The sequence below is a fragment of the Sinohyriopsis cumingii genome, unplaced genomic scaffold, assembly GCF_028554795.1.
Source record: "Sinohyriopsis cumingii isolate HCF-2022 unplaced genomic scaffold, ASM2855479v2 utg001505l, whole genome shotgun sequence".
Taxonomy (NCBI): Eukaryota; Metazoa; Mollusca; class Bivalvia; order Unionida; family Unionidae; genus Sinohyriopsis; species Sinohyriopsis cumingii.
The window spans coordinates 5172-149350 of record NW_028316006.1 but is presented as its reverse complement, the minus strand read 5'-3'; the positions used below and the strand labels follow the sequence as shown (position 1 = coordinate 149350).

General features: G+C 37.8%; 1 protein-coding gene across 2 annotated transcripts; it reads left to right on the top strand.

The window, feature by feature from the left end:
* The first annotated feature begins 75816 nt into the window (after positions 1-75816).
* On the top strand, positions 75817-142035 carry LOC149772429 (endonuclease/exonuclease/phosphatase family domain-containing protein 1-like). 2 transcript variants are annotated; one of them, XR_016417702.1, is made up of 10 exons: positions 75817-75937; positions 89393-91137; positions 98765-98816; positions 102148-102255; positions 110038-110166; positions 112230-112365; positions 118360-118413; positions 120195-120335; positions 127845-138876; positions 138944-142035. XR_016417702.1 is itself a non-coding variant. In XM_089947807.1 (9 exons), exons 2-9 carry the CDS (start codon positions 90170-90172, stop codon positions 128027-128029), a joined length of 1773 nt encoding a protein of 590 aa, XP_089803933.1. In that variant the 5' UTR covers positions 75817-75937; positions 89393-90169; the 3' UTR covers positions 128030-142035. The 2 variants fall into 2 exon arrangements, 1 of the variants encoding a protein (XP_089803933.1); XM_089947807.1 differs by having other exon boundaries at positions 127845-142035.
* The last annotated feature ends 2144 nt before the right edge of the window (positions 142036-144179 follow it).

Below are 144179 nucleotides of genomic sequence, written 5' to 3'. Positions count from 1 at the left end.
GAAATACAAATATACAAAGCTATCAACGCACGATATGTGTCTCTTGACGGAATACAAAACTATAAATAAAGTTATCAACAGACGAGTTCTTTTGACAAAATACAAAAAATACAAAGTTATCAACGCACGGTTTATTTCTTTTGCGAAATAAAGAAAACACAAGGTTATCAACACATGTGTTATTTCTTCTGATGAAATCCAAAAATTTAAAGATGTCTTATTTCGTTTGACGAAATACAAAAATACGATGTTATTAGACATATTATTTCTTTTGACGAATTACAAAAATACAAAATTAGCAACGTACGTTTTATTTCTTTTGATGAAATACAAAAAAAAAAAAATATAAAACTGTCAACACACATCTTATACAAATTACCAGTATATAGGACTTGATCTCAGAAGTCAGGAGGCAATATATTCAATGGTAGCAATCTAATGTTCAACATGGAAAAAAGCTGTCAATACGTAAAAAAGCAAACTAGACACACACAAAAGGCACATTCATTTTATTCAGATACACAAATAAAACAATATAATTAAATTTACAATATTTCTCGTTTCATTGGTGCTGTACCTTAATGAACTTCATACTGTGATTATTTGTGGAAAAACGAGGGAAAAAAAAAAGAAAAGAAAAGAGGAAAAGTTAGGTCTTTACTAGATTTGATAGAAACCTAATGTAAATAGTTCTTTCACTATGTTATCATAGTTTGTTCAACAATTATACTGTATTAGACTTGCAACAGAAAATAGTTATTTAAGGTGATAAACAAACTGTTATAGATACATGAAGATATATATGTAGATTATAAAGAGCTAGAATCCAGATATAGGTGGAAGAACAAAAGCAGGCATGTATCTGTATATATACGCGTCAAGGGATAGGAAGAAATGGGGGGGGGGGGAATAACTATACTTTCAAGTGTGTGTGTGTGTGTGTGTGTGTGTGTGTGTGTGTGTGTGAGAGAGAGAGAGAGAGAGAGAGAGAGAGATGGAGAGTAATTGTTTATTTATACTCACAACTCGTGGATTTGTGAACACTTGTTTTATCCATTTACTAAACAATTATCACATAGTGACCTACAAATCGGATACATTAAAAACATTTGTTTGGGTGCATTTAATTAGTTGTCAAGCAGTATGTATAATGTCTCTTTTAATGATCACGTAAACATGTGATAAACGCCACTTGTTCGTGCTAAGTTTTCGTGACCTGAGATTTACATTTATTAATAAAAGTTTTGTTATGTGCTGTCCCTAACACGAATAACGTTTGGAACAAAATTCTCGTGGTTGTTAATCGTTAAAAACAAGTGCCTATTATTTCCAAACATACACCGTTCAAAGAAATCTAAAGAGTTGTATTTTTAGCAATTGACACCAATTAATCAATAAAACCAGCGGCATACTTCAAAACATTGGTTGAAAAGCCCACTTTTTTAGAGTCGGCAATCTGACAATATGCCCGAGGCTAACTTAAGACCGAAAAGTCGATAAATCGGTAATTATTAGGATTACAAGGTAAATGATAAGTTAAAATATAATTATTGTTTCCTTCTTTGTCAAAACTTGCTTTAAACAGCAAATATTCACATCTGGACGAGAAAATGAGAGACCGTGACGTTGGTTGGACACTAAAATAGACGAAAGAAACTGTAGATAGGTATGCAGAAGAAGAATGTGCTACATAAAAAATGACAAATAAAGGTGCTGATAGTGCGTACTGTGGCGGGATCGCAGGGTATAAAACTTGTAGAACATAAAGCATTAGGAACTGAACACGACCCTTGTCGGTAAATTAGGTCGCACAGAATTACTGTGTTTTACCTAGACACTGATATTCAACAGAATTTCTTGTATCTTGTATCCCCTTCTCAATTTTGTGTAGGGCCTACTTACGCACGAGCTAATACCTTGGAAATCTGAGCTTGCCCGAATCGAATTCGAGCTTGTCCCTGGAGTCGGGCAAGTGGATTTGTATATCCCTGTACTGTATAGCAACTGCATACATGTTTTCGTCCTGTGATAAATTTTGTAATCCCCTGAACAGTAATAAGGAAACTTTAACATATATCAAGATAAACAATAGTTTGACACCGCTCATATCCTTTTTTTAAATGAAGTTGGTCATTATCATTCATACCGAAATAAAGAGTATGCATTTTGATCCATACGGTGACACAATTCAGTTTAATTAATCTGTTCCACAAAACACACGAAACAGACCGAGTACAATATAACGAAAGAAGATTAAAGAAATGAAATGGTATTGATAAAGGATGATAAGTATATAGACTGTAACAATCTGACTGTAGAGCCTGAGGACAGTCTAATTTTGCAATTTTCAACAAATGACTAAAACGCTCACGATTCAGTTTATATATATATATATATATATATATATATATATATATATATATATATATATATAATAATGAGGACTTTGTATAGCGCCTAATCTTTAGAAGCTTTAAGAGCTTTACAACATTAGACAACACCTTTAAGATAAAAAGCATGTAATGACATGATTACAAAAACAAACACCACGAAATTAGAAAACATTAAAAAACATGCTGAGAATATTTAAGGTAGGAAACATTTTTAGGTCTTTGCAGTCGAAATAAGTGAGTTTTGAGAGCCCTCTTGAATGTGATCACTGTGTCTTTGTGTCTACGTTCAGTGGGCAATTCATTCCATGTTGCTGGGCCCTGGTATGCAAAAGAACGCTGTCCATATGACTTTGTTTTCATAGTGGGAATAACGAGTATACGATTGTCAGAAGAGGAGCGTAAGTATCTTGCTGGTGTGTACACATGGGTGAGGTCGGATATGTGTGTTGGACTAGAGTCCGACAGTGAAACGTAGCACAGAGAACAAATTTTTGTGTTTGATTCTGGATCGAATGGATAGCCAGTGTAGGGTACAGAGCAGCGGGGAGGTGTGCTGTGATCAGGGTACTCTAAGTATGATCCGAGCAGCTGTGTTTTGAACTTTCTGAAGTTTCTGGAGCAGATATTGAGACGAACCAGACAGAATTGAGTTACAATAGTCCAGTCTTGAAAGTACTAATGAACACACAAGTGTTTTAGTGGCATCAACTGAAAGATATTTGCGAATTGAGCTGATGCGTCTCAGCTCAAGATATGCAGGTTTTCCCATCTCTATCACCTTTAGTGTATTACGATGCTAATTTTTTTAAAAAAGAATTACGTAGTGTAGCATTATGAAACTTTTGAACCAACGTTTCTTTGAGAGTATTGATATTTATCCCAGTCATATTTTCAAGATTAACGTCTAAGCCGTCTTCGATAGCCAAGGTTCCGATATGTTACCCTGTAGATAGGGTAACATATCGGAACGTTGGCTAGCTAAGATGTGTTTAAGCCATTGTTATAGCAAAGAAATGATGCTGAAGTTAGTCCTCTCTTTATATAAGATGACATCTACTCATAGGCATTTTGGCAGCCGGACACTTTCTAAAATCTTGTGTGCAAATTTGGCCTTCTGATTACAATGCCAATATTGATAGGAAGAAATTCAAGTTTAGCAGTAGTTTCAAAACTGCATGCTCTCTTTTAGTAGATTGAGTATAGAGTTTGCAACTTTAATGAAGCTGAATTGCAGAAAGTTTCATCCCAGTTGATAAAAAGATTGAGATATTTATGCCGAAGATTGGACATTCCCAAACTTCATGCAGCAGCATGCGTTTTGGCCATCACTATACACCTTTACCCATGAATATTTGTAAGGATATTTTCAGAAGTAGTAATATTTAGCTTTATTCTGAACCAGGCAGGTAAACGTTTTTATTTTCCTCACGTAGCTCAGCACTAATTTAAATGCGTTAGTTGAGTGAATATCAAGACTTTATGTTCGACCAACTAAGGGGCCCCGAGTGGCCGAGTGGTCTAAAGCGCTCTCCGTTACGGATCACTGCCATCTCACCTCTGTCTGCGGCGGTTCGAGTCTAGGATTCAGCCAATGTGGGTATGTGAGAAAGCTTGCCAGTAGCTTCTCATGGGTCGGTGGTTCTTTCTGGGGTTTTCCCGGGTTTTTCTCCACCATTAATACTGGCCGCCATGTATAGCCTATCGTGTGCTGAAAAATGGCGTTAAGCCCCAGAACAACAACAACAACAACAACAACAATCGACCAACTAAACTTTAATAGTATCGGACTTTAGTCTATTCACTGGACAAACGGAATTCCAGATGGCAAGAATTTCGGTTTCATTATCATTTAGGTTTAATTGCCACTCTGAGTAGAAATGTGTAGATTATTGAGGTCATGTCTGAGTAGAAATGTGTAGATTCTTGAGATCAAGTCTGAGCAGAAATGTGTAGATCATTGAGATCATGTCTGAGTAGAAATGTGTAGATTCTTGAAGTCAAGTCTGAGTAGAAATGTGTAGATTCTTGAGATCATATCTGAGTAGAAATGTGTAGATTCTTGAAGTCAAGTCTGAGTAGAAATATGTAGATTATTGAGATCATGTCTGAGTAGAAATGTGTAGATTCTTGAGGTCATGTCTGAATAGAAATGTGTAGATCATTGAAATCATGTCTGAGTAGAAATGTGTAGATTATTGAGATCATCTCTGAGTATAAATGTGTAGATTCTTGAGGTCATGTCTGATTAGAAATGTGTAGATTCTTGAGGTCATGTCTGAGTATAAATGTGTAGATTCTTGAGGTCATGTTGTAACGCAATTGAAGATGTAAAGGAGTTCGTCAGCAAAGAGAAGATATATGATGTGCAACTCATTAAGTGCGGGCATGTTATTAAGTGTGGGCAAATTGTCTTTATAATCTGTTTGCTTTTTCTCGCCCTAAGTTCATTGTGGGCATTAATAGTTTCCATTGTAAAGTTGTGTTCTTCAGTTGTTTCATATATATTAACGATTGCTACATGGTGGGACAATCAGATTGATCACTGGAGAGGTCATCTTACGAGGCAAGTATAAGCACTGCCTCGCCGTTCTCTTCTGATTGTATTTTGCCTTGGGAAGTGAATGCAGGTCGTGGAACTCAAGGTTAGGGTTAAAGTTAGGCTTAGATAGAACTCCGAAAGTTATTGGTGTGCCGCTGCAGCAGTCCCTCTCCTGCTCTTCACCTTCTTCTTTATTGTCTCTCTGGCTCCGTGGTCCAGTCACTCCTATTTCTTCAGGCGTGTGTTCGTGCTCCATATCATCAGTAGCGCTGTTGTCTTCTGCCTCTCTGTATGGCTCCAACCACAAGCCAGAGCCATTTCAAGGGACGTATAGTTCAACGATGCTCTCATTATTTTCCTCAACAAGATATGAAAGCTTCTATCACACTGTCCACCACAGGAAAATTGTAAGACCAAATTTACCAAATGCCATAGTTTAGAAAGTCCAAGTTACCTCATGATAGAAATGTGGATTATTTTACTCAGCAGTTTGTATTGGCTCTTTTCTGTCCAATCATTCTTTCAAATATACCGACAGTAATATGAACAACGGCATCTTCGACAACGTTAGTCACAAAGTTATTTCAATCAGAGAAACAATCCTCTGGAACCCCCCATCATTGGAAAATCATTCTCTTTTGACATCGAGTGACTCCTCGGAGAGAGGTATCATCGAACTATGAATAATCAGGTTTATTTAACATTAATTATCTAGTGACAGTTCTATGCATGTGTTTCTCAATAAATATAGTAATTTGTTTCACAGATGAATTACCCCAGACCATACATTTGGATCACGAAGCTCGGTGGAAAGTAACTTGGCTTGAGATGAAACAACTTTTGTCGTGGAAATCCTCAAAAGACAAGTTCAAGAACACTTGAACAAAAATGATACTGGATAATAAAAATTCAAAAGACCATCACCGGCGAATCCAATGAGCACTCCTATTCCACGAGAATCCATATTTGGATATGATTTTAATGCGCAATATTGCTTATATTTTTACGATTAATTTGTCAAAGTTATCTAGCAAACCAACAGATGTAAATTGATCGAGTACCATCTATTTTCTCGTTGTCTCAAATCTTTTTTTCTGAAGCCAAAACGCTGTCCAACAATATTTCTCCAGTTTGTTAGCTATTCTGGGTGCAAATATGAATAAGTTTCCTTTCTAAAGGCATTATTTTTAACAACGACCGAATCTACAAGTATTTTTCTTACCCTTTCGAACTGAACGAAGGGCTGAATTTGATGATTGTACATTCGGAAAACGTCGAATTGTATGTCGTATTAAACATGGCTGCTCTATTGCTGAAAGAGAAAGTATATATTTAATTGAATGAATGCAAGTCTGGGATTGAATTGAAGAAGCACTGCATTCCATTTGTAATGATGCAAATTTCTGTCGATCCATGAAGAACACATTAGCTTGGGCCAAAGAACAATTCATTAGATTTATATGGACAGGTGCTTGTTAAATCGCTATACTGCAATGATTTCTAATGTCTGTGTCGGAAGAGGAAATGATTCTTAATTAAGCCTTCGTTTATTGAACCGTCAGACAGACTAGAAAAGGGTAGGTTAGCTTCGATTTTATATCGGAACTGTCAGAGTTGACTTTTTCCAGAATCAGTTGTTTGGAAATCTAGAAGTATGGCTGACCACAATTTAGCGCCTAGTTATTAAAAGCGGTAGATATATTTAGTCATGATTGGTTAGGCTAAATAAGGGGCGTGTTACCCACACAAATTTCCTAGCTTTAATATTGCCCTCTTCGAAAAATCTAGTCAATCTGCATTTTGCCTGCAAGGTTGAAAATATAAGGACTCTTGATATTGAATTTAGAAGAAATTCTCTCTAAAAACATTTGTCAAAGGGATCGGATGTTTGGAAAGTCAACACACACAATTCTGGCGGTAGAAACGAACAAATCTTGAAAGCACAAGGGGAAATATTTCCACTGACCTATCCACGTATCTACTGATCCAAGTATCTACGTATCCCCCTACCTACACGAAGTTTGAGGGCCGAAAAAAGTCAAGGCAGTAGGGATGTTGGAGAAGGGAGAAAGTAAAAGGATCTGGAGGAAAAACCACAGTGAAGTTGGAGTGGACTGGAAATCAGCAGGTTATGAAGCTGTACATGGCAATGACTTCGATTGTTCACTCGATTCTATGATGAAAAATTCTATCATTTAAAACAGACCGACTGTTTATATAAATATATTTGTGTTTGAAATTCGGTGAAAGATTTATTTCCAAAAAAAATTGTATCTTCCTGATGCAATGTATTATCACATTTGTTTATATAATTGATTAAATTGTTTTTTTGTTTTTTTCATGTACGGGGGCTCGTGTCATTCTGTTCTATATATCTGCTCAAATTTTTATTTATTCCACTTATAAGTTTCACACTTTTTATTAATATTTGCTCGATCCGGGCGGTAACACAGAGGGCGATCATCTCCTAGAAATCGAGAACCGAATAAAGCGGACACCTTGTAAGAAGGTATAATTCGCCAATCAGCCAAACCACCGACATCACCACTACAAATGGGCGCTCGTCCCGGGGATCAGAACATTTCTGTTGTAGTAAAGAGTCTGAGAAAATATAGAATAGAATAAGTATCTGAACTGTGATAATTTCAATAGTACTTGTCAAGAAATAACGATCAGAGTGAATCGAATCATTATCTGCTTATTTTCTTTTATATTCTGAGCATGCAACTTTCTTGCCATTTCTTTTCATATTGTGATGAAAATGTTGTAAGAGATTGATGCAAATTCCTTGCGGTTTGGGTCGTATTCTAAATTTGTGAAGTAAAGTGATGAATTACCTTTGTATTCTCTTGGGAAAAAAGATATTTAGGCTAACCCCGCAGTAGTAATTACACCTTGTTTAGTGTGTAAGCGTTACGCTGAATTTGAGGATACATTCAAGCAGTGTACTGCCCGTTTATTAATTGTTGGTACAATAATAGTCTGGTTTAATTGAGTAGGGCCATACTAGAAGTAGGATAAACACGCGTGGGGCTATTTTCGAGTAGGTCAGTAAAACTTGAGTATAGGTAAAGAACTTAATTCTTGTGTCGCCGAACAAATAGACCAGGATTAGTTAGAGAATTTATGTAGATTGGTAAGGACAAATTAGATTTACGAAGGGGCCCAGTTAGCTGAATTTGTTGAGCGGAGTGTTAGAGAACACAAGGAGCAACTAGCAGAGGAACGAGAGAAAGACAGACAAGCAGCTGTATGTGAACGAAAGAAAGACAGACAAACAACTGAACGAGAGAAAGACAGACAAGCATTTAACTAGAGAAAGACAGGTAGTTGAGCGCGAACGAGAGGTCGAGCTAGCCAGATTGCAGGCCGAAGAAAATCTATTGAACGCGAACATATGTTAGCCACGGAGAGGCTGAGGATCGAAGTAAAGTCCAGATGGGGTGAAGACCTGAATGAAAGTTCAGTTCCCACAAGTAGGCGATCTGAAGACTAACGACCAATATAGATCACCATGTCCATGTTCAACGACAAGGACGAAATCATTGACAATGTTTTAACGCAGATCGAAAAGTTGGCACTGGTCCATCAGCTACCCAAAGACCAGTGGGCTATCTATGTTTCAGGCATTCTTACAGGGATCCGCGAAAGACGTCTACCATAATGTGACACCGGACGAGGTAGACGACTACGACGCTCTGAAGAAAGCCTTACTACGGCACTATGAGCTGTCGGCGAAAACGTTCGGGAAACTCTTCAGAGAATCGTCAAAGAGTGCTACCGAAACGCACGCGCAATTCCATAGCCGCGTATTCGTAATTTTTGATAAATGGATGAAAATACTGTTTCCGTGCTAACGTACGAATGCGTACGAGAGGAAATTTTGAAAGAGCAATTATTAACTACATACAGAAAGGATTCAACAGTGTTCTTAGCGGAGCGTGAATTCTCAACCTTGGATTATATAAGCGTGATGGCCGTGGGTCGGGGAAGACTCAGGGGGTCAGAGAAGGATACCACGGGGAGGAAAGGTGAGATGGTGTGTTACGGCTGCAACAGACCAGGCCATATCGTTAAGGATTGTAGGAAGTATCGTCCGACAACGATTAATTCGGTAACTCTGAATACTGTTAAGAAACAGAAAACAATGGAGTTGACTAACACGTCGGTAGCTATGGTTAATGGTGAGATGGCAACCGTGCTGTATGATACCGGATGTAGTTATCCGGCCTTGGTATATAGTAGATATTTCAAGACTAGAGATTGCACAGGCGAGATGGTTGAAGTCCAGTTTGCTAACCGGATAAAAGATTCGCTCCCGGTCGCTAACATTGATCTTGATTCGCCGTATATAAAGGGACGAATTCAAGCAGCGTGTTTGTCGGGACTGTCTCATGACGTAATATTAGGATGTAGGTATGTGTTGCCACAGCCTAACCATATGACGTGTGCACCTGTACATGTGGGGTCCGTTGAGATGAGGGCTACGAAGCGAAGGCCATGGTCAGAGCCGCTAAGACCCACAACTTAGGCCATGGACGATTTTCTACCTGGCGAATTGAAGAAACTTCATGAGGAAGATTTGTCTCTCAACAAAGTACGTAGATGCGCAAAAGATGGGTCCATACGGAAATTGCCAGACGGCGAGGTGAAGTTCGCGATGAAACACGGTATTTTGTACCGGTACGTCAGGAAAGGGACCGATACGTTTAAACAAGTTGTTGTGCCCATAGCGAAGCGAGTAGAAGTGCTGAGGCTGGCACATGAGGGCCTACTTGGAAGCCACATGGGCATGACGATAACCAGAGACTGGTTAGTGAGGAAGTTCTACTGGCCAAGTGTGTACGGGGATGTTCGGAGGTTTTGTTTGTTATGTGAAAAGTGTCGGCGGGTGGCACCTAAGACCTCCCATCGCCAAGTGCCACTAGGAACCACCCCACTGATTGACAAACCTTTCTCGAGGGTGGCGATGGACCTAGTAGGTCCGATAAAGCCGACCGCAGAAAGCGGTAATTGTTACATACTAACGATAGTCGAATACGCAACCCGGTACCCAGAGTCCATGGCCTTGAAAAACATTGACTCAGTCATGGTGGCTGAGGCTTTGTTAGTGGTTTGGTGGAGAGTTGGTGTCCCTGAGGAGATACTAACTGACCAGGGGACGCAGTTTGTGAGCCAGGTGATGGAAGAGGTAAACAGATTACTGTCCATTAGACACCTGACAACTACTCCGTATCGCCCGCAGTTCAATAATTCGGAGGAGCGTTAGTAGTTAAGTGGGGCACATTAGGGACAATGGGACTTTGCATTAAAAAGACCCCTGGGTCAGATTAGGGACAATGTAAATTTAACATGGAGAGAAATCGTGGGTCACTTTAGGGACAATGGGAATTTAACATAGAGTTTGGGTCTGTCTAGGGACAAGGGAAATTAACATGGGGAATAGAGTTTGGGCTTTTGGGATTTTTTTTTTTTTTTAAATTTTTTTAAATTTAAATTTAAATTTAAATTTAAATTTTAAAAAAAGGGGTAGGCAATGGAAAGGCTATCTCTTTTCGAGAAATATGGCTGGCCCTGAAAAGGGCCTTTGGGTTTATGTTAATGTATTCATTAACATAAATGGCACCGCATTGGTCTTCTTCTTGTCCTTAGGCTACGTCTCACTGTTGGTCCGTAAATCAGCACTCTTTTCAGGCATCCTTGTCTTTCTACGTAGATCCTACGTATCCACAGGCTGGTGTTTGTCCTGTGGACAACGGTCCACTTGGATCGGACATACATGGGTATGTCCGTCCGGAACATCATGGAAGACACAAGCGTAGAAGATTGCACATCGGTCCACATCTTGAAGCAACGAGAACAAGTGAATCAATGCACTGAACTGCGCTTATTTATAGGTAGAGGCAGGATTGAAACGGATTGAGTTCATTCACCAATCCAAACACGCGTTACAAAATTCAGTCAGCCCGCATCCAATCCGAAGAGAGTAGTCTGTGACGTCAGTTGGTCTATATAGATTCGCTAGCGCTTGTGTGCAGTCAATCTAGGCGACAGTGATTCAACATGACGGAAACTCAGAAAACGATCCATTGGGGTGCACCAGCAGGGGAGACTGCCCAAGGGAACCCGGACTTACTTTCAGAAGAGGTACATTGGGATTTTGTGGATTTTCTTACCTCGCAAGAATTTGTTCCGGAACCTTCGTTACCTTCTTCATTACCGCAAGTGGTGAATTTTAGACAGAGACAGAAAGAAGAATTGGAGAAATTTATGCAACGACAAATGGAAGCGGAACAAGCTTTTCTCCTACAGCAACAGCAACAGCAACAAGAAGAGGTAAGAAAAAAACAACGGCAACAACAGCAAGAAGAAGTAGCAGCAAAGAAACAAGAGGGTGAAAATCAAACGGCTACGGTACTGTTGGACATTTTAGCGGAGTTAAGAAGTCTGAAACAAATGTATCAGACTTCTTTATCACGACCGAAGAGAATACGACCTTCCCGAGCTAAACACGCCAACCCTGTGACTAAGCCTGTCGTACCACCCTTAGTGATTTCAACCCAATCATTAGAAGTAGGCCTTGGCCGTGGCAAAGGCTTAAGGCAGTTAAAGTTGATTGGTTAAACTCACCCCTACACCAAAATAAAAAGGCCCTTTTCAGGGCCACCCACATTTCTCGAAAAGAAATACAATTTCAATTTGCCAATAACTCAAAAATAAACCCCACCCATTTTACCCTTATAGTACGTGTCTGTGTATGAGTGCGTGAGTGTAGCTTCTTATTTTAAAATCAAAACTCAAAGACACTTACCTTATATCATTCATGTATTCTTTTATCCATTTTTTACAATCCAATTCACAATTCACCACAGAACACTTTAATTAAAAGTTCATTGACTTCTTCTTTCTCCTTGTTTAGTCTCTCTGTTTTTTGAATTTCTTCACCTTTTTTTCCTCATTTTCTTCCCTTCTTCTTTTCTTCTCCTGTTTCTTTGCTTCTTTTAAATAGAATTGTCTTCTTTCTTCCTCTTCTTCCTCTGAAGAATCCCTCTCTTCTTTCGAAGAATCCCTCTCTTCTTCCGAAGAATCCCTCTCTTCTTCCGAAGAATCCCTCTCTTCTTCTGAAGAATCCTTCTTTTCTTCTGACTCCTCTTGTTTCTTTTTTGGGCAATCTGGAGACCAATGTCCTTTTTCTTTACAATAATAACAGGTATCTTGACTTTTGTCTTTTTTAGCCCCTGTTTTTTTTCTTTTTTGACGGTCTGGACACTCTGAAGACCAATGCCCTTTCTTCTGACAGATATAGCAAGTATCCTGACTCTTATCTCGAAAGGAAGGAGAGTAGTCCGTCGGCTGGTCTGAAGAGAATTTTCTAATGACCCCTCGCAAAGCTCTGACGAAACGTTCCATCTGGGTAGTCTCTTCCATCGTTCCCCTCGGTTTGAGAGTGAAATGAACAGTGAAAGGACAAGACACAAACTTTTTATATACGCTGGTTTGCCATGACTATAAATTAGTCTATGGTGTTTGAACTTGAGTCATTTGACGTTTTGCACTCAAGATGAAACGAACCCATTCATTCGAGAAGAAAGAAGAAGAAGAAAGTAAGAGGCAGAAACGTGATCTATCGCCTCGTACCAGGGCCGAAATCTTGGCACAAATTCATGCCAGTGATTTTGAAGAGGACATGAGTGAACCAGAATCCGAACCCTCTAAACCAAGTTCACCACCCTTAGTCAACCCTGAAAAGTACTATTCCATTAGAGAGACGGAAAAGCGCTCCTCTAGAAAATTTAGAACCACGGCTTACACCTACACGGTGAAGTTTAAAGATTTCAAGGCCGACGTACCCTTGGAGAAAGCAGAAGTGTTTATCACCGAGATGTGGGATTCTTTGCTCACCGCACTCAAGCGACAATGTCAACCCAAAGAAGACGATCGCTTGACACTATCCATAGATCACGACGGTTTGAAATCCCCTGTTTGGATCGAGTTTAGCAGACCCGCAGAACTAACCCCTTCCAAAGTCATGGACAAGATTCAACACGTACAACAATCTAATGACCAGTTTGACATCACCGATGGTAAAGCCACACTGAAAATGGCTCACGTCTCTCTTCCTCAAGGGACAGGACGCAAAAAGGTCCTACTGGTGAACGACCTTCGCAACACCAAAAAGAGTCTCGTCCGAATTAACAACCCTCAAGACCAGATGTGCTTAGCCCGTGCCATCGTGGTGGGACGAACCTATGCCAACAAGAACGACACGGTAGAATGGAAAAGAAATTGGGAGAACATTCGAAAATCGAACCGAACCAAACAACGAAACGAAGCAGAACTCCTGTTCCAACAAGCTGGCCTGTCCAAAGACACACCCTGTGGCATTCCTGAGATGCAAAAATTGCAAGATGCCCTAGCTCCACGCTACACCTTGAAAGTGCACTCTCAAGAAATGCGCGGGTCACTGTTGTTTCGAGGCCAGGATTTTAAGGACGGAAAATACATTCACCTTTATTATCACGATGACCATTTCGATACCATTACCAGTATCACCGGATTCCTGGGATACAGTTATTATTGTGAGAAATGTGATTATGGTTATAACAATCGAGAGCAACACAAGAATTGTGGATTGAAATGCCCAGGATGTTTGGCCTCTCCACCCTGTCTGAGCGAAGAACCAGTGCCTTGTTCGACTTGTCTGCGCACGTTTGTCAGCCCTGCCTGTTACCAGCAACATTTGAAAACACAAGGTTCACAGAAGAAATGTGCTTGTCAACTCCTGAGATTGTGCCCTACGTGTGGACAAGGCATACTTACCAACAATGCCAAGGCACACGTATGTCGAGGAAAGAAAAAATGTCACATTTGTCACCACATCGTGGACTTGGAACACGAATGTTACGTGCAAAAATACCAACCCCCACCAGAGAAAGAGGACGGTCACAAGAAGAAAGGCAATTTCATCTTTTTCGATTTCGAATGCATGCAAGAGACTGGCATTCACATTCCTAATTTCTGCGTGGCTCATCGAGCGTGCGAGAAGTGCATTCAAGAACCTATCTTCAGTCATTGCCCTCACTGCAGCAAGATTCCTGGAGGGCGTGAAAAAATCTTTCGGGGACCGAACACGTTAGCCGATTTTGCCCAATGGGTCTTAAACCCCATCGACAAGACGTGGAGCCAAGAGGACATCGAACGTTACGGAGATTGTCATCGTCATGCCACGGTGATGGCTCACAATTTCTCCGGATACGATGGACAGTTTCTTTTGAGGTACTATACGGAACATGGCACCGAACGTCCTAAAGTGATTTTGAACGGAGCCAAAATCATTTTCATGCAAGTGGGACAAGTGCAGTTTAAAGATTCAATGAGTTACTTGGCCATGCCAACGTTTGGAATGACAGAAATGGCTAAAGGGTACTTTCCACACTTTTTCAATACGGAAGCCAATCAACACGCCGTTCTACCCCATTTGCCTGAGGCTCACTATTACGACCCCGACAACATGCGTACCGAACAACGAGAAGCTTTCTACGCTTGGTACCAGGCTCATGCCTCTGACCCCTTCGACTTTCAGGAAGAAATGTTAAAGTATTGTCGTTCCGACGTGGACATTTTACGACGTAAAGCCCATCGCACCATCAGTCTCAATGCGCATTACGTGGTCTTGTTTAAAAGCCCTCGAGATAAATCGCAAGTGCAAGTCTTAGCCAAACAGTTAGGAACGCCTTGGCTGACTCAGGCGTACGACGATGCCACTCAAACTCCACACGCCTATTTACTCGTCGATTTGAAACCTACGACTCCCGAGGATTTGCGATTTCGTACCCACTTGTTTCACCACTGGTGCCAAGACGGAGGGCCTGTCCTGTACACGTCTCCGTCCTCGACTTCATTTCACTCCCCATAAAAAAATCTATAAAAACCTCAGACCCTTTTTCGTCTGTCTCACTCTCAGTGCGAACATGACGTCCCTTCAGTCGCATCTTCCCGTCAAATTGATTCGTGCCTTGTATGGCATCAGTCGAGAAAAAGATCCACAAACACGAGCTGGTGTCTTAGAAGCTAGTCTCAAAGAAGTCTTACGATGGTTCACGGTGACGGCACGTCAATTACTCCAAGGAATCATTCAGATTCCTCATCAAACCAAACGCTTTTTCGATCGAAACAAAGTCGCTTTGGTCCAACTGGCCGATCCCCGCATCGACACTCAAACCAAAAAACAAATCATTTTGAAACCTGGAGGGAGCGGTACTCTAGGAGGGGTCATCATTCGCTCACTCTTAAGATGGGATCCTAATGCCCCCAAAGTTATACCCAAGACAAAAGTCCAACGAATCCCCAAGAAGAAAAAGACCAGGTCCCCAAGGAGAACTTGTCCAGTGGCAGGACCCTCCTCTGACCAGACACCACCACCACCCCGGAAAAAGAAAAGAAGCCCCCAGAAAAAGAAAAGTCCACAGAAAACTAGCCGCAAGAGAGGCACTTCGGCCAGGACGCAACCATACACTCGCAAACCACGACCTGCCACGGCAGTGACTGCGTCTACGGCAGCTTCACGTTTGTCCACTTCTCCGTTAATGACACCCAGAACTGAAGAGTACTTGGAGACGTTGATCACACCAAGAACTTCTCCGTTGATGACCCCCAAAAGAACTTCCCCAGTGGCAGGACCTTCCAATTTAGTGGCAGTGGCTGCTGCTCACAAAGTACCTTCTCCCAAAATCAAAGTTCAAGAAAGATCGGGCATGTTACAAAGTTTACTGGATTTGTCCAAGCAAGAACTGGCTCGATTTAGTCCGTTACGTACCCCTGCACGACGTGTCATGCCTGTCCTCAAACTAATACGACGTCAAGACAATCAGTGGCGACGCGTTCCAGTATAAAAAAGGCCTGTGACCAAGTCGGGTATCAGTGTTTTTTGGTGCTCCTGAAGACTCAAAGATGTCACCCTCCAGAAAACCCCAAGGAAAGAAAAGGAAAGGACTGCCACCACGTTTAGCCAAACATGGGGACATGTTATCTGTCCTGTCCAAAGCTTCTCCACCCCTACGAAAAAAACTCATTCAAACAGCCTCCAAAGAGGTCATCGATACCGTGTGCGAATGTTGTTTGAACGTTTTGAAAGGCACGATCCCTTTGTCTAAACACCAGAAACAATGCTTAGGCAAACATCGTCACGTTCTTCGCCAAATGGTTCAAAAGAAAATGCCCATTCGTCAAAAAAAGAAGATGTTAGTGCAACGTGGAGGTATTTTACCTCTCTTGTTAGGCCCCATACTGAAAGGAGTCTTGGGAACCATGTTGGGAGGACTGGTGGGAGCAAGATAAAAAGGCCTCGGAAGTTCCAAGATCTCAGAATCGACCCCTGACAACCCCATGGAAGGACGAAAACTAGCTTTAGTGCCTTACAAACGATGGATGGAATACCATCGGTGGCAAGAACAACACACCCCGCATTTACCTCCCAATCCCCATTTGAGCGAGATGTTCCAGTTACAACACGAATTGCAGTCCTTGATGGATCGCCAAGATTTGTCCGAAACAGAAAAATCACAAAAGTACGGTCAACTCTTGCAACGACTGCAACTCTTTCACCAGAAAGCTTTAGACGAAACAGCTCTACCCACTCTGAAAGATTTTAAGACCTTGATGAAAAGTCCAGCACCAGTACCAGTACCAGTACCAGTACCACCAGTACCCGTGACCAAGACAGAAAAAGGAGAAGAAGAGGAAGGGTTTCAAACTCCACCAGAAAAAGTACGCAAGTTAACAACACCACCTACCTCCAGAATTGGATGGATTAAAAAGATGATGGCCACCCCTCCTTCCTCACAAGAGAAAAAGAAAGTGAAGACAGAAATGAAGACAGAAGTGAAACAAGAACCGATATCCCCCGCTCAGACATCCTTCTCCTCTTCGACACCTATTGCTGGCCGCACACGCAAAGCATTGCAATCCAAGAAAGTACCCCAAGAGAAAAAGAGTAGCATCCTCCAAGAGTGGGTGTCTTATTAACACACCGACCAACACAAAAAAAAATGGAAAAAGTCTTAGCCAGCATTTACTACGATCCCTCCCATCCTGCAGGTTACGCAGGAGTTCAAAAATTGTATCGTGCTGCCAAAACGCGACTGAAAAGTCTCCGTTTACCTCAAGTGCAACGATGGTTACAAGAACAAGCTACCTACACTTTACACAAACCCATTCGACGCAAGTTTGCCAGAAGTCGCACCCGAGTGGAAGGCATCGATCATCAATGGCAAGCCGATTTAGCCGATGTCTCTCATTTGGTCAGCTACAATCGTGGCTACAAATATTTGTTTTGTGTCATCGACGTCTTTTCCAAATTTGCTTGGGTCGTACCCTTGACTTCCAAATCGAGCAGCGAGTTAGTGCGAGCCCTTCAACGGGTGTTGAAACAAAGCGGTCGTCACCCTCTTCGATGGCAAACGGACAAAGGCACCGAATTTCTGAACCAAGCTTTCCAAAAAGAATTAAAGAAACGTGACATTCATTTTTTTACCACCGAGAATCCCGAAACCAAAGCCAGCATCGTGGAACGTTTTCAACGCACTTTGAAAGAACGCATGTGGAAATATTTTACGCATCACCACACTCTGAAGTACATCGACATCTTACCGCACCTGGTGCAAGCGTACAACCAATCTTACCATCGAAGCATCGGACGTGCCCCGCAAGACGTGACTCCCGACAACGAAGTGCTGGTGTTTGAGCGCCTGTTTGGTACGTCCCCGACGAGGGCTGTCCCCAAGGAAAGTGGAGTGTTGGCCATAGGAGATTGGGTGAGCATTGGCAAAACCAAACGCACTTTCGACAAAGGTTACTTACCTAACTGGACGACCGAATTGTTTCGCGTCACTGGACGAGTGCATGGCCGTCATCCTGCCGTCTATAAATTGGAAGACATGAACGGAGAAGTGCTCAAAGGAACGTTTTATTTGCCCGAGTTACAACGTGTCACCAAAAAAGAAGACGACGTGTACGACATCGAAAGCATTCTCGAACGCAGAACCCGTAAAGTGGGCAAACGACGTATCAAAGAAGTCAAAGTACGTTGGAAAGGATATCCACCCAGTTTTGATTCTTGGATCGACGCTTCGCAAGTCATCGACTATAAAAAGAAGTGACCATCATGCCCTTTCACACAGCAGACGCAGCTACGTCGACCACTCCTCCTTCACCTAGTTCTTCTGTGCAAGATTTACAAAAACAACCCTTGTGGGTGTGGTGTGGAGAACGTGTGCCTAAAACGCAAATCGTCTTTTTCTGCCAAATCTTCGTGGTGTATTGTGTCATCGGGGCAGCCATCGCCAATTTGAGTTTGCAACAAGGAGACAAACAATTGTGGACCATTTTATTGAGCAGTTGCATCGGTTACCTGCTTCCTAATCCCTCCCTGAAATTCACCTCGAACGGGAACCCCGGGAACCTTGTGTCCAGTGCCAGTGCCAGTCACCACATCAATCACAACCAGAACCCCATTTTAGACGGAGACACGCCTCTGACGTCCAGTAACCCCTCGGACAGCCACAGAACTCTGGAATTATGAGTCACCAAAACCAATTTTACTTAACCTTACCCAGTGACAGTTCCATGGAGGTGTTTCCCAAGAACACGTTGTGCTGTTACACGGCCAAATTACCTCAAGCCATCCAGTTAGATCACGAAGCCCATTGGGAAGTGGCTTTAGTAGAAATGATTCACCCGACCCAAGTCCTCAATGTCCTTCCCAATCAAAATTTTTTTGATGTAGAAGTTCATGACGAGGAAATGCAACAGTGGATGGATAGCAATGTCAAATATGACAAGAAAACCCGTACACAAAAGTACACCACATATCACTTGTTCATTCCCCCAGGCTATTATTTTAGTGGTCAACATTTGGTCAGCACCATAACCTCCAGGTTTAATGTCGTGTTTCTGAAAGCTTTGGAGCATGTCAACAAAAATGTCACCATGGAGTACCACAAAGCAGCTCGTCGCTTCTTGATGAAATTTGAACGGAGTAAAATCCTGTCCATTTTATTTTGTCCTGAATTGTTTGACATGTTGGGCGGAGACATGGACATGAGAAAGACCATGATCAAGAAAAACGAATTACCCATCGTTTACGACAACGAGTCTTTTAGCAAGTTATTTCGTGCCCCGGTAGAACTGAACCAAGGACTGAATTTGATGTTCGTGTATTCCGATGTGGTGGAGTACAACGTGGTGGGACACACCTCCGTACCGTTACTGCGTGTCATTCCTTTCAAAGTGGATTCTGCCACGAACACTGACGAGGAAGGTGGAAACACTTACCACGTCCACCGCGAATTTGTCCATCCTCACTATTTACCTGTCAGTAAGTCGTATTTGGACACGGTCAACATTGCTATAAAAGGAGATCTGGGACAAAATATTCCATTCACCAAAGGAAAAGTCACGGTGAAACTCCATTTTCGAAAACGGTTCTCTCACGACTCTTAAGTCATGTATCCAGTGTACCGAGGGGTTGCTCGACAGCGAGGACACGGCTTAGGAGATATGTTAAAATCGGCCTTTCGTTCGGTGGCCCCGGTGTTGAAACCGATGGTGACACGCGGATTGCACGCCTTGAAAGATGCGGCACTAACGCAAGGCAAAGAATTTCTCCAAAATGTCATCATCGACAAACAAAACCCTAAAGAAGCCTTCATGAGGGCAGGCAAAAATGTCTTGCTGCAAACGGGCAAAGACATTTTAGGCCAACGAGAAACACCTATAAATGCCCTGCACGCTACCGAGTCAGGCATTCAGCAAGGACAAGGCAGAAAGAGACGACGAAGAAAACACCCTTTCACCAGACTTCAAGCGAGAAAGGCCAAGAAAAGAAGAACCGTTCGAGACTTAGACGTTTTCGATTATTGAGAAAAGAGACAAAAAAATGATGCACCGAGAATCTTGCGCTTGTTCCAAGACGGAACTGGATCTGTTTGCCATGCCCCCCACGATGATGACGATGCAAGAATCCCAGTGGGTGGAATTTCACCCCGTCTCCTCACTGACCGATTCCGCTCCCATCGAGTTTGAAATCAAAGGACAGCCCGAAGATTACATCGATCTGAATAGCAGTTACTTGTACCTGAAAGTCAAAATTCTAGATAAGACTGGAGGTGCTATAGACGATGAAGCAGTAGCTCCCGTCAACAATTTCATGCATTCCTTGTTCAGTGGAGTGGACTTGTATTTGAATAACAAACTGGTCAGTAGCAGCATGGATACTTACCCTTATCGTGCCTACCTGGAAAATCTCTTGACGTACGGAATAGATGCCAAGAACACTCATCTCAATGCCTGTGTGCTATGGGAAGCTGACGAACCTACCAAGTTTGAAATATTGGAAACTGATGAAAAGAAAGACAACAATGATGGATTTGTAGAACGAAGAAAGAGAATCACGGGAGCCGACACAAGTTTAGAACTGATGGATCGTTTGCATTTGGACATGTGGTTGCAAGAAAAGTATTTGCTGAACGGGGTGGATGTCCGCCTGAGACTGAATCGTAGCAGTGCCGCTTTCCATTTGATGGCTGATAGTGACGGTTACAAAACCAAAATCCTAGAAGCCAGACTCTACGTACGCCGTGTGGAAGTGTTACCTAAAGTGGGAAACGACATCAGTCAGACGTTGAGCAGAACGACCGCCAAGTATCCCATACGACGCGTGGAAGTGAAAACCTTCACCATTCCCAAGGGACAGCGATCCATGATCGAAGATCATCTGTTCCAAGGACAGTTACCCAAACGTTTGATCGTTGGTATCGTCGAGAATACAGCCTTCAACGGAGCTGCCGAAAAAAAAATCCTTTCTACTTTCAACACTTTGGCGTGTCCAAAATCGAAGTCAGTCGCGATGGCAAGACCTTGTGTACCCGACCTTTCGAACCTGACTTTAAAAAGAAGAATTACTTGAGATCGTACTTGTCCTTGTACGAAGCCACCGGACAGTTAGGAACCAATACCAGTCACGGTATTACGTACGAGGATTATGCAGGAGGCTACGCTTTGTGGGCTTTCGATTTCACTCCAGACCAAGGCAGCGACGAGGGACATTTCCACCCTATAAAATCCGGCCAGATTCGTGTGGAAATTCAGTTTAAAGACCGAGACCCTGATGAAACGGTGAACGTCATCCTGTATGCAGAATTCGATAATACCATAGAAATCAACAGTTTGAGAGAAGTCATCCTAGATTACTAGAAACCATGGAAGACTGTTATCCCTCTTTACCTAGTGGAGAAACTTTTAGTGTTGCATTGTTGTTAAAAAATGTTAGAGTTGTTGTTGTTTAGTGTTAAGTGATTTTTGAATAAAAAATGTTGTGTTTTGAAAAAATTGTTTGATGATATATTGTTGGATTATTGTTAAAAATGTTAGAGTTGTTGTTTAGTGTTAAGTGATTTTTGAATAAAAAATGTTGTGTTTTGAAAAAAAATGCCTTTGTCTTTTGTTTAGCTATAAGAATGTTGGATTGATGCTCTTTCATTTCTTACTATCCCTCTCATGACACTCACTAAACGTTGCGACTCAAAAACCGTGTGGGGGATGTTTTCCTTCACGTCCGCGCTTTGACTTTAAGAACCGGGTTGTTTCCAGTCTAACCATCCATTGTCGACTCATCCTCCTAAGAAGATGTGCTCCAAACTAGCTAAACTCAACGAAGCCTACGTGAATTTGCATAGGGTCAGACACAGTCTGATACCGAAGCCAGAAGAAATAGAGAATGTGAGAATGTTAAAAATCACTGAAGACCTGATAGAAGAGCTCTTCAAATAAAATGAACAGGGAAAAAGAAGAATGGACAGAGAAGTACAGACTTCAGAGACAGCAGCAACAACAACAACAAGAGCAGCAGCAGCAACCTGAAGCTGACAGAGGCTTTGTCGATTGTCGTATCGACACCAAAGAGTTCTTCTTCTCTTTCCGAAGAAGCAGACCTATCGCCAGAAAGTCTATCCTCAGAGGACATCACATTCTTAGAAACTAAAAAGAATGCCATAGCAAACAAAAAAAAAAAAAACAGCCCTTTTCAGGGCTACCCAATACTCTAGAAAAGAAATAACAATAGATTTGCCAATGTGTGTAGGTAGAGTAGTGTGAAAATAAACACTAACTCTTTTTTAAAAAAAATGTGAGGGTATGTGTTTGTGTGTTTGTGTTTGTAAGTGGTTAAGTAAGTTGGTATGGATAGTAGATTAAAATGATGTCTTTTTTTTTTTTTTGGTGTTTGAGGTGTAAATTTGGGGTTAGATTGGATTGCTTTGCGTATGTGGATAGTCTATTGAAGTGATTTATAAAAAATTTTAAAATAGTGATGGGTAGCATAAAAAGTGAGTGAGTGTTTCTTTTAGGTCCACGCGTTGTTGTTTTTTGGTCATGATGTAGGTAAGATCAATTTTATGTTTTTTGGGGATGTTTTCCTTCACGTCCGCGCTTTCACTATAAATTGAAACTCGTTCGGCAGTCCAGCTACCCTTGTTGATTGATCAACACCAAAAATGAACACGAGACTGGAGAAACTGTTGTAACTTCATGTGCATCTGGAATATGCCAGGCGCATATTAAATGAACTGGCCGCGGAAGCCATTGTGGAGGAGGGAAGGATAAGAGAGGAGGAGGAAAGAAGAAACAAAGAAGAGGAGGAGAGAAGATATAAAGAAGAAGAGGAAAGAAGATACAAAGAGGAAGAGAGAAGATACAAAGAAGAGGAGGAGGAGGAAAAGGAGAGAAGAAGAAGAAATTTCAGAATCCCAGAGAGCGAAAATTGGGATTCTGAAGCGACATATCCTGCCTCTGCTCTCTCCCCCAAAAAGGTAAAAAGTAACTGGGGGACAAGATGTGTATGCGGCGCCAGGCCTGGAAGGTGCCACCATTAACCAGGTGTCCATGAAGTTCCAAACAAAAAAAACAGCCCTTTTCAGGGCTACCCAATACTCTAGAAAAGAAATAACGATCGATTTGCCAATGTGTGTAGGTAGAGTAGTGTGATTATAAACACTAACTCTTTTTTAAGATAGTGTGAGGGTATGTGTTTGTGTGTTGGTGCTTGTAAGAGCTAAGGTATGTTTGTGGGAATAGTAGATTATGTGTTTCTTTATTGTTTCTTAGCGTAGGTGAAGGGTATAGTTAGGGTTCTGTAAGCGCTCACGTACGATTGTGTGGATAGTAGATTATGGATTAGTTTATTGTTCTTAGCGTATGTGGAGAGTATAGTTTGGGTTTTGTAACCGCTCACGTACGATTGTGTGGATAGTAGATTATGGATTCGTTTATTGTTTCTTAGCGTATGTGTTTGTGTGTTTGTGTTTGTGTGTTTGTGTTTGTGTTTGTACCCGCTCACGTACGATTGTGTGAATAGTAGATTATGGATTTGTTTATTGTTCTTAGCGTATGTGAAGAGTATAGTTTGGGTTTTGTAAGCGCTCACGTAAGATTGTGTGGATAGTAGATTATGGATTTTGTTTATTGTTTCTTAGCGTATGTGGAGAGTATAGTTTGGGTTTTTATTATATGAAATGAGAAAGCATAGTTTGGGTTTTATTATATGAAATGAAAAAGTAGGGGGATGTTTTCCTTCACGTCCGCGCTTTTCGTATAAGAACCCACAGTATTCGTCGTTCAAACCATTCTGCAAAGAATAAAAAAAGAAGATGGCTTCTAACCAAATGGACAAAATGGAAAAATTGCAAAACGTCCTCGACAATTTAGGAATGATAGAGCAAATGTTGGTTAACCTAAACGAGGATCACTATTCTTATAGTCCCCATCGAGTGAAGATGGAGATAAACAATTTACGAAAAATGAAGGTAATCATCAGTGATCTGTTGAAAGAAATAAAGGAGGAGAAGGAGGATGAAGAGGAAAGGATAAGGATGAGAGCATGGAATGAAAAAATTGAAAAAGAAGAAGAAAATGAAAAGAGGAAGAAAGAAGAGGAGGAAGAGAAGAAGAAAGAAGAGCAGGAGAAAAAAAGAAAGAAAAGAAGAGAAAGAGTGTTGGAGATAAAATAAGAACTTGGTGGAGAAAAAGAAGAAACTAGAAGAAGAAGAAGAAAACCCAAAGGCCCTTTTCAGGGCCAGCCATATTTCTCGAAAAGAGATAGCCTTTCCATTGCCTACCCCTTTTTTCAAAATTTAAATTTAAATTTAAAAAAATTTAAAAAAAAAAAAAAAAATCCCAAAAGCCCAAACTCTATTCCCCATGTTAATTTCCCTTGTCCCTAGACAGACCCAAACTCTATGTTAAATTCCCATTGTCCCTAAAGTGACCCACGATTTCTCTCCATGTTAAATTTCCATTGTCCCTAATCTGACCCAGGGGTCTTTTTAATGCTAAGTCCCATTGTCCCTAATGTGCCCCACTTAACTACTAGCGTTTCAATGGAACATTGAAACAGACTCTAAAGAAGGTCTCCATAGGGGTTGGGATCGATACCTTCCAGCAAAACATTTTGCGTAACTAGAAGTACCAAAGGCTGGTTTGGGTTTTTCTTCTTTCGAATTAGTATATGGGAAGACAGTCAGGGGACCCATGACTGTATTAAAGCAATTATGGACGGATGAACAAACATCTGAGAAAGTACCGATATGTTGATGATCTCCGCATCAAGTTGGAAGAGGTTTCTAAATTGGCTCAGGAGAATCTCTGCGGTGCAAAGGGGCATCAAGCCAAATACTACAATACGAGGACAAAGGAACGTCACTTTGAGGTGGGAGACAAGGTGTTGTTGTTGTTGCCATTAGAGCACAACAAACTTCAACCATTACCTGGAATTCCCTGATCCTGTTCAACTTCCTGTAATCGATGCAAAATCTTTTGTACCGAATTTCTTCTGTACCAACACGACAGGAGAGCTATACGCCGACTCAGTTGGTTCTATAACTCCCAAGTCTATTATAGCTCGAATCTCATTTCGGACAATTTCTAATTTCGCATAGGGTAGCAAATATGGGTTCAACTTCACTGGATTCTCATCCAGTAACTTCAGGGTGAACTCTTCCAACTCCGTCTTGCCAGGTCGTTCTGTAAAGACGCTTGATAAGTCTGAGAGAAACGACTCCACTTCCTTACGCTGCTCTGACGTTGGATAGCTGAGACTTAGAAAACCGTGAGATTGTGTACGAGTTTAACGGATGATTATTTCACGAGATGTCCTCTTTGCTACCCTTAACGTGGCACCAAAATCAATTTTACAACGGACTATGGAAGATTTGTACGAGGCCACGTGTCAGCGGCGGTTGAAGTTAGAACAGCAAGGATTCCAAGTGGTGGAAATGTGGGAACACGAGTATGATCACCGTTTGAAAACCGATTCCGAGCTTAAACTCGTCGTGGAAAGATACACGTTGGTGTATTCTTTGAACCCACGGGACAGTTTGTACGGAGGACGGACGAATGCCACCTGTTTGCTGTGCCACGCAGATGAGGAGACAGGAGAAGAAATCAACTAATTGGACGTGTGTTCGCTGTATCCATACGTGTGCAAATATTGTCGCTTACAATTGCTGACAGAACACATCGACCTGGACAACATTCGACAATATGAAGTTGTGATTAAATGTAAAGTCTTGCCTCCCACGGACTTGTACCACCCCGTTTCACCTCACCATTGCCAAGGAAAACTGATGTTTTCCTTTTGCCGTACTTGTGCCGAAATGTGCAACCAAGATCGACCATGTTACCACACCCAGGAAGAATGCGCCTTGACGGGAACGTGGGTCAATGTGGAATTATTCAAAGCTCTGGACATGGGATACCAATTGTTAGAAGTGTACGAAATTTAACACTTATCCAAGACAGAACAGTACCACAAGGGTGACCAAACTCAGAAAGGCATTTTCGCAGACTACGTGGATGCCTTTTTGAAACTGAAACAAGAAGTCAGCGGCTATCCTTCCTGATGCCACATTCCCGAAGACCAAAATAAATTCAAAGAGAAATAATGGGAGCTTTAGACAACGTGGAGAAAAATGAAGGAAGGCGATCCTTTGCCAAAGTGATGTTAAATTGCTTGTGCGGTAAAATGGCACAACGACCGTGTTCACACAAGACGGAGCATTTGTCCGAACCATCCCGCTACTTCCAGATGATTCACGACAAAACTAAATACATGAAACACGTGGACGTCCTTCGTGAGGATTTGATCCTAGTCAATTAGGAGGAAGAACTGGACTTTGTAGAAGCAGACGAATTTGGAAATGTCATCATTGCGCCTAACATGACAACCCATCCTCGCTTAAAATTGTTCGAAGCTTTAGAATTGTTAGGAGATCGCGTCCTGTACTTTGACAGGACAGTTGCATCTACATTGATCGCCTAGGTGAGCGCCACTCTGACATCGAAGGAGATCTTTTAAGAACGTTGACGAACGATCACCCAGACGAGAAGATTTTTAGTTTGCTAGTTGTGGTCCTAAAAATTACGGCTACGAATACTGGGATAAACAAAGAGAACTGCACACAGAGTGTAAAGTGAAAAGATTGACTCTCAATTATCGCACCAGTTGAGTGGTGAATTTTGGCGTGCTGAAAGAAGCGTTGCAGTTTGGAGATGATGGAAACTTTAAAGTGATCACATACCAACCGCACAAGATTGTACGTTTACCCTCTCACCAAATCGTCAGTCGACCCTTGGAAAAAGTGTATCAGATCGTGTACCAGAAGCAAGTGCGACTTCCCAACCACTTCACTTTACCGTATGGACAAGGCAGTATAAAAAATGGTTTCAATAGGTTAGTCAAGAACAAGAAGGATGACTTCGACACAGCAAGAATCGAGTGAGAGACCCACTGAGAACTCCAAGTCCATACCATACCATTTTCCTGTCTTCTTGCCTGACTATTGTGATTGTGCCCGTCGCTTGAAAACGTTTCAAACATGGCCCACTGATAGTGAAGAATTACCTACTTCGAATGCTTTAACTACAACAGGATTTGTCCAAAAGAGATCGGGCATGTTACAAAGTTTACTGGATTTGTCCAAGCAAGAACATAGTTACCAAGAACAATGGATTACGCATTTGCCTCCCAATCGTCATTTGACCGAGATGTCCCAGTTACAACACGAAATGCAGTCGTTGATGGATCGCATCGATATGTCCGAAACAGAAAAGTTTCAAAAGTACGGTTAACTCTTGCAACGACTACAACTCTTTCACGAGAAAGCTTTAGACAAAACAGCTCTGCCCAGTCTGAAAGATTTGAAGGTCTTGATAAAACGCCTATCACCATCACCACCACCACCACTACAGGCGGTCAAGACAGACGCAGCCCCACGAATGCCCGAGGAAGAAGAGGTACGAGAAGTCTTTCAAACACTGTCAGCAGCTCCCATTTCTAGTAAGATTTCAGCGTCCTTGTTGACCCTTTCCCCCACGCCCCAACTGGAAGAACTGAAAGCCTGAGTTAAAAAGATGACGTCCACTCCTTCTTTGACAGAAGTGAAAAAGAAAGAAGGGAAACCAGATGTGAAAAAAGAAAAGAAGACTAAAGCCACTCCATTACCACCTCCACCTCCACCGCCACCACTACCTTCGACCTCTACTCCCGTGGCACATAGGACACATTAAGCCGTTCCCAAACCATCATCTCGCCCCGTCCAAGGTAGCATCGGCGAAGAGTTGTTGACTTATTTAAAAATGCAGAAGTTGTAAACCAGCATTTACTACGACCGATCCTATCCTGCAGGTTAAGGAGGAGGTCAGAAATTATATGTGCTGCCTAAATCCGTCTGAAAAGACAACGTTTACCTCAAGTGCAACGATGATTACAAGAACAAGCCACTTACTCTTTACACAAACCATTTCGATGAAAATTTTCCGATTTAGCCGATGTCTCTCATTTGGTTACTTACAATCGTGGCTACAAATATTTGATTTGCCTCATCGACGTCTTTTCCAAATTTGCTTGGATCGTGACATTGACTTTTAAATCGAGCAGTGAATTAGTGCCAGCCCTCCAACTGGTGTTGAAACAAAATGGTCGTCACCCTCTTCAATGGCAGACCGACAAAGGCACCGAATATCTGAACCAAGCTTTTCAAAAAGAATTAAAGAAACGTGACATTCATTTTTTTTGACCACCGAGAATTCCGAAACCAAAACAAGCATCGTGGAACGTTTTCAACGCACATTGAAAGAGCGCATGTGGAAATATTGTATGCATCAACACACTCTCAAGTACATCGACGTCTTACCGCACTTGGTTCAAGCGTACAACCAATCTTACCATAGAAGCATTGGACATGCCCCCCACCCCCACAAGAAATTACTCCCGACAAGGAAGTGACTGTTTTTGAGCGCCTATTGCTACGTCCCCGACAGTGGCTGTCCCCAAGAAAGGTGGAGTGTTGGCAGTAGGAGATTGGATGCGCATTGGCAAGACCAAACGCACTTTCGACAAAGGTTACTTACCCAATTGTTTTATGTCACTGGACGTGTGTGTGTTCGTCATCCCACCGTCTATAAATTGGACGACGTGAACGGGGAAGTGTTAAAAGGAACGTTTTACTTGCCCGAGTTACAACGAGTAACCAAAAAAGAAGACTAAATGTTCGACGTCGAAAGCATTATCGAACGATGAAAACGTTAATTTGGAAAATGATTAGACAAAGAAGTCAAGGTGCGTTGGAAAGGATATCCTCTCAGTTTTGATTCTTGGATCGACGCTTCGCAAGTCATCTACTTTAAAAAGAACTGACCATCATGCCCTTCCATACAGCCTAAACCACTACCACCGCAGTGGCCACTCCTTTACCGAGTTATTCTTTGCAAGATCTACAGAAACAACCATTGTGGGTGTGGTGTTGAGAAAGTGTGCCCAAAAGGCCAATCGTCTTGTTCTACCAAATCTTTGTGGTGTATTGTGTCATCGGTGCTGCCTTTGCCAATTTGAGTTTGCAACAAGGAGACAAACAATTGTGCACCATTTTGCTGAGCAGTTGCATCTGTTACCTTCTTCCGAATCCTTCCCTGAAATACTCCTCTAACGGAAACAACGGGAGCTTTGTGCCCAACACCAGATACCACCCCAACAACAATATTGTGGACGGAGACAGTCCTCTGACTTCGAGTGACCCCCGGACAGCAGCTGAACTTTGGAATTATGAACAACGACAACCAGTTTTTCTTGACTCTACCCAGTGACAGTTCCATAGAGGTGTTCCCCAACTATACCTTGTGCTGTTTCACGGTCAAATTACCTCAGGCCATCCAATTACATCAAGCCCACTGGGAAGTGGCTTTGGTGGAAGCCATCCACCGTACACAAGTGCTATATATCCCTGAATATCATAACAAATTTGAGGTCATGATTGCCACTGAACAACATACCAGAATTCACTGCGAATCGAGCAGTACCCATCACTTTTCCGACATTATACATCTATGAGCTTAAAATTAACTTAGACTATTATTTTAGCGGTCAATATCTGGTGGACGCGATTGCTGTCAGCATCAATGCAGCATTTGTCAAAGTCGTGCCCAAACTGAACAAATCTGTCACCATTGAGTACCATAAAGTGGCTCGTAGCAAGCTGATGAAATTTGAAAGTAAGGAAATAGTGATAGATAATAGATTTTGTCCTGAAATTGTTTGACATTTTGGGCGGAGACCTCAATATGGCCACGCACAAGATTACCAAAAGGACCAACATGCCAACAATGGCCAACAACATGGATTTTGCGAGGTATTTTCGATTCTCAGTAGAACTGAACCAAGGTCTTAATTTGAACTTTGAACTTGTTATTCCTTTCAAAGTGGATTCTGGCAAGAACGCTGACAAGGAAGGTGGAAATACCTATCACGTTCACTATTTACCCCTCAGTAAGTCGTGTTTTGACACTGTCAACATTGCTATAAAAAGAGATCTGGGACAAAATATTTCATTCACCACAGGGAAAGTAATGGTGAAACTCCATTTTCGAAAACGATTCTCTAACGACTCGTAAGTCATGTATCCTGTGTAACAAGGCGTCGCTCGGCAGCGATGACATGGTTTGGGAGATATGCTGTAATCGGCTTTTCTTTCGGCGGCCTCGTTTTTGAGACAGATGGTGACCCGAGAAGTGCACGCTTTGAAAGATGCCGTGTTGACACAAGGCAAAGAATGTTTCCAAAATGTCATTATCGACCAAAAAACCCTAAAGAAGCTTTCTTGAGAGCAGGAAAAAGGTCTTGCTTCAAACGGGCAAAGACATTTTGAGCCGACAAGAAACTCCTATAAATGCCCTACATACGACCTAGTCAGACATTCCTGCTTCCCTGACGCCATAGAAAGGACAAGGCAGAAAGTGACGACGAAGAAAAGACCCCATTCAGAAGCCTTCATACTTATAAAGCTAGAAAGACAAAGAAAAGAGGAACCGTTCGAGACGTTTTTGATTATTAAAAAATATCACAGAGGGAAAGAAAGACAATGATGCACAGAGAGTCTTGCGGCTGTTCCTAGTCGGAACTCTATCTTTTTGCCATGCCACCCACCATGATGACGAATTTCATCCCGTCTCCTCTTTGACGGATTCAGCTCCCATCGAGTTTGAAATTTAGGACAGCCCGAAGATTACATTGATATGAATAGCAGTAACTTGTACTTGAAAGTGAAAGTGATCGACACATCAGATGATCTAAACCACGACGATAAAGCAGCCTCCGTCAACAATTTCATGCATTCTTTGTTCAGTAGAGTGGATCTGTACTTGAGTAACAAACTAATCAGTAGCAGCATTGATACTTACCCTTACCGTGCCTACCTGGAAAATCTCTTAACGTACGGAAAAGACGCCAATAACACTCATCTGGGTGCCTGTGTGGTATGGAAACCTGACGAAAAGGGCGAGTTCGACACAATATCGGACGAAAATGATGGATTTGGGGCGACAAAAGAAAATTGCTCTAAGTCGTAATTTAGAACTGATGGATCGTTTGCAGTTGGACATGTCGTTGCAAGAGAAGTATTTGCGGAACGGTGTGGATATCCGCCTGAGATGAAGTGTTACCTAAAGTGGGAAATGACATCAGTCACACTTTTAGCAAAAATGACCGCCAAGTATCCGATACGACGCGTGGAAATGAAAACTTTCACCTCTCCTAGGAATCAGCATTCCATGATCGAAGATCATCTGCTCCAAGGACAGTTACCCAAGCGTTTAATCGTTGCTATCGTTAGCAATTCAGCCCTCAACGGACTCACCTAAATAAATCCTTTCAACTTTCTTCACTACGACATGTCCAAAATCGAAGTAAGTCGCGATGGCAAGACCTTGTGTACCAGACCCTTTGAACCTAACTTTACCCAGAATAATTACTTGAGATCGTACTTTTCCCTGTACGAAGCTACCGGATAATTAGGGACCAACACTAGTCACGGCATTAAGTACGAATATTAATGCAGGAGGCTATGCTTTGTGGCTTTTGGTTTCACTCCAGACGAAGGCAGCGACGAGGGAAATTTGCACCCTATAAATTCCTTTCGGATTCGTGTGGAGCTTCAGTTTAATCAAACTAAAGTCCGAGACGAAACTGTAAACGTCATTTTGTATGCCAAATTCAATAATACGATAGAAATCAACAATTTGAGAAAAGTCATTCTAGACTATTAGAAACTATGGAAGCCTGTAGTTCCTCTTTGAATGTTGGATAATCTATGGAAATGGAATGGGAAGATACCGTGGAAGTAGAACCTCAAGACAAAGACGAAAAGAACATAGTGATGAAGTCCAGATGACCAGAACAAGAACAACATTTAGTCTTCTGTTTTGCCAAACACCTGGCAGAAAGAATTACGGAACTGATCAAGAAAGATTGCTATGGATGTCAAAACGATCATCCCAGTCAAATTCAACACGATACATGTCTGATGCCGAGTCAAGAAGAAAATTTGGACGAGTATCTGGACGAAGCTTTGAGTTTCATCTCGGAAGAAGCCGTGATGCATTAGTGGTATAAATACTTGCATGATCATTCCTCTCCTCCATTGATTTCTCTAGAGATCCATCACATCCAAGCTGTCTTGGCTCAGAGTGCGGAGACAAAGCGAAGAAACAGTTACTTGTCAGACATTTTCAAACAAAAATTTCGAAATGAATTGATGTCTTATCATTACCTGTGAAGAAAACAAGAAGAAGAAGAAAAAAAAACAACAACAAAAGAACACAAAAATGGATAACTTGGAACTTTATTACCTTTTGAACCACAGTTCGTACACTGCTCTTTGAATCCTGTCGTGTGTGCTAGAGATGAACTGCCTCATCGCAAACCTCAAGACCATCAAGCTTATGTTATCAACACGGAAGACAGTCATCTCACAGGAACTCACTGGGTAGCCGTCTACTTTCCTAAGAAGGTTGTGTGCAGTATTTTGATTCGTATGGATTGCCACCTTTGGAAGACGACATCATCGACTTTATGAGAAGAAATGTCCAGACGAAACGATTCAAAATGTGATTTGGGAGCCCCGAGTGGCCGAGTGGTCTAAAGCGCTCTCCGTTACGGATCATTGCCATCTCACCTCTGTCTGCGAAGGTTCGAGTATCGGATTCGACCAATGTGGGTATGTGAAAAAGCTTGCCAGTAGCTTATCGAGGGTCGGTGGTTCTTTCTGGGGATTTTCCGGGTTCTTCCTCCACCATTAATACTGGCCGCCATGTATAGCCTATCGTGTACTGAAAAATGGCGTTAAACCCTACAACAACAACAACAAAATGTGATTTGAAGACCCTCTTGCTCAATAAATGGCCTGATCTACCAGAGGACAAAATTAGACCCAGTAAGACCCGAGTAAAAAAATCAGTGGCTAATTTCACGAAGAAAGGGGAAATGCTATAGGAATGTCCAGTAAATGTCTGTCATGTTTGCAACTTTATTGATAATTCATCATCATCTCCTGCACGTGCCGAAAATTAGCTACCCCAATTTATGAATGATTGGGTGCTGATGGATCTGACGTAACCTGGTCCGCTGAAAGATCTTCCTCGGAGACATTACGAAGCACAACCAGAGTATGTGGCAGTGAATGAAATCCCCAAATAGTCCTTTGGTGAACGTTTGAGTGCACGTCACACTTCAACAGCAAAATGTCCACACACTGGCCCTTCCAGCCGAGTTTGCCACGTCAGATTCAAAGAAAACAGCGGTTCTCGTCAAGCGCCCCGCGTTAAATAATCAACAACTTCACTGTATGGTGCGAACCGGTAGGACTGAAAAATAAGTTCAGGTGTTACCACGTATGAGACCCAATGAGTCCCTGGTCCTATCGATGAATCCATGTTAACAATCCAGGTTTCCCTCTTGTGTGGCATCATCGCCTGAGAGCTTTTCACCCTGAGCTAACCTCGCATAAAGACACTTTAGACATGATTGACTAGCTTTGAGTACCGGGTACTCAAAGGCACATGCCAAGCTCCTTTTTAGGTTATTCCGGATGAGGTACCGACGGCCCCTAACTCTGTCGCTTTTTCTACCACGAAAGCCGTAGCCGCCAATAGTGCTTGAATGGGAATATTCCACCTGTTTTGCATTTGTGTTACCTCTGACGTGGACAATTTTAGAGGTCATCTGCCACCTATATTGTACAAACGTGTGATATTATTATAGTTATAAACAAAACGCATTGGTTATGTAAGCACACCATAAAAATGTTTAATTAGACTTAAAACTCCGTTTTATAAAATGAAAAAATGATTCGGCAATCTCCGTAAACAATCGGTAGTTTCCGCGTGCCAAAACCGGATATGACGTAATTTATCCCTTCTATTCAACCTAGCCGTTCAAGTGCTTAATTTCCCCACGTAAATGTCTATGTGATATAGCGTACGCTCGTGCTTTTGTACTGCAAATATGGTGCATCTGCACAAGGACGTTCTCAGTTTAAGTCTTCCTGTCAAATTATCAATAATCATTTATAAAACAAAAATACGTAACAGATAATATTCTACATAATGCGTATAGATTTTGCAAAGGGTATTGTACAAGAGATATTATAACAATTATACTTAAGTTTAGGCTTCACGTTGTAACACAGCTGCATACAATACATACTAGATTATACATGAGAGAGAGGGAAGAATAATGTTGAGCATTTTGTCAGTATTTAGTTGCTGCAATATGAAGCTCTTACCAGTTAATTTTATTGTTTTTATTTTTCAAGGTGTCTTGCGCGAGTAAATTGAAAGCTTGTCATTACTTGTCAATATTGTCAATCATATTTCCTCCATCATTCCGTACAAATTAGAAAGGAAACAATTTTGTGTTTAATTTGTGCCCCCCCCCCCCAACACACATACACACTCACGGTACAAAATAAATTGATAAACATACACTTGTTTGAAAATAAAATGAAAGAAATTAATATTGCATTGTTATCATATATTCCTTCTGTTTTCATTATGCGAAAATTATTTTTTTAAAATATATGTCCACGAACTCCGTATTTGCAGCGGGTGCCGGCTTGCGTATGCATCCTTAGTGTAGTGTGTATCGCTTATCTCAAAAAACAAAATCGCAAATGAGACGAAAGTATCACCCGATTGCTTGAAGGCACCTGCCATTTACGCATGACAAGTTACTTATTGCAAACTGACCCAGATTGTATTCTATCCAGGTTAACTGTAAGTCCGTATCTCGCAAACAAACCACCAAAAAAGAATCATTATTTTAAAATACATTCAATGTGAGTGCAAATGATAAAGTATTATTAAAGCAAGTTATTATTGTGTATAATATTTGCCCTGCAAAACATGAATTATGATTACATATGGCAAACAAATAGAAGCCCGGGTGATAAACACAGCTGACATGGAGCAATAAACTCATTGTTTGAACTTACCGACAGGATATCAAATACATAGGTTATTTTATTACAATGCAAACCAACCCCGGAAAATTCACTTTGGTATCTTTTAGTGTGCCGATTTTTTCTTCTGAAGTTGGCCAACAAAAGGAAGTCAAATTTGGTTCCTTTGGATTTTTTAAGTGTGCCGATTTCTTTCATCTTTTTTTTTATGAAGTCTGCCGACACAGGGAAGCCAGGATTGATTCTTTTTACCTGTATTAACAGGATTTTCGAAATAAATTGAAACATGGAACAGTTTTGAAAGCGACACAGTCTAGTGCGTCTTGCACGCATACCAATATGAGGCTGAACAGTAAATTAGTTTTCATTAGTTTCATCTAAAATATTCCCTATCCGTAGTTTATAGTGTTTTATTTTTCAACAACAAGAAGCATGTATTTCGTCTTGTAGGGATAAATGTACGTCATTTCCGGTTGCGTCCTCTATAGGTGGGAAATCGTAACTAAGGGGAAGTAACAGCGTTGTATACTTATATTTCGAGTAATTAAATTATTATTTCTTCTTTACCCTTGATAATTTTTTATTTATTTTTGTGCGAGTATAACTATTTTTAATCATGTAATGAAAATCTGATATAAATAGGAAAATGTTGGAGGATGGCCGGTGACCTTTAATGCAGAAGATGTGTTCTTATGTTTAGTCGCATTAACCGGATTAAGTTGCGTTTGGGTCAACCACACGGGGATAATTCTCTGCACTTAATGACACGGACCCCAATTTATTAACCTCAACATGATATACACTCTCCTACACTATTCACAACGAATACAAGAAATCAGGAGAGTGTTGATGTGATAAAATCTACAATGGTGACCGTGTTCCCTGTATGTAAAAGCTTGCAGAAAATAATGTATCCACCCCCCACAAAAATCTTCACCAAAAACTTACGAAATGCAAGGCATTAAGATCATTATTTGATGACAGTTAGTAAGATATTATATAATCAGTATTAAAAGAAAATAACAAAATATAACAAAGAGAAATCGTTCAAGTCGACTAACATCAGGTGAATTAATATTAATTAAAACGTTTTTAAAATACCTGTATGTCCCGCTCGGAATCTCCTCTTATATAACCTAAAATGATCATTGGGTTCTCAGATATAAACGAAATATAAGCTGTTATTACATAACATATTTTTGTCATCATTCATTGCAAATACTTTATTTAGGAAACAAAATAGCCGAACTCGCTTTTATTGGAGTCAACCCCGCAAGGGGGGGGGGGGTGTTAGAGACTATACAGTGGGAGTTTTATAGTCTCGAAAGGATAGTATAGTGAAAGTAAGTAATAGCCCTATTAACCTATATTTATAACACCCTTTATTTCTGTGTATGCATAGTTTCCTATATGGGGTGTATTTCCAAGCTCTTCCATGGGCATGTCCACTTCGCGTAGCGCCTTGTGACTTAGCCCCATGGAATCCTCGATTCGTACTTTCCCATATAGGTCCCTTGTCCCTTGTTCCTTCCCTCTATTTACATATATTTTTTCCTTTATTTTTGTTAATAGTTATCATTCTTAATAGAATTCATTTAAGGCATTTTATGAGACTGGATTCTTATTTTCGAGTACTAAGGTCTAAGCCTGGGAGTGAGTTGGGGTGCCAAGGTCCGTTTCCGGTATCCATCCTTAAGGGGTGGTATACCCTGGCCTCCTCCCCTCCCCCTCTCTCCCCCAGCACTCAGTCTCTTCAATCACAATGATTTGTTCGTATTCTTTCATTGTCTCAATTATATAATCGGTAATCAAATAGAGTGTTTTCTTGTCAAATTTGCCGTCTAAATATTGTATTTTATACATATCTTTTTTACTTATATCAGCTATTATTCTTAGTCTTTGTAATTTCCATTTTTCACATTGGATTACTGTATGGTGCTTATTAAAAGTGGCTTGTTTGCACAGTGGACATAGTGGCGGAACTCTGACCATACGCCGTCTCACTGCAACCTCTCTGTCAACCATGCATTATGCATGTATTTGAAGCAGAGGCCTTGGATTTTTAGGGAGCCTAGTATGACCCAGTGCCCCCATGCTCTGTCCCAGTTTACATGAATATTCTCTAGCTCTATCTTGCATTTAATTTTACTGGTTATTACCTCTCTTATCCATTTTTAGGTTAGTGTTTCATTTGTGTCCCATAATCCCTTGTTGTTTCTATATTTCTGTAAAAGTTCTTTGATACTCCTGAATTTCCTAGGTACCTCTACTCTTTTTATTAACCGATTGTTCTGATAAATGTCCTTCTTATTCCTCATGAATTATAAATAAATGTATAGCATGCAGTCTTTTAAATTTGTTTAGTATGTTTGCACATTTAATTAGTATGGAGCTAGGTATTGCTAGCCCACCCCACGCTCTATATATAGTTTCTTTATTAACATAATGTGTTTTAAAGTCCCATATGTAGTTGATGATTTCGCTATCAATTATGTGAAGTATTTCATTTTTTATATCAATTGATTTTAAAATGTAGTTAATATTTGCGTATTTGTATGTTTTGGCCACTTGGGCCCGTTCCATGAGGCATACTGGCGTAAGATTTTCACATTCTCATTTATTTTCATTTTCATTTGTTTGCAGTTTTCCTTTTCTTCATCTTTCCAAAAATATATACCTAATGCTTTAACTCTGTCTTTGATTTGATGTGGTGGTAACCCAGGATAGTTCCCCCACCAGTTTCCTATCTTTAAAATTTCCGTTTTGTCATGGTTTATTTTGGATCCTGAAGCTTTCCCAAATTTTTGAAATTCCTTCTAAAGATGTTTAAAGGAATTAGGATCTTTAATAAAGTTGGTGCAATCGTCTGCATGTTGTAGCATTTTTACTTCATCTTTAATATTTGGAACTTTAATGCCTTCAATCTTTTTATTTAGTCGTATTTTTATACCTAGAATTGCTATTGCTATTACATATAATAGCATGGATAGTGGGCAGCCTTGCCTCACTGATCTTTTAATGTCAAATTGTCTTGTGCGTGCTCCATTTATCTGTACTCTTGAGGTTATTTTATTATACAGGATTTTAGTCCACTTTTGGAAATTGTTTCCAAACCCAAATTTCTCTAGAACTTTATGTATATAGTTGTGTTCTAATCTATCAAAGGCTTTTTCCTGGTCAAAAAGTACCATAGCACCTCTTTGACCAGAATCGTTGATGTTGATATTATTGTTTTGATACTTGGAATATTGTTCTGTATGTCCCTCCCTTTTGACCCACATGTTTGATTTATATTGATGATCTTGTCCATTCCATGCTTAATTCTTTCTGCTAAAACCTTGCTTAGAATTTTGTAATCTATGTTTAGGAGGGAGATGGGCCTCCAGTATTTTTAAATCATCCCTGTCTCCCTTCCATTTATATATTGGTGTAATTAACGCTTCCATCATACTGTTGGACATTGTACTATTCCTTAGTAATATATTGTTATATAGCCATTCAGAACTTTTTATAGAATTCCGCGGTGAGTCCATCTCTACCTGGTGATTTCCATTTGGATAGGTTTTTAATTATACCTGTAGTTTCGTTTATCGAGATGAAATCATCACGTAAGTTCTTATATTCTGATGATATTATCTCGTATTTTATTTCTTGTAAGAATTCGTCAATTGTCTTATCATCTATCTTTTGTGATTTGTATAGCTCTGTACAGTATTCTTTAATGTGATTTAGGATTTTATCTTTATATGTTGTCTTCTCAATATTATCTAGTTTTAAAGTCTCTGGGCATTTATCCCCCCCCCCCTTAGTTCTTCTCTTTTGTATAAACCCTTAGCCCTTCTTTATACTTCCGTAAATTTCCTGCTCTGATTTCTTTTCCTTTTTGCTCATCTTTTATTATTTTTTCCAGTCTCCATTTTAGATTATTTTTAAAATCGGGTGTAATATCTTTATTTAATAGGTTTTCTATCGCTTCTTTTTCTAATGCAATTTTTCCGCTCCTTATTTTTGAGAATTTAATTGCCTTTTGTTTAAAAATTTTCTTTAGTATGTCCCATTCCTTTATAATATCACTATTCCCTTTATCTATAAAATTTTGAAGATCTTTTTTATTTCTTCAACAAAATTAGATTCCTCTAAAATTTTATTATTAAATTTCCAGCTCCCTCTTTCCCATCTAGTTTTATTTTGTATTCCTAATTCCAGAAAAATGAGTTTATGGTCGGATATTTTAAAGTCTATAAATCCTGTTTCTTTATATATGTATTTCCCAAAATTTGTTCAAAGAAATTTATCAAGTCTACTCCCATTTACTGTTTTATATTCAAAAGCGAATTCCCTTCTTGGCATATTTAAACGTCTGTAAATATCTACCAGGTTATGGTTTGTTATAATTTTTTTCCATTTCTGGTTTAAATCTTAATCATTAGCAGTTAAAGGTCCTATTCTGTCAATGTTGTCCCCTACCCAATTTAAAACACTCGCTAAAATAAGATCTTCCATAGTATATTTATCCATATATTTTGATAATTTTACAATGAATTGCTGTTTGTGGTATTTACTGGCCAGAATATAGGCATTAACAAAATGTACACCTTCTAAAAATACATGTATCAACCTCCCTTTAAAAAATTCCCCTTACTCCTTCCTTTCTCATTTTACCCCTTTTTATTTCTTATTAATGTGGCGACTCCCTCTATTACATCTTTCCCTTTAAAAGCATTTAGTAATACAGTTCCATTCATTTTTTCTTCATAAAGTGTGTGTAACAAGATAACCGGGTGGGATATTTCGGATTGACAACAGAACACGTTTTGACGACACAGATATATATGGTTTAATGTGGTGATTTATATGAGCAGTAGATTATGAAGATGTGTGCGTATTTATAATCCAAATATTGGATTTATTTAACATAAAACGCACAGATTCAAAGATGGAAATAAAAATCGAATAAATTAGTTCAGTAACAAAAAAAACAAAAACAGGATAAATGATTCACAAATGATTCAATAATGGAAAGATTAATATAGTTCACTCAAATAGTAAACGATGTAAGTTTTTTTACTCATAGTAAAAATGTATTCGCTCAGGTAGCGAAATTATGTTGCTAAACACAAGAACGGATATACCATCTATCATTCCAGTCCTGAGTGATACACTGGGTCTTACTAACCCAAAATTAGCATACAGCTAATAAAATACATGTATGGAGATACACTCCATTACCCGTGCACCATATCCACTCCACAGCTCCTACGAATCAAATTTCACAACTACTACAAACTCCGGACCATCGGAATACTATGATCACTCGGAACATTAGACCCTCCGGACACTCCAAATATTAGACCCTCCGGACACCCTGGTCCTTTGACGGCTCTATGGCTGGGTCACCTTAGTCACTCTTGACATTAGACACTTCGGACACTAAACATTAGACACTCCGGCACTTTAAACGCTCCGGACAAACGGACGTTTCTACACTCAGACAACACCGGACACCCCGGATGTTTCTACCCTCAGACAACACCGGACACCCCGGATATTCCTACCATCCAACAACACCGGACACCCCGGATATTCCTACCCTCAGCCAACACCGGACACCCCGGATATTCCTACTCTCAGACAGCTGAAAATATATCCGATACAGTGTACTAAACTTGATACAGACATAATAACGTAAAGACGTCATACATGGTAAGTTATAAAGATTATATTATTATGGCAATTACAAAATGGTAGGTTCAATAGTAAACCTAACCCTGCTCGATAAAACTATAGTAAACAATTCTCGGGTATCGTTGTACAGCGAAAACAAACGAAACCCGAGTACATGTATTTAATGAACAACATTTACACCATTCCGTGACAGTGTGATTAGCTTTTTAGTGAAGCCATTATGTGTTTTCTGCAAAAACATTACGTCATAGTTTCTTATATCACTTATTTTTAAAATTTTCTCTCTATTAATCCCATTTACATTTATCGACAATAAACGAAAGTTTTTTCCTTCCATTTTTGTCTTCTCTCCAGGTTGCCACTTTTATGGTTATATTCATTGCAGCATTTTAATTCTAAATTATTGAAGCTGAATTTTGAATTTATGAAGGTAATTTAAATGAGTTAGTTATATTTGTTGGTGGGGGGGGGGGTGCACTGGGTCTCCCCCTGTTGCACTGTCATTTGGTGTGTCTAGGGATTCTTCTTCATTTCTGTTTGTTTTGTCGGTCGTGTTTTCCGTATCTGTTTCCATTTCTGTTTCCACAGTGTCTCCGGTCTGTTTTGTGTCATCTGTCATATTCAGTTCCTGTCTCAAATTCATCGCTGTCTTCGTTGTCGTCATTGTCGCTTTCATCCGTTGTAATTTCGTTTTCCTTTTGTCTGTCTGACTCATTTATTTGCTCTAGTCGTTTCTTTTTGAGCCATGGTAGCCTCATTTTCCCCATGAGCTGTTTCAGGGGTGTCATTTTCATTTTCATCAATAGAGCACTCTTGTGGTGAGGGTGACGCTGTTGTAGCTTTCCCTTTTTTTTCTCAGTTTTTTTTTTGGGGGGGGGGGTAAGGGTGTAGAGTGGGTTAGGGGAGATAACCCAGACAAGTCTGTCTTTTCTCCCTCACTCCCCTCCTTACTCACGTCATCCCCCTGCTGAGTGGAGGTTCCCTTCAGGGGGGCAAATCTATTGCTAGTTTCCACCGTTTCTTTACGGGGTGTCTGGAGTTTTCCTGTTTTATTAGGGCTCAGGATAGTAGCCCGCCCAGGAATTGCCTGGGATTCTTCTAAATTTACAACATTCATATCCTGTTGTACCTGTTGAGTTTTCATTTGTTGGGAGTTTTCTTTCGCATTGTTTGCGTACTCTCCCACCTGTCTCATCAACGAAATGAAATTTCCTATTTGTGCATCCATCTCCATTTCATTTGTAGGTATTGTTACACGCACACGGGTATTTACTTGACCGAGCGGTTGTCAAACCCTGGCGCGATTCTCGCTAGAAGTCATAAGTTTCCCCGACTTTCCAAAGACTTCCATACAACCTCAGTTGTAAATCAGAAAGCCCGACGTGTCCATTCTATACCTAAATTTTCCTCTAATTAATGCAAGACCACAGATAAACCAAACTGTCAACTATCCATCAACCGTACATCTGCGTGTTTTGGCTTCATTATGTTTCCGTACCACCAACCGTTCACGCCTTAGAACATATACGAGTACTCCCTAACAATGGGAACTATTTTAACTCCGCCACCTTAGGCCAGTCAATGTATGCTTTCCAGGCACATTTCGCCGATATAACTGCACCATATTCGCCCGCATGGCGACATAAACGGTCTCTGCCAAGTCCCTTTTTATTTATGCCCTTGTGTAATTTACCGGTTTAATACCGTAAGTGCTGTCCTTGCAGTCACGCTACCAATGTATACCACTAGATTTTAATATGTACTATTTTACGACAGGGACAGTCATTCGGTTTTGGTCGGAATTCACTACTAGTGAACCAGGACATCATGGAAACACACTAACACTTCACTCCGTGACGTTTGCTCCTATTGATTAGCTCATTAGTTCGGGCCAGGAATATTTCCATGGCGCCAAATTCCAATAATCAAACAAGTAATCACACAAATCTAAGAATTGCTTAAAACGGGGCACCACAACCACGTGCACATACTCTAAATTTACTACAGTATGTTGCTAGTTGCAACTTTACTAGCGTATGTGTTTGTAGTTGTTGTGGTTGTTTGTGGTATTACCAGCTGGTTTGTACAGTCTTTTGGGGGGGTGGTGGTGGTGGGGTGACCCGTTTGATTGCATTTGGGACACTTCTTATCGTCATCACATCCCTTGTACCAACTTTTTACACGAAACCCCATTACGTAGAAGAAAGTCGGTAATTTTCTTGCCTCTTCTCTGGGCATGATCAGGATTTTAACCCTCGATTTTAAGGGTCCAAAACCCCAAATTGTGGCCATTTTGCTTGTCTTCACCATGGCTTTAAACTTAGATTCAACTTTCCTTATGAGTTCTTTTGTCTCTATTTCGAGCAGGAGACCCGAAGCATGTACTTCTGTTAACTCGGATTCAATCTCCCTTGTGAAAGGTGGGGCAGCCCTTTTTTGAGCTATCGCTCCCTTAACCTCATTTGACTTCATTGACAGTAAGGGTGTATCGTACTGTTTGGGATACAACACGTATTTGTTGTATCCCGCATTTTGGAGTCCCTCTATTTTTTTCCGATGTCTATGCCCATTACTTTTAGCACGGATAGTATTTCCCCCTTCTAGGTGATGTGGTTATATTTCCAAAATCCAATAACTCGCATCCAGATGGGTGGTATGCTAATAGGACTCTATTTTCCACCATCGTTTTGAAGTAGGTACTCAGCTTAGTACCTCTCGGTCTGTCACTAATTAACTCTAAATCTTGCTCCATCTACTCTCTGATCTCTGAGCGTTCCTCACTAAGGTTACACACCACTATTTACTTTTTTGAGAAGGTTTGATTTAATTTCTCTAGATAAATAGGCGGTTAACCCCTCAACATTTGAACATGTAATAAATGGTTTTTAGACCCCAGATAAAAAATGACTTTGTCCCTTACATATCCAAAATAGAAAAATGGAAAAATTCACAAAGGCAAAAAATATAAAATAAAATGAATGAAAAATGAAAATTGAAAAATACAAAGGTGTAAAGTGTAATGCTTACATACTCTTCCTGTTATCTGCTATCTGGTTTGCTTTTAACTTAAAACGTGCTATTTGATTAGGACTATTTTCGAGACATACATGTCTCACGGGACTCGTGGTGAGAGGGAATGGCCCACACGCACTCACTTATATAGTTCATGTCTGGCAGTGGCAAGGGTATGTTGGACTGAGTGGAAGGGTTGCGCTTTACATTTGGGATCTTTTTTAGTTTCCCATTTTCCGAATGTTAAATGTTGTCGTCTTGTCGTATTTGTAATTTGGAAAATCATTATTTGTGCTGTTTGTAGGATAGAGGTGACATAATGGAACTTCCTAGTCTATTTTAGGGGAATTTATTTAGTCAGTTAATATTTTTGGGGTTCATACTCTAATCATACGTTTTTCCGCCTTGTGCGGGGATGGGGGTGGGGTGGGCGTGGGTTTGATGGCTGGGTTTTAGCCACCTCATAATTCTAAATTGTGGGGTCATACTTCCTAATTATGTAATTTTGGGTGCCACATTGTGTAGCTGGTCCTGATGGTTTTGGGCTTTTATACACCTTACAGATCTATATTTTAGGTTCTTACGTTAAATTTAACATGTTATTGGTTATATCGTTCCTGCATTGTGCAGCGGATCCTGATGGCTAGGGTTTAAGCCACCTTATACTGTCGAAGTTTCTAGGCCAGTTTTGATTCTATATTTAAATGATCCATCATGCCTTGATTGGGAAGAGAGAGCAGATAGAGATTGTTAGTATAAGTGTTGAGAGCGAATTGGCTACCAATCACCTATTGCATCGCTTAGCGGGTCATACATCCGGATTACCCAGGCTGCTGTAGTGGGTGATAGGTGCAGGTGTAGCATCAGCCCGCGCTTGGCGGTACACACCCCTACTTGGGCGTTAAATTGTATGCTATCCCTGCACTTAATTTACCACCCAGTCATACCATGAGGGGAGTCCGATGATGACGCGGCCAGCTGTTTTTGTAAATGAGGATTGGGAATTGACCTACTTTTCTGCCTGTCGCTCCATTGCATTACTTATCGATTCACACTCCCGATCCACCCACTGTGTCGTAGTGGGTGATGGGTGCAGGTGCAGCATCATCCCGCGTTTCGCGGTACACACCCCTACTTGGGCGGAAAACCGCATACTACCTCCGCACCCACTTGTCCAACTGTTTCAGTAATTGTGTGTTAGGGCTGATGAAGATGGTTACTGTGTAAGTGTATAGGGTGGGTATAGGGCTAGTCAGTTGATGAAATGAATTGTCAAACCGGTCTAAATATAAGGGACAGGGTTAGATCTTTCCAGTTTTATCAATCTCCCTGAGGAAGATTAATACGGCCTCATTAGTTCGGTTAGGGCTATGGTTATTTTGGTAAAGTAATTCAGAGCAAATACATGAAGAGCCGATTTTCTTTAGCGAGCTAGTTAGTTTTTTCATTGGTTCTCTATATCTCGGGCAAAAGTTGAATACATGCCGGAGGTCTTCATCATCAGTGCAATTGTGGAAGTTTGCTCCATTTTTTCTATTAGCCAGAACATATTGCCCCTTACTACCTACAAGTAGGTATTTTCCTGTTTTGATTCGGTTTATGATCCGTTGATGATGTTTGTTTTTTGTTGACGGTGCTTTGATCTTGCGACTCACTGTTTTATGAATCGAGTACAATGTGCATCCTTTGGGATATGTATCCCATTTGATTTGCCATTTAGAAGCGATTTTTTGTGTGGATATGATGCTGTATACTTTTGGGACGCTGTAATCGATTTGGGCCTGTTTTGGTTCGTTGACTTGGTTCTTTGCTGCTATGTCGGCCCTGTCATTGCCTGGGATGTTGATATGGGAAGGGACCCACATGAATTCTACAATTTGGTCTTGTTTTTTCATATTGTTAAAGAACAAGTTTGTTCTTTTTGGAGGTTTTCACGCCCATTTGAACTGCCAGTTTCCAAGGTGTTTAGTACACTAAGTGAATCGCTGATTATTAATGTTTTCCGGAATTTCTGTTGGTATGCTATCTTCAAAGCTTCAAATATGGCCCAAAATTCTGATGTATATATTGAACAATTATCCGAGAGTCTGCTTCCTATTTCCTTATTCAATTCCGGGATAGTGAAGGCTGCAGCAGTCTTGTATAGGTTGTTTGATTTTGATCATTCTGTGTATATTTAGATGAATCCCTTATACAAATTGTTCAGTATAGTCAGGATCTTTGATCTTATTTCTAATGGTTGTTCTTCTTTGGAGCCGAAAGTTGTTGCTAAGGTGTTGATATTGGGTTGTTTGATTGTCCATGGTGTGGGGTCTGGGTATCGTGTGGGTTCTGCGTGAAGACATTCGCTGTGTAATTCTTTACATAGTGTGGGTGGTGGGTAGGGGACCAGTCTCTGGCTAAATGGGATGTTGCATTTGTTAATGATGTCCCTTGTGGGCTGGCTGGGGTTGTGTATGGAGATTCTGGCAGCATATCTTAGTGTTAATTCTTCTCTTCTCAATGTTAAAGATGTTTCGCCTGTAAGAATCTGGAGTTCTTCTTTGGAGATGTTTTTAAGTATGCCTGTACATATACGCATCGCTTTAACTTGGATTATGTCGAAGCGTTTGAGGAGTGATGGTTTGGCAGAGGCGTAAATCTGGCATCCATAATCCAGCTTGGACCTAATTAAGGCCCTGTAGAGTGTTACGAGTGTGTCTTGGTCTGCACCCCACTTAGACCTTTGAAATTTTTCAGGTTTAGGTCACCATTACATTTGCGTATTAGGTCAGTGATGTGATGTTTCCATGAGGTGCTGTTCGTAATACATACCTAAAAATGTTACCGCTTTTTCAAATTTGATGGGTTCGCCTTGTATGTACAGGGCTGGGGGTTCTATAATGTACCCTTTATGGGAATGAATAGAATCCCAGTTGTTTTTCCTTTTGATAGTTTGAACCCCCATTTGTCAGCCCATTTGCCATTGTTAGTTAAATTGGCTTGCAGTACTGTAAGTAACTGTTGGCTGCGTGGGTTGCCCGCTTTCCATATGCCAATGTCGTCAGCAAATTGCGATAGATCGATTTTATTGAGGTCGAGAGAGCGTTCTATGTCATTGATCATGATATTAAATAGGGTAGGTCTTATTACACTTCGTTAAGGGTGTGTGCCATTTTTTAATACATATTTTTCTGAATATTAATCACCTATTCTATCTTTTTAGAAGTTTTTGATCCATTTATGCATGTGGCTGTTGCTTATTTATGCATAAAGTCTGTTGCTTATCATTGTCTCCATCATCTTACATATAGTGTCGGCGAGGGAGATTGGTCTGTAGGATGATAGTTCTGTTGGGTCTTTACCAGCTTTTGTTATCGGAATAACTATAGACTGCTTCCATATTTTTGGTATTTGCCCTGTCTCTGTCTGTCATAATTGATTAATCATGTCTAGTATGATATCTTCAATATTGGTTGGAACGTTTTTGTATATTTCATATCCTAGATTGTCTTCTTCTGGAGAGGTGGATTCTGTGTTTCTGAGGGAAGATTTCCATTCACCTAAGGTGAAAAGATCGTTAAGAGGGGAGATCCTGGTGTCTAGATCGGTAAAGAGGTAATTACTCTCCACTGTTGCTCTGTGTGCTCTGAATTGAGCTGAATGTTTATCGTTCTTGCTCATCCATGCGAAATATGTTGCATATGTTCGGCTTTTCCTTTGTTGGTTGATGCACCCTTGGTATTTGGGATATCGTTACTACTGTTGCCTCGAATTGCTTTTATTTTATTCCAAACCTGTTTGGAATTGCATTACTTGATTTCAAGGGTAGAGCAATATTTTTGCCAAGATGTTTCCTTTGCTCTTTTGATAATAATTTTCGCTTCTTTCTCTTTGGTTTTGGAATCAGCATAGTGTATTGATTGTCCTGTATGACGAAATTTTTTAGGGCTTTCTTTTACTTTTGATTATATTTTTGCAGTCGTCATTCCGCCATGTAATGGTTTGTTTTGTATTTGATCTGTTCTCAGTTCCAGTAATGGGGACGCTGTGAGTGGCGGCTGCATTTATCGCTTCAAGGATATTTTGGTTGTATCTGTCGATGTCTTCTTCTCGTAAATTAGGTATAGTTATGCCGTTAAGTAAGGTATTGAATGTATCCCAATCAGCTTTGTCAAGTCTCCATTTGGGTGCTTTTGAGGAGGTGGCGATTGGGTTTGTAAGGTTTATAGTAATAAGTATAGGAAAGTGGTCGCTACCCAATGTAGATTATCTACTTCCCAAATAGTCATGGATGCTAATCTGGGTGTGCAAATAATTAAATCAATCGCTGATAGCGAACCATCTTCTGGTGAGATTTAGGTTTTGGTACCGTCATTTAATATGACTAGGTTGTTTTTAAGGACCCATGCTTCAATCAGTAAGCCTCTCTTGTTTTGATGATTTCAACCACATCTTTTTCTATGTGCATTAAGGTCACCACAGATCATATACTCACTCGTTAAGCTGGTTAATTGGTCATAGTTAAGAGGGGAAACAGCATGTGGCTTCAAATGAAAATTGACCACTGTGGATGAGTATCGATTGATACTCAAGAGTTACGGGATTGTCGGTGTCCATTGGAGATTTGGAGTGCTGTTCAAATGTTGCATTTGGAAGGGAGTCGCTGACAAAGATGGCTAACCCACCCCCTTTATAACCCATTGTCTCTCATAATGAGTTACTGGTGAAAAAAACCCGTCGAGTTTTGGTATAAGTTTCGAATTTTGGTGAATTAGAGTTTCTTGGATACAAACTATATCTGGTTTGTGTTTAGATTTTTGGTGTTTGATCATTAGTTCTGATTTCTTAATGTTTAATCCCGGCTGTTCCATTTCCAAATTGTTAATTTGTTTTTCATTGCTTTATCCATTTAAATTTTTTTATAATTAACTAATTTGAATAGATTCTAGTGGTCATATTAGTGTGTGGTATCAAGGTGTTTCTCTAATAAGTCTGACAGTAATTTAAAGAATGGGATACATGGTATCAGGTGGTTCTGAGAGAGAGAGAGAGAGAGAGAGAGAGAGAGGTTGTTGTTGTAATTCTCTTCAGGAGGTCTTTCAGATAGTATATAATGGTGGTATGTAAGCAAAACCTCGGAGGAGGGCGTTCTTTTTGTTATCTGCATTGCTTTTGCCCTTGTTACTTGCATTACTCGTCATTGGTTTGTCTACAGTGTTTCTTTTTGTTTGTGTTTGTACCTACTGAATGAAAGTTGATATGTCAGGGTTGGTTGATATGATAGTACTGCTATTAGCATTGCTTTCATTTTTTAATGTGTCTTTTACCTGTTTTTTATTATCGTTTGAGGGTAAGGGGGATAGTCACTTTGTCAACTGTTTTGGGGGATTGGGTTGGGCGTGGGTAGGGGCGAGGTTAGGGTTAGGTTGTCACAGTGTTGTAGCGCTATCTCCTTTTCCTGCAAGGTATTTTGCAAGTGCGTTGAAGCTTTTGCTTTTGTGTATGGTAATTTCTGTTCAGTCATGAGTATGATTATTTCTTCTTCTCTCCTGGTGTACGGGCAGTCCTTATGAGATGGGGTGATGGGGTCCGTTGCAAATTGCATATTTCTGGCCTGTGAATGTACATTTGCTACTGTGGTTACCGCCACAGGTAACACAGTGGTTTCTATTCTTAAACTTGTTAGCGTAATGTCCCCAATTACTGCAAAAGCAATGCTTATTTATGTTCTCTAGGAGTGGGTAAGAATAACTATCGAAGTAGACACGTAATGGTGGGGTTGTGTTGAGTTCAAATAGTATTTTGGTGGTCAACTGTCCGCGACTGGTCCTGAACCGGGAAGCCCTGGAGATGTCAGTTCCTTGGATTATTAACTCTCGGGTGAGGTCATTATTGCTTAGTGAATTGTACTTCGCATGCAATTGTATGACCATTTTGTAGGCTACAGTTGGTTTCGATACATTTGTTTGGGTCGGTCTGGTCTTTGTTGTTCAGGTTGTATCAGTCTTTATTCCTTTTCTTTGTTCTTGGTCTTGTCCTGCTGTGTCTTGCTCGAGGGCTTGCTGTTAGTGAATTATGTCTGGTTACTCTAACTTGGATTGGTCCATTTTTTAAAATTTCCATTTATTTTGCCACCTGTTTGAGGGTACTGCACCTGACTATTATGCAATTAATTATTGGTCTGATGATTTCAAAGTATCCTGAGTAAGTTTTTCTTCAAGATTGATGCCATGCTTCTGCTGCTGATGATACTTCTCGAGCTGCGGCAGGTGATAACTATTATGTGTTCTTTGATTTTTTTTCTGTGGGTGTCCTCTTGCAGTTTTGTCGTCCTTTTCCGTCTTTTGTTTGGTTTCTTCTTTCGTAGTCTTTGCTGCTTGTGGTTTGTGGGTGCGGTGTTCTTTTGTTGATTCTTGCAATTTTTGGTTCGCTGTTTTGGAGTTTTCTCTTTTGGTCCTCTTCCCTTTAGGTATTCCATTAATTTGCGTCTTGCCATTTCTTTGGTATGTTTTCTAATCTGGTGAATTAGTCTTCCTCTTAGCAGGTAATAGCATATGTATGAGTTGGCTATTTTGCTCATCGTCTGTTCCTGGTAGATTATATATGTCTTCTGTACATATTTCCTTGGAGGGGCCTAATATTTTGCTAGAGTGGATTACTTTTGCCTTGGTGTTGGTTTTGCGCTTTGTTTTGGAGTTATTTTTTCCGTTCTGGTTTTTGCCTTGTGGTAATGGTGGTATGTGGGACATTTGATATGGTTCGTCATTCCTATTCTGGTTGTTGGTGATAGTGGTAGTGTTTGGAGCATCAATCACATAGCTTACCTGTTGGCTTTGGTGATGGGGGGGGGGGGGGCGGGTTGTTGGTGATGGGGGGTAATGGAGACAAGCATTGCGGAAGATAATTGATTGGGGATGGAATAGTAGGTGATTACGGGTGGGTTGGACGATGAATAAGGGGTGAGAGTAGTTGGTTCAGTTGAGTGAGAAAATCGTACTGCTGTTGATTGGGTTTCTGGTAAGTCAGATAATTCTGAGAAGTCTGGAATTGTTTTATTCTCTCCCATAAGAGGGGTGGATATTTCTGATGATGCCCCTTCTTTGGTTGTGATTGAGTTATAATTGAAAGCAATTTTGATGGGGGTTTTCCTGTTGGGAGACAAGTTTAGTATTTCCAGGCTGCTTAGGGTTGACACGGTTGTTAGGGATGTGATGTTTGCTGGTGCGCCCGGATTAGTCCATCTTGGCTGCATTGTGTGGGTGAGGGCATTTGAAAGGTTTTTATAATCCCTTCTGTTTCCGAACATTTGTCATGGCCTGGCGTTTTAGTTGTATTAGAAGTTGCAAGATCGCCGCATGGTATGAGCGGAATCACATCAAATGGGCCTTGGATAATTAAGCATGAGGTGGGGCTGGATGTAAATTGTCCAAAGATGGTATGAAAGTTAAGGCGGCTCCCCGGTTTCACGTTCGGAATTGATCTGCAACTACTGTCATTGCTAGTTGTTTTTTCACCAATTTTGCTTGAAGCATTTGGGCTTTCTGAGGGGTTACCAATATAATTGCTGAGTTTGTTAGCTATGTTGATGATGTTGTTTGTTTTCCTGACTGTATATCTATTGGTATTCATCATGACTTGGGGCCTAGTCACTCGTGACATTTTTGTGAAAGGGCGCCACGATCTGAATAAATAGGACTGGGTCGGGAGGTGGGGTGTTTGGGTTGGTATTCCAGATATGTCAGCTACTACTTGGTTAGGTATAAAATAATGTTAGTTATTGAGTAAAAGGAGAAGTATCAAATAGAAGGTATAAGCTGTACAAATAGATTAGTACCGAAGGTTTAATGCCAAATGTATAAAATTTTCCTTTCGATTCCCTCCCTGAACTAATTTGAGAAAATGGCGGTGTTAGCGTATAATTGGATAGCCGCTAGGCGGGCATCTAGGTCTCTTATGCAGGTCGAAACTGCATGGCGGGCTGGTTGACGGGCTGCTAGGCCTCTTCTGCAGGTAGAAACTGCTTGGCGGGCTGGTGTGCGGTCTGATGGTCCACGTCTGCAAGTCGAAAATGCTGTGCGGGCTGCAAACACAGATGTTGTTGATGATAATTGATGGTTTATTCGGCGATTAATGTAGTTTGATAAACCAAACTTTTGACTTGTGGGTCCGACACTTCTTACGAGTGACAAGACCCAATACGTCTGCTCTGCTAGGCGTTCAGTCCAGGCGCGCATGACGGACGCTTGACATTATATTTGTCAAACACGGACGTGAAGGAAAACTCCCTTACACTCACTTCACATAATATCTACTATCCACACAATGTACGCGAACCCATACAAACCCCAAATATACTATCCACAATTGGGAAGAAGAAGAAACAATCTCAAAAATACTATCCACATCCGGGAAGAAGAAAGACTATTATATACTATCCACAAACCCAAAATATACTATCCATATACGGGAAGGAGCAAAAACCACTATCCACGCAAACGCACGCGAACTCATACAGACGCACACTATATTAAGGGGAAAAACCACACACTCTACTATCCAAACAAACGTACGCGAACTCATACAAACACAAACACACACATCACACACACACACACACACACACACACACACACACACACACACACATAATCACATTAGGAAAGGAGTGAGTGTTTATAGTCACACCACTCCACATTCACACAAATTGGCAACTTGCATAGTCTCTTTACTAGAGTATTGGGGTAGCCTTGAGAAGGGCTCTTGTTTTGAGCTTCATCTGCACCTGGTTATATATCTTTATTAATTCATTTTATAAATTTTCATCTTTGTGTTGTGTTGTCATTCGATACAAGCATCCATTCAGGTATATCCTGTTACAGCGTATTCCAGGTGCATCTGAAGTTCTACGAGTTTTGTGATTATGCTCATCTTCTTTCAGTTGATGAATCAACGACGGGTAGCCAGACCCACGAACGCTTTTGATTTATATTTGTGAAGCGCGAAAATGAATGAAAACATCTCTTGTTACCAAAACGTTTGTTGTTGTTGGCTAGAATTAAAGTGGTGTGCGTCCACTAGGGACATTTACCACTGGTTACTGGTGTCACCGACACCTATTTAATTACTCCTGGAGGGAGGAACTAGAGCCACATCCCCCAGGCTTTAATGTTCCCATAGGGTACTATTTATTTTAGCCTTCAGGTTGTAGGACTAATTAGTCCCTAACAACCTGACTGAATGGCTGTTACATGAGAGGGAATAGTACCATACAGCTCATGTTACTAGAAGGTTCAGATGCATTGAGAAGCCCCAGGCGTCAACCAAGTAGTATGTGACGCCCGCTGCGATTGTTCGGCAGCGATGACGTCACATTAGGTCACCTGATGTTGTGGCAGGTGGAAATCGTTCCACATACTGCCACGTGTACGTTGTCCGAGCGTGGTAAAGGAGGAAAAGGTGCTCGGAAAGCCAGCCATGGATGTCAAGTACTCCCCAAAACGCCAGCCCGTACTTATTTCCAATCAAGTCCAGTTTTACTAATGGACTAAAATATACCAATAATGTGTAAGCCACCTCTGCAATTAATCAAATTAAATGAGTTATAAATTTTGAATAAATATTTACGCACAAGTTTGAATTTAGTGTACACAGTGTACATAAAACGTTAAAATTAATAACCAGTCGGTCAAGTCTAAACGACTTATAAAAGTTGGAGTCACGCATGGTAAAAATTAAGTGTAATAATTTAAACGGCGGTACCAAAACAGATCAAATTTGGCAATTGTAAAAATAGATATTATCAAATAAGGTTCTCAAGCCAAAATGAGAATCAACCATTCAACCAGGCAATTTGTTACGTTGCTCGACCTTTTCAAATCGAGTTCGGGAACGTCACCGTCAGGTCCGGATTGGTCTCCATTGATATTTATCAGTCATGACGACTTTTCGGCATAGGGGATAATTCTATGCTAATATCCCGCAAGTCACTGGTATTCAGCTGTTGAGAAGGCTGGGTAGCTAGGTTTCCGTGGGCTGCATGCTCCGAGTTATAGGTTGCGCCCCCTTTGTTGCTTTTTTGTTGCTGGTTAGTCACGGCCCACGTGCCGCAGCTATGTCCACTCCTCGCTCCCGCCATTAACTCTATTCCCTAGTATCTTGCTGTCCGGTATAATTCTCCGTGTCGTTCAGTCTTCCAGTATAACTCCATGCTGCATGCCCTTGTACTGCAAGTTGAATTTTCTTTGCCTAGTAGCACGTGGTAGGCTGCACTGCACTGCTTCGTAGCACGTGGTCGGCTGCCTTGCACTGCTCACGATGTTCACCGGTCGACGTTCCCTGGCTGAATGGAATGAATGGAATGAATGTTACCAAAACGAACAGGGTCCATATTATCACAATATCAGAACGCGCGGACCTAAAAGAAACAACCAGTCACTTTTTACTTACAAACACTAGCTACAAACACATTCAGATTATTGTTTTTACAAACTACGGAAACGAGGTGCTTATAGATAACCTTCTATTGGTTTACATTAAACAAAGAAATGAAGTGATTTTAGACACACTTCTATTTTTTAAAACTTACTAACATAAAATTGGAAATTAAACTAGCATATCTTTTCTAGAGTATTGGGGTAGCCCTGAAAAGGGCTCTTTTTGTGGACGGGGTGTTATGGCAATCTTTTATCATCTAAGATTGCGTGCCCGTCTGGCGGCAGGCTTTCCCTCAGGATGGGGCCTGCTTCTCTGAAAGAGAAGGATAAATCTTTCGTGTCCACACGGCAGCAACAAATCCTCTGTCTGGCTCCTACTTTTGCTGTTGCTCTCTTTGTTCTCTTTGCTTTTGAAGTCTGTACTTTTCCGTCCACTCTTTCTCCTTCTTGATTTCCTCTCTGAAGAGCTCTTCTATCAGGTCTTTGGTCACTGTCAAGATTCTGATATTCTCTATATCTTCAGCCTTAGGAATCAGGCTTTGCCATACATGATGTAAATTCACGTAAGCTTCATTCAGCTTGGCTAGTCTTGAACAAATCTTCATAGGAGGATGAGTCAACAATGAATGTCAGACTAAAGACTGCCTCGCTTTATATGGTGCAAGTGCCGATGCGATAGAAAACATTCCTACAATTTTTATTAGGCCGGAACGCCATGATAGTTTGATTTTAGGGTTAGGGATGGAGATAAGTCAAAGAGCGTGTATAATGGTAAAAATTAAAAACTAACAACAACAATTAACCATAAAACATTTTTCAAACAAACAGACAAACATTTTTCAAATAACAAACTATTTTTGACAAGGTTGACAATGTTGTGAAGTTATGTTAGACTTCCACTGACGGATGTCATTGGGACATTGGTGTACACTGCGTTTCCTAGCCAAAGACAAAAGATAACCATAATGGTCACAAAACCATCGATCTACTTTGTCATCGCTTCTAGAAGAGTGACGATCAAAATAAGTCACTAAATATTCTAAAGAATATCCAAGTCTGCGTTGATGAAGAAAATGCACACAATATTGTCTAAACTCCATGGAGTCTGTGGTTTCACATTTTCCAATCGTGTCGCCTTGACATTTTTTCTCATAATGTCGATGATGTCCTCTTCCAAAGGTAGCAATCCATACGAATGAAAATACTCCACACAACCTTCTTTAGCAAAGTAGGCGACTACCCAGTGGGTTCCTGGGAGATGACCGTCGTCCGTGTTGATCACATAAACTTGATGGTCGTGAAGTTTACGACGAGGCAGAACATCTTTAGAACACACGACAGGATTCCAAGAAGCAATGTACGAACTGTGGTTCAAAAGGTAATAAAGTTCCCAGTTATCCATTTTTGTGTTTTTTTATATTTGTTTTTGTTTTTTCTCACAGATAATGATAAGTCCTCAATTGAATACTAACGTTTTGCTTGAAAATATCAGACAAGTAACCGTTTCTTCGCTTCGTCTCCACTCAGCTTCGATGTGACTGATCTCTAGAGCCATCAATATAGCAGAGGAATGATCAAGTCTTTATACCACTGGTGCATCACTGCTTCTTCCGAGATGAGACTCCAAGCTTGGTCCATATAGTCGTCCAATTTTTCTTTTTGATTCAGCATCGGACATTTATCGTGTTAAATTTGACTATCCCAGTTTTGACATCCATAGGAATCTTTCTTGATTAATTCCGTAATTCTTTCTGGCAGGTTTTTGGCAAAACAGGAGACTAAATGTTGTTCTTGTTCTGACTTCAACGCTATGTCCTCTTCGTCTTTGTCTTGCGGTTCTACTTCAACGGTATCCTTATATTCCATTTCCATAGATTCTTCACTATTCAAATGGGGACTACAGGCTTCCACAGTTTCTAATAGTCTAGAATGACTTCTCTCAATCTCTTTATTTCTATCGTATAACGTTCACCGTGTGGGATAGAAGTGTTGCAAACTGAAGTTCCACACGAATCTGACCGGATTTTATAGGGTGGAAATGTCCCTCGTCGATGGCTTTGTCTGTAATGCCGTGACGGATATTAGTTCCTAACTGTCCCGTGTCTTCGTATGGGGACAAGTACCACCTCAAGTAAGTCTCCTTGACATCCAACGTAGGTTCGAAGGGACTGGTATACAAGGTCTTGCCATCGCGACTGACTTCAATCTTGGATACGTCGCAGTAATACAAGTGGAAAGGATTTTCATTCTTGACTCCGTTGAAGGCTGCATTGCTCACGATACCAATGATTAAACATTTGGTTATCTGTCCTTGGAACAGATGATCTTCGATCATAGAGTGTTGTCCAGTGGGAATGGTGAAAGCTGTAACTTCCACGTGTCGTATCGGATACTGTGCGGTCGCTCTGCTCGAAGTGTGACTGATGTCGTTTACGATATTAGGTAACACTTCCACGCGTCGTAAGTTGAGTTTGGCTTCCTCAGTTTTGGTTTTGTGAGTGTCATCAGTTGCTTTCATCAAATGGAAAGTGGTACTGTTGCGATTCACTCTCAGGCGGACATCTGCATCGTTCAGCAAATTCTTATCTTGTAACCACATGTCCAAACGCAAACGACCCATCAATTCAAAACTCTTGTTGTTCATGATTTTGTCTCGACGAGCGTTGAATCCCACATTCTCATCTTTGATCTTTCCATCTTTAATCAAATCAGTGTTGTTGAATTGGTCTGTCGTGTCAGATTTCGATACCACGCAAGCATCCAGATGAGTGTTCTTGCCATTTTTTCCGTACGTCAAGAGATTTTCCAGATACGCTCTGTAAGGGTAAGTATCCGTGCTGCTGATGACTAGTACAAATGCATTCAGCTGAACAAGGAATGCATAAAATTGGAGAACTCTGACTTTCAAGTACAAGTAACTGCTATTCAGATCAATGTAATCTTCGGGATGTCATTTTGATTTCAAACTCGGTGGGGGTTGATTCTGAGTCATTGACAGAGGCAACGTGATGAAAGTCTACCCTTTTGGGATTCTTGCATCTTCATCATGATGGGTGGCGTGGCAAACATATCTAGTTCCAACGTGGAAGACTCTCTGTGCATCATTTTCTTTCTTACTTTCTTTCTTTTCATCTTTCTTTCTTTCTTTCCTTTCAACTTTCTTTCTTTCTTTTCAACTTTCTTTCTTTCTTTTCTTTCTTTCTTTCTTTCTTATTTCTTTCTTTCTTTCTTTCTTTATTTCTTTCTTTCTTTCTTTCTTTCTTTCTTTCTTTCTTTCTTTCTTTCTTTCTTTCTTTCTTTTTCTCTCTGTGATTTTGTTTAATAATCAAAAGGTCTAAGTCTTGGACGGTTCTTCTTTTCTTAGTCTTTCTAGCTTTATTAGTGTGAAGTCCATTGAAGGTGTGTTTCTTCGTCTCTTTCTGCATTGTCCTTGTTGTATGGTCAGGGCAGCAGGAATGACTGACTCGGCAGTGTCCAGGGCATTTTTAGGAGTTTATCGCTGGCCCAAAATGTCTTTACCCGTTTTCAGGAAGACTGTTATGCCTGATCTCATGAAACCTTCTTTGGGGTTTTGTTTGTCGATGATGACATTTTGGAGAAATTCTTTGCCTTGCATCAAAGCGGCATCTTTCAAAGCGTGCAGTCCTCGTGTCACCATCGGTTTAAAAACTGGTGATACCGAACGAAAAGCTGATTTTAACATATATCCTAAACCATGTCGTCGTTGTCGAGCGACTCCTCGGTACACAGGTTACATCACTTACAACGAGTTAGAAAATCGTTTTCGAAAATTGAGTTTCACCGTGACTTTCCCTTTGTTGAATTCCTTTTAAAGCAATGTTGACAGTGTCGAAATAAAACTTACCGACGGGTAAATAATGAGGATGTACAAATTCGCGGTGAAAGTGATAGATATTTCCATCTTCCTTGTCATTGGTCGTGGCAGAATCTACGTTGAAATGAATGACACGCAGTAACGGTACCGAGGTGTGTCCCACCACATTTTACTCCACCATGCACAAAGATCGAATTTTAAGTCCTACGTTCAGTTCTACAGGGAACGAAAAACTTGTAAAATTTCGTATAGCTGTTGATCTTCGGCTTGAAATTCCGGGCCATTTTTGTGTCTAAAGCCAAAATTTCAAACAAGTCACGATTAAAACTGATGGACAACGTTTGGTCATTCGAAAAAATCATCAGTAGGCGCCGAGCCACTTTATGGCAATCGAGGGTAACACATTTTGTGGCTCTGAACAGGGCTTTGCCAAACGCGTCCTCGAAAAGGAAGCAAATGAGTCCACCAAATGTTGACCGCTAAAATAATATTTTGCCGGAAATCTCAACGCCTAGATAGTGAATAATGGATTGCTTGCTGAATTTATGCTCTTCGGTGATGTTTTCGATTTATGTAGGATGAATGATTTCTACCAAAGCTGCTTTTCAATGGGCGTTGTCATCCAATTTGATGGCCTGAGATATTTTGCCAGCGTAACTACACAAATTGTTGTTGGGAAACGTGTCAATGGAACTACCACTGGGTAACGGCAAGTAACATTGGCTGTTGTTAGTCATAATTCCAGTTTTGCTGCTTTCCAAGGGGATTATTTTGGTGATTGTTGTTATTGGGGTGGTGACTGTCATTGGGCACAATACCGTTGTTCAGGGAAGGATTGGTAAGAAGATAACAGATGCAACTACTTATTACAATGGACCACAATTCTTTGTCTCCTTGTTGCAAACTCAAATTGGCAATGGCCGCACCGATGACACAATACACCACAAGGATTTGGCACACTAAGACGATTTGTGTTTTAGGCACAGTTCTCCACACCACGCCCAGAAGGGTGGTTTTTGTACATCTTGCAGAGAAGAACTGGGTGAAGGTGTGGTCACTGCGGTGGTAGTGGTTGAGGCTGTGTTGAAGGGCATGATGGTCACTTCTTTTTATAGTCTATGATTTGCGAAGCGTCTATCCAAGAATAAAAACTGGGAGGACATCCTTTCCAACGTACTTTGACTTCTTTGACACGTCGTTTTCCCACTTTACATGTTCTTCGTTCGAGAATGCTTTCGATGTCGTACACTGTGTCTTCTTTTTTGGTCACGCGTTGTAACTCGGGTAAGTAAAACGTTCTTTTTAACACTTCACCATTCACGTCTTCCAATTTATACAGGGCAGCATGACGGTCACGCACTCGTCTAGTGACACAAAACAATTATGTGGTCCAGTTGAGTAAGTAATCTTTGTCGAAAGTGCGTTTTTTTCTTCTTCTCCAATGCGAACACATCTCCTGCTGCCAACACTCCACCTTTCTTGGGGACAGCCACTGTCGGGGAAGTACCAAAAAGGCGCTCAAAAATAGTCACTTCGTTGTCAGGAGTCACTTCTTGGGGAGCACGTCCAATGCATCGATGGTAAGAATGATTGTAGGCTTGAACCAAGTGCGGTAAGACGTCGATGTACTTGAGAGTGTGTTGATGCGTAAAATATTTCCACATGCGTTCTTTCAAGGTGCGTTGAAAACATTCCACGATGCTGGCTTTGGTTTCGGGATTCTTGGTGGTGGAAAATATGAATGTCACGTTTCTTTAATTCTTTATGGAAAACTTGGTTCAGAAATCCGGTGCCTTTGTCGGTTTGCCATCGAATAGGGTGACAACCGTTTTGTTTTAATAACAGTTTGAGAATTCGCACTGTACGACACAGGCAAATTTGGAACAGACGTCGATGACACAAAACAAATATTTGTAGCCACGATTGTGAATGGCCAAAATGAGAGACATCTGCTAAATCGGCATGCATTTGATGATCGATTCCCTCCACTCGGGAACATTTTCATTGAATGAATTTTTGTAACGTGTACGTGGCTTGTTCTTCTTGTAATTATGGCTGCATTCGAGATAAACGGAGATTTTTCAGACGGGTTTTGGCAGCACGATACAATTTCTGAACTCCTCCATAACCTGCAGGATGGGATGGATCGTAGTAAATACTAACGAACACCTTCTCCATTTTTAATACGTCACCCACTCTTTGCTGTTGCTACTTTGTACGGGGCGAGATGGCAGCTTGGAAATGATTTTACGTGTCCGACGTTCCACGGGAGTAGAAGTCGAAGGTAGTGGTGGTTGTTGAGTTGGAAATGGGATGGCTTTGGTATTTTTTTTCTCACTTCTGGTTTCCCTTGTTTGTTTTTGACTTCTGTCGAAGGAGGAGTGGACACAATCTTTTTAACCCAAGCTTTAAGTTCTTCTCTTTGGGGAGTTGGGAAAGGGGTCAACGAGGACGCTGAAATCTTACTAGGAATTGGAGCTAACTGACGGTGTAAGAAAGACTTCACATAAATCTTCTTCTTCAGGCATTCGTTGGGCCGCGTCTGTCTTGACCTCTTGAGGTGGTGGTGGTGGTGATGATGGACTTTCCAACAGGGTATTCAAATCAGAGTTGTCAGAGCTGTTTTGACTACAGCTTTATGTTGAAGGAAATGCAGCGGTTGCATAAGTTGGCCGTAATTTTGCGATTTTTCTCTTTCGGTCAAATCGTTGCGATCCATCATCGATTGCAATTCGTAATTGAGATATCTGGGTAAAATGAGAATTGTGAGGCAAATGCGGGGTCCATTGTTCTTGCCAACGATGATATTCCATCCATCGTTTGCATTGCCAAAAATCCATTTTTCGTCCTTGCATTCGATTTCAATGATCACGTCTGAGATCTTTTGACTCCAGAGGTTCCTTTTACAAGAGTTCCTAACAGAGGTAAAAATGCCCCGCTTTGCACGAAAATCTTTTTCTTTTTACGAATGGATATTTTCTTCTGGAACATTTGGCGAAGAACGTGTCGATTCGTGTCTAAGCATTTCTTCTGATATTTAGACAAAGGTATAGTGCCTTTCAATACATTCAAACAACATTATCACACAGTATCGATAACATCTTTGGATGAGGCTTGAATGATTTGTTTTCACATGGGTGGAGAGGTTTTGGTGAGGACGGACAGCATGTCCCCATGTTTGACTTAACGAGGAGGAAGTCCTTTCCTTTAGTGATAGAAGTAGAATGTTTTCTGAGAGGTGGCATCTTTGTTTGTTGGTTCCAGGACACACACCAGAAAATACACTGACGTCGATGACTTGGTACACGCCCTTTTATCTTTTTTTTGGGACTATCGCGTCGTCAAAAAGGTGACGGTGTGTTTTCCAAACTCGCCAAAGAATCCTCCCCTTTGGTGGCTCTTATTTTCTTTGGAAGACTGTGTCTTTTCTGGAGGTTACGTCGATTCTTGGCTAACCGTTTTATCGGATGACGAAACTGACACTGAAGTCCATGGCTTGACACGCGTCCTTTTATCTTTTTTTTTTGATAAACGTTTTTGTTGAAGGTTTTGTTTAGAATGATTGACCATATATTCTATGCCAAAAAATCTTCCCATTTTCTGGCTTCTCCTTTTTTTTGGACGATTGGGTCTTTTCTGTTGGTGAGGTCGATGCTTGGCTAAGCTTTTTTTCCGATGAGGAAACTGTCCTTGTCGTTATTCTTTTCTCTTTTGGACAGGAGAACGAGGATGGTGATGGAGTGCACGTATTTGGGTGTTCAGGAGCACAAAAAACACTGATTATCCCGATCCTTATTCTCAGGTATTTTGTTTGCTGAAATGCGTCGCCACTGATTGTGTTTACGTCGTATCAACTTGATGACAGACATCACGGGTCGTGGAGGGGTTCGCAAAGGATTAAATCGGGACAGGTTTTGCTTGGACAAATCCAGTAAACTCTGTAACATGCCCGATCTCTCTTGGACTTTGCTTTTGGGAGCAAGTACTTTGTGAGCACTTGCTACTGCAGCTAAAGAGGAGAAGGGTGTCACCGCTGGAGAAGTTCTTGGAGACGCGGATTTCCATTGTTTCATCAAATGAGGAAGAACGGGTGTCAAATTGGGTTTTACATGCATCTCAAGCAACGGAGTAGTGGAAGAACCTGGGGATACTGGAGACGCGGTCACCGTCGCTGCAGGTCGTGGTTTGTGAATGTAAGGATGCGTCATGGCCGAACTGTCTCTTTTGCAGGTATAAGCTGTTTTCTGGGGGATTGTCTTTTTTCAGGGGATTTTTCTTTTTCTGTGGGCTTTTCTTTTTCCGGGGATGTGACCTGGTCTTGACACCGTTGTTCTTTTGGGTTTGTTTTGCTTTTTGGGAGTGGCTTTTATCTTACGGATGACTTTGGGGGCATTATGATCCCATTTTAAGAGGAAGCGAAAGATGGCAGCTCCTAGAGAACCGCTGAGGCCAGATTTCAAAATGATATGCTTTTCCGTTTGAGTGTCGATAAGGGGATCCGCCAGTTGCGTCAAGTCTACTTTGTTTCTGTCAAAAAGCGTTTGATTTGATGTGGAATGTGAATGATGCCTTGCAGTTATTGACGTGCTGTCACCGTAAACCAGCGTAAGACTTCTTTGAGACTGGCTTCTACGACACGAGCACGTATTTGTGGATTTTTTCGCGAGTGATGCCGTACAAGGCACGACTCAGTTTGACGGGAAGATGTAACTGAAGAGACGTCGTGTTGACGATGTATGAGACAGACCCATAGTATGCGATGTTTTTTAACGGTTTGTTGTTGTTGTTGTTAAGTCGACTTGTACACGACAAGCCCTCCTTCTGGGCACCAGTGGTGAACAGATGGATACGAAATCGCAAATAATCAGGGGTGGTTAGTTTTAAATCCACGAGTAAATAGGCGTGTGTGGTTTCGGTGACATCGTAGTACGCATGAGTCAGCCAAAGCGTTCCTAACTGTTTGGCTAAGAGTCGCACTTGCGATTTATCACTAGGGCTTTAAAAAAAGACCACGTAATGAGCATTGAGACTGATGGTGCGATGGACTTTTCTTTGTTGAAATAAATTTTGGGTCATGTAGATGACACTGGCATTACGATGATTCCCTTTGCACGTAAACCACAGTGTAATTTCTTCCTCTTACCCTAACATGTCGAAACTGACCAGATTGGTTTGACTGAGGTCAGAAACGACCCTGTCGTCTTTCCTAGGAATGCCTCCCACAAACACAATGGAATCGCCTTGACTTTCTCGCAAGGGGCTGTACGCCGATTGCTACTCTTTGTAACACCGCACGATCCCTTGAGGTGGACGATCGATCAAATCATATTTATGTTCGACCAAATTTTGACAAATTCAGTTTTGCCTGAACCGGTGGGTCCGGCAATTAACATGTTAAAGGGATGGCGAAGATACAAGACCTCCAAACTAGCACGATCTAAGTGTTCGTCGATGACTCTGAAAGTGGAGGAAGAGGGAGAAGAGACAGTAGATGTTGCCAGGGTGCAGGGAATGTCACCTTTGACACAAAGACAGACAAGAAAAGAGTTTTTATGCTTTTTCAGGACAAGTTTATTTTTTTAAAATGGAACAACACGAAAAGACAAAAGTACATAAAAGCGAAATTGTTAAGTACAGCGATAAAATACACATCACAGCGATCAAAGTGGATATAAACTAATCACTGTACAACATGTAACAAAGGTGTTCTAGGGACAGTGTGTAATGTTCTTACAGTCTCTACATTGGGTACAGTCACATAGGTGTCCTCCCGAAATGGTCTTTCAGGAATGTCCATGACACTCCTGTCCAGAAGGGAGTGGTTTTCATCAGTGTTGGGTTCCCCTGGCACTGCAGTTAACACAGGTTTAAATGTTACTGGGCACTTTAAGTTCAATTTTTCCTTTGAATGCATAATACAAATCTCGGGCAATGTAAGCAACTTCTTTGGTGCAAGCCTCGAAACCCCAACTTTTCTTTCAGTTATATCTTTCCAGTGAGAGTGTAAGTCACAAACCATACACACATCTTCGTAAGCATCCGGAGTGGCTGAAATTTGACAAAAAAACATTTCTTCAAACAGAGGTCGACAAGTTCGTAAATGAAAGTGCAAAGCTTTTAAGAGAACGAGTTTCTCGAGCTCATTTAAACGAAACACCATCGTGTTTTTTGCTTAGTACAGTTCAGATCTTACCGATCTCACATTGAATTGGCTAGTAAACGAAATCCCAGAAAGGAAGTCACTAAGACAGACACCACACTTCGACCCCAATTCATCGGACACAGTTCTCGTAATAGATGTTGGTAATCCTCCATCGCTTGAATATTCTCATTGATTTCCTTCCACGGCATATGTTGTATCATCACTGATAAAGTTTGTTGCATGGTAGCCCGTTTTTATACCTCAATACCGCAATAAGTGTACTTTCCTTACAAAGATGATCGTACTCCAGTGGCGAGTCTAAATGGTTTAGTCACTATCTTGCACATCACAACACACCGTTCAGAAGTTTCTTCTTGAACTAGGTTTACGTTGTGAAAAAGATTTTGGTAACTCTCTTTCCTCTGGAATTCATTGCAGTATGTATACCTTGTAGTAAAAAGAAGCATTCGTAACAAACCAATCCTTTTCACCAGCCTCCAGTTTAATAATATTTGACCACTAGAACACTTTCATCTGAATCAGTCCTCTTATAACCTTCAGGTACCAGTGGTTTAAACATCGGTTGACGTGACGGATGCAATAGTCTTTGCTTTTCACTTGTATTTTGACCAGCTGTCGGTAAATGCGTTCTCTCACCTCAGCAGGCAAACCACAAATCTTCTTATATAAAGTATCTATTCTGTGTCCTCCAAGAATCATGAATCGCTGGGTCGTAGTCAATAACCTCGTTTATATTTGTGATTGAAGTGGTGTCCTCTCATAATAAGTCTTCGTTTACTTTGGAAAAGAACATAGTTTAAAATGGAGAAATGATTTTGAGTTCGCGTTTCACTTGTCTTTTGGCCAGCTCTCGGTAAATGCGTTCTTTCAACTGCGTAGCAAACCACTAATGTTCTCTTGCAAAGTCTTCATCCAGAGATTACTGAGGTCGTCCCAAGGGGCCCCAAGTGGCCGAGTGGTCTAAAGCGTTCTCCGTTACGGATCACTGCCATCTCACCTCTGTCTGCGTGTGTTCGAGTCTCGGATTCAGCCAATGTGGGTATGTGAGAAGGATTGCCAGTAGCTTCTCGTGGGTCAGTTGTCCTTTCCGGGGTTTTTCCCGGGTTCTTCCTCCACCATTAATACTGGCCGCCATTTATGGCCTATCGTGTGCTGAAAATGGCGTTAAACCCTACAACAACAACCACAACAACAACTGAAGTCATCCCACTAAAGGAAGGTTGTGACAATGCGCAGACCGTAGAGCATGCTCCAGGTAAGACGAATCTTTCTGCTCCCACTGGTGAAGTGACACACCTCAACTGAAGCACTTAACTTTATCCCCTTCGCCCAAGTAAACAAATCCGGCTCTGGCTAATTCTTCCGGGCTAGGTCCTAACAGATATTTAGGTCATTTTCCTTTGAAGGTTTTAAGGTTTTAAAATGGTTTCAATTTTGCAGCATTCAGGCTAACGCACAGATAACGAATATTCGTCTTTCACAGTCTCATTTCGTTGAGGATACGGTGAAATACGCAGGCGTTTACTTATTGTAGGATGACATCCGTAGGATGGTAGCTGCATGGTTTCACGTGGAGGATGACATTGACAATGAAAACCAGTTAAGTGATAAGGCGTTCTGTAACGAGTGGCGTCGCTTTTTCGTTCATCAGATTTGATACGCACAGCAACACTTTCCGTGGTAGGTGTAGTGGTATTAGTATTAGTATTAGTAGTAGTAGTAGTAGTAATAGTAGTAGTAGTGGTAGTAGTAGTAGTAGTAGTAGTTATAGCAAGGTTCCCATGACGTGGAACTGAATCGACGAGGTCTCAGCGTAAGGCATCGCTCTCATCGCAACGAACACCATCGAACTCCACTTGATAATCACCGAACTTGAATGACGTCTATTTGAAAGTATTCATCTTTCTTGCCTGGTCGTGGTAGTTACAATGAACTATCGGTGTTGAACGAAAGTCTTTTTATATGCTGACCAATATCGACATGTCCGTACGACAAAGTAAAGTGTTTGAGAAGCCGCACTCGTTTCCGGTACACGATTTGATACACCTTTTACATAGGCCGACTGACAATTGGGTGTGTTGGTAATATTGTGCAGTTCGTAGGTGGTCATTTTAAAGTTTCCATTCTGTTCAGATTGCAATGCGTCTTTCAGTACAACAAAGTTCACCACTCAACTGGTGCGATAACTGAGAGTCAATCTTTTCACTTTACACTCGGTGTGCACTTCTCCTTGTTTGTTCCGGTATTCTTATCCATAATATTTGGGACCGCCACTAGCAAAACTTAGAATCTTGTAGTCGGAATGCTCATTCGTCCAGGCTCCTAAACGGTCTCCTTCGATTTTAGGATAATAGTGATCAAGGCGATCGATGTAGATGCAATTGTCCATATTACGGTACAGTACGCGATCTCCTAACAGTTCTAAAAGTTCGTACAATTTTAAGCGAGCATGGGCTGTCACGTAAGCCGCAATGATGACATTTACAAATTAGTCGGCTTCTACAAAATCAAGATCTTCGTCATTGACTAAGATCAAGTCCTCACGAAAGACGTCTACGTGTTTCATGAATTTAGTTTTGTCTTGAATCAGCTAGAAGTAACGGGAAGGTTGTCAAATACTCTGTCGTGGGTAAATATGGTCGGTGTGACAATTTGTCCAGCAAGCAATTTAATATCATTTTGGAAAACGATTGTCTTCTATCGTTTTTCTCCACATGGTCTGAATTGATTCCTTCATGCTCCCAGTATTTTTATTTGAATTTATTTTAGTCTTCGGGAGGGTGGCACCAGGATGGATAGCCGCTGCATTATTGTTTCAGTTTCAAAAAGACAGCCACATAGTCTGCGAAAATGCCTTTCTGAGTTTGGTCATAATTGTGATATTTTTCTGTCTTGGGAAAGTGCTAAATTTAGAACACGTTGGTATCCCAAATCAAGAACTTTAAACAAGTTCACGCTAAGCCACGTTTCTTCAAGGCGAGCTCTTCTTGGATGTGCTGACAAGGTTGGTCTTGGTTGCACTTTTCGACAGAAGAACAGCTCAAGGAAAACATCAGTTCTCCTTGGCAATGGTGAGGTAAAATGGGATGGTACAAGATCGTGCGAGGCAAGACTTTGCATTTAATTAATCCTTCTTATTGTCGATTGTTGTCCAGGTGTATGTGTTGCGTCAGCAACTGTGGATGCCCTGCGGAAAAGTGACGATATTTGCACACGTAAGGATACAGCGAACACACGTCCAAGTATTTGATTTTTCTCTCCTTTCTCTTCGTCGGCGTGGTACAGCAAACAGGTGGCATTTGTCCATCCTCCGTAGAAACTGCCCCTCGGGTTCAGTGGATCCACCAGCACGTAACTTTCCACGATGCGCATAAACTCGGAATCTTTTTTCAAATGGTGATCGTACTCGTGTTCCCACATTTCCACCACTTGGTATCCTTGCTGATCTAACTTTAACGGCCGCTGACACGTTGCCTCGTACAAATCTTCCATGGTTCGTTGTAAAAGCTGATTTTTAGTGTCACGTAGAGGGCAGCAGAGGGACATCTCGTGAAATAATCATCCGTTAAACTCGTGCATGATCTTGTGGTTTTCTAAGTCCGAGCCATCCACCGAATACGATCCGATGTTTTTTTCTTTCTTCTGCTCCTCCTACGTTGCGGGCATGTTGAATTCACTTGTCTTCCTTGTCGCACACGTAATTTAGCCAGCGTAGGGCTTTGACCAAGTATCGACGTTTGGCAAAGTTCGTCGTTTGAGTGCTGATGACAGCCAGGGTATTTTCGGTCATGAATCGTTGGCGATATACTAAGGAATACGCTTTGGCGATGGTGCAGGGTTCTTACAAAGGATCGATCTCTCCATTTTCCATGAATAATTCTCGAAATTTTCCACAGCAACGCCGTAAAATGTCCACATAGGAACGATAATACTTTCACATTTCTTCCTGAAAGTCGAAGGGGTCTGAGGCGTGAGTCTTGTACCAAGCGTAGAAAGCTTCTCGTTGTTCGGTGTGCATCTTGTTGGGGTCGTAGTAGTGAGCCTCAGGCAAATCGTATAGAACCGCTTGTTAACTGGCTTCGGTATTGCAAAAGAGCGGACAATAGCCTATGGCCATTTCTGGCATTCCAAACGTTTTAGGCATTTGACTCAAAGGCGTGGCCAAGTAACTCATCGAATATATAAACTGCACTTGTTCAACTTGAATTGAAATGAATTGAATTGAAATGATTTTATCTCCGTTTAAAGTCACTTTTTCCCAGAGAAATTGTGAGCCATTACCCTGGCATGGGGATGACAATCTCCGTAACGTTCGATGTCCTCTTGGCTCCACGTCTCGTCGATGGGGTCTAAGATTCATCGGGCAAAATCGGCAAGCGTGTTCGGTCCCTGAAAGATTTTTTCACGTCTTCCAGGAATCTTGCTGCAGTGAAGGCAATGAATAAAGATAGGCTCTTGGAAGAACTTCTCGCACGCTCCGTGAGGCATGCAGAAATTAGGCATGTGAATACAAGTCTCCTGCATGCATTTGAAATCGAAAAAGATGAAATTCCCTTTCTTCTTCTGGTCATCGTCTTTCTCCTGATGTTTGGAATGGTATTTCTGAATGAAGCATTCGTGTTCCAAATCCACGATTTGGTGACAAACGTGTGCCTTTGCATTATTGGTACGTTTGCCTTGTCCACAAGTAGGGCAAAATCTCAGGAGTTGACAAGCACCTTTCTGCTGCGAACCTTGCATCCTCAGATGTTGTTAGTAACAGGTAGGGCTGACAAAAGTTCGCTGACAATCTGGGCGATGCACTCGTTCTTGTACTTCGTCAAGACAGGGTTGAGAGGCCAAATATCCCTCACATTTAGATCCGCAATGCTTGTGTTGCTCTCTATTCTTATAGCCACATTCACAATTCTCACCATAACAACCGAATCTCAGGAATGCACTGATACTTCTGATGGCATTAAAATGTTCATCGTGATGACAGACGTGAATGTATTTAAGTCTTTGAAATCTTTGACTAGAAACAACAGAGGTTTACGCACTTCTTGCTGGTGCACTTTCAAGGTGTAGCGTGAAGCTAAGACGTCTTGCAGTCTTTGCATTTGAGGAATGCCACAGGGTGTGTCTTTGGATAGCCCAGCTTGCTATAACAGGAGTTCTTCTTCTCTTCGTTGTTTGGCTCTGCCCGATCGTTGAATAGGTTTCCAGGCTCTTTTCCATTCTGCAGTGCTGTTATTGTAGGCATACGTTTGTCCCACCACGATGTCCCCAAATTTGGGTTTGAGCGTTGTTAATTTGGACGATGCTACACTTGATGCTACGAGGGTCGTCCACCAAAAACACTGTTCTGCGTTGTTCGGTCCCTTGGTAAAGAGACACGTGGGTCCTGAACAGTGTCGCTGTTCCATCTGTGATGTGAATCTTGTCGTTGGATTGTTGTAATTCCGCCGGGCTGCGAAAATTGATCCAAACGGGCTTCTTCAAACTGTAGTGATGAATGGAAAGTCTCAAGCGATCGTCTTCTTTGGTTTCACATTGTCGTTTCAGTGCGATTAATAAAGAATCGCACACCTGAGTGATGAACCCCTCTGCTTTCTCCAACGGTACGTCGGACTTGAAATCTTAAAACTTCACCGTGTACGTGTAAGCTGTAGTACTAAATTTTCTAGAGGAGCTCTTTTCCGTCTTTTGAATGTGGTAGTACTTTTTGGGTGATACCGGTGAACTTTGGTTGGGTGTCGATTCTCTAGGTCTGGATTCTGGTTCACACACGTCATCTTCAAAATCGCTGGCATGAATTTGAGCCAAGACTTCAGCTACTGTGTGATACGATAAATTACGTTTCAGCTTTTTACTTATTTCTCATTTCTCCACGAAATGATGCGATCGTTTCATCTTGACTGCAAAAAGTCAAATGACTACATTTTAAACGCTATGAGTCCCTTTATCGACGTCAGACTCGTGTCTTCCCTATATAAAGGTAAGTATCTTCCCTCACAGTATTCATTCACTCTCAGACAGACCAGAACGATGGAAGAGCCCACACAGATCGAACGTCTGATCAGAACTTTTGCGAGGTGTCATACAAACGTTTTCTTCAGACAAGCCGACGGACTACTCCTCCTCCTTTCGAGATAAAATTCAAGATACTTGCTTATATCTGTCAGAAGAAAGGGCATTGGGATACGGAATGTCCAGACCGTCAATTAAAGCAAAACATGTGTCAGAAGAGACAAAAGTCAAGATACTTGATATCATTGTCAAGAGAAAGGACGTTGGTCTTCAGTCTGCCCTAAGAAACAGGAGCAAAAGGAAGGGAGGGGTCCCGAACAGGAAAAAAAGAAGAAGTACCCTCCAGAAAGGAAAGCCTAGTCACGTTCAGAAAGAGGAAAAAGAATATAAAAGAAGACGAGGAGAAAGTGAAGAAGAAGAGGAGGGAAAACCTGCGAAAGTGAAGAAATTTAAAAATATACAGAGAGAGTGAACAAAATGACAACGAAGTCTATGAACTTTTTTAAGTGTTGTGTTGCGAAGTGGCTTGTAAAATTTTTAACTAAATAGGCCAGACAGAAAACGTGTCTCTTGGTTGTGATTTTTATAATCGTAATAAGATCCTACACTCAAGCACTCACACACGTACATGCTGAGAAAAAAGGGGCTTTGAGTTTTAATTGATGTTGGCAAAATGAATACTATCTCTTTTCGATATAAGTGGCTGGCCTTGAAAAAAACCGTTGGGTGTTTGTTTTTCATATTAAAAACAAACAAACTCAGGAACGGAAAGTAATCAGCTTTAACTGCCTTAAGCCTTTGCCACGGCCAAGGCCTACTTATTAACTTGCTCCTGTCGATGATGATTTGGTAGAAATCATTAGGGCTGATATCTCAGTTGTAGTAACAGGGTTGGGTTGTTTGGCTCTGGAAGTTCTTTTTTTCTCTTGGGTCGTATTAAATAAGTCTGATACATTTGTTTTAGACTCCTTAACTGTGGAAAAAAGTCTAACCGTTTGACCTTCACTGTCCTCCTTCTCTCCTAGACCTTGTTTCTTCTCTGCTGAAGCTGCTTCTTCTTCCTGTCGTTTCTTTCTTCTTGCCTCTTCTTCTCGCTAATTATGTTGCTATTGAAGGATAAAAGCTTGTTCTGCTTCTTTCTGCTGTTGTAAAAATTCCTTCAATTCTTTTTTTCTGTCTCTGTTTAAAATCCTCGACGTGTTTTACAGAAGGAGAAGGTGGCGAAGGTACTGGTACCCGAACACATTCTTACGAAGAGAGAAAATCCACTAAATCCAAATTAAAATCGGTCTCTTCTTGAAGTAGGACTGTCTTGACTTTGGTAGCCGCTACTATACCATCGCTTCCCGTCTCCAAGGCCGGTTCATCGTCTTCTTAGTATCCGGCATGTTTGAAAACTTTAACGCATTGATTCACTGCGCACACGCGCTAGCGCATCTACAGATAGAATGTGACGTCATAGTCAGCTCTCTTCGGATTGGAAGACAGACTCTACACTGTGACTGAATTTTGTAACGCGTTTTAGGATTGGTGAAAAAACTCGTTCCACTATAAATAACCACTTCATTCCTTTCACCCATTCTCGTCACATGATGTGGACTAACGTTGAATCATGTACCGTCATTTTGTCGATGCTGTTCCGTACGGACTTATCAATGTATGTCAGATCATCATGGACAATCATCCGGATCACCGATACGAGCGTTTGCAAAAGAAGAATATATGTGCAGAGGCTGTTTGAAGAGAGTCCTCATCTACGGTCCAGAAGTCAGAAAAAGTTTGAGGAAGAGAAGACCTGTGTGATGCCATCTTTGACAACGGAATGATGGTAACAAACAAAAAGAAGGACAAAGGGCAATTTCAGGGTCACTCATATGCCTAGAAACGATTTGCTTTCTTGTCTAAATTTATTTTCCTCTTCCCTCTGTGTTGATAGTATATTTGGGGGTTGTTTTTTTTTTCTTTTTCCCGTGTGTGGATAGTATATTTGGGGTTTGTATGCGTTCGCGTACGTTTGTGTGGATAGTAGAGTATGTGTTTTTATGCGTTTGCGTACGTTTGTGTGTATTGTATATTTGGGGTTTGTTTTCCACTCTTCCGTCTGTGTGGATAATATATTTTGGGCTTGTTTTTTCTTCTTCCCTCTTTGTGGTGTGTGTGTGCGTGTGTGTGTGTGTGTGTGTGTGTGTGTGTGTGTGTGTGTGTGTGTGTATTTATGTGTTTGTATGCATGCGCGTACGTTTGTGTGGACAGTAGAGTGTATGTTTGTGTGGATAGTAGAGTTTGTGTTTGTATGCGTGCGCGTACGTTTATGTGGATATTTTATTTGGGTTTTGTTTCCTTCTTCCCGTGTGTGGATAGTATATTTGGGGTTTGTATGCGTGCGAGTACGTTGTGTGAATGGTATATTCATGTTTGTGTGGATAGTAGATTTTGTGTTTGTGTGGATAGCAGTGTTTGTGTTTGTGTGGATAGTAGAGTGTGTGTTTGTATGTGTTCGGATACGTTTGTGTGGATAGTATGTTTGGGTTCGTTGTTTTGTTTTTTTCTTCTTCCCGTGTGTGGATAGTATATTTGGGGTTTGTATGCGTGTGCGTATGTTGTGTGAATAGTATATTCGGGCTTGTGTTGATAGTAGAGTGTGTGTTTGTATGCATTTGCGTACGTTTTTGTGGATAGTAGATATTGGGGTATTTTGGTAGTAAATATTGGGGTATTTTTTATGGTAGATTTGGGTTTTTTTACCCTTCCGTTCTGTGTGGTTAGTAGAGTGTATGTTTCTTTTTTTCTTCTTCGTCTGTGTGGATAGTATATTTTGGGGTTGTTGTTTCTTCTTCCCTCTGTGCAGTGTGTGTCTGTGTGTGTGTATTTATGTGTTTGCATGCATGCGCATACGTTTGTGTGGATAGTAGAGTGTGTGTTTGTGTGGATTATAGAGTGTGTGTTTGTATGAATTCGCGCACGCTTGTGTGGATAGTAGATATTGCGTTTGTATGCGTTCGTGTACATTTGTGTGGATAGTAGAGTGTGTGTTTGCATGCGTTCGCGTACGTTTGTGTGGATAGTATATTTAGTGTTTGTACGCGTTCGCGTTAGTTGTGTGAATATTATATTTGGGTTTGTTTTTTCCTCTTCCCGTGTGTGGATAATCTGTTTGGGGGTTTGTTTTTTCCTCCTTCCCTCTGTGTATATGGTATATATGTGGTTTGTTTTTTCTTATTCCGTCTGTGGTGTGTGTGTGTGTACGCGTATGTTTATTTGTGTGTATGTATTGGTCTTTGTTTGTCACTATAACACTCCCTTTATCCCTATCAAATACACTTCACCTATTTACCTACCTACAGTAGTGCGTATTCAGGTCAGCTACTTGTAACACTGTTGTCATTATTCCCCTAGTGTTCAGTACAGTGAGTCATTGAAGCTGGAAATTTTGAGACCATAAATATAGACTTGGGTTTTTCCATCGGTTGTAGCTTTAAATAGATACTATTATTTTTAAACAGGAACGTCACACAAGTTGATGCTATAAATAGATGGTGTTTTTTCCTAAGGAATTTCCCACAAGTTGTAGCTATAAATAGATAGTGCGATTTCATACGAATTTCATCAGGTTTTGGCTATGAATAGATACATGGGTGTTTACCCACAATCGTCACACAAGTTGCCACTATAAATAGTTACTAGGTTTATCCATTTTAGTCTAAATCAATGTAATCTAATATTCAGGGATATGTTTAGTCTCTTTTAAATTCTGGGACAATTTGTCATTTTAGCCATACTTTTAATCTGATCCATTTTGGCGTTGGTCTTTTTCTTGATGATAGCTTTTTATAACATCATTACAATTATGCAAATTTATGAACACCGCCAGCATAATTTCAGGTCGAGTTAATGCTTTATATATAAATTTTGGGCTTGTGTTAGTATATGTCTGACTCTGTTGTGTTTGGCCCTTTACCATCCTTGTCCCTAGACAGGCCCTATACAATTTCCCCAACCTATGTTAAACTTTCCCTTGTCATGCTAGAATCCCACCCATGTTAAATTTCCCCATATTAAATTCGCCTTGTCCCTATGCGTTCCCATGGCATTTTCTTTATATGTTCTCATTTGCCATACAGTGTCTATATATGTCGATGTGCTGTATGTCTTATATATGTATATGTCTATATCTCTCCTGTATTTGTCTCTCCCTAGAGTAGTGCGTATTCAGGCCAGCCACTTGCAACACTGTTGCCAGTGTTCCGCTCAAATAAGGTCAGCCCCTTGCTACATTGTTACCAATGTTCAGTTCCGTAGCGTCACCTCGCCTGTTGCATTCTTATTATCCCTATACAACAAGCCCACTTTCCTTTGTCGCTATACAGTCCCAATATTCCCCATGTTCAATTCCCCTTGTCGCTATATCGTCCTAGGGTGATCTGAAAGGTCTTGTCGCTATATTATCCCAGGGGGGTCTATAATGTATTTTCCCATTGTCGCTACATCGTCACCATGCACTGCTTGTATACTTACCCATTTTAAATCGTGGATTCTTTTCTTAATATTGAAATAATATGTATTGGGAAATCAAAAGTTTAATTATCAGTATTTCATGCATGCTAAACCAATAGGTAATTTTTATTTCCTTTTAAACGATGCACCTTTACTATGGTATTTGATAAACTTAATTCAGTGCAATGACATGTTAACGTTTTAATTAAAATAAAACAATGGTTCAAATATTTATGCTTTTGGACAATTTTGGCGTGACGAATTCTTAACAAACTATATTAAAGAAAATATCCTACTAAAATAATATCCGAGCACGCTTTTGAACTCTCTTTGTATCTTTGCCCGTCGTTGTCCGTCTTTGCGTGTCTTTGTCTGTCTATGCCCATCTTTGTCCGTCTTTGCGCGTCTTTGCACGTCTTTGTCCATCTTTGCCCGTCTTTGTCCGTCGCTGTGCGTCTTTGTCCGTCTTTGCGATGTGCTCTAATAATCTAAAACTAACACCACATTGGTTTTATACGTATAAAGTATATAGGTAAAACATGTACCAATAACAGGAAATAATACGGTTATTACAGTTTTAAAATGTTTGCGCTCTTCGATTTTTCGCAATCCTTACCTTATGTATATTGACATCTAGGGAATTTACTATATCATTATTAAATGGGATCAAATATGATACAAATAACGATAAGAAGATTAAGTTTCTGTTCACGAAGAACATTTCTGAATATTTACCATACTTAAATACAACTCTTGAGTGTAAACAGATATTTTTTAAAAAAAACATGCAGACTATAGAATTGTTTCTATTTTTATGAAATTGGAATCAACACTCGGTTTTTACCAGTATTCTCAGATTAGAACTTCTATGTGCCGTCTTTGTCAAATCTTTGCCTGCCCTTGCGACGTACTCTAACAAAACAACTATCAGGACATAGATTACATGTATAGTTCGTATATTTCTTTCGGTGAAACATATGCCAATAACAGGAAATTCTCAGTTAAGTAGAATTTTTAAACGTACTTGAGAGCTTCTCTTTCCCCAGTACTTATCACACGTATTAAAAATACGGAATTTACTGCATCATTATTAAATAACATAAAATATGTTGCAAATAATGATAAGAAGATTCCATCTTTGCTGACAAGACATTTTTGACTATTGACAATAATAATTGATTACAAGTGTGAGTAAATATATATTACTAGAGATATCAAAAACCGAACACTATATGAACAATATAAGCATGTTGTATTTATTTGAATCACATTTAGTATTTTCCACTATTATTATTATAAAATGTCTATGTGCCATCTTTGTCAAATTTGTGTTCGTCTTTGTCCCTTCTTTGCGCATCTTTGTGCGTCTTTGTCCTTTTTTTTAATGCATCTTTGTGCGTCTTTGCGGTTTTTAGTAGGATCCGAACTGAAAGATCTTATTTCCGGTTTTATAGCTTCAGTTGTATTTCTCTTCTGTAATTGTTATTTTTCTTTCTGTTTCCATGTGAGCCATTGAAAATATTTTATATAAAGGTCATTTTCCCTTTTAATAGAGGTAAGTTTCTCTTCTCTTTTCCTTTATTTTGATTTCACAATTTATCGTGAAATGTATTTGTTGTTGTTGCTGTGAATTCCAGTTATCATAGACCTTGTGGCATCGAGTCGGGTATTTTACAATCTTTTGCCAGCTGTGTGACCAGTTTCCATCTTATTATAGTGTCGCGCCTTTAAACCGCCAGGTTCCCTTACATTTTGGTGTTACGGTCCAAATACTAAACCTTCTGCATTCATAAACCACAACCTCCATTACTCGGCATACAGATTTGCAAATATCAGTGTTAGAAATATTGCAAAATTCAGAAGTCAGAGTAAATTTAATGAAATCAAATCCTCATAGTGTAGCAATGTGTTCTGGTATAGACCTTTTTCAGGAAGTCGAATTTGGGGTTTTCCACTCTAATATTTAACGCATGCTCAATCAACGTAGGACAACTTTTAAGCGATTGTCATTAACATAGTGTATGTTCATGAAGAAAGTTTGAAACAAATTTGTAAAGGTTTGACATCTGTACACCCTTTACAGGAATATTGTGTTTAAAAATCATGAGTGAATAGTTCATTAATCTGCCTAAAAGAGAAAAGTAGATATGAGCACAAAAAGCATCAGAGAGGACCAGAACAGCGGACATGATTTGTGAGCCCTAGGAAACATTATCCAGTAGGCCCCAACAAATCACAAATTGAAACAATGTTGGACCCCCTGACTGTTGTGGTCCCCTGGAATTTGTTCTACCCTGTCCGCGGTCCTGGAGAGGACTTTCAAAGATGGATGACCCATTTCTGAAAGGAAATGGGTGGATGGACGATTTTCCTATGTGATCAGAATTACAAATTGTACAAATCTACATGTATTTTGATGACTCTTAAAGATTATATACTCGCAAAAACTTGAGGACTTAAAATCTCTCTGATACATATAATTAATTTTATAATGGATCGATGCATCCAGGTGAACACAGTATTATCAGTGCCAACATAATCAGACCCCAAGCCAAATCCGAGAAGCAGAGGTCTCACTAGGATTTTAAAACTAGGAGTCCAGGACTCCCATTTTGGTAAAAATAGGAGTCCTACCATCAAAAGTTGCAGTCCCTTCTTTCCTACAGAATCAACACAGACGTGAGTGCATCTATTTTTAGATGGAGAGGTTTTCGTAATGTAATCACTCACCTTAATATAGCTTCATTACAACAGTTCGTTGACAGGATTGCAAATTTATTGTTTATTTATTTGTCTGTGTTACGTCCTTGTAGTAATTTTAGGCAATGGTTAAATAGTATCTGATTTGCTGTTTTTTTGCCCGTATTTTCGCAAATACTTGTCAGGTTGGAAAACAGCTTAGACCTTAAAGCTCATCTCACAAATTCCACAACATAGCATTGTCCCACACGTTTCTGACCTACATAATTTGCATTTTAAAGTTAAATCTCTAATAAAATAATACCTTGGCTTTGCTTTCAATGATTTGTATATTTTTCTGAAAATATTTGCTCAGTGATTTACTAAAACAGACAATCGAATAAACTGGTATGTCCCAGACTTGGCAAAGTCCGCCATTATTTCCTGTTAGGCCTACTGGTTCACTTACAAACTAATTTTATGACGAAATAGTGTACAAGAGGAAGTTAATATATATCCAGATAACCGATTCTGATCTTAAAACACGTGTTTGTATGTTTTATCATCAACGGATATCATGCAGGAACTAAGGGTTAATGGTCAATCAGCTATCAAAACACATGCTTGTGAATGGGCTAGAGTTTGTTTGTCAACGTAATTGTTATCAAAACTAAGCCTAGCTACTGATGTATTGATGAATACATTTCGCTACAACACTAGTACTAACGGGCCTAAGAGAGGGGCATTTAAAAAAGTATGGTCAGTCAATGTACCTCTTAAATAGCTCTTGTTCGTCCATCAGAGTGATACTGAATTTTGTCAGTCCAAGTAAGGACTTATTGCAAACACTAAGCTAGACATCACATACTTTCTTACACTTAGCTACTGTCCTATCTGAACTATCAGTTCTAGCAGCTTTAGCACTCTCCTGAATCTTGTTACAATCTTCGTAAGTTTGCCGTTTAACCCCAAAATACTTATCCAAATTTACGAATGGCATTTTGTCTAAGTCTCAACATGTCTTGATTCTCATGCACTACTTATTCTGATACATTTGGAAATGAACACAATAACGAAAGCTAATGTTGTTTATTTGATGTACTTTTATAAATGACCACATGTACATCTCTGGGTCTTTCTGACTCTGAATTCAATCACCGTAAATATCAGTACATTTTCCCACCCGGCCACCAGTCAAAGCCTTTGAACTTGCCACCCAGCTATTGCATCATGTTCTTTTTGATGTACTCTTATAAGGGCAACATGTATGTACATCAAGGTGTCCTTCAGTCACTGAATTCTGTCATTGTAAATATCAGCACAGCTAATTGATCAACACATTTTTCCACAAAGCAGGTGGCTGAAGCAGGACTGGCAAATCTTTGAATTTTGCCGCACACCTATTACATGTACATGCATACAGAGGACTCACGCCTCAGTGATTTTCTGCATCCCAGATCAAAAATTGGCGTCCAGATATGTGTAATTAAGCATTTCTGAGATATCTGCGAGAAGCCACACGATTTACACATAGCTGATAGTACTGTAGCAACTGGCTGTTGCCAATGTGTCACATGATGAATTATTATCCATATTTGTTCAAGGAGTTAGCAAACTAAGGAGAGAGAGAGTAAATTCCATAGCCAATCCAATGTATCATAAGCAGTTTTGGGATTCACATTCATTCCCATTAAGTTTTAGCTAAATGGCAATCTGCTTAATATGTGATGTACTGCCTTTGGTGTTCATTGTTTGCTGCTGATTAGACAAGTTAACTTGTTTATTTTCCAATTATTCATTACCATGCTGTCATAAGGGGGTTAAGATGAGAGTCACGATGTAGTAACATAATGCAATAGATAATAGATACTCATTTATTGTTGAAAATACTTGATGAAAACATACAGTTCAACTCTTATACTTGTGGGCTGGCATATTATTGTTTACTACTATCTGCAGCAATATAAAATGACAAATGTTCTATTCATGTAAGAAATGTAGTTCACTAGAGTTGCCCTACATCAAATGCGCATGACCGTACCGGATGTGGCTATGGGGTAGGTTTGGTCAGCTAAATATAGTATCTGAAAATGATCTATACAGATGGTTTGAAAGATGGATGCAAAGTTGGATCAGTCCATTACAACACCTTTTAGCACCATCTTGAGCTAGTTATCATATAAAGCCTTAATTGTAAAAACTACAGTTATACTCAGAAGTCTCTTGTGAAACTAATTACCTCGTCTTATTGGAAAGCCATGCTGATTCTTAAATCTGACAACCCATTAATAGTGAGACACATTCTTGTTGAGTGTTTTGATTTCCATCCAGTGAGACAGAATTAATTTTGATGTGAAAAGGTCTTGGACTTTATATGGGAATACAGTTTATACAAGCATTCACTTTTCTTGCTGCCAAGGCTCAGCTGAGTTCTCCTTGATGAGAGCCAGACATGATTTTTCTGTTTTAAAGCGAAAATCTGCTTTTCTCCAGACTTGAATCAGATTATTCTTGATATAGTCCGTTTTTTATATATATCTCCGATCCGGTTTTAATAAAATGGTCTGTCCAGTCCCATTCCACAATGACCCTTGTAAATTATTTGTTCCATATATTAGATAGCACATGACTCTTGTAAAGAGTATTCTGATTGGTCAAAGGTTTGAATTCATCTAATGAATCTTTATGTAATGGAAACTGAAGGCAATGGAAAGAAGAAGTATGCTTGCAAAACATGGCGTCCCAAGTTCTTGAGAGAGAGCATGACATGAAAAGTTTAGATAAAGGTTTAAAAAATGTATGGAAATGGGAATGGCTGGAGCTAAAAGTTGATGGAAATTTAGTTGGTCAGTTTATAAGAAAACTGCTAGAGGACTGGCATATTGTGACCTCTGCAAGAAAGATCTAAATTACGGTAATCGCAAGTGGAAGAGTTTGGAACAGCACCTACAAAAGAAGCTGCATAGATAAGAATAAAAGCTCAGAAGGCATCTGGAAAAAGTGTAGTACTCTGTCAGAATATGCGCACTGTATGTTGCCAATACAAGCACTAGCTTGAAAGAAAAAGGCTCTCGTTGAGAAGGAAAAGAAACGATTGCATATTGAACCAAAAGTCACTGGTGACAAAAAGAAAGGCTCAAGAAATCTTTGCCAAAGCCATAAAAAGAGCTCAACTGGCATATCAACAAGTTGTGTCCATTGGAGAAAAAGACAAGTGAATGTATGGGATTATTTGTAGATAGTTGATGTACTTGGGTGTTTATTTTACAGATTTGTTAGGAAAAGAGAAAAGTATAATATATTTGCTGCAAAAATTGACAAATTATTGTGACTTAATTACAAAGTGAACACTGACATGCACATGAAATAACTTCAGCATCAATAGTATTGGAGAACACATTCATGTGACTATAAATATTGTGAAATTATTGAAGTAAAGTTGAAAATTTTTCATAAGTTTTTTAGTTTTTCAAATGATTAATTTGGTTTATTTTATAATCATAAGTTGCACAACAAGCAGTTTTTTATGAGTATAAAATACGCTGCCCCTCAAGACCCTGTTGGGGGAGGACCCCCATATCCCCCTTAAAAATAATTCCACTTTTTTATGGAAGGCCAAAATCATGTCTTGAGAGACTAGTAGCACTTTCATACACCCTTCTTACAAGACTTGTGAATGATGGTAATGATTGGCACATTCTTTCAGAAAACATTTCTTATCATGAAACTTTTTGTTGAATATAGGATACTGATTAAATAAGAGAGAAATATTGATGTGTATAATTTAGCACAAAATCTGTATGACATGAAAATATTGAAATGATTTCAATTGAACTTTTAGATATTGAGTTCTTTAAATGTCATTGTTCTGTACTGAGAGTTCTTTTAAATTTGACCACATTAAAAGCAATATTTTTCCCCCCACATTAAAATGTTTTGTCCATTTTATAACCCAGATTTGTATTTCCTATTTCCTTTGCTAAGTTTGCACATGATTTACATGTAATATTGACATTAAAAAATATTGTTCAGGACACTTTTCGCAAAGCAATTTGCTAGTCTCACCTAATGAATTTTGAGTGATAAAAATAGCATATTGTTACATGATCTATGTAATTACATGATAGGCACACCATGTACCCCTGTCTGTTTGATGAATAATGGTTACAAGATAGACACACAATGTAAAATATCTACTGAATTAATTCTTACATTTCTTGCAGTAGCATTGTAGTGCAAAATAAATAGTGAGAGAATGCAATAAAAGATGTTGGAGGGGGGGATAATGGTCGGTGCAGAAAAAATAAGGGAACAGAGTTCTCATGCGTTCCCACAGCACTATACCCCTGGCTTGCACTCATTGCAGTATTGTACATCAGAATAGACTGTTTAATTGTGCATGGTTTGTTTGGAATGAATTAGGTCTACTTTATCCGTGCCTTCATGTTTCTGTGGCATTTCTAGCACTATCTGCAGTGCTTAATATCTTGTAGAAAGTCAGGAAAAGTACCACAGTTGTTACAACTCTATGGTTTTAAACTAAGTAACAGAAAGGAGCAAAAAACAACAAGTTTAGAACAGTTTAACAAATTTATTTCCCTTGAATACAAAGTGAAAATTAAAAAGAACTTTCAGTACTTTGAATTAAAATTTAACTTCAATAAATAAATCCTCTCAAATTTATAATTGAACAGAACTAAAATGACTGATTCCGCTACAGATGTTCAGATAGGAATGAATAATTCTGGTGAAAACAAACTATTCACATCACCACTTGACCTATGTCACAATAACCCATTTCTGAAAATTCTCTGTCATCTTAATGGAAAATTATATGTACTCCAAACTGTAAACAAGGTAAATTCTATTTACTTAAACTTGTATGAATGAATCTGACAAATATCAGGTATACCATGAATTTCAGAGGGAAAACCAAAGTTCTGAACTCAGAACCAGGTAAACATGTTTACAAATGCTGACAGAAATTATCTCAAAGTTTAGTCTGCACTCGTGGACAAATGTTACCTATTTAATATGTTGTTCACAAAATGACCTTTATAATCTACAATCATGGACAAAAAATAAAATACTCATTATCTAAGTCTATTTTGTAACTGTACTATAGTAAAAATATTATTCTGTTATAGTTTTGATGGATGTTGCTATAATACCAAACTGTTAAGTGCAGTTTTATGTCAGAGTTTGTAAACTTGGAATAAAGCTTTGTGCAATCTATCAATTTGAATCATTGATGATATTTAACAAATATTAATTTATATTGTAGACTTTCTTTTACTATTTTAGCACTGTTATGTATATTTAATTTGTATTGTGTGTTGGCTTTTATCCATGAATATATGTATATATAATTTTTATTGTGATTTACCTATATCCAAAATTGAGGGTAGGAAGTGGGCCTACATGTCTAATGTCATGTAGGTAAACATGTTTACCTGGTTTGAGTAATAGGTAAGCCTTCATTCTGACCCTAGAATTTTCTAGAAACAAATTTTGTTTATAGTTTGATGGAAATTTCACTTAAGATGACTCATCCAGGTTCTCTTATTGTGACTTAGGTGTTTATATTAAGTATGATTATATCAGAATTTCTCATTCCATGTATTAACATCAAAATCAATTTTGGTTGTGTTTGGTTGAGAGGATTCAGGTTGAAATTATTGTGAATTATTTCAAGGACACTTTGTATTAGATCATTGTGATACATCAAGACTGATAGCATATCAGCACTATTCCATTATATTAGCATATCAGCACATTCAAAATTGAAATTTATTCAGAACACCACTGGAAATTATTTGGAATTCTGTGCACTTTTGGATTTGTGATTGAACATTTAGCACTATTTGGGATTTAATTCTCAGTACTGTTGAGTTCTTAAATTTTCACTTTTGTATTCTGGGGAAATAAATTATTTGTTAAATTTTACAAAACTTGTTGCTTTTTACACTTTCTTTTATTTAGTTAACGACCTTAGAAGCATAACATTACATTATTGCACATCTCTTTTCCAGTACACATTTTGTAATTAAATTATTTAATAATGTAACATTTTGGTCATTATTTCATAGTTATAATAATTTTCTGACCGCTGTAGTACATATGATGTAAATGTCTTTCGAGTCCTTCTTTTCACTTATCAGAGGCTGGATGGTGCTGTTTCTCAAACCTTTCCAGAAATCTTGTTGAATTTTTGTCATCATACAGGATGATCTTTCTGGATCTGCATTGCTGTGGGTGATGTCAAACATGCAATGGCAGCACTAGTTAGAATGTTTAAACATGTTAGTTGCTTCTAGGATTGAGCTCAGCATTTGTGCATTGTTTCAGTGCTGGGTGTTATTACTGTGTCATGCACTTCAGAATGATTGATGGCACTGTGGTGTGTACAGTCACTGTAGTATGTACATTCACTGTGGTGTGTACAGTCATACATATGTACATTCACTGTGGTGTGTACAGTCATACATTGTGTGTGCAGTGTACAGTCACTGTGGTATGTGCAGTCATTCATTGTGTGTGCAGTCTACTCATTGGTTTATACAGTCACTGGTGTGTGCAGTCACTCATTGGTGTGTGCAGTGACTAATGTGTACAGTCACTGGTGTGTACATTCACAATGGTGTACAGTCACTGTGGTGTGTGCAGTCCCTGTGGTGTATACAGTCCCTGTGGTGTGTGCATTATGTACAGTGAATAAAATGCTCCTTCTTATTGCTGCACTTTACAAAGTCAGACTCTATGAGTTCTAAACTTTAGTTTTGCTGGGCTCTGCTTGCTTTGGAAAGGTTCATCCTTTGCTAAATCACAACTGCATTTAGATATTTTACCTTTAAAATAAATAATGCTTCCACACTATTCCAGCTTCCAAAATAATGTAATATATGGAGTCAAATCTGCCCCTAAAGAACTGCTGTTGCTGATCATAGACAATTCAGTAATCTTTATAATGATGGTTAAACCATTAGATCTTTAAAGGAAACAAAGAGTAAAATGTTTTGTTTCTTCAACACATTTCTTTTAGATTAACCTAACTTCAAATGAATTGGGTTGTTCTACTTCATGTACTTTAACAAGTGTGAATTAGCCCAATAGGTTCTCCCACAACATCACCCTAGCTGTTATCAGTCATTTAAGGAATCTGTGCAAAGCTGTTGTTTGTCCATGACTGACTTACCTTGGACTGACTTACCTTTTAATCACCTCTATTACACTGTATAAACTCGCCCTTTAAGAATAATTGTTTACTGTGTATACCAGTTACAGGCTGTCATAAAAGGTTTCTCTCATTGTTGTACTATCATTACCGAAAATTGTATTTTTCTAAATATAACCAAGTCAGAGTGCATGGGAGCAAGGAATCATGGTTTTCTTGTGATACTCCGTGTTATGGCAGGTATGGTACTGTACATCTTTTCTAAGTCAAAACAGGATTTAAAAATCATTCAAAATGGTCTTCTTGCCCAAACTCAGATTTGTATGGGACTGCACAACATATATTGATTTCCACTTAGTATTCCTTTCAAGACAATGGGAAAAATTGTACTTTCTTAGAACCTTATTGAAATTATCCTGGCTGTCAGACACATGAATCATCATGACTGAGAACTCTGTGCGGTAAAAAATCATAATTTTGTATTTGAAAGTTTTTTTTAATAAAAGAGAGCAATAATGAAAGAAAATAGTAATGAAAAAGATCAAGAATGAAAGGGACCAATAATAAAATGAACTGATAATGAAAGGAATCAATAATGAAATGAACCAATAAAGAAACCAATAATGAAAGGGACAAACTATGAGACCAAATTAGCACGAGTATTACCATTCATTTCACTTCATTTTCAGTCAATAAAATCACTGGATTCTAGATTAATATTTAAATCTAGACTTAGTTAAGTTGGTCAAATTCAGTCTAAAACACTTTTAACTGAACTACTAGATGTATAACTCTAATAAAAACTATATTGGCCCTAAGCTGCTGAAGCAATTAACTTGTTAGCCATTCCATATTTGACACTGAAAATTGACTGATTGACAGATGAGTGATTCTGACTTCAGTTAAAGTTTCCTATTGGTCAGCTCAATTTCAGAAAGGTGGACTTAACATAAATGTAATAATAAAGAGTTCCATGTGTCCACTAACCACTGAAACTTCTACAGGTTGTTTGACCACATGGGGACTTTACTTCATTATGACCATATGATTTGCATGTCTTAGCCAATTAGTTATCTATTTGAAATATGCAATTTCCTACCTACAGTTACTACTGGCCATCATGCTGATATGTCATGCTGATATGGCACAGACCTGACATCTTCTTTTCATCTAACAGGGCATCAGTGGTACAGCAGATAATTTCTACCAACTTGTACACATATGGAATTCAAACCTAAGTGATTGTTAAACCTTAGCTAGCAACTTTAGTATTTTCAACATTTAACACATTTTGAAATTTTTTTTCTTTCTGCAAAACTTATATATAGTCATATTGAATAACAATTTACATTTTCTAAAATTTTGCTTAACTTTATCTTTCCCTAAAATCCACACTGTGGTATTTATCTTGGTTGTTTGTATTTTTCAGAATCGGAGATATAATTATTATGTTACCTTGTAAGAAGCTGCTATATTAGCAGCAGTTTCCAGCAAGCACATGTTATTAACATCGTAGTGATACATGATACATGGCTAAATATAATTTGTCGTAAAAGTATAAATATTGGACTGGATTTTTTGATCAATGGATTTGACACTATAACATTATTCCTGATCATGTCCAAGCAGCATTCAGATACAGTGAAAATAGTCACCATAAGAAAGTGACACCATCAGTGATGGCAGGTTTGTGTGAAGTTGATAATTATATATTTAGATTGAATTATCTCTCTGGCTGTATATCTCTACATATGCATATCTATCAATCACTATATGTATCTATATTTCTTTCTCCCTCAATTAAGGTTACTTGTTGTTATGGTCTAATGGAATAGGTCTCATTTCGTGTACACAGAACTACATACGATCTCACCTGTCTATTAAGGTCTAATAGAATAGACCTCATTTGTTGTACAAGAAACTACATATGAGCCCACCTGTCTGTCAAGATCTGGTGGTGTCACGGAATAAGGCAAGAAACTAATTCGGTTTCTCATTAAATGATGACAATGTATATTTGATTTTTGCTGACACGTACAGCGTTAACTAGAGTAGCTTGTTTTATTACCTTGACATATAGTTACTAAATGAGTACGTCTTGCTGCAAGTCGCACTTAGCATGATGCCCACGTTTCTTGACATGCACGGGTAGTTTACCCCTGGGTCTTGAATGTCTTGTTTTTTTTAATAGTATGAATAGTAAGTTTTTTTTTCAAGTGGTACATTATCGCTTGGATCTTGTCATGGAGTGTCGGTTTGGAACCATAAAACTACAGCCATAGGGGTGACAGCTGTTACATAATTTTGATTCCCTTTTATATTTATACTTTTCAGTGTGTTCGTGACATACTTATTTTATTATTATCGTAAATTTGATAAAGCTTCGATTGATAATGTAACCACATTTAACAGACAATTCACTGTTAGAATTTATTCATTTTCACGTTTAAGACTCTGAGTAGAAAGTCACAAGTAGATTGTGGGTTTAAAGTATTTTTTTCTTCGGTTGTATAAACCATTGGGGACATTGATATAATGTAATGGACTGTAGGTATTTGAAGAGTGGATATGTATCCATTTGATATACATGTATTTGAGTATTTTGTGTGATACACTGTAGCGTATTTCGTATTATACGCTACCAGTTTCATCTGTTTGTAGCTGAAACTGGTGGAGGGGGAGGTGTAGTTTGAGCCAGACTGAAACTGGTGGAGGTTGAAGTGTTGTTGAACCAGACTTAAACTGGTGGAAAGCGTTGTTGCGCCAGATGGAAATTGGTGGGAGGTGTTGTTGCACCAGACTGAAACTGGTGGAAGGTGTTGTTGCTCCAGACGGAAATAGGTGGGAGGTGTTGTTGCGCCAAACTGAGACTGGAGGGATAGTAGTTGAGCCAGATTTATATACATATATACAGATTTCTTTCTTTTGTGAATGTGTGTGTAGGGTGTGTGCAAGAGTGGAGTATTACATAGATTGTTTCATTTTTTGTTTCGTGCCATCATCTTTTCATGCAATACACAAGTCTCATCATTCACACACATTGTGTTTGTGTTATTAATTTAATCCAAAGCCCATTCGGTTTCAATTCTTTTACAGGTGGAATAGGCCTCATTTGTTGTACACAGAACTGCATATGAACCCACCTGTCTGTCAAGGTCTGGTGGAATAGGCCTCATTTGTTGTACACAGAACTGCATATGAACCCACCTGTCTGTCAAGGTCTGGTGGAATAGGCCTTATTTGTTGTACACAGAACTGCATATGAACCCACCTGTCTGTCGAGGTCTGGCTGATTAGGCCCCATTTATTCTACACAGAACTACATATGAACCCACCTATCGAAAAATCTTTAGATCAGTATTTATATGTGTTTTTATCATTATTATTGTCAAATTCCTTGAAATGATACTGATAACGCTAAGTAAAGTTTAGAAACCCCCTCATTGGAAATTTAATATACCTGAATATATTGAAACCTAGTTATTTGTGGTAGAAATTAATAATGGATGCATATAAAGTGAAAGCAGTCCATGACTCTTAAAAATTTCACCTGTCGTGATGACTCATCTCTAATTATATCTATATTAGGGATTTTTTGTTGGTGAAATTAGACCACTGAGATGGCAACATACAGCTACTTTATGCAAATTCATAATCATTGATATGGATTGCTACATATCATATATACTTTATTATATGTCAAGTACAAATGCAAACTACATAGACTCTAGTCTGCCATTACATAATACACTGGCAAACCAGGGTCTATGTTGTTTGTTCTACTGTTTCTCCATACAAACTGCATAGACAAAAGCTGCTGGCACATTATGTTAGGGCAGATCTGGATCTGCAGTTTGTAGTTGTTCTTGAGTTTTAAGCAAGTACATTGGTAAATTAGTAAAACATGTCGAATAAATGTTTCTTGTACATATTATAACTATATAATCTAATATGTCCACGTTGCAGTTATATTGGAGTGTCAGTTTGATTATCACATGACAAATTGACTTTGGACTGATGAGTGAAGTGGAAGTTATGTAGCTGTACTCAGTTTTCTCTTAATTTCTCTTCCTGCCAATAACGGACTTTATCACTGACATGGACAGGAACAGTACTTGTAACAGCACTTGTTTGATAAAGGATTTGATGATATATATGTGTGCTACTAAACTAGACATATACAAATTGCTCATGGACAATTGTTACATGTTTCTGTCAGATTTATTTGGAGTGTTAAGGTAATAGATAGTGGCCTAGTACAACCTGATTTTTTTTCTAGCAGCCCACCAGGCTATTGTAACCTAGGTGGGTTTTTTGCCATGTTGAGTGAGTGATGTCATTGAAGCATGGAAAATACTGGTTTTAACACCTGAGGTTTATAAATAGCTGTAGGTACCATGTGTTGGAAGGATTTGAGGAACTGATAATGAACTAAGCAGTTTTGAGTAAGTGGAGTACACCCATCAAACACTCATAATGATATAATGAAAGCGTTAGATTCCCATTCTTGACCAAGATGATTTTGTATCAGAAGATATGCATCAGAATTGAAATGTGTTTTACATTTCCAGTCTGATTGTTCAAATTGGATTCACATTTGATGAGGGTTGTACCATTATGATAATGTTTCAAATATATCTGTAGGTAATACATCACACTAGGTCATTGATCCTTGGTAAGAAGTTAGCAGTAATTAGTGATGTGAAGGTTGCCTTGGATGATGTATAGTCACCCTGGTGTGGAAAAATAGACTGGTAATGCACCAGATATGTCTTTTCACTAAGCAAGTATGTTTTTGGAATGAGATTGAAAAAGTCCTTGATGTAGTTAAGTTGAAATTTAAGGGTGTGGCTATTAGGGTTAGAGGCAAGTAAAATATCCAACTTTGTACCAGTAGATGATGTATTATCGATTGGAAATCAAAGGCTGATAAACACTGATAATATAATCTAAGCTCGATGACTTTGTTCTCACTTACGTTACACACTTAAAAGTCTAGCCTTAGCTTGTTGCATGGTTAGCCTTTTGGTTGTAGCGAAGTTATAATTGGTGTGCAGATATTTGTATGTTTATCTTTAGAGTTATAGCTTTGTTTGAGAGGGTGATCTTACCACAGTATGTGCATGTATTAAAATATTTGATGATTTCTCTTTATAGGTCATATTGGTACTCGTAGTAGAATCCTGAAGACAGAAGTCCGCAAAAATAGACTTTCTAACAGATAGAAAGCCCAAATACAATAATCAAAGATAACCTTAGCTTAAATGAGGCTACAAATGCAACAATGATCTTCTGTTGGAAACACTAGTGTTTGTCTAGCAAGACTGGCATTTCCATGTCCCTCAGTGTGAGTTATGCTTCATAGTGTTTACAGTATGGATGAATAACAAGCTATTACTTTTGTGTTGTAAATGAATAACTGTATTAAGCCAGGAAAGAAAAGGGTCTCTTTTTCTAACTCAACTTCAGATTGCTTAGTTATTACTACAGTACTTGATGTATGTGGGAGTACACATGTGGGGTTTGATACCTTTGGCATTTGTGTAAAGTATGCAGTTGAGGTGCAGTCCACAAACTTGGATTGAAGAATTCAGGCATGAAACTGGAGTGTCAATTCTTGTGATGAATCAATAACCACCCACGTTTTCAAGATGGAATGGAAATTTATGTGGCTCGATAAAATTGTCTTGTTAGAGAGAGCTAGTGGTATGCTATTCATAAATAAAGAGCATAATGTCAAATACACCAAATAAATTTCAGTGTATTGGAGTAATATATTGATATTTGCACTGCTAATGCTTAAAAGAGAAAGTAAAATATTCAAAATGGCAAAATAACATCTTTTGTGTATAAATGAAGCTTTAAAGTAGACTTGTTAGTGAGAAAAATTATATTTTTAAAATTCACAGCTGTTAAAACAACAGTTCAGTCATAATGGGGGCTTGTAGTAGCTGCTTTATTCCACGGAAGAGTGGAAATGAATGTCGTGAAAACCACACTAAGATGGTTGGAGAAAAGAGTGGTCACCGCCGTAATCTGAGTGCCACATTTAACATGACAATTTTGGAAGAAGGAGCCAATGCAGATCAGAATCAGAACTGGATTGACATAAATTTTGCAACAGAAGAGGAATTAATGACCTTGCCAGGAATAAACAGAGCAAAAGCTCAAAACATCATTGAATATCGGAAACAGATTGGTGGATTCAAACGTGTAGAGGATGTAGCACTGGTTTCAGGAATAGGTGCTGCTATTTTTAGTGCAATTCGAATGGAAATATGTGTTGGACACAGAAAAAGTTTTTCAAATGGAAACATACCATATGAAGGGAGTAAGCAGGAATCACCAGTAAGTGTACCAAGGAAAGAAAATTCCATGGTAAATATTAATATAGCAAGTGTCATACAGTTAATGAAGCTAGACAAATTAGGCCCTGTCCTTGCTGAAAATATTGTCACTTACAGAGACAAAAATGGACCATTTAAGAACATAGATGATATTACAAATGTGAAGGGAATTGGACCACATATATTAGGTGCAATAAGGAATCAGATTTGTGTTGATGATCTTGGTGACAATGTCTCACAGGCATCATCTAAAAAATCACAGAAATCTTCACAAGGGATTGTAATAAGCACAGGAAAAATACCTAATTTATATCCAAATGGTTCAAGTCAGTCACATGTTTTGGAGCTTGGTGCTTCTGCAGAAAATATGTTGGAGTTGTTGAAGCCTTTGGTGGAGAAACATCCACGACCACATCAAGAAAGCCAGTTCAAATTTAAATGCAAAAATCGCAGTGCTGTTAGAATAGCAACATGGAACTTGGAGCGATTCTCAATAGATAAGGTGAACAACCCTGGAGTAAAAGAAGTTGTTTGCCGAACCATATTAGAAAATGGGTAGGTACATATATCACACATCTCTTGTAATAAGTACCTGATAGTACTAATAATAATATAGTCATTCCATAAATTAATATGGTGACATCAGATAAATTGCTGAAATACATACATGCAGTGGTGTTGCTAGGATATTTGAGTCCCTATGCAGATTACTATGCAAAGCTTATCGATGTGCCTGTGCATAACCTATAGCTAAAAAATAATTTGCATACATGTACAATCCTAATCTATTTCCTCATCTTCATTTTTTTACAAGTACAGAATATTAAGTAACAATTTTAGGAGTGTAGATATAAAATGTAAAATTAAGTTGCATATTTTTCTATAACCATTTTATGATGGTGTATCATAATTTATAAAACAATAACATTTGGTGTTACATCCTGGGCCTACATGTAGTTTGTCCTACATGTTTTGATGAAACAAAAAATGTTTCTTTCTGGTCAGCAAATGTCTCTGTTTGTCATTGCTGACCCAAGCACTTTTTCCCCCCAGTGGTTTAAAAAAAAAATCAACCTGCCTTCCTGCAATAGGAAACACATTTTTTTCATGACCTTAGCTGTGTCTTTTAAGAATTCAAGCTTTATAGTTTCCACCTCCACAGTTATAAATACTTTCCTAAATCTCCAGGATACACACACACACACACATATATATATATATATATATATATATATATATATATATATATATATATATATATATATATATATATATATATACATACATACACACACAACAAGGATGTCACTGTAGATCCATGTATATGACAGCTCCTCCCACTTGGAATAGGAATCATTTTTTGAGGAGGTTACAAGATTAAATACTCCCCAGTGAAATAGGAATCTTTTTTTGAGGAGGTTACAAGATTAGATATTCCCTATTGGAATAGGAATCTTTTTTTGAGGAGGTTACAAGATTATAGATACTCCCACTTGGAATAGGAATCTTTCTTTGAGGAGGTTACAAGAATAGATACTCCCCCTTGGAATATGAATCTTCCTTTGAGGAGGCTGGAAAATGAAATCTCCCACTTGGAATGGGAATCTTTCTTTGAGAATGTTGCAAGTACATATGTTTGAATAATTTTAAAAAAAAATTTTGTTGTTGAATGGCACATCAGTATAGTAAAGACTATAGTGTCGAAGCAATCAGAGTGAAGAGAATAGACACACACCACAACATGTAGGCTACGCTGATCTTGACATGATATGAACCTGAGACCTTTAACTTGCAAGTCCAGCAAGCTAGCCACTGAGTAGCTTACTATAAATAAATCAAAATTTAGGGTACATGGCCAAGGGCTGAAAACATAATCAGTACAGGAAAGGAAAGGTTGATGATGCCCTTTTGAAATGATATCAGACTCCAGAAGGAGTATTTTTAAGTTTTTGTTTAATCAAATGTTAATAATACTAGCAGTTAAGAATTTAAAAAAAGAAGCAGTATCCTGCTGTTATTTCCATATATTTCACATTATAACATGCACCCATTTATGAACATCGTAGACCTGGATCTGACATCAGATAATGTTCTACCAGATCATTGTCTATACTGTTAATTTTACATAAGATTTTAGTGAATAGTGGATTGTGTGAGGCAGATCAGGGTCTGTGCTAATCATATACTGAAGATTTTAGTGAACAATGGATTTATGAGACAGGTCAGGGTCTATGCTGTATTCATTTGTGTGTCTTTTTCATCACCGATACAGGAAATGATAGTGAAAGTAGACAGTAGTACAACATCAATTGAGACTGATCAATACAGTATTCAGCATACAGGCAATGCAACAAAATTTTAAAAAATTACAATAGAAATTGTCATTGGTCATTTCCGTAGTTGCAGTAAGATTAGCTGGATGTGTGAATCACATAATGTTATTTCATAACAGTGACTTGAGATAAAGTACAGTAGTTTTGTGTTTCCAATTAATCAAGAATTATTGTGACTGAATCATTGAGAACAGCCATAAAAAAGGAGACTTTGATGGTATACCGGTAGTCTGTGCTGTGGAAAACACTTTAATCAATCATTTGTTCTGTGTAATACAATAATGTAATAAAATTAATGGTTACACATGCAGTTGATTAAAATAAAAATTCAAGTTTGGATAAATTACCAGCCAGGGAGGTAATTATGTTTGTTATGTTTTCTCAGTACTGTTTTACTTAATCGTGGCCAGCCCTGAGTGTATCTGTATAGAGAATTTGCAGTATCACATAACCTCTACTAACCCTGAGTGTGGTTGCATAGAGAATTTGCAGATATAGTCTTTGCTAACCCTGGGTGTAGAAAATTTGCAGATATCACATAGCCTGTGCCAGCTCTAAATGTATCTGTATAGAGAATTTGCAGATATCACATAGCCTGTGCCAGCTCTGAATGTATCTGTATAGAGAATTTGCAGATATCACATAGCCTGTGCCAGCTCTGAATGTATCTGTATAGAGAATTTGCAGATATCACATAGCCTGTGCCAGCTCTGAATGTATCTGTATAGAGAATTTGCAGATATCACATAGCCTGTGCCAGCTCTGAATGTATCTGTATAGAGAATTTGCAGATATCACATAGCCTGTGCCAGCTCTGAATGTATCTGTATAGAGAATTTGCAGATATCACATAGCCTCTGCCAGCTCTGCATGTATCTGTATAGAGAATTTGCAGATATTACATAACCTTTGCCTGCCTTGTGTGTATCTGTGTCGGGAAATTTGCAGATATCACATAGTCTCTGCCAGCTCTTAGTGTATCTGTATATAGCATTTGCTGATATCACATAACCTCTGCCAGCCCTGTGTGTATCTGTGTAGAGAAATTTGCAGATATCACATAGCTTCTGCTAGGCCTGTGTGTATCTGTATAGAAAATTTGCAGATATCAGATAACCTCTGCCAATCCTGTATTTATGTGCATAGTGAATTCGCAGATATCACAATCTCTGCCAGCATGGAGTGTATTTGTATAGAGAATTTGCAGATATCACATAGCCTCTGCCAGCCCAGAGTGCATCTATATAGAGAATTTGCAGATATCACATAGCCTGTGCCAGCCATGAGTGTATCTATATAGAGAATTTGCAGATATCACATAGCCTCTGCCAGCCCAGAGTGCATCTATATAGAGAATTTGCAGATATCACATAGCCTGTGCCAGCCCTGAGTGTATCTATATAGAGAATTTGCAGATATCACATAGCCTCTGCCAGCCTGGAGTGTATTCGTATAGAGAATTTGCAGATATCACATAGCCTCTGCCAGCCTGGAGTGTATTCGTATAGAGAATTTGCAGATATCACATAGCCTCTGCCAGCCCAGAGTGCATCTATATAGAGAATTTGCAGATATCACATAGCCTGTGCCAGCCCTGAGTGTATCTGTTTAGAGAATTTGCAGATATCACATAGCCTGTGCCAGCCCTGAGTGTATCTATATAGAGAATTTGCAGATATCACATAGCCTGTGCCAGCCCCGAGTGTATCTATATAGAGAATTTGCAGATATCACATAGCCTCTGCCAGCCTGGAGTGTATCTGTATAGAGAATTTGCAGATATCACATAGCCTCTGCCAGCCTGGAGTGTATTCGTATAGAGAATTTGCAGATATCACATAGCCTGTGCCAGCCCTGAGTGTATCTATATAGAGAATTTGCAGATATCACATAGCCTGTGCCAGCCCTGAGTGTATCTATATAGAGAATTTGCAGATATCACATAGCCTCTGCCAGCCTGGAGTGTATCTGTATAGAGAATTTGCAGATATCACATAGCCTCTGCCAGCCTGGAGTGCATTTATATAGAGAATTTGCAGATATCACATAGCCTGTGCCAGCCCTGAGTGTATAAATATAGAGAATTTGCAGATATCACATAGCCTGTGCCAGCCCTGAGTGTATCTATATAGAGAATTTGCAGATATCACATAGCCTCTGCCAGCCTGGAGTGTATCCGTATAGAGAATTTGCAGATATCACATAGCCTCTGCCAGCCTGGAGTGCATCTATATAGAGAAATTGCAGATATCACATAGCCTGTGCCAGCCCTGAGTGTATCTATATAGAGAATTTGCAGATATCACATAGCCTGTGCCAGCCCTGAGTGTATCTATATAGAGAATTTGCAGATATCACATAGCCTCTGCCAGCCTGGAGTGTATCCGTATAGAGAATTTGCAGATATCACATAGCCTCTGCCAGCCTGGAGTGCATCTATATAGAGAATTTGCAGATATCACATAGCCTGTGCCAGCCCTGAGTGTATCTATATAGAGAATTTGCAGATATCACATAGCCTCTGCCAGCCTGGAGTGCATCTATATAGAGAATTTGCAGATATCACATAGCCTGTGCCAGCCCTGAGTGTATCTATATAGAGAATTTGCAGATATCACATAGCCTCTGCCAGCCTGGAGTGCATCTATATAGAGAATTTGCAGATATCATATAGCCTGTGCCAGCCCTGAGTGTATCTATATAGAGAATTTGCAGATATCACATAGCCTGTGCCAGCCTGGAGTGCATCTATATAGAGAATTTGCAGATATCACATAACCTCATATTCCCTTGTTTGGTATCAATTGTTTAACAATTCATTGGGGTCAGTCTTGTAAAGTTCACAAAACAAACTTCAGCCATGAAACCAAGTCTTAATCAACAAAATGTTAAACATGCCCTTTGAATGCATCTTAACAGCTTTGTGACCAAGCACCAGCCAGATTTGGCTTTTGTTGCTATGCGGTGGATAGCTAAGCCTGGCCCTTCGGAGAGAAAATAAAAATGCACCATGAAGTTAGGGTTATTATGAAAAACAAAGCCAATTCACATATTTAGATAATGAAAAACAGCATGCCAATTCACGCATTTTAGATAATGAAAAATAAAACATGCCAATTCACATATTTTAGATAATGAAAAACAAAGCATGCCAGTTCACGCATTTTAGATAATAAAAAACAGAATGCCAATTCACACATTTGAGATAATGAAAACCAAAGCATGCCAATTCACATATTTTAGATAATGAAAACAAAGCATACCAATTCAAGCATTTTAGATAATGAAAAGTCCCATTTTTCAGTGAGAAAGAATGGTATAAAACTATTTAAACATTTGTATTTATATACAAGCCCCAAGTGCCTTTTTATATCATGTATATTATGATGTTATAGTATCAATGATATATTTTCAATTCCTTGATTTTTACTGCAGGATAGGTCATGCATACTTAACATTAGTATGAAAAATAAATGTAGATGTCCTTATGGAAGAATTTCATGCTCTTGTGCCATTTTATGGGGACAAATGCCTTGTTTATTTTGGTCTCATCTTGTATCATTATTACATTATGGGCTTGTTAAAAGAAGAACCATTTTAGGATTATATCATGGGCTTGTTGAAGGCAGAACCATTTTAGGATTATGTCATGGGCTTGTTAAAGGATAAACCATTTTGGATTATTTAATGCTGATTTCTACTGTATTGTAACTGAAAATCAACCAAGTGTGCAAAAATAGTGCATATTTTCATGCCATGTTTGTCACTTTATTTCTTCATTAAATTCCTTCTGTATTTAGAAAATGTCTCTCTTTATGACATGATGGAGAGAATTTTACTTCTAAATTTAACTTGGACAATAGATTTTGAATATATATATATATATATATATATATATATATATATATATATATATATATATATATATATATATATATATATATATGTATATAAATTCATACTAAACTAGAAATAATGCTGATCTATTGCCACATAATGTGCTGGAGAACAGTCTCTGATATTCAGTCTATTTATGGTGTAATTTAAATGGCTTCGACCTTGACCTGAGACCATGGATTTGGGTGAAATTGTATATACATGTACAGTGTATATAGAATTTATTTGGCACGGTTCTGGCTTTATAGTGGAGACTTAACAGAATATTTGATGTAATATCCACACTGTTTAAAAAGCATTATTGAGGTAAATTTTGTAAGTTTGGAACTCATCATAATAAGTAGACACTGATTATGTCACAAAGGATTTCTGTATCATACAAGTTAGAATACCTTTATCTGTCATGGGAACTCTCCACTATGAAGGTGTATTTTCATGCTGAATAAATCATGTCAGATTAATTTTTTGACACTTTAAGCAATTAAGTTAAATAGTAACATCAGAAATGCATTGTTGTACGTTACATGGTCACATACAAGTCTGGTCTCACTGCAGACAAATAGACCCTGATTAACCATTGCACAACATGCTGGCAGATCAAGGCCTGTGCTGTTTGTTTTTTTGAATATTCCTAACAAACTGCTTAGACCCAGATAGGTTGGATATGATTTGTATAAGAGTATATACTGTTCTATATACATGTATGCTTAAACATTGACTTGAAACTCGTTCATCATTATAAATCTTTTGTTTTCTTATATTCCTAGGCAAGGTAATCATCAATTAAGATGAAAATATAGCCATTTATAAAGAAAAGAAACTTGATATAGTATTTTTAGTGCATGAATCAACAATGTGACTACATTGTCTTTAGGTGATCACAAATTGAGCGTATCTGAGACTACATTGTTGTTACACTATCATAAATTGAGCATATCTGAGACTACATTGTTGTTACACTATCATAAATTGAGCGTATCTGTGACTACATTGTTGTTACACTATCATAAATTGAGCATATCTGAGACTACATTGTTGTTACACTATCATAAATTGAGCGTATCTGTGACTACATTGTTGTTACACTATCATAAATTGAGCGTATCTGTGACTACATTGTTGTTACACTATCATAAATTGAGCATATCTGAGACTACATTGTTGTTACACTATCATAAATTGAGCATATCTGAGACTACATTGTTGTTACACTATCATAAATTGAGCATATCTGAGACTACATTGTTGTTACACTATCATAAATTGAGCATATCTGAGACTACATTGTTGTTACACTATCATAAATTGAGCATATCTGAGACTACATTGTTGTTACACTATCATAAATTGAGCGTATCTGAGACTACATTGTTGTTACACTATCATAAATTGAGCATATCTGAGACTACATTGTTGTTACACTATCATAAATTGAGCGTATCTGAGACTACATTGTTGTTACACTATCATAAATTGAGCATATCTGTAACTGCTCTGTCCTTAGACTCCTTACACTATCAAAGCTACATGTATAGTGTTTCAGAGATTTTGAAAATGAGACCGGTCTGAAAACGAATACAATTTTGAGTTTGAGCTCAAGATTTTCTCTCAGCCATTCAAATAACACTTTACTTTTTCTGTCATCCATTGAGATATCACTTTACTTTTGTGATGCCACTTTTGATTGGTGAAACTCTGGATTTAAACCCAAGCTTAGGTTTTATGATCCTCAGGCCAGGGCATAGTATCTTGTAAAATATACTAGTAGTCCATTGTATAGAATCCATTGGATCCAGTTTAAAAAAAAACACTTAAGAGTCCTGGACATGAAACAAAAGTATAGATTTTCACAAAAGGAACTCCACCACACTGCATTTAATTGAGGCATTGAAACAGAAATCTTGACTTTATTGACAACAGTTAAATTGTAGGAGGAATTTTATCCCTTTCAGGTTTGGTGTTCTGGCAGTCCAGGAATTGGCAGATCAAGAAGCATTACAAAAGGTAACCAGTCTTGACCATGGCAATGCTTCTTAAACATGTAACTTGACTCTAATGTAGCTTGTAACATGTAACTTTACTCCATTGTAGCTTGTAACCTGTAACTTGACTACATTGTAGCTGGGATGTAGAGGAGAGCTGTTATAGGACTGATGATACTAATTATATGAAAAAATGGGAACCAGTCTAGAAATAGGTGAAATAGGTGAGAGTATGTATGGGTTAGTAGAGCCATGGGGAAAAGTAAATTTTTAGAATTATGAATCTGTTGAGGGTATATTGTATTTATAATTGAAAAATATGGAGACAATGCTCTTTTCAATCTTTTGAAAGCATGTACTATTTATAATTGAAAAAAATGAAGTCACGTTAGATTAATAAAATGCTGCAGCTTATAGTTTCTCCACACAGAAGCTTGCATCAAGGATGAACTTGTACTGAGAAATATAGCTTTGATCATGAAATTTTTGAAATTTAAATTGGAGGTATTCATTTGTTTGCTTTTATTAATTTGGATCAAGTAGTTTTGTTTAGCTCATGACTACATAGATTGTTTCATACTAAATGCATCCAAGCCAGCTGAGAAGGTAATCTGTTCAGTGCATTTGGAGTAGGAGGAATGCATATGTTTGTTCAGTGGTAAAATTTCCCTGTTAATGACTAGTCATTGTATATTGAGATAGGTTACCTACAAAAGATTAATTGTGTATTGTACATATGAATGAATATAGGAATTAGATGTGGGGACTGCATGCTGAATGAGAGGGGTCAGGTGTAGTGGCTACATGTACATGTGAATGAATATAGGAAATAGATGTTGGGACTGCATGCTGAATGAAAGGGGTCAGGTGTAGTGGCTACATGTACATGTGAATGAATATAGGAATTAGATGTGGTGACTGCATGCTGAATGAGAGGGGTCAGGTGTAGTGGCTACATGTACATGTGAATGAATATAGGAATTAGATGTGGTGACTGCATGCTGAATGAGAGGGGTCAGGTGTAGTGGCTACATTTACATGTGAATGAATATAGGAAATAGATGTTGGGACTGCATGCTGAATGAGAGGGGTCAGGTGTAATGACTGCATGTACATGTGAATGAATATAGGAAATAGATGTTGGGACTGCATGCTGAATGAGAGGGGTCAGGTGTAGTGGCTACATGTACATGTGAATGAATATAGGAATTAGATGTGGGGACTGCATGCTGAATGAGAGGGGTCAGGTGTAATGACTGCATGTACATGTGAATGAATATAGGAAATAGATGTGGGGACTGCATGCTGAATGAGAGGGGTCAGGTGCAATGACTGCATGTACATGTGAATGAATATAGGAATTAGATGTGGGGACTGCATGCTGAGTGAGAGGGGTCAGGTGTAGTGGCTACATGTACATGTGAATGAATATAGGAATTAGATGTGAGGACTGCATGCTGAGTGAGAGGGGTCAGGTGTAGTGGCTACATGTACATGTGAATGAATATAGGAATTAGATGTGGGGACTGCATGCTGAATGAGAGGGGTCAGGTGTAGTGGCTACATGTACATGTGAATGAATATAGGAATTAGATGTGGGGACTGCATGCTGAGTGAGAGGGGTCAGGTGTAGTGGCTACATGTACATGTGAATGAATATAGGAATTAGATGTGGGGACTGCATGCTGAATGAGAGGGGTCAGGTGTAGTGGCTACATGTACATGTGAATGAATATAGGTATTAGATGTGGGGACTGCATGCTGAGTGAGAGGGGTCAGGTGCAATGACTGCATGTACATGTGAATGAATATAGGAATTAGATGTGGGGACTGCATGCTGAATGAGAGGGGTCAGGTGTAGTGGCTACATGTACATGTGAATGAATATAGGTATTAGATGTGGGGACTGCATGCTGAGTGAGAGGGGTCAGGTGTAGTGGCCAATCAAGGTAATTACTAATGCATAAAACTATACCTAATGCTACTGGCTGTCACTCCTAGGTTACTAAAATTTCTGAATTTTTGGGTCACTCATTGCCAGTGACTTTATAAATGGCAACATAAATTACATGAGTAATAAAGTATAGTAGGTAGTAATAAGAAACCTGTGATAGTAATTCACAAAAATAAATAATTTCTAATTTAATGGATGGGAACCTATGAGTTTTATTTGTTGGAATCATCTCTTATGTTGCATAATATATTTGGGGTTTTCAAGGGTTGACAAATCTCCACTTTCCCAGCTTTCAAGTGCTAAACATTCTTAAACTCCAGCATCTGTGTTAGAAAAATAGAAGTTGATGATATTACCAACCAAATTTGATCATGTGAAAGGTTGTTTTTTTTAAACTTATTCTGTGACTCTCTTAACACCAGTTTGTAGTGATTACAAACTGAGACTAGTCTGCTCTTCCCAATAGTTATTAGGTAAACATTATTTGGATTAACTAGTGAGACCAGTCTGATTTCCATATGGAAGGCAGGTAAACATTATTTTGATTAACTAGTGAGACCAGCCTGCTTTCCCTATGGAAGGCAGGTAAACATTTATTTATTAAATAGTGAGACCAGTTTGCTTTCCCTATGGAAGGCAGGTAAACATTTATTTATTAAATAGTGAGACCAGTCTCCTTCCCTATGGAAGGCAGGTAAACATTTATTTATTAAATAGTGAGACCAGTTTGCTTTCCGTATGGAAGGCAGGTAAACATTTATTTATTAAATAGTGAGACCAGTCTCCTTCCTTATGGAAGGGAGGTGAACATTTATTTATTAAATAGTGAGAGTGAAGTACTTGTATAAGCTTGGTCAAAACTAATGGAAGCAAACTTTAAGTAGAAAGTATGGATTTTTAGTGAACATGGTGTCTTCTCTATTAAAAATGGAAAATTAAGTCAACGGTAAAAAATTTTCACACACCATATATTGTCATCTGAAAATGTTTTGCATTCCACACTGGATTCCAGTCTTCATGGTCAAGGTGAGAGGTCAACATTTTAAGGTTTCTTTTAATTGTTTTTTATACCTTAGAAGCTGTTTACAAATGAATAAAATTTCATCATTCAACTTGATATATTTTTTTTTCCTGCAAGTGTACAGATGGTACTTCCATGCCTTAGGGATCGGACTTCTAAGTTACTAAACATGAAGTCAAGGAGTTCCAGAACTTAAAAATGACTGAAATCTCTGCTTTTATTCATTAGTGCCCATTGATTTGGAGCCATGAAATTGGGTTACAATCCATATCTGCCCAGTATTAAGGCAGCTCTTTCACAGTCAGATCATTGTATGCTTTTTGTGATGTCTTAGTGGTATGCTGAGGACAAAAATTCATAGAACTTGCTTGTTTACAGATCTGTGATGAGTTAAACAACCCAAGCCTGCCAAGAATTCAGAAATGGATTGGTCGTCGAGGACAATGGAAGTGTGTCGTGTCAGAAGCCACAGGCAGAATGTATCAAGTAAGAAACAGCTATTTTGCTGATAATCTTTCCTCATGCATGTCATAAAATTCTCACGCATCATCTTAAACGTAATGAAATTCTCACCCATGTTAAGATATTTTTCATATTCTGTATCCTGTGCTTATTGTTGCATGGTTATAAGCTTTTACAACTGTCATTTCACTTTTCTGTATTCTCAATTTGCTGCTGACCAAGTATAGTATAGATCAGGTACTGATATTTGTCTGTGATCTCAGTGGGCCATTGACCAAATATTAGTATGCAAGTACTAATATTCATCCACTATCTCATTAGGCTGATGACCAGGTACAGTAGAGCTTGCCTTTACCCCTTCTGCCATAATTCATGATCTCTCAAGACAGGTGGTGTCTCATTACAGGTCATAAAACTATATAAGTAATCATTCTGTGTTTTGAATGCCTAGTCTCTCAAGACAGGTGGTCTTTCATAATAGTGGTTTTTCAACACAGATTTAACTGTATTATTTACATGTGATCTTAGTGTGCTGCTGACCAAATATTAGTATACAGGTGCTAACACTTGTCTGTGATCTCATTGGGTCACTGACCAAGTGTAAAAAATAGAATTACTAATGTCTGTGATTTCAGTGGATTACTGACCAAATATTAAAATACAATTACTAATGTCTGTGATTTCAGTGGCTTACTGACCAAATATTAAAATACAGTTACTTATGTCTGTGATTTCAGTGGCTTACTGACCAAATATTAAAATACAATTACTAATGTCTGTGATTTCAGTGGCTTACTGACCAAATATTAAAATACAGTTACTAATGTCTGTGATTTCAGTGGCTTATTGACCAAATATTAAAATACAATTACAAATGTCTGTGATTTCAGTGGCTTACTGACCAAATAGTAAAATACAATTACTAATGTCTGTGATTTTAGTAGCTTACTGACCAAATATTAAAATACAGTTACTAATGTCTGTGATTTCAGTGGCTTACTGACCAAATATTAAAATACAGTTACTAATGTCTGTGATTTCAGTGGCTTATTGACCAAATATTAAAATACAATTACAAATGTCTGTGATTTCAGTGGCTTACTGACCAAATAGTAAAATACAATTACTAATGTTTGTCATTTCAGTGGCTTACTGACCAAATATTAAAATACAGTTACTGATGTCTGTGATTTCAGTGGCTTACTGACCAAATATTAAAATACAGTTACTAATGTCTGTGATTTCAGTGGCTTACTGACCAAATATTAAAATACAGTTACTAATGTCTGTGATTTCAGTGGCTTATTGACCAAATATTAAAATACAGTTACTAATGTTTGTGATTTCAGTGGCTTACTGACCAAATATTAAAATACAATTACTAATGTCTGTGATTTCAGTGACTTACTGACCAAATATTAAAATACAGTTACTAATGTCTGTGATTTCAGTGGCTTATTGACCAAATATTAAAATACAATTACTAATGTTTGTGATATGCTGCTTTAATATGCAAGTATCTCCAACCATTGTTAATGTTAGTATGATCACATCTACTCAGGGTTTTACCATAGTCCTTGTGTATGTACTCCATCACTTAAGTATCAGAGTCTCTGCTTATGTACTCTATAACTTAAGTATCAGTCCCTGCTTATGTACTCCATCACTTAAGTATCAGTCTGTGTGTATGTACTCTATAACTTAAGTATCAGTCCCTGCTTATGTACTCCATCACTTAAGTATCAGTCTGTATGTATGTACTCTATAACTTAAGTATCAGTCCCTGCTTATGTACTCCATCACTTAAGTATCAGTCTGTATGTATGTACTCTATAACTTAAGTATCAGTCCCTGCTTATGTACTCCATCACTTAAGTATCAGTCTGTGTGTATGTACTCTATAACTTAAGTATCAGTCCCTGCTTATGTACTCCATCACTTAAGTATCAGTCTGTGTGTATGTACTCTATAACTTAAGTATCAGTCCCTGCTTATGTACTCCATCACTTAAGTATCAGAGTCTGTATGTATGTACTCTATAACTTAAGTATCAGTCCCTGCTTATGTACTCCATCACTTAAGTATCAGTCTGTATGTATGTACTCTATAACTTAAGTATCAGTCCCTGCTTATGTACTCCATCACTTAAGTATCAGAGTCTGTATGTATGTACTCTATAACTTAAGTATCAGTCCCTGCTTATGTACTCCATCACTTAAGTATCAGTCTGTATGTATGTACTCTATAACTTAAGTATCAGTCCCTGCTTATGTACTCCATCACTTAAGTATCAGTCTGTGTGTATGTACTCTATAACTTAAGTATCAGTCCCTGCTTATGTACTCCATCACTTAAGTATCAGTCTGTGTGTATGTACTCTATAACTTAAGTATCAGTCCCTGCTTATGTACTCCATCACTTAAGTATCAGAGTCTGTATGTATGTACTCTATAACTTAAGTATCAGTCCCTGCTTATGTACTCCATCACTTAAGTATCAGTCTGTATGTATGTACTCTATAACTTAAGTATCAGTCCCTGCTTATGTACTCCATCACTTAAGTATCAGAGTCTGTATGTATGTACTCTATAACTTAAGTATCAGTCCCTGCTTATGTACTCCATCACTTAAGTATCAGAGTCTGTATGTATGTACTCTATAACTTAAGTATCAGTCCCTGCTTATGTACTCCATCACTTAAGTATCAGTCTGTATGTATGTACTCTATAATTTAAGTATCAGTCCTTGCTTATGTACTCCATCACTTAAGTATCAGTCTGTATGTATGTACTCTATAACTTAAGTATCAGTTCCTGCTTATGTACTCCATCACTTAAGTATCAGAGTCTCTGCTTATGTACTCTATAACTTAAGTATCAGTCCTTGCTTTTGTGCTCCATCACTTAAGTATCAGAGTCTGTATGTATGTACTCTATAACTTAAATATCAGTCCCTGCTTATGTACTCCATCACTTAAGTATCAGAGTCTGTATGTATGTACTCTATAACTTAAGTATCAGTCCCTGCTTATGTACTCCATCACTTAAGTATCAGTCTGTATGTATGTACTCTATAACTTAAGTATCAGTCCCTGCTTATGTACTCCATCACTTAAGTATCAGTCTGTATGTATGTACTCTATAACTTAAGTATCAGTCCCTGCTTATGTACTCCATCACTTAAGTATCAGTCTGTGTGTATGTACTCTATAACTTAAGTATCAGTCCCTGCTTATGTACTCCATCACTTAAGCATCAGTCTGTGTGTATGTACTCTATAACTTAAGTATCAGTCCCTGCTTATGTACTCCATCACTTAAGTATCAGAGTCTGTATGTATGTACTCTATAACTTAAGTATCAGTCCCTGCTTATGTACTCCATCACTTAAGTATCAGTCTGTATGTATGTACTCTATAACTTAAGTATCAGTCCCTGCTTATGTACTCCATCACTTAAGTATCAGAGTCTGTATGTATGTACTCTATAACTTAAGTATCAGTCCCTGCTTATGTACTCCATCACTTAAGTATCAGTCTGTATGTATGTACTCTATAACTTAAGTATCAGTCCTTGCTTATGTACTCCATCACTTAAGTATCAGTCTGTATGTATGTACTCTATAACTTAAGTATCAGTTCCTGCTTATGTACTCCATCACTTAAGTATCAGAGTCTCTGCTTATGTACTCTATAACTTAAGTATCAGTCCTTGCTTTTGTGCTCCATCACTTAAGTATCAGAGTCTGTATGTATGTACTCTATAACTTAAGTATCAGTCCCTGCTTATGTACTCCATCACTTAAGTATCAGAGTCTGTATGTATGTACTCTATAACTTAAGTATCAGTCCCTGCTTATGTACTCCATCACTTAAGTATCAGTCTGTATGTATGTACTCTATAACTTAAGTATCAGTCCCTGCTTATGTACTCCATCACTTAAGTATCAGTCTGTGTGTATGTACTCTATAACTTAAGTATCAGTCCCTGCTTATGTACTCCATCACTTAAGTATCAGTCTGTGTGTATGTACTCTATAACTTAAGTATCAGTCCCTGCTTATGTACTCCATCACTTAAGTATCAGTCTGTGTGTATGTACTCTATAACTTAAGTATCAGTCCCTGCTTATGTACTCCATCACTTAAGTATCAGTCTGTATGTATGTACTCTATAACTTAAGTATCAGTCCCTGCTTATGTACTCCATCACTTAAGTATCAGAGTCTGTATGTATGTACTCTATAACTTAAGTATCAGTCCCTGCTTATGTACTCCATCACTTAAGTATCAGAGTCTGTATGTATGTACTCTATAACTTAAGTATCAGTCCCTGCTTATGTACTCCATCACTTAAGTATCAGTCTGTATGTATGTACTCTATAACTTAAGTATCAGTCCTTGCTTATGTACTCCATCACTTAAGTATCAGTCTGTATGTATGTACTCTATAACTTAAGTATCAGTCCTTGCTTATGTACTCCATCACTTAAGTATCAGTCTGTATGTATGTACTCTATAACTTAAGTATCAGTTCCTGCTTATGTACTCCATCACTTAAGTATCAGAGTCTCTGCTTATGTACTCTATAACTTAAGTATCAGTCCCTGCTTATGTACTCCATCACTTAAGTATCAGTCTGTATGTATGTACTCTATAACTTAAGTATCAGTCCCTGCTTATGTACTCCATCACTTAAGTATCAGTCTGTATGTATGTACTCTATAACTTAAGTATCAGTCCCTGCTTATGTACTCCATCACTTAAGTATCAGAGTCTGTATGTATGTACTCTATAACTTAAGTATCAGTCCTTGCTTATATACTCCATCACTTAAGTATCAGTCTGTATGTATGTACTCTATAACTTAAGTATCAGTCTGTATGTATGTACTCTATAACTTAAGTATCAGTCCCTGCTTATGTACTCCATCACTTAAGTATCAGTCTGTATGTATGTACTCTATAACTTAAGTATCAGTCCCTGCTTATGTACTCCATCACTTAAGTATCAGTCTGTGTGTATGTACTCTATAACTTAAGTATCAGTCCCTGCTTATGTACTCCATCACTTAAGTATCAGTCTGTATGTATGTACTCTATAACTTAAGTATCAGTCCCTGCTTATGTACTCCATCACTTAAGTATCAGAGTCTGTATGTATGTACTCTATAACTTAAGTATCAGTCCCTGCTTATGTACTCCATCACTTAAGTATCAGAGTCTGTATGTATGTACTCTATAACTTAAGTATCAGTCCCTGCTTATGTACTCCATCACTTAAGTATCAGAGTCTGTATGTATGTACTCTATAACTTAAGCATCAGTCCCTGCTTATGTACTCCATCACTTAAGTATCAGTCTGTGTGTATGTACTCTATAACTTAAGCATCAGTCCCTGCTTATGTACTCCATCACTTAAGTATCAGTCTGTGTGTATGTACTCTATAACTTAAGTATCAGTCCCTGCTTATGTACTCCATCACTTAAGTATCAGAGTCTGTATGTATGTACTCTATAACTTAAGTATCAGTCCCTGCTTATGTACTCCATCACTTAAGTATCAGTCTGTGTGTATGTACTCTATAACTTAAGTATCAGTCCCTGCTTATGTACTCCATCACTTAAGTATCAGAGTCTGTATGTATGTACTCTATAACTTAAGTATCAGTCCTTGCTTATGTACTCCATCACTTAAGTATCAGTCTGTGTGTATGTACTCTATAACTTAAGTATCAGTCCCTGCTTATGTACTCCATCACTTAAGTATCAGTCTGTATGTATGTACTCTATAACTTAAGTATCAGTTCCTGCTTATGTACTCCATCACTTAAGTATCAGAGTCTCTGCTTATGTACTCTATAACTTAAGTATCAGTCCCTGCTTATGTACTCCATCACTTAAGAATCAGTCTGTATGTATGTACTCTATAACTTAAGTATCAGTCTGTATGTATGTACTCTATAACTTAAGTATCAGTCTGTATGTATGTACTCTATAACTTAAGTATCAGTTCCTGCTTATGTACTCCATCACTTAAGTATCAGAGTCTGTATGTATGTACTCGATCACTTAAGTATCAGTCTGTATGTATGTACTCTATAACTTAAGTATCAGTCCCTGCTTATGTACTCCATCACTTAAGTATCAGAGTCTGTATGTATGTACTCTATAACTTAAGTATCAGTCCCTGCTTATGTACTCCATCTCTTAAGTATCAGTCTGTATGTATGTACTCTATAACTTAAGTATCAGTCCCTGCTTATGTACTCCATCACTTAAGTATCAGAGTCTGTATGTATGTACTCTATAACTTAAGTATCAGTCCCTGCTTATGTACTCCATCTCTTAAGTATCAGTCTGTATGTATGTACTCTATAACTTAAGTATCAGTCCCTGCTTATGTACTCCATCACTTAAGTATCAGAGTCTGTGCCTATGTACTCTGTAACTTAAGTATCAGTCCTTGCTTTTGTACTCCATCACTTAAGTACCAAATACACTGGTTATAAGTGGAGTCTAACTGCCATCTGCATAGACCCATGTCTGCTTTTGTATAATGCACTGGCAGATCTGTGTTTTTGCAGTTTTCTAAGAGTAATCAGTAGAACAAACAACATAGACGCCTGATCTACAGGCATGTTATTTGATGGAAGATCAGGGTATGTTTTGTTTGCATTTTGATTTGACTTAATAAATGTATATCATAGCCTTTTCTTTTATATAATTGTGACATTATTTTCCTTAAATTCTGCTAATACTTTTAATGTATATCCAACAGTCTTGCTGAAAATATATGCAGACTATTTCAGGAAAATCTTTTATACTGAACAACGTGATATAATTTATGAAGAAATGGAAGGAGCTTAAAGGCTTTCTTTTGTACCATTTATAGTCATTGCTAAATTAATTCCAATTTTGGTTGACTGTTCTGTGGTACTTAACTTTATGGGACAAATAGGATGCTAAAAAGACCCTAAAAAATTAAGGATAGTTATTTGTCAATTTTAGGCCAACTGAATAAAGTTCACCCCAAGTTGGCTTGTTGAATGCAGTGGATTTATTATCATATAAGCATAAGACTATATCATTCCATTGCATTGACTGACAGGAATGCATTTGTTTAGACTAGGCACCAATCTAGAGTATACAATCAGTGATTATGGATAGAAAATGTCAAAAAGAGAAGATAAAAATCTAATGCAAAATACTGCTACATATATGTCCAAAGCAGTGTATGGGGAACACAATAAATAGTCTCAAGTGTTCAGAATGAAATTCTAGAGGGGGATGGTTACGCAAACCGGATGAATTCAATTCTTGGAATAGAAGGTCCATGACAAAGGGGGATGGTTACTCAAGCATGATGAATTCAATTCTTGGAATAGAAGGTCCATGACAAAGGGGGATGGTTACTCAAGCATGATGAATTCAATTCTTGGAATTGAAGGTCCATGACAAAGGGGTATGGTTACTCAAGCTTGTTGAATTCAGTTCTTGCTATGGAAGGTCCATGATAGAAGAGATTGATAATAAAACGTTTTTCAATTTTCTCTTGAATATTCAAGAATGATATTTGAAATCCCTTTTTTAAAAATCTCTTATTAGTCCTTAGCTCTGCATTTCTTATTCTTGGAGTGTCAAAGTAAAAGTACATCTTTGTCGCATGTTACTATGTTTTAATAGTATTTTAGATTTTGTTTGTCAGAGGAAACATTCAAGTCAGAGCATATTAAAAGTCAGGATTGTATACATAATGACATTTTCTAAGGCAAGATGATACATTTTTGATTTCTTTTTTTCCTGTGCAGAGTCAGGAATATAATGGTTTCCTGTATGACACATCACAGAAAATTCACCTTGTCTCGTCAGATCTACTGGCCAAACCAAAGAAGAGACAGACCCAATTTGTCAGACGACCATTCATTGGAACTTTCAAGGTAAATATGTAAGCTTGGTTTTTCTGGTAGCGTTTTGTCGGGATTTCCTTAACTATTATAGTTCGTTCCGCACAGCATTGTGAATGATATCTGTTTCTATTTGAATTTTATTGTCACCATCTCAAAACACAGCTAAAATTATATAATTCTTTTCATGTATTAAACATAATTCATACTGATATACACCATTTGTTCGGTACATGCTGAAAAAGACTGGTCTGTGTTCAAGTAATCCGCCATATTCATTTTGAGATCTGTAAGTCAGTTTTTGATACGATAAAGAAATCAAAGGGAGGTAACCACATTATTGCTGAATAGGAAAACTGATCACTCCCTAATAAACAAATGGACTCTTCTAAGGATATGGAAGCATCAAAGAATTTGATGTAAATAGACCACATACAGTTTGTTGATACAAATGGTGTTGAAATAGTTCATGTGCAAAATGAATTAAGTAAATTTACATACATTTAAAGACACTGATGTGAAAATTCACTGAGCTATAGCAGACACTGATATCATTCATGATGCTGTGTGGAATGAACTATAGTGGTAGCTTATTGTTGCAATTTCCTTTGCTATTAGTGGATCTCTTGGAGCATAGTGATGGGGATTTTCTTAGCCATTAGTGGTTTTCTGGTAGACCAGGGTAGGGATTTCCTTAGCTATTGATTGCTGTCAGGTAGCTTAGAGTAGGGGATTCCCATAGTTATTAAAGGCTGTCAGGTAGCTTAGAGTAGGGGATTTCCTTAGCTATTGATTGCTGTCAGGTAGCTTAGAGTAGGGGATTCCCTTAGCTTTTAATTGCTGTCAGGTAGCTTAGAGTAGGAGATTCCCTTAGCTATTAATTGCAGTCAGGTAGCTTAGAGTAGGGGATTCCCTTAGCTTTTAATTGCTGTCAAGTAGCTAAGAGTAGGGGATTCCCTTAGCTATTATTTGCTGTCAGGTAGCTTAGAGTAGGGGGTTCCCTTTGCTACTAATTGCAGTCTCTAGTCGCTTAGGGTAAGGGATTTTGTTAGTCATTAATGGCTTTCTGGTAGTTTACTGTAGATGATTTCAAAAGGCCTACAAAAATGTGTTTTCAGGTCAACTGAATGTCCATGTTTTTCATTGCTATCATTGCAACCTTTTTCCCCAGGGTAAAAAAATTACAAATACAAAATTTCTGAAATTGAATTGTGCATTGAATTTAACCAGTTTTGCCCAATACTGGAACCACTTAGTACATTATATATACTAATCATTATAATGTAAATTGTAATGTATAATTAAATTTGCTTTATTTGTTAGTTTTTTGTATTCATTATATACTATGGATAATTGTATTTTGGACTTGACTTTATCCAAAATCAAGTTCATTTTCGACTTGACCTGAATAATTTTTTTTGGTTTTGTAAACAGCATGTTTATCTCAATCTGATTCCAGAACGTTGGAAATTTCCCATGAAATGCCAGGTCTACCTGTTCTTTACGACATTTTATATTATAATTTTAGTAACAGACTTTCTGATTATAACTAAGATTTCATCTTGTAAACATTTGGAACCTTTTTGAATGAAATTTTCTATTAGGTAATTTTTTTTATGAAGAAAATGCCAATTGTGACCTGAGGTCAAGCAGATGACTATATAATCTTCCATATCTAGAAATTATTCATTCATGCTGGAAGATCTGAGCAGAATCAGTTATAGTATTGTTGTGTCAAGTGTCTCATTTGGGCATTTATTCTACTTATAATTCAAGTTCTTCTCTGGAAATACAGAAATGCTTATCAAAAATAATATTCTTGGAGATAGATGCTTGAATTTATAGTGAAATTTCAAATAAGGATATATTCTTGGATTGTATTATTGTGATCCAACAAAAGACTGTTGGCACATCACCACAACACGGGCCACCAAAGGCACATCAACACTTCCAACATCGGATTTATTTTGGAATACCACTAAAGTTTATTCAACACACACACACACACACACACACACACACATTAGATGGCTGTATTCTCCATGTAATAATGACATGAAAGCACTGATTCTGTCTGAACTTCATATGTACTTCAGATTGGTAAGTTTGATACAGTACTGGTCAGTGTCCATCTGAAGGCCACAGGACTAGACAATGAGGACTTGTCAAAATTGCAGGAGGAAATCAGCAAGATCCCATACCTGGTGGAGGCAATCAGGGATCACCTTCCAGGTAATAATTCTCATCTAAATGCTTGACCATAATGTACCTTTGCCTTTTTTCATGTCATTCAAGTACAGCATTCATTTGACAGTTTATACAGTGTTTCTTCTTTTTTCTTCTTCATGGGAATCATAAAATTGATCCTTGTTTTAAGTGGGTGAACCTTTTATTTTATATTTCATAATGTGATACTGAAACATGTCAGTCGGATAAAATGATGTTGCTACAGTGGCAGTACCACTTTTATCACCACTTCGTTGATATCACTTATGGAACTTCTTTCTTTTTCCATTTAGGAAGTATTTGTTATTTAGACCGGTATATCCTTATTAAGGCTATTTAATTTTTTTTTCTTCTTTTCTTTCTCTCTGTCCCTCCTGTCCAGGATGAATATATATTCAAAAGTTTCGAGGCTGTTGTATACATTGATGTAATGAATGACAAGATTCTATGAAGACTGCATAAAAATGAACCCCAGACAACAAAATCAGGCTTGAAGTATTCAGTCTTTTATAGTTTTCCACATAAATAATGCAGATTGTCAGTGACTAAGCTTAAATGACCTATTGACATTTGATGTTCTGTATCACCCATACATTATAATACCCGTTACACTAAATGACAAGCAGTACATATTTTTAAGAAACACGATTACCTGTAGTAATACAAAAATTAAATTCTGATTTTAATTGTCACAATCATAATCATGTTGGAACAGGATGGAAAAATCAGGCATTGTTTAGTACTGATGGCAAATCAAAATTAATTGACATTTGAAATTTGGGTTCAGTATCTGTTACTAAGTCAGACAGCAAGCTGGGCAAAACTCAAAAAATCACATCTGAATGTAGAAATAAACAAAGAAACCTAACTTCTTACACCTAAACTCACAATCATTCAAATTTGTTGTTGAACGATATTATGCTTTGAAGTCTGTTAAACCATTCTGTCTTGTTGCATTACCCCTCCCACCCCGACAATGTCCACTGTATCAATCCACACAAGAAATGTGTTCTTTTGTTTGGAAAGTCTTAAATACACAATTTGAAGCATCATATGTTGAATTATTTTACAATTTTGGAACTTGTTTTTATTGATGTAGTAATGCAGTCATTAGTAACACTGACACAGAAAGGAAAAAAAATGACAAATCCATGCAAAGGAAAGAATTTTGCATTAAAATTATATGTATTAAAAATAAAATCCATAAATTTTTAAGTAGATACAAGAAAATATTTCTCTCATGAAATGAAAACATTTTGTATTGTCACTCATGGCTTTTTCACTCATGACAGTATAATGTTTCCACTTTTCTCATGAAACATTTCCTAATATTAACAAAAAACATCAATATCCTCAATATTCTGTACAATGTTCCAAAAAAAGCTGTGTCCTCGCATTATAATCGGTACTAATGGAGCTTAGAACTTAAATAATAAAGGGGGTGGGCAATGGTACTCTGAGGGATTTTATAGTGAGGGACTAATTTGACAGGAACCATGATATTTCCTACGTTATAAAGAGGGGTGGTGGTATAATGAGAAACTTTATAGAGAGTGGCTAATTTGATAGGATTCTTATGCTGAATGATGTTGCAATAAATTTGTGTCCATTATAGTGCATATAACACATAAAAATAGTGTCCTGATGATGTGAAATCTTGGGTTCTAATGAGCTTAGAATTGAAATCAGTGTCAGTAGATGCTTCCTGATACGGTCACTAGCAGACAATATTCTGCCCATTTTACCTGGACGACTGACAACCTTGCAATTTCTCCTATAATGCGATCACCAAAATTTACCATTTTTAACAAGGCACACTGAAGGAATGTCAGCTTATAAATCACAAATATAAATACTAACAGAAAGCTTGATTTGCATTCTGTTTATGTATTTAATTTTCGTAAAAGTATCTAGAGATTCAATGAATTTATTTTAACTTCCAAACACCATATAAAGTCAACGGTCAATCTGTCAGCTGACCACAGATATGTTGGCTGATGATGTCATTCGGGAACTATCTATAATGAAAAATAATTTGGCAAATAGGCTCTGTGATATTATCCATGTTATAAGAGGGTTAGTGGTATACTATGGGACTTTATAGTAATGGACTAACTTGTTAGGATCCATATTGCTTATGTTATAAGAGGGGCATATACTGACGGAGTAATTTAATGTATCCATGATAATTATCCATGTTGGTGGCATACTGAGAGACTAATTCAATAGATCCATGACCATGCCCATGTTGTAAGAAGGGTAGTGACACACTAAGAGACTAATTCAATAGATCCATGACCATGTCCATGTTGTAAGAGGGGTAGTGACACACTAAGAGACTAATTCAATAGATCAATGATCATGCCCATGTTGTAAGAGGGGTAGTGACACACTAAGAGACTAATTCAATAGATCGATGATCATGCCCATGTTGTAAGAGCGGTAGTGACACACTAAGAGACTAATTCAATAGATCCATGACCATGTCCATGTTGTAAGAGGGGTAGTGACACACTAAGAGACTAATTCAATAGATCAATGATCATGCCCATGTTGTAAGAGGGGTAGTGACACACTAAGAGACTAATTCAATAGATCCATGACCATGCCCATGTTGTAAGAGGGGTAGTGACACACTAAGAGACTAATTCAGTAGATCCATGACCATGCCCCTGTTGTAAGAGGGGTAGTGACACACTAAGAGACTAATTCAGTAGATCAATGACCATGTCCATGTTGTAAGAGGGGTAGTGACACACTAAGAGACTAATGCAAAAGATCCATGACCATGCCCATGTTGTAAGAGCGGTAGTGACACACTAAGAGACTAATTCAATAGATCCATGACCATGTCCATGTTGTAAGAGGGGTAGTGACACACTAAAGACTAATTCAATAGATCCATGACCATGTCAATGTTGTAAGAGGGGTAGTGACACACTAAGAGACTAATGACCATGTCCATGTTGTAAGAGGGGTAGTGACACACTAAGAGACTAATTCAATAGATCCATGACCATGTCCATGTTGTAAGAGGGGTAGTGACACACTAAGAGACTAATTCAGTAGATCAATGACCATGTCCATGTTGTAAGAGGGGTAGTGACACACTAAGAGACTAATTCAATAGATCCATGACCATGTCCATGTTGTATGAGGGGTAGTGACACACTAAGAGACTAATTCAATAGATCCATGACCATGCCCATGTTGTAAGAGGGGTAGTGACACACTAAGAGACTAATTCAGTAGATCCATGACCATGTCCATGTTGTAAGAGGGGTAGTGACACACTAAGAGACTAATTCAATAGATCCATGACCATGTCCATGTTGTAAGAGGGGTAGTGACACACTAAGAGACTAATTCAATAGATCCATGACCATGTCCATGTTGTAAGAGGGGTAGTGACACACTAAGAGACTAATTCAATAGATCCATGACCATATCCATGTTGTAAGAGGGGTAGTGACACACTAAGAGACTAATTCAGTAGATCAGTGACCATGTCCATGTTGTAAGAGGGGTAGGGACACACTAAGAGACTAATTCAATAGATCCATGACCATGCCCATGTTGTAAGAGGGGTAGTGACACACTAAGAGACTAATTCAATAGATCCATGACCATGTCCATGTTGTAAGAGGGGTAGTGACACACTAAGAGACTAATTCAATAGATCCATGACCATGTCCATGTTGTAAGAGGGGTAGTGACACACTAAGAGACTAATTCAATAGATCCATGACCATGTCCATGTTGTAAGAGGGGTAGTGACACACTAAGAGACTAATTCAATAGATCCATGACCATGTCCATGTTGTAAGAGGGGTAGTGACACACTAAGAGACTAATTCAAAAGATCCATGACCATGCCCATGTTGTAAGAGCGGTAGTGACACACTAAGAGACTAATTCAATAGATCCATGACCATGTCCATGTTGTAAGAGGGGTAGTGACACACTAAAGACTAATTCAATAGATCCATGACCATGTCCATGTTGTAAGAGGGGTAGTGACACACTAAGAGACTAATGACCATGTCCATGTTGTAAGAGGGGTAGTGACACACTAAGAGACTAATTCAGTAGATCAATGACCATGTCCATGTTGTAAGAGGGGTAGTGACACACTAAGAGACTAATTCAATAGATCCATGACCATGTCCATGTTGTATGAGGGGTAGTGACACACTAAGAGACTAATTCAATAGATCCATGACCATGCCCATGTTGTAAGAGGGGTAGTGACACACTAAGAGACTAATTCAGTAGATCCATGACCATGTCCATGTTGTAAGAGGGGTAGTGACACACTAAGAGACTAATTCAATAGATCCATGACCATGTCCATGTTGTAAGAGGGGTAGTGACACACTAAGAGACTAATTCAATAGATCCATGACCATGTCCATGTTGTAAGAGGGGTAGTGACACACTAAGAGACTAATTCAATAGATCCATGACCATATCCATGTTGTAAGAGGGGTAGTGACACACTAAGAGACTAATTCAGTAGATCAGTGACCATGTCCATGTTGTAAGAGGGGTAGGGACACACTAAGAGACTAATTCAATAGATCCATGACCATGCCCATGTTGTAAGAGGGGTAGTGACACACTAAGAGACTAATTCAATAGATCCATGACCATGTCCATGTTGTAAGAGGGGTAGTGACACACTAAGAGACTAATTCAATAGATCCATGACCATGTCCATGTTGTAAGAGGGGTAGTGACACACTAAGAGACTAATTCAATAGATCCATGACCATGTCCATGTTGTAAGAGGGGTAGTGACACACTAAGAGACTAATTCAATAGATCCATGACCATGCCCATGTTGTAAGAGGGGTAGTGACACACTAAGAGACTAATTCAATAGATCCATGACCATGCCCATGTTGTAAGAGGGGTAGTGACACACTAAGAGACTAATTCAATAGATCCATGACCATGTCCATGTTGTAAGAGGGTAGTGACACACTAAGAGCCCAATTCAATAGCTCCATGACCATGCCCATGTTGTAAGAGGGGTAGTGGTATACTGAGGGTCTTTATGGTGAGTAACCACTGTTTGTTTGAATCTTTACTGTGCTTCGGTGGTGGGGGGGAGGCATGAAAGTATCCCAACTTATTTCAACGGTGGTGTTTTTTGGTTATAAAACCAATAGGACATGCTATTATTATTATTTTATTGGATGTTATGATGACTTGGTTATCAATGCTGTTGATATCTTTTTATTGGATGTTATTATATCACCCGTTTTCTTTTGATGACAATTTCCAGAAGCATGGCTACTGATGGGGGGGGGACTGACTTTAAATAACTCCAAAATAAAACAAGGAATTTTGCCAGAATAGTCATTAGTAATAGCTGAAAGTGCACTTATGTACTTTAATAAATTTTACATTTGTTTTTAAAAAAATTATGGGCTTGTTTACTTGTAACAGATTCAGGAGAACAGGATGTATAAATAGCCAAGAAGACCTAGCAGTTTTCCAGGTGACAGTAATGTGAAATATAATCCATCCTTATATTTTCTTACCACAAAATTTCCCCCAAATATTCTTCATCAAATTCAGGTCATTACCAGTCCTATATAATGTGAGATAAAATAACCACTCTTTATTGTACAATACATAGTATCAGTTGTCTTTGTTTCTGTGGGGTTTACCAGTCTTGTGCACAAGTGCAGTTTTTAAGCTTGTAAATTGCTGATTTTCACATATCTGTAGTTCTGTCAAATGAAAATGCAAACCTATATTTGTGTCATTTTGATTTACTTTCCTGATATCACCATTACCAGTTGTTTTTGCTTAGTTATTTCAGTATTTGTTTTGACAGGAACTTGGCTGTTGGCATTATTTATACAATGTGGCTTTTTGCAGAGATCAGAATAAACACTTATAGCAGAAGCAAATATTTAACTTGACCAGATAGTCTTGCAAATTACAAATCTAAGAGTACTGTCAGTCTTTGTTTCCTTTTAATTTCAGGAGAGAAGGATATCATCATCTTAGGTGATTTCAATCTAACGCCTGATGCTGATGGTATGTAACATAGTCTATGTTGATTATCACCGAGATGAACAAAATGTTGTATTTAATAATCATTTATATTTTATTGGATCATCTATCAAAATCAAATGTACTGAAAAAATGCTTTTCTGCAGAGAAGACTGTGGAATTTTAGGGTCTGCAACATTGTAGTGACCATTATGTATTTCTGTTTTCAAAGCCAACTAACATAAATTGAGTCAACCCTTGGTGTTACAAATTCCATGATATAACTAACACCCACACTGGACTCCAGAGAGTATATATTTATAAAATGAATTCTTTATTATAATGAATGCCTTGTTGTAATCAGTAAATCATTTTGACCCGAATATATGTGTTATAGCAAGGTACAACTGAATAAGAAGCTTATGTTAATAAAGAAAAGCTTACATCAGTTTACAAAATATCATTTTCAAAATCATACACGAGTCAAATTTAACACCTCAGTCATAATGAGAGAAATTTAACTATGAATCATACCGGAGTGAACTTATAACCCCAATCATACATGAGAGAAATTTAACACCCAAATCATAAATGAGAGAAATTTAGGACCTAAATAATCTTTGAACTTGTGCATTTTGATTTTTTAATGAGTGTGACATAGCATACAAGCATAATTGCATTGGGTGTTAAGTGACATACTGTACATGTGTGCTTATATTGGGTGTTAAGTGACACACCATATATTCATGATTACATTGGGTGTTAACTGACACTGTACATGCATGATTCTCGAGGGTCAGTGGTTCTTTCCGGGGATTTCCCGGGTTCTTCCTCCACCATTAATACTGGCTGCCATGTATAGCCTATCATGTGCTGAAAAATGGCGTTAAACCCTACCCAACAACTGTACATGCATGATTGCCTTGGGTGTTAAATGACACACTGTACATTCATGATTACATTGGGTGTTGAATGACATAGTATGAATGCATGATTGCCTTGGGTGTTAAATGACACTGTACATACATGATTGCCTTGGGTGTTAAATGACACACTGTACTTGCATGATTACATTCTGTGTTAAATGACATACTGTGCAAACATGATTGCCTTGGGTATTAAATGACACTGTGCATGCATTGTTGCATTGAGTGTTAAGTGCCATACACTGTACATGCATGATTACACTGGGTGTTAAATGATATACTGTGCATGCATGATTACATTCTGTGTTAAATGACATACTGTGCATGCATGATTGCATTTGGTGTTAAATGACACTGTACATGCATGATTACGTTGGATGTTAAGCAACACACTGTACATGCATGATTACATTTGGTGTTAAATTACATACTGTGCATGCATGATTGGCTTGGGTGTTAAATGGCACACTGTACATTCATGATTACATTCTGTGTTAAGTGACATACTGTGCATGCATGATTGCATTGGGTGTTAAATGACACCTTACATGCATGATTACATTGGGTGTTAAATGATATACTGTGCATGCATGATTACATTGGGTGTTAAATGACACACTGTACATGCATGATTAGTTTGGATGTTAAGCAACACACTGTACATACATGATTATATGGGGTGAAAGTGACACACTATACATGCATGATTTGTTGGCATATTAAACAACAGTGACACACTACATACATGATTTAATTGGGTGTTAAGTGACACACTGTAAATACATGATTACACTGAATGTGAAATAACATACTGTACATTCGTGATTACAGATTCAGAACTGGAACTATTGCAAGAAATATAATTTATTATGATGTTAATATTCTGAATGACCATTCCAGATTTTGAATGCCTGCGTGCCCAGGATTATTCAAATTGCATTGCTGCAGGGACCTTCACAAATATTAGTAATGCCAACTCTAATGGAAGTCAAACCTATGATAACATTTGGATCAGCAAAGATACAAAGGCTGTTTATACAGGTAGGAGAGAGCATTGTGTAACTGTTTCTTTGTTGCAGCTTATTGGATATATTGGTTCTGTTTTACATCAGATATGAGACGTCATGACCATACTCTGAACTTCAGGTGCATAGTTTGCATCTACAGTGGTCCCCCTCTTATATGGCCACCCCTTCTGCACTGGGAAAGTGGCCTTATAAAATGGGTGGTCTTTTGAGAGTGGGACTCCGTTTATGAAATGTATGTATATGTAGGTGTATATAATAAGAAATCTGCATATGACTTAAAGCAATTAATATCTTCCTTTAAAGATAGCAGTAATTATTAAAATGTTCTTGTCTTAAAAGCAGAGTTATTTCAAGATAACATAATAGCTCTTATTCTTAGGCATGGAATGTGAATGGGATATTGTTGGCATGCACATTATGAAACCATTCAAAAACATTATTTAAATCTTGGTACATGCATTGTTTTGTATTTAAAATAATTCTCTTTCCATTTACTCCATTTTCCCACTTTTACTGAATATTCTCCTTATCTTTTATGATCTTGTTTATTTGAGTCTTGTCAACATAAAATCTTTTGACAAGCGAACTCTCCCCATTCTCTTCAAGTGGAATAACTTTTACTTTTTCTTCTAAAGTATTATTTCTTCGTTTACGTGATGACATGTTAAAGTTTTGTGATGATTTATTCCTTTGTTGCTAATTGTACAGTACTGCAATTTAATTTTGCAGATGAAACTTTTGTAAACAAAACACCTTCTTTATAAAGGAAGTGATTACATGTACTGTCATGTGATTTTTCGGTCTTTGTCCGGTAGCCTGTTTTGTTCAAGGGTAATTGTTTCTGTTGGTGTGTATGTGTTAATCCCCAAAATCTATATTTAGCCTATCTGACCTTGTTATGATCTTGACAATTACATCAGTCGTAATTGTCAGTATTAAAAAAACAAAAAATCCGCTGCATGAACCCCAGTGCTCTATCAAAACATTGCTAACCCCGTTTCAATCTGACTATGTTATGATCTTGACAATTATGTCCAATCGTAATCAGCAGTTGAAAAAATAAAACAATCTGCTGTGTGAAGCCCAAAGCTCTATAAAAGCAGTGATGACCCCATTTCCTGAAAATGTCAGTGTTGATGATATAATATTAACTTTAGTGGTACATGTACTTTTAGCCAACACTTCTTTCAGTAAGGAAAACCTGACATCCAGACACAGACATTGGGAAAGACAATCAGATTACTTTCCTTACTATAATTAAATATTGGTTCTGGACACACATTAATAATAAAATGTGGCCACTTGTGAGGGGTAAATTTTACATTTGTACACTGATATGATGGATGCTGGTTGTGTTAGAGGGGTGGCCTTTCTTGAGGGGTACTTGTGAAAACAAACTAGTCGGTTGCAAGGGATTCAGGCTGCATAGGGTGGCCACTGGTCAGGGGGGCCATTCATGAGAGGGACCACTGTGGTAAGTTAGATTTTTGAAAGACTTCCAGCTTGAGTAATAGACTCATAAAAGTTGCCATTGGACTCATTTATTTGTATTGGTCTTTAAAATATTAGTTTGCCTAAACCAAGCTTCAATAAATACCTGTCATTTTGTCATAGAAATATCAAAGGATATTTGAAAGGAGAAAAAACAGTAATGTATCGTTTTTTACTTCTCAGTCAAATTAAGAAAATTGTCTGCTCTTACTTTCAAATTGCACACTACACTATTAAATGGCGAAGTCCCATCATTGTGCCAAGTGTCGTATTGAGTTAAACTAAGTCATGTTTGCATTAGCAATTGTAAAACCACAAAAATGCAATCATCTATTTCAGATCACAATTCATGTCAATATAAATAGAAATAGTGATTGAAAATTTCAGATTTCTCATGTTGTTTTCTGATCCAGTTTTGACAAGACTTGGAATATTTGTTTATATGATAAAGACCATCAGTGAGTTTAATGATGAACAATGTTAATTGCTTAATAATGAGGTTATCTTGCATCTGATTGGCTGCTTAATAATAACCTTGAGTTTATATTTTTGATCTCATTTTGATTAAACTTGTCATAAGAGGTTATATCAGCAGGATCATGGATGGGTTTGATAAAGCAAGATAAGTGTGTACCAATGAGGTATTATTTATTATATGCTCATTTTGTTTTCTGTTAACTTTACATTGTCAGAATCGTTCAGTATTTTATGATACTGAACTTGCACGCACTCCATATTGCACTGATAAAGGAACTACTTTCTCTTGTAAACAAATAATGGACGCAGATACCATCACTTTTGATTTGTAAACCATACATGTATACTCACATAGTAGGCGCTTTACATTTTGTTGATTAAATTTGTTTCTGAATGAACTAAAGCAGATGTTTCGTGGACTGCTACATTCCGCGTTAACTTTTTTGGTACGTTGTTTTGGATTTAGGCGGGTGATAGATGCCAGATTTCATAAAATTGCTGGGTACCTACAAATAACATGCAAGTGACAAGGCATAAACTGTCTTCTTCAATTGGTAATAAGAATGGCAAAAAATATACATACAGTTTTATATCCTGAATTTCCTCAAAATGTACTTTCTTGGTTCTGCAAATCCGAATTACATGAGCCATGTTGTGGGTTCTCAAGCTTGATTGCACATTTTGAAATTGTACTGTAATTTTGACTATATTTCAAGTGCAGTTACATCCTCCTTACTGCACTCAAAATGAAATAAACATTAAACTCCATAGCATCTTTTTGATAATTGCAATTGAAAGACTTCATATTTTTTCCACATTATGATTTCAAACATTCAATGACAGAACAGAAACACACTTGCAGATGTCAACACGCTTCTCCCTCACAGCTTCAGTCTGATGTATTTCATTTAGAATTGGCACAGATAAATCCAGTCCATAATCACGAAATTTTGTAGAATGGAAACAAAATACCAAAATCTATTCATTCCAGATCAAATGGAAAAGTTGTTGCAATGCACATTCATTTACAATATGTCTCCAAATGTCAATTTTAAGTAGACCAAAACACCGTTTTCTTTCAAATTTATCTGGGCAGAGTTACATGCGCATTAATAATGTTGTTGTGTAATGATGAATCTGCGGTTGTGTATTTAGTTTGGAATATGGCATACATTTAGTTATTTTGTTTCTTGTAGTGTATTTTTGTTTATATAATTAAGTCTTAGGTAGAATAAGAAAATGAGCATATAATAAAAAAGTTACTGCCTTTGTATGGGAAAATATGAGCTGACAGTGTCTTCTCAGAAATTGATAATTGCAACCTAGGTCAAGTATAGGGCATATAATCTTGTTTAGATTGGGATTATTCATTCTTGCCTTAATATCTGAAGCAGAATCAGTCTTATTGTTGCATTCATTTTTTAATTTAGATGGTTTTATTTATTCAAATTATTTTTCACTAGAATTACAAAGTGCGGACTGAAACATTAATATGTAGTTACAGTGAATTCAGACAAGAACATTTTGGATTATATTAATGTGATACATCAAAAGACTGTTAGCACATTGCCACAATTCAGGCCATTGGCACATAGCGCATTTGAGATTACAGGCACATGAACACATTCAGTATTGGAATCTATTTGGAATACCACTGGAATTCAATAGGAACTTCATTCATTTGGGCTTGTGATATAACTTATAGAACTATTTGGGATTTAATTCACAATACTGTTAAGTTCTTTTTAAATTTTCTCTTTGTGTGCTAGGAAAATAAGTTATTTGCTGAATTTTACAGAACTTGTTGGTTTTCACTTTTTTCTGTTATTTAGTTTAAGACCATAGAGTGATAACACATGTCACACACCATGCCATCAAGGTCACTACAAGGTATATGCAAGTCAATGGCTTCCTTCTATATCTACCATGTCTCTTATTAATCCACTAATATTTGTGTGAAACGTAACCCAGATTCATGCCTTACCACACAATAATTAAGTCTCTTTGTCAAAGGTCAAGGCCATTATTAGGGAAAAGGTCATGCGATATTTTGTATATCGTGTGCATGATATGGGCATATTGGGTCCCAAACAAATATGTGTTTCTGGTCAGCCAACCATCCCTGTTTCTCATTGCTGACCATGGTACTTCCCCCATGTTAAAAAAAAAATCACATTAAATATATATAATGTTTTTAAAAAAAACTACCTGCAGACCCTGTTTTAAAAACCAGTGCAATTTGAAACACATTTCTTTTGGCCTCATGTACATGAGATGAATGTATCATGTACATGAGATGTGCATATCATATACATGAGATGCATGTATCATATACATGAGATGCATGTATCATGTTCATGAGATAGGTGTATCATATACATGAGTTAGGTGAATCATGTACATAAAATAGGTGTAGCATGTACATGTGATGGGTGTATCACACATGAGGTATTTGTATCATGTAAACAAGATGGGTGTATCATGTACATGAGATGGATGTATCATACATGAGATAAGTGTAGCATGTACATGAGATAGATGTATCATGTACATGAGATAGATGTATCATGTACATGAGATAGGTGTATCATGTATATGAGATGGGTGTATCATATATAAGATAGGTGTCTCATGTATATGAGATGGGTATAACATTTACATGAAATGGGTGTCATACATGAGATAGGTGTATAATGTACCTGAGATAGGTGCACCATATACATGAGATTGGTGTGTCATGTACATGAGATAGGTGTGTCATGTACATGAGATAGGTGTGTCATGTACATAAAATAGGTGTATCATGTACATGAAAAGGGTGTTACCATGTGCCGTTTGCAGTACTCTGGTTGACTTGCATCTAAATGCAGTATATGACAAAATATCATTCATGCAGCTATTCTTACAGTTTTCATTAGATTGCCATACAACTTGGTAAGTGCTTAAGTTATCATCAGAAGATCTGACAAGTCACTTTGCTCCTGCAATTTGCTTTAGAGTTGCCCAGTTGACTTGCAGATGAGTGCAGTACAGGACAGAATCTTATGAACATAACTGAACTCATAGTTTTTAATTGCCTTCTTGGATACTTGGTACACATTATGGTTATCATTTGAAGATGTGCACATTGACAAATCACACTATTCATGTTATATTTTTGTTGGAGTTATCTCCCATTTTTGTTTGCAGCTGATTGTAGCATAACCTTTAATCTTGTGAACACAGCGGGCTTTACAGATTTCAGTGGATTACTGTGAAACTTGGGAATTGCTATGTGTATCATCTGAAGATGAGCATATCAGCAAAATAATGTTATGCCCTTGGTGGCAGCATGGGTTTGAGTCTTGGGCTCAGTCAATATGATTATGTGGAAGTTGTTTCCCATGGGTTGTTGGTTCTTCCGGGGGATTTTCTCTGGTTCTTTTTCCACTAGAGATACTGGCTATCATGTATGACCTATCTTGCATTGAGAAATGGCACTAAACCAAAACAACAAGAAGATAATACTGTGTTCCTGCAATTTATTTTAGAGTTATTGCTCTTCATGACTTTGAGCTGGAGGTAATATGGCAAAATATTATGAATGCAGCTTGTGTCAGTTTTTAACTGATTATGATAAAACATTATGCTCATCTTCTTAAGATCTGCCCATTTTTTGACCTGCAGCTGGATGCAGTGTAAGAAAACCTGTGAATACAATTTATCTTGCAGATTTTTATGGATTACTGTGAAACTTGGTACATATTTTGTTTGTCATATCACAGTACAGTACATTTATTTTGATCGTCATATAACAATAGAGTACATGTATTTGGATCATCACATCACAATACAGTACATGTATTTTGATCATCACATCAGAATACAGTGCATGTATTTGGATCATCAGACAACAATACAGTACATGTATTTTAATCATCACATCAGAATACAGTGCATGTATTTGGATCATCAGACAACAATACAGTACATGTATTTTGATCATATCATTACACAGTACATGTATTTGGATCATCAGATAATACAGTACATGTAATTTTATTGTCATATCATGATACAGTACATGTATTTGGATCATCAGATAATACAGTACATGTAATTTTATCGTCATATCATGATACAGTACATGTATTTGGATCATCAGATAATACAGTACATGTAATTTTATCATCACATCACAATACAGTACATGTATTTTGATCATAGATAACAATACAGTACATGTATTTTAATTGTCATATCATTTATGTACATGTATTTTAATCGTCATATCATGATACAGTACATGTATTTGGATCATCACATCACAATGCAGTACATGTATTTGGATCATCAGATAATACAGTACATGTATTTGGATCATCACATCATGATACAGTACATGTATTTTTATCATCAGATAGCTTCATGTATATGTATCGATTCCGTCAATTGAAAGGCTGTTTTACAGTTCATATGTTCCAGAAATATTTTAAAATTATTTCCATTCCTAAGTTTATCACATTTTATTTTAATTCGTGTTTTATTTAACTTAAAAACTGTTTCGCTTATATTATTTAAATATAGTTATGTGACTGAATAATAAATTCAGTTGCACCCAAAAAAAAATGGTCAATTTTAAAGCTAATCTAAAATAATCAGTTGTAAAGAATAAGTAAATGTAATTTCAGAATATTTTTTAACATAATGCCTGGAATCAAATTCACATTAATTTTATTGGATTTATTTTGAGGCTGTGCAAATTGCCCACTCAGTAATATTAGCTTCATTAAAAATCAGTTGCATCTGCTTGAACCTTGCATGGTACATTCTACTTGTACTTAATTTATAAGATGATTTACATGTTAATTTGTTTAAAACTTATATACAACTCAAAAAATACATCTTACCCTATGTTTTTATTTATATTAGTACATGTACTGTCTATCAACACTTTACACAAATCACGGTGGGATATGACTAAAACAGAGCTGTCTTGTCATTACATGATTTTTGTAAACTTTATTGCCATTTATGACTTCTTGCAAGGTGCAGTATATGAAAGAATTTTGCAATTGCAACTAATATTGCATTTTATGGTAGATTGTTGTAAGCTTAATGTATGCCATAATTATCATCAGAAAATATGCAAGTTGACAATCATTTTACAATTTCTGGAAGAGAAATGCATTTTTGTTTTAATATAGACTCATTTTTGTTAGGGTGGAATGTGGGAGAGGTGGGGCATATCTAAATAAGAAAATGGATCTGTTCCTCATGTTTTTGAACAGTTTACTTAGAAGGATGTAATAATGATAACTGTACAGCTACATTCATGTTTGTGAAATGAGTCACTTAGCTTCACCAGACACCTCTATAAACTGATAGACATGGTAAATAAAGGTTTATTTTATAATAGATTTATGCAAGGGACCTTGACAAGTAGATGCTTCTGACATGTTTTTATGTAATTTAGGTGTCCTTTGAAGTTAGATTTACCAGATCTTCCTTCGGTGTCACTGTCCTAGGATCCCTTTAATGAAGTTTACATTACATTTATTTTCACTCTCTTCAGGTGATTCTGGTGTGGTGAGGAAGGGCCTGACCCATGGTCTTATTCCCCATGGGTGGGGACTTGGTGGTGTGGTGAGTGATCACTGTCCAGTATGGGCCCAGTTCTACACTGGGAAAGACCTGGATAATGGAGAACTGCTCATTGGGCCAGATACCATCCAACTTTCATTAGTTTCTAACCCATAGCACATCTATGTTATTTGTGTATCACCAGGACTGTTATTGTTGCTAAATAGAATAGGTGACCAACATGAATATAACAGGGACAGTAGTCCAAGTACTGAATGAAAAGACTGAGGACACATTCTTGCCATGTACAAGTGAAATTTCTGGTTAAATAATAAACGTAAATGACAGGCTGCATATAAATGTAATTGCACATAATTAAGGATATTGATGCAATTTTAATTCAGCAAATGATCAATTCTTTATTTATTCATTTATTTATTGTTGAAGATTTTTAATCAAGTCCTGTATGATTTTGTGTTTGATACATTGATATATAGAAGTTTGCAAAGTAAAATATTTTGTGTTTGATACATTGATATATAGAAGGTTGCAGAGTAAAATATTTTTTGAAATTCATGAATATTATTCATAAACAGTAGTTTGAGTTTTTGCAAAGGTCCAGTAAGATCATTATGATAATGTCAGTCTTGAAAATCATGCACACATTTCATTGAGTGTACATCCATACACATGCACACAGATAAGGAGTTTACCATATATGTTGGGACAGCAAAAATCTTGGGACATTCTATATTATTTCTCAAAGTAATTTTTTCATGCACTTTAAGTTTTGGGACATTTCAGTTTCAGTTGTTTTTTCAATGATGGAAGTTTTGGGGTGCTTGTTTTATTAGCAGCTTTCGTTAACTTAATTTGTGAGACTTTAATTACTGGTTAATTGCCCCTAGTATGACTGCATATAACTAATTAGGTTGATTAAATAATAAGCTTTAATTATTTGTTAATTATCCTTATTATGACTGCTGATTAATCAGGTTGATTGAACAATAAACTTTAATTGCTATTTAATTATCCCTATTATGACTTCCTTACTAATCAAATGGATTTATAAATGCAAGATGTTTGCTGAAGAGGTCTGCTTAACATTTGAGGGAACATCTAGGTTTCCCATCGATCAAAATTACATCTGACCAGCAAACATCTATTTTACAATAAACAATTATCTTCATAGTCTATTTTATAATAAACAATTATCTTCATAGTACTAGAAGCATAACTAAACTATTTTAATTAAAATGTGATTGTTTTTCATTATTTTTAGAGAAAAAGTAAGCATGGTAGATGTACATTGTCCTGTTTGGAACTATATTTAGGCATGGCTGCTTACATCATTGAAAATGGTAATTTGTCAGTTAGACAGATTACTGTGACTAGCAGAATAGTTGCTGACATGAATATGAATCTTCCAGATGAAGACATTTTAATCCATAAAGTGAACTGTTATATGGAATAATCACTTTTTAATTCAGAAAGTGACCTATCATTCTAGGTAATTACTTTTTAATTCATAAGTGGGCTATCGTATTGAATATTCACTTTTTTGAATAAAAACGTTTTAAATATGGGTAGATATTCATAAGTGAAAGTATACATGTGATGTTTATAAAGATGAAAGTAAGTCTTACACTTTGATATTTGTGACATTTTTTTTATCAGAGATTGTAAAATTATTTCCATATTTAATTGTAACTTCAGGTGGATGGATAATAGAGTTGGTAATTTTTCATTTTCGAAAGGTTTAGGACAATTTTCTTTACAATGTAAATTAATTTTGTTTCCAACAAAAAGGGAAAAGAATGTTATTGTATCCTGTCCCAATATATACAGTAAATACAGGTTTACACTTCCAATGAGGTATTTCTTAACATCCGTTATTTACTATTTACTATAAGCACTGCTGAATGGTGATGGATACTATAGTCCAAAATGATGATGCATGCCTATACTGTGATATATAAAGCTTTCAAACTTTCCATTTCACACATTATTTCTGATATTCATGTATTTATTGAATCATCATGTATTTATTTGCTCAGTACCTTAGTCCTGTTAGTAATAGAAAAAAGTTACAAACCAAGTTAAATGCTCTGTAAGCAAATGGGAGTTTCAGATATATTTTCATGCAGACTTGCAAAATTCTAAAAAGCTTGTGTATGATCTCATTGCCTGTATGTGAATCATTACATGATCAAAAGTTATAGACATAGCTAAAATATCTGACATTGATTGGTTATTGATTTGTTGTAAGCCAATCAATTATCAGATTTTGGAATGAGTTAGAGTCTGGGTATTATAATGTTTTTATAAGCTTGAGGTGTGGTCATTCAAGTCTGTACTAATGGTTAGAGAATTTAGACATTTTCAAATAAGTTATCAAATAGCAGGGCTTAGGAACACCACCCATCCTATTGTCCTGACTAGGTGTCAGTTGTCTTAGTCAAGTAAAACTTAACTACCTACTTGTCCTTGTGTGCTGGACAGTAAAACTTAACTACCTACTTGTCCTTGTGTGCTGGACAGTTAAACTTAACTACCTACTTGTCCTTGTGTGTTGGACAGTAAAACTTAACTACCTACTTGTCCTTGTGTGCTGGACAGTAAAACTTAACTACCTACTTGTCCTTGTGTGCTGGACAGAGTTTCATACTTTAGGATTAAATGTGTGTGTACTTTTAACTATTAATATTTTATATCTTTAACAAGTGGCAACGTTCAGCATTGGCTTACATCAAATCAATGACCAATCAATGTTAGAAATTTGAGCTATGTCTGTAACTTTTGATTACTTAGTGTCATGCATGCATCAATATTGTAGATTACTTTTTGCCTGTTCTGTCTTTTTGTTGTCCATCTGTAAAGTGATTCAAAGAGAAATGACTTAGTATTTTGTGTACAGTTAAGATAAGCAATATGTTTGACTATGGAGACTTCACATTCAAAAGAAGTTTGTTAATAGTCTCCACTAAGACCTAGTAATGATTACACAATTCATGATGTTATAAATAGTAATTCAGTTGTGGTCATGATGTAATAACCATCCACATGTTTTGACCAATCAGTAATCTTCCTATTGATAGTGGCCTTTGAGTAGCTCTCACGAAATGTAGAAATCAAAATCTGGTTAAAAAGATAACTTAATATGTAACTTAGCAATGCTTTTTTTGTGAAAAATAACTTATAGAAATATCTTCTGGTGTCATAGCTTTGGTGTGATGGCATATCAGTAAATCTCCATAGTCTCAAACTTCAAGATTTTCTGTCTCCAAGCTTGTTAAGATCCAACTCGTAAAAATGTGTGATACGTGATTCAAAAGGAAAATCTCTTTCCATTAAATGACAACTCGATTACTAAAATGTGTCACTGTAAACACAAATTTCTTAAAGAAATTGAGGGCTTTTTATGGAAAATTGTCATTTCTAGAGTTACAGACTTTTTTTTATGATTATATTGATATCAAAAGGTCCATGTATAAGAAGGATTTTATATCCACTGTCTCCGTACCAAACATAATATGTTCATGACGTTGACACAGTTGCTTCAGGTACCTATATTGTTTTGGTAAGAACGTAAGTAGTTTAGTGGAGATTCATACTATGTTGAGTAAAATGATGACTTGGACGATTAATTGTTGCAACATACTAATCCCAGGGACAAGTGCTGGGAAAAAGTTTCCCAGTGTCCTGTATAGAATTAAATTGCTATTAAATTTAGTACATTGTATTTTGGTGAAATTTTCAATACATTTTTACTGTAGATCTTAACACTTTAAGATATCCAATGAAGTTAAATTTACAAAGGAAAATATATTTTTTTTTTGTAGAAATTGGTATGATTATGCTTGTTTAACTGTTTCTGTGATTTCTCAGTTTTCTGTGATTTCCAGAAAAGCTGTTTATGAAATAATGTGGTAGGATGAGGGGTTTATTATTATTGCCAGCAGTATAGGATGAAAGAGAGGCCATTATTACATAGATCCATATGCCAAGTTTTTAATTTGTGCTGTCTCTTATATAGTATTCCATTTCTACGAAAAGTTGACATAGATTTATTTAACTACTATTTCACAAAATATTTAACATGAGAAATCTTAAGTATGAAGTATTACCATAAAACAATCTTCTATTGAAGTACATCATATATATATATATATAATTTTCATTCTTCATAGTGTAATAATAGGGCTGATTTCTGTGTCCTAAGATGCTGACAGGGCACATGATTGTATGAATCACACAAAATTTGTATAAATTTGCACACTTGGAAAAAGTGGTAGAAATTAGTTTAGACACACAAATATAAAATAAACTCTGCATGGTCTTGACTTTTTATTTGGCTGTTAAGATCAACTGAATATATAAAAATCTAAAACAAAATTATGAAGGATATTTATTTGATCAAATTACCTAAGTCCATTCCAAAGTTTGCAGATGCATGTTAATGTAAAAGGATGTTTGGAAATCCATTTAATTATTTATAGCAGAAAGATGTGTGTACTAGAGGGGTTGCACACTTTATGCTCTTTCCTCCTCACTTTTGCACATGCATGAACTTTGGTCTATTTCTGGAAGGAGAGATTATATTCAAGTATGGCTGGCTAGAATAATGCTGATTCAAGTCAGTCAAGCATTACTGGTAAGGAAATTGCTGATTCAAGTCAGTCAAGTATGGCTGGTTAGATGATTGCTGATTCAAGTCAGTCAAGCATGACTGGCTAGGAAATTGCTGATTCATGTCAGTAAAGCATGGCTGGCTTGGAGATTGTTGATTCAAGTCAGTGTGGCATGAATATGCAAAGTGAATAGTAGAATGAAGAATGTAAATGAAGTGGAGTTTCTTGCCTAATGGAGGACAATAATTCTAAAAGATGTCAGATGCCATTTTGCAATAGAAGAAACCAAATTTGATGCAAAGTTTAAGTAATCTTGGCTTTTATAGTACAAATGGTTATCACACAGCCCAAAGATGGGATATATATATATATATATATATATATATATATATTTGCAAAGGTTGTTGGGAAAATAACCTTTTATTTTAGAAATTGGCTGTTTCAATTTTAGGACATCAAAATACAGGTTACCAGGTCACATGCATTTTGTAGCAGAGATAGCCATGAGAAAGTTACTTGTAAAAAATGGAAAATTCAATGAGGCAACTTTAGTGAACAGTTTCCCAACTTATTGAGGCTGGTAAGCCAGCTCTGCATATACCCCATTTGTAATAATAATGGTGTTATAATGATGGGTCTTATTGTGAGAGGGTACTTTACCAGGGTCGAATCTTCATCTTATTTTATCATGAATAATTCTGAAATGGTTCAGTGAGATTCTACCTTAAATCATAATACGGTCTAGTGGCAAAACCCTTGGTGTTATTGGAGTAAGTCAAATTCTTGATGATGTATGCTGAATAGAATCTTAACTTTGCATTGATTTTACATGAAATTGATAAACTCATTGAAAATACAATATACAACTCACTCTGTATGCAATTTGGGCATCCCTCTTCTCCTCCACAGTGTGCTCAGGGTAGTAGAAAGAGCTCAGTACACCATCGTGCATGCTGTGTGATGGGACTTGAAGAATCAAACATTTTGCCCTGGGATACATTCCATAAATATGTACCAAAAGGTCTCTGACTTTTCAAAGGGTTTTGTTTTAGAATTTCACTTTGTATTTTAACAATTTTACCCTCTTTTGCCTTTATATTTTTTTACATGCCTTTTTGGAGATACTTAAATGTACTTAGCACTGTGTAGCCAGATTGTGCTGATGTGTCATTAAGCACATAGTGATAATTTATCAGAGAAATATCAAATGAACACTGGAGGCGATCCAGGTGGAAACACTGATCACTGCCATTTCACCTCTGTCCATGTTGGTTTGAGTCTGGTTCGGTCAGTGTGGGTATGTGATAAAGCTTGCCAGTAACTTGCCATGGTGATTCATAACAGTGTTTTCCCAGGTTCTTCTGCCATCAGTTGTAATTGGTGCTATTTATAGCCTGTCACGTGCTGAAGAATGTCATTAAAACCACAACAACAACAACAACATTAAATGAACACTGTTGTAAGATCCCCTTTCTGTGTCTTGATGAAGCAAGGAGCTGAATTAACCATGAAGCCCATTACAAACCATGAAACAGACTTTTATCGAATTTTCTTTGGTTATACTGGTATGTCTGTTGTTTACCAGTAACCTTGTTAATTATAATCGGATGTCTGTGCTTGCTGGCTATATTTGTTTGTCTGTTGCTTCATAAAATCTTGTTGGTTATACTTGTATTTCTGTTGTTTACTTCATAAACTTGTTGGTTATAATTGTATGTCTGTTTGCTTACTTGATAAGCTTGTTGATTATGAGTGTATGTCTTTTGCTTATTCTATAAACTTGTTGGTTATACTTATATGTCTATTGCTTACTCAGTAATTTCATTGCCTAATCAACATTTGCTTTATATGAACCTGGCTTGTAATAGAAAAATAAGTTTGGATGTATGGTGTGTAAAATATATCAGTTCAGTTTTATAACATCCCATAGCCATAGTTGTCCTACGTTTTCATGAGATTTTGAAAAATTTCCAGTTTCTATAAATCTTGTGACATGCAGATAAGAGTTATATATGTAAATGAAGATGGATAAAGAGAGAACAATTCCTGTGTTTCTTTAAAGGTGTGACGGCATTTAAGAGTAAAGAGCAATAATCAGTAGAACTTTTTAACTGTTTATTTCCATAATCAAATATCTTGTTGAATATTGTATAGTTGATTGACATACATCCTGTTTTGAAAGAAGACCAAGATTAAAGGAGGATTTTATATGGATTTCAACATTGTGCTCTTCAGGAATTGGAGTTTGATGGATGTGTATTGACTGTACAATTACAGTAAGCTTATATTTACATGTAATTAGACATGAATTTCATGGATATGTATTGTCTGTACAATTACAGTAAACTTAATGTTATATTTTCGTGTAATTAGACATGAATTTCATGGATATGTATTGACTGTATTATGATAGTTGTTATACTTAGATGTAATTAGACATGAATTTCCTGGATGTGTTTTGACTATATTATGACAGTTGTTATATTTACATGTAATTAGACATGAATTTCATGGATGTGTATTGACTGTATTATGATAGTTGTTATACTCAGATATAATTAGACATGAATTTCCTGGATGTGTATTGACTGTATTATGACAGTTGTTATATTTACATGTAATTAGACATGAATTTTCTGGATGTGTATTGACTGTATTATGATAGTTGTTATACTCAGATGTAATTAGTCATGAATTTCCTGGATGTGTATTGACTGTATTATGATAGTTGTTATACTCAGATGTAATTAGTCATGATTTCATAGATGTGTATTGACTGTATTATGATAGTTGTTATACTCAGATGTAATTAGTCATGATTTCATGGATGTGTATTTACTGTATTATGACAGTTAAAATATTGTTATATTTACATATAATTAATCATGAATGTCACGAATGTGAATTGACTGTATTATGACAGTAAATTTGATGTTATATTTATATGTAATTAGTCATTAATTTCAGGATGTGTATTTACTGTATTATGACAGTAAAAATATTGTTTATTTACATGTAATTAGTCATGAATTTCAGGATGTATATTGTCTGTTGTGACAGTGAACCTAATGTTGTACTTGACTGTAATTAGCCTTAAATTTCATGGATAGGAAACTACCCACAGTAATGTACTGCTGAATTTGTTATTGATTTGTTTTATACTTTCACAATTTTCCAAAATGTTTTGTATTGTTTAAATTTTGCCACAAAATTCTCATATTCTGTTGCTTGTTTGTGCAGTTGTTTTCAGAAACTCTCAAGAGAAGAAACTGTTTGGAACAAAAGACTTCAACTGGTCAGTTTGGCTGGAATCGATTTGTGATGTCAACTGAAATATCTTTTCTTCATAATTCTAACAGAGCCCTCGACAGTTTGGCTAGAATCAATTTGTGAAGTCAATTGAAATATCTTTTCTTTGTAATTCTAACAAAGCCCTGGACAGTTTGGCTGGAATTGATTTGTAATATCAGTTGAAATATCATTTTTTTTTTGTAATTCTAAAGTTTAAGCAGCTTATGTGTATGTACATGTGTGTGCTTAACTCTACCAAGCCTGCATGTGTATGTCTGAATTTATAAATATTTACCATGCTTTGTAAAAGGGGTGGCCTTTTTAGATGTGGGTCACACAGATCTGAGTAATGATAACATGTAAAGTATGAAAAGCTTCATTTTTAAATATTTAAATTTATATTCATGTAAAAATGACAAAACTCATATAAATCTTATTTTAAATAATTAAATTATGAACAATTATGAAAATCCACCTTGTCAATAAAATCAGGGTACAAGCATTTGACTCAAAATTATCATTGTCCACCCTTTCCATTTTCCAACTGCTGTAGAATGTATTTTGCGAGACCAATTCTTGGCATGTATCGGTGCTATCATCTCACAACCAGGCAAAACATTTTACTTATGTATATCTTTGAAGTACCTTGCAAAATAATCTTTAAAGGTATACGTAATTAAGTAAAAATTACATTACATGAAAATCTCTGTGTTTACAAAGGAAATGAGCTTGTCATATGATTGTCTGGTATGAAACTGGTACTCTTTTGTATACTCTTTCATTTTCTGTGAGGATAAAGTCACAGAGGCTAACATACCATTTTTACTTTATGGTGATAAGACTGACCTGAACTCTGCTGTGCTTCTCAGTTGTTAGCCATTGTTAATTATTGTAACTTGTAATTATCAATGTGACAAAACCTGACATCTAACGATGAGATTACAGATTACTTATCTCTCTGTATGGATTAAAGTTAGCACCAGCATGTTGGCACAAATGGACATAGTTAAAGTTAGAAATGAACAAATATTCATGAAATTTTTATTTGTAAATCCAATTATATGGGTAATCATGATTGGTAAATTTGACAGTTTTTGCACTAATATGCTGTCTGTCAGAGGGGTGGCCTTCCTAGAGAGGTACTTTTGAATACAAACTTGTCAGTGCAAAGGGATTGTTGCCATATAAACTGGGTGGGTTGTGGTCAAGGGGGCCATTGGAGAGGGGGACAAATGTACTTTTAATTCTTTACCAAACTAGTATATGTGTATGGCTAATGTGTGTTTAGCTCTTTAGCAACATTCATTTTAGCTGTATAAATTTACTTTCAGCCAGTAAAACCAATACATGCATAGATGAATTCTGGATATTAAGAAGAAAAGCTGTGATAATTGCAATATATTATGCAATACTTTTTTTTTACTGTGTAGAGTTCTTTGCCAACACATTCATTGGACTGTACTTAAATATTGTATAATTTTGTGTCACTTCCATTTCACTTATCACCCCCACTCCCAACTATTTTAATAGTTTGAGAAGCTTTCCTTATTAGTAATATTATAGTATGGCACTGGATTGATTGCCTACCATTTTTCTTTTAATAGTTAATTATTACCAATATGGAACCTTGTTTTTGGGCAGTTTTCTTCACATATGTATTGTGAACTATTTGATTCAGCATAGTAACTTTAAATTCCACCATTTGTACTCTCAATGTTATTAACTGCTTGTTGGCTTTCCTTGAAACTAGGAAGGTTTATGACTTTGATAATCTTTTTATCCATATTTGATCAAATTTAGTACACACATTCTGTAAAGTATTTAACAAATTTGTACTTTGATGCGAAACTATCACCAAGGGTTATTCCAGTAAAATATACTTTGGACCAAGGGAAGGCAATTTAAAGTGTAGTAATCAACAATAGATGTAGTGCAGAATTTTATATCAGTTTCATATGAATTCTTTGAGTAAATAGAGTACCCTGGGATATATTTTTAACAAGTGCCTTCCCTGAGTACCATGCATGTTTACACAGGACAGTTCTATTTGTATTTTGATGGCATTATATGTAGAGTTTTTAATGAAAATCGAGCCAGAAAAGGGTCAGGAAAGTTGCTCTAAATGATTGGGTTCAGTGGTTAAATACCAGCGGTGAGGTTTGGTTAACAGTAACTGGAAAACAAAGGCATCTCTTGTATAAGTCATTTTGATAAATAGTCCAGATGTCAATTTCATTGGTTCGGTACTACGATGATATTTGATACTCACATGAGTATAATTCCAATTTTTATAAATTGACTGCATTTTCCTACGTTTTGATTGGATGTAAATGGTCACATGATACTGGTCTGGAATATTCTACACATTGATAAATTCTTCGGACTACTTTTGGCTCCCTGTTACCAGATCATTTGATGTTTTATCTATATGAATGCCTTACCCCCTATAAATACTAATAATAACAAGCTCCCAGCCACCCTGTCATTTCTGATACAAAACGACAAGCCACAGCTTAAAATCGACCATTAGAAGTTAAAACAATGTAATTGCACAGACCTTCCTGCACTCCAACACTCACCCCTTTTGCAGAAGAAGGCATATGGCAGGCTTTAGAAGCCAATCTTCGGAAATTATTGCATTTCACCTCGACAACATGTTACAGCAGCAGTTATTAAAGGTCAATGTCATAAGTCAACCAAGGGATGTCACTAAAAATGGACATGATTTTACTTTTGAAAGATTGAAATGCGTAGAAAGCAACAATGACGTTGCTATAACAACATGTGCCACACACAAGCATAATTTTCAAAAAAAGGAATATTCATAGTTTTACCACAGCAATCATTTTTTATATATTGAAATAATGATCATAACAATATATCACTAGCATGACATTCTACCACGTATTACTGTATAAAGAATCGATGAATCTTGGCTAGGGAAGATAGGGCTATGTATTCTATCACAGTTAAAAGGCTAATAAAAGAAAACTTCGATGTACATAAAAGTGAATGTTTTGTTGATTAAATCTGCTTATCTGATGTTAGAAAGGAAGTAAATTGGAATTATAAGGATTAAATCATGGTTGGTTATTTATTGATGTGTAAATTTGACCTAATCACTCACAAAGTTTACATAAAGTCCTTCAGACTTTATTTACTTTGTGAGTGATTAGGTAAAATGTACACCGATAAATACCCAACCATGATCATTTAATCCTATAATAAACAACTATTTCAATGTTCTAAAGCAACGATGTTGGTCAGCTTCATCACGCACTCAACCCCAAACAGTAATAGAATCAGACCAGGCCATGCTTTCATTAAACATCTCAAATCTGCACAACATTTCTGCATGAGTTTTGTTTGCTTATTATTGGTGCAATATCATGAGAAAGCTGCATTAAACATATGTTGGATATTAAGCACTGAAATACTGACCCAGCGATTTGGTTTTATTTAGATTTTGCCTTAGGGCAACATTTGGGTCGAGCACATCCTCGGGTTGATTACTGTTATGAAAGTGAAGCCTGGGATCATAATATTCTCAGCTGAGGTCAGAAGTTGAGTTTGCAACAACCAATCAGAAACAAGCTTTCAAAATGTCTTTCTGAGACTGAGATTTTGTGTCAGCCTATCACAAAGAACTTGGAATTTATTAATATGGTATAATCTCCAGGACAAATTTGGCATTGTATAATGTGTTTTCATTTTGGAATTTATTAATACGGTATAACCTCCAGGACGAATCTGGCATTGTATAATGTGGTACAATCTCCAGGACAAATCTGGCATTGTATAATATAGTATAATTTCCAGGACAAATCTGGCATTGTGTAATGTGGTATAATCTCCAGGACAAATCTGGCATTGTGTAATGTGGTATATTCTCCAGGACAAAGCTGGCATTGTATAATGTGTTTACAGTTTGGTTTTTCATTTGCTGACATTGTATTACATGTCAGAACTTGGCATTACATGTCAGAACTTGGCTAGAGCTGTTTACACAGTGTGCATGGCCACTGCATGTGTTGGCAGTGCAGGATATCTGTCATTAGCTTGAAATCATGCACATCTTGCTTTGTTGTATTGTATAATGGTAGATCTTGGCTAGAGCTGTTTACACAGTGTGTATGGCCGTTGCATGTGTTGGCAGTACAGGATCTCTGTCATTGGCTTGAAATCATGCACATCTTGCTTTGTTGTATTGTGTAATGGTAGATCTTGGCTAGAGCTGTTTACACAGTGTGTATGGCCATTGCATGTGTTGGCAGTGCAGGATCTCTGTCATTGGCTTGAAATCATGCACATCTTGCTTTGTTGTAATGTGTAATGGTAGATCTTGGCTAGAGTGTTTACACAGTGTGTATGGCCAATGCATGTGTTGGCAGTGCAGGATCTCTGTCATTGGCTTGAAATCATGCACATCTTGCTTTGTTGTATTGTGTAATGGTAGATCTTGGCTAGAGCTGTTTGCACAGTGTGTATGGCCATTTCATGTGTTGGCAGTGCAGGATCTCTGTAATTGGCTTGAAATCATGCACATATTGCTTTGTTGTATTGTATAATGAGTGTGTATCAGCAATTTATTTATGGTAATGTATACATGATGTCTACAGAATGTGTATTAGCAAGGATATCCATGGTAGTGCATACATTACATCATTTACAGAATGTGTATTACCAAGGGTATCCATGGTAATGTATTCATGATGACTTGTTTACAGAATGTGTATTAGCAAAGGTATCTATGGTAATTTATACATGACATCATTACATAATGTATATTTGCAAGGGTATCCATGGTAATATATACATGACATTTACAGAATGTATTAGCAAGAGTATCCATGGTAATGTATATAAGACATCATTTACAGAATATGTTAGCAAGGGTATCCATGGTAATGTATATATGACATCATTTACAGAATGTTAGAAAGGGTATCCATGGTAATGTATACATGAAGTCTTATTTAGAGAATATGTATTCGGAACTGTATCCATGGTAATATATACATCATTCCTTTTTTTATTTTGTGTTTATTAGCAAGATATTTATAGCAATGTATACATGAAGTCTTGATTACAGAATGTGTATTAATAAGGGTGTCCATGGTAATGTATAAATGAAGACTTGATTACAGAATGTGTACTAACAATGGTGTCCATGGTAATGTATACATGAAACATTTTCAGTCACATTTTGTAGCAGATTATGAATGATTATATTGTGACACTTGATTCAGTGTGCTTTTTTACCCTTTTGTAAAAATATAAATTTGATAATCACCAATTTAATCAGACAAGCAGTATCATATTCTATGTTGCTAATTCACAATTTAATTAATAGTTCCACTGTCAATCAGCCTTCCCTTGCATCTCCATCTCTCTTTACAACTAATACAAGAGTTATCAGCTTTTGTGAGGCATGAATGAAATGACTGTATTGCATAATACAGGCATGAGTGATCTTCATACATAATACAGGTATGAGCAGTTTTCATTGTATATTACACAATACAGACATGAGTGATTTTGATTGTATTGCATAATACAGACATGAATGATTTTGATTGTATTGCATAATACAGCATTAGTGATTTCATTGTATTACATAATACAGGCATGAGTGATCTTCATGTATTACATAATACAGGTATGAGCAGTTTTCATTGTATTACATAATACAGGCATGAGTGATCTTCATGTATTACACAATACAGGTATGAGCAGTTTTCATTGTATTACACAATACATGCATGAGTGATTTTCATTGTATTACATAATACAGGTATGAGCAGTTTTCATTGTATTACATAATACAGGCATGAGTGATTTTCATTGTATTACATAATACAGGCAAACATGGGAAAGCCCCAAAAATAGACTAAAATGTAGTCAAATTGTAGTAACTTGGAGCTTCATAGAATTTAAATCAAATTGGTAAAGTTAGCTTACTTTTGCTGACAAAAATAAATCTGCAAAATTTTACAATCTTTTTCTGAGCAGTTGATGAAGATTATCCTATACAAATGAAGGTGGTTGTGGATTAGAGCAGATTGTGGAACTATTAATTCTGCCAAAAAGGGAATGCTTTCATGCAGCAGTATTATCCAAAAGCACAATTTTCCAAAAGAACAAAATAGCTAAGGAATATTCATGTACTCTCATTGTTAAAGATATCTAGTTTTCATTGTGTGAAGATATTATCTTACTTATTTATGTAATTTAAAAGAAAATAAAGAAACTGATGATCCATGTTCATCCTTCTCATCATCAATATAGTTTTAGTTTTGTTCACTGAGAGACTTTTCCAAGTTTAACTATAGCAGATCTGTTTCCAGATCATATTTTACCATTTGATTCATAAAAAGAGCTATAACCAGGAGATAAATTTAAAAAAGTTTCAATGTTTCTAAAATATACAAGTCTTTTATCTTGGCAATCTTTGAGATTAAAAATCTGATAAACATTCACTAATGGGATCTCAGTTCCCCACTCTCTTGCATTAAAATGATTTCATGGAGTTGGCTAGTAAACTGTCAAATCTTGTGACATCCTTGTACAAAATTAAGATTTCTGGTCTCCCAGGGCACTGCCTAAAAATATTTTGAGACTGAATTTATAGTGAAGATGTTACTTTAGCTCAAGTTGCCTTGGTAAGTGCAAGATCTACTGACAAATCATGATAAATGTTGGTACACATCATATGCATAGAAATATGATAAATGTTTGTACACATCATATGCATAGATATGTGATAAATATTGGTACACATCATATGCATAGAAATATGATAAATGTTTGTACACATATGCATAGAAATATGATAAATGTTGGTACACATCATATGCATAGAAATATGATAAATGTTTGTACACATCATATGCACAAAAATATGATAAATGTTGGTACACATCATATGCATAGAAATACAAATGTTGGTACACATATGCATTGAAATATGATAAATGTTGGTACACATCATATACATAGAAATATGACAAATGTTTTGCCACCAGATCTTGTGATATTATACATACAGGTATCTGTTACAAAGGGTATTGTAGTACAAGTGTCTACTACAAAAGGTGTTGTAATACAAGTGTCTATTTCAAAGGGTATTGAAGTCCTTGTGTTTATTTCAAAGGGTATTGTAGTACTTGTGCCTATTTCAAAGAGTATTGTAGTACAAGTGACTATTTCAAAGGGTATTGTAGTACAAGTGTCCGTTTTAAAGGGTATTGTAGTACCAGTGTCCGTTTCAAAAGGTATTGTAGTTCAAGTGTCTGTTTCCAAGGGTATTGTAGAACAAGTCTGTTTCAAGGGGTACTGTAGTACAAGTGTCTGTTTCAAAGGGTATTGTAGTACAAGTGTATATTTCAAAGGGTATTGTAGTACAAATGTCTGTTTCAAGGGGTACTTTAGTACAAGTGTCCGTTTCAAGGGGTATTGTAGTACATTGTGTTAGTTTCAAAGGGTATTGTAGTACAAGAGTCTGTTTCAAGGGGTACTGTAGTACAAGTGTCTATTTCAAAGGGTATTGTAGTACAAGTGACTGTTTCAAAGGGTATTGTAGTACAAGTGTCTGTTTCAAAAGGTATTGTAGAACAAGTCTGTTTCAAGGGTTACTTTAGTACAAGTGTCTGTTTCAAGGGGTATTGTAGTACAGGTGTGTGTGTGTTTCAAAGAGTAATGTAGAACAAGTCTATTTCAAAGGGTATTTAAGTACGTCTATTTCAAAAGGTATTGTAGTTCATGTCTATTCAAAGGGTATTGTAGTGCAAGTGTCTATTTCAAAGGGTATTGTAGTACATGTGTCTATTTCAATGTGTATTGTAGTACAAGTGTCTATTTCAATGGGTATTGTAGTACATGTGTCTATTTGAAAAGGTATTGTAGTCCTTATGTCTATTTCAAAAGGGTATTGTAGTACATGTCTATTTCAATGGGTATTTGGTACATGTGTCTATTTAAAAAAGTACTGTAGTACAAGTGTGTCTATTTCAAATGGCATTGTTGTATAAGTGTCTATTTCAAAGGGTACTGTAGTAGAAGTGTGTCCATTTCAAATTATATTGTTGTACAAGTGCAGAAAAGGGGAATAAATGACCTTTGAAGATAGACCCCAACACATCTTGTAGTGACATTATTCAAGTGTACCAAATGTTATTATTTAAACAGCTAACAAGTTATATTATGGAAGGGAAAATGCTACTGAAACCTAAAATATTGGTCATGTGACCTTTACCTTTAAGACAGGACCTTTGTTACAACTCTATGGTTTTAAAATAAATAACAGAAAGAAGTGAAACAAACAAGTTTAGTAAAATCAACAAATTTATTTCTTCAAGTTACAGAGTGAAAATTTAAAAGGAACTTTTTGACAATTAAATCCCAAA

What these genes read in the sequence shown, in the direction of transcription:
- LOC149772429 (XM_089947807.1), top strand. Translation starts at nt 90,170, where the DNA reads ATGGGGGCTTGTAGTAGCTGCTTTATTCCACGGAAGAGTGGAAATGAA. An exon ending in CGAACCATATTAGAAAATGG is followed by an intron (nt 91,138 to 98,764) that starts GTAGGTACATAT and finishes TATCCCTTTCAG; the next exon opens with GTTTGGTGTTCTGGCAGTCC. An exon ending in ATCAAGAAGCATTACAAAAG is followed by an intron (nt 98,817 to 102,147) that starts GTAACCAGTCTT and finishes GCTTGTTTACAG; the next exon opens with ATCTGTGATGAGTTAAACAA.